This window comes from Bos indicus, chromosome 1, assembly GCF_029378745.1.
Source record: "Bos indicus isolate NIAB-ARS_2022 breed Sahiwal x Tharparkar chromosome 1, NIAB-ARS_B.indTharparkar_mat_pri_1.0, whole genome shotgun sequence".
Classification (NCBI taxonomy): domain Eukaryota; kingdom Metazoa; phylum Chordata; class Mammalia; order Artiodactyla; family Bovidae; genus Bos; species Bos indicus.
In genome coordinates, this window is record NC_091760.1 from 86,898,219 (window position 1) to 87,042,397 (window position 144,179).

The window sequence follows — 144,179 nt, forward strand, 5'->3', positions numbered from 1 at the left end:
ACTAATAGTTAGAAAACTGGTTATATCTTTCGGGATATTATCCAAATGGTATGTTTGGGTTTATTTTTTCTATAGGGCAAAAATCAATTTTATCTCTTTCAGACAAAATCCATTTGCAGCTATTGCCAAGAATAATTTGCAGTACTACCCAGGTTTTTTTTTAACAAGTTAACTTCTACCTCCACATAGTTGTAAAACACTTGGAGGGGCCCAATAGGACATTCAACAATTGTTTTTGCCCATTTCTAAGTAGTAAAATAATGCTCAAAATTCTCCAAGCCATGCTTCAGCAATACGTGAACCGTGAACTTCCAGATGTTCAAGCTGGTTTTAGAAAAGGCAGAGGAACCAGAGATCAAATTGCCAACATCCGCTGGATCATGGAAAAAGCAAGAAAGTTCCAGAAAAACATCTATTTCTGCTTTATTGACTATGCCAAAGCCTTTGACTGTGTGGATCACAATAAACTGTGGAAAATTCTGAAGGAGATGGGAATATCAGACCACTTGACCTGCCTCTTGAGAAACCTATATGCAGGTCAGGAAGCAACAGTTAGAACTGGACATGGAACAACAGACTGGTTCCAAATAGGAAAAGGAGTACGTCAAGGCTGTATATTATCACCCTGCTTATTTAACTTCTATGCAGAGTACATCATGAGAAATGCTGGACTGGAAGAAACACAAGCTGGAATCAAGATTGTCAGGAGAAATATCAATAACCTCAGATATGCAGCTGAAACCACCCTTATGGCAGAAAGTGAAGAGGAACTAAAAAGCCTCTTGATGAAAGTGAAAGTGGAGAGTGTAAAAGTTGGCTTAAAGCTCAACATTCAGAAAACGAAGATCATGGCATCTGGTCCCATCACTTCATAGGAAATAGATGGGGAAACAGTGGAAACAGTGGCAGACTTTATTTTTGGGGGCTCTGCAGATGGTGACTGCAGCCATGAAATTAAAAGACGCTTACTCCTTGGAAGGAAAGTTATGACCAACCTAGATAGCATATTCAAAAGCAGAGACATTACTTTGCCAACAAAGGTCCATCTAGTCAAGGCTATGGTTTTTGCAGTGGTCATGTATGGATGTGAGAGTTGGACTGCGAAGAAGGCTGAGCACCGAAGAATTGATGCTTTTGAACTGTGGTGTTGGAGAAGACCCTTGAGAGTCCCTTGGACTGCAAGGATATCCAACCAGTCCATCCTAAAGGAGATCAGCCCTGGGCGTTCTTTGGAAGGACTGATGCTAAAGCTGAAACTCCAGTACTTTGGCCACCTCATGCGAAGAGTTGACTCATTGGAAAAGACTCTGATGCTGGGAGGGATTGGGGGCAGGAGGAGAAGGGGATGACAGAGGATGAGATGGCTGGATGGCATCACCGACTCGATGGACTTGAGTTTGAGTGAACTCTGGGAGTTGGTGATGGACAGGGAGGCCTGGCGTGCTGCAATTCATGGGGTCGCAAAGAGTTGGACATGACTGAGCGACTGAACTGAACTGAACTGAAGTATCAGATGGGGCTTCTCTGGTGGCTCAGATGGTAAAGAATCTGCCTGCAATGCGGGAGTCCTGGGTTCAGTCCCTGGGTTGGGAAGATCCCCTAGAGGAGGGCATGGCAACTCACTCCTGTATTTTTTCCTGGAGAAACCCCATGGACAGAGGAGCCTGGTAGGCTACAGTCCATGTGGTCGCAAAGAGTCGGACATGACTGAGCTACTAAGAACACACACACGTATCAGATACTTTTTCTGACCCAATCATGTCCTCCCTTTTGGTTAAATACATTAAAAATTTTTTTTCCTACTGTACAAGAATTGTCCTTCTTGTTTCACTTTCAAACTACCTCCAGGTTTCTTTCTTTCCCTTTATTAGTCAACTTATGGCAAAAGTTATCTAGACTTTCTGCCTTTTGATCTCCTTATCCCATTTATGCCTCAGGCACTGTAATCTCCTTTGAGATTCAACATTTCACTAGAATCACTAAGTGATCGAAGTCCTGTCTGTGGAATCTCATGCCATATTTGCAGACCTTGTTCTTTCAGATCCCTCTAGAGCATTTGGTACTGTTCATCGCTCCTATTTCTTGAAATGCTCTTCCTACTTCTTTCCATGTGACTGCTCTCTCCTGATTGTCCTCTTGTTTCTCTGACTCTGTATCTACTCCTGTGTGAATTAAGCACATATTTCCTGAGTGGTCATCAGGTACCATATGCTCTGTCAGAGAACAGAGAAATAAAGATGAATAAGACATGGGAGAAATCTGAAAAGTAGAAATAGATTCATACACAAAGCATGTCTACTCCTAGTCCTGTGTTTTCTGTGTGCTGGCTTCTGTACCAGAGTTTTACAGCTATCTTCTTTATTTTCAAAAAGAGATATTTTCATCCTCTTTTCATGTGAGAGAAAATCATGACTCAAAAAAAGATAGATAATTTGCTAAAGGCCACATAACTTGTGGATCATAGAGTGGAAATTCAATGCAGGTTTGTCTAAATCTGATCTCTGTGCTCTTGTTCTTGATGCTATAGAATAAAAGTATTATAAGAACTGTGATAAGAATATTACTGTGCAAAGTTCCAGGGGCTAGCACAAAGGTTGAAGCATTCAGTTCTATTGGAGGATGAAGAATGGAAGAGGTATCATACTTGTGTAATGTCATTACAAATGTCTAGCTATACACAAGGCAGACAAGGAGAAGAGCACTTTAGAGGGGCAGGAACAAAGGCCTACTCTTTAAATGCTGATGTTTTCAAATCTAGAAGATTCATTTTCTGCCATCTTTTTTTTTTCTCATTTTATGGGCTGTCTGTGGGGCTTCCCTGGTCCTTCAGTGGTAAATAATCTGCCTGCAATGCAAGAGACGCAGGAAACTCAGGTTCTATCCCAGGGTCAGGAAGATCCCCTGGAGGAGGGCATGGCAATCCACTCCAGTATTCTTGTCTGGAGAATCCCATGACACAGGAGCCTGGCGGGCTATAGTCCATAGGGTTGCAAAGAGTTGGACATGACTAAAGTGACTGAGCTCATTTGCACAGGTTGTCTGTGAACAGTCCCATCCACTCCAGAGGCAAAGACTAGTATAGATAAATTAGTCTCAAACCTATGGTTTTTCCTCCTATGAAATAGGGAATCACAATATTTATTTTTGAGGTTATTGTAAAGACTTAATATTATAATGTACATAAAGTAGCCAGTACCATGCCTAATACCTAATAGGTGTTCAATAAATGACAGGTAGTTTTTGAGGTAAATGCAATTAAGAGACAAATGAAAGATGAATGATATTGACACAAGCAACTGGGAATTTCACTCTCACTCAGGGTTGACACAATATCCGTAGAGCTTTTTTTCTCCTTTCACATATTTTTTTTCTTTTATGTTAGATTCTATTTTACACAGACTCTGTGTAATGACAGGATGTGTATGTGTATGCTTAGTCACTCAGCTGTGTCGGACTCTTTGTGACCGCATGGACTATAAGCCCACCAGGCTCCTCTGTCCATGGGGTGGGAGCTCTTAGCCTGTACCTTTAGATTATTTTTCTGAAAGGATTTATGAATTAACTTCAGGAAAGAACTCTGATTGGCTTTGCTTGAGTCACATGTTTGTCATGAACCGATTGTGTGTTCCAGGAAATACAGCATTAAAATTGACCCAACCTTTTAGTTCTGTGTGAGACACTGATTGACAGACAGTCTCACTAAGACCACACATAGGGAGAGGAAGTTCTCATTAGGAAATGAAGGCTTTCAGGCAAAACAACATGCCCACCATACCTTTCTACCCAATCTCCTTGTCTCTAGTATTTCTATCTAGCATATCCTCCATGATATTGGAAAAGCATTTTTCTGAAATACAGAGTGTATTATGTAACTCTCAAACCTTAAAAACCTGTACCCTGCTTAGGAACACCAACTTCTTTATAGGGCTTCAAATATGCACGCTATTGACCTCAACCAAGCTTCCATTCTTTCCCATTAAGGTAAGGTAAGGTAAGGTAAGGTAAGTAAACTTACCTTCAGTCAGTTCAGTAGCTCAGTCGTGTCCGACTCTTTGCTACCCCGTGGACTGCAGCACTCCAGGCCTCCCTGTCCATCACCAACTCCCAGAGTTTACTCAAACTCATGTCCATGGAGTTGGTGATGCCATCCAACCATCTCATCCTCTGCCATTCCCTTCTCCTCCCACCTTCAATCTTTCCCAGCATCAAGGTCTTTTAAAATGAGTCAGTTCTTCCCATCAGGTGGCCAAAGTATTGGAGTTTCAGCGTCAACATCAGTCCTTCCAATGAACACCCAGGACTGATCTCCTTTAGGATGGAGTGATTGGATCTCCTTGCAGTCCAAGGGACTCTCAAGAGTCTTCTCCAACACCACAGTTCAAAAGCATCAATTCTTCTGCCTTCAGCTTTCTTTATAGTCCAACTCTCACATCCATACATGACCACTGGAAAAACCATAGCCTTAACTAGATGGACCTTTGTTGGCAAAGTAATGTCTCTGCTTTTTAATATGCTGTCTAGGTTGGTCATAATTTTCCTTCCAAGGAGTAAGCATCTTTTAATTTCATGGCTGCAGTCACCATCTGCAGTGATTTTGGAGCCCAAAATATAAAGTCTGCCACTGTTCCCACTGTTTCCCCATCTATTTGCCTTGATGGGACCAGATGCCATGATCTTAGTTTCTGAATGTTGAGATTTAAGCCAACTTTTTCACTCTCCTCTTTCACTTTCATCAAGAGGCTATTTAGCCTTACCTTACTTCAGTCTAACCTTACCTTACTACCACCAATACCATCCAGTGTTATCCATCTTCTAGCCTTTGCTCAAACTATCTGCTCAGAATGACTCTTCTTTCCATCTTAGCATGGGAGTAGCCAGTTTATTTTTCTGGACTGCAGTGGATTTCTTTTGATCCACCCAGAATTCCTATTTCTGGGAAAATTTGCTTCTCTCACTTTGCAATGATGTGTTTCCGAAAGCCTTGCCTGCCAACCTAGGCCATATACATCATCATGCTTGTGGTCACAATGATTGACCGAAGTGTGACCAAGTAATCCAAACTGGGCCATTTGGAGTCCTTCCAAGATTGCTGGTACTCAAGAGATACCCTTGCCTTCTGAATCATTACTTTGGAGTGATGTTTAGCCCAAAGCTGCTGGTGACCACGTTTCCTAAGACAAGGAGAAAGCTCACGTGTAGTAGGAGGTTCTGAGGCCAACATGCAAAGAGAATCAGATAAAAGAGTTGGGGAGACTGAGAGAGTCGGGGTGTTCCAGACCTTGATTTAACAGTACCAAATCATAATCTTCTTCTTTTTTTAGAATTGAGTCTGTCACTTAAAATAAATAGTCCTCCAGGTCCATCCACATTAAATATTTCTTCCTCTATGAAGCCTTTCTAGACTGTAACCTTTTGGATCTGCTTTATTATACAATTGCCATCTGCTTTTTCTGAAGGTATAGCTAATTGTTTTCCTATTCCATTAGGTTCAATCATTTAGTAATATTTGCCAAGTGTTACCATGTTTCGCACTGGACTAGACTGGAGCTTGACTCATACCCCACTCAGCACAGAGCTTAGTACACAATAGAATTTAAAAAAATATTTACTACATTGAATTGTTAAGGTTGTTCAAAGAAGGGTTTTCTTCGATTGTGCCTGATGACATGTATTTCTCTCTCTGTTCCAAGCTCTGTGCTGGTAACAGAATCACTAATGATCTACAATATTTCACTGAAAATGTAATTTTTGAAAAATATGTGAACAAGTGAAGAACATAAGCTACATTCAAAGCAGAAAAAGGGTAGTTTTCAAATAATGAACTCAAGCCACTTCTGTGTCTTACCTCTAAATAGCAGGTACAAATTGGTTTATTTGCATTTTCTTGGTTAATTACACATTTTGGAATGATCTTTCCATGTGGAAGTCATTGATAACAGGATCTAATTCCAGAGACTGAAGTGCCATTAGTTTCATTGAATTGAAGCATTTTCAGAGGTTGGAGTCAAAGCCTGGGAATTAGAAATTGTGGGTCTTAATTACATCTTGGTCACAGATTGGTTGTTTTCTTGGAAGCATACAACCTCAAAAAATTCAAGTGCCTGTAAAATGAAAATGAGAATCTTTGCTTCCTTCAACATCAGACTTTTATGTGGTTTAATGAAATATTACCTATACATGCCTTTGAATTCCTAGGATAGTGTGCATTACTTTCCTAAGTCCTTGAATAGAGTAGCTATTTAGCATCACAGACAAATGGGTAAATTAAGGTCTTGGGTTCAGTGGAAAACAAAGTCTAGCTGTTTGAGGGAGGTACAGAAATATAAAAGGAAAGGAACCCAACTTTCCCTTTGGAACTGGATGGTCCTATCTACCAACTGCATGTTGAGTAAGGGTATTTATTTATCTGTAATCCTTAGAAAATTGTATGAAATAGAGAATACATTTTACCCATAATGAGACCAAACTTCAGATACCTTAAATAATTTTCTTCAAGGTCACCAAACAACAATTGGATGACGGTCATGTGCTGATCTTTGTAGAATTAATTATACTGCAAAAAGGCTATGCTTTTGGTTCTGGCATACTAAGCCATTTACTCATAACACTGAATAAAAACTAGGTATGTGTTTTGGATATTTTTTCAAAAGTAGTGCTGTACATTTTATTATTGATTATCAGCAATAAGAGGAACTTTGAGCTGCAGGGCATTTTGCTCTATTAGAATGGCTCATAAATTTTAAAAGTTAGTCCTTGAATTTGACTCTAGCTGAGACTATAGGAATGCTGTGGGCAGTCATTCTCACTCAAAGTTCAGATTAGGCATCAGATTCGCTTGTGAAGCTTGAAAAAACCAACTCTGGAGCCATTAGAAGCAGATTCTGACTCTGAAGGATGTGTATATATGTGTATATGTTTGCATGCTCTTCTCTGAGATAGGAAGACAGTGATCCTAGAGCAAAGGTTTCCCTGGGAGAAAACTAAAGCCAGTCCTGGGGAGGGGGTGAGAAACTCTAAGAAATCTAGGTTATCTCTGAGGTATCTGAGGTATCTCTGAGGAGTCCCTAAACTCTCCCTCCAGTTGTAGACATTTCTAATTTGACTTCAGAATTGATTTGTTCTTCATAAAACCTGTGTAGCAGTGACATCAGCTGGTCCTGACAGGTCATGATCTCTCATCCTGGAGCAAGTTCAAGTCAAAACAGCTCACAGAGGGGAGGAGACGGGAAGCGGTTGAAAGGGAGACTCCTTTGGCAACAAGACCAAAACCTTACCAACAAGGAGGCTGCAACCTCTTTCAACCGCAAGATAAGACAGAATAATACCTTCCTGCTTCACTTGGCCAGTTTATAATGTGACACTTGGAGGGAAGCAAGTCTGTCAAGCTGGAGTGTGCGTTATCTGATTTCCCCCACGCTGCCCCTGCTGTCCCCCTTTGTGTCAGGAGTGCTTTACTTGTTGGAGCAGTGAGCCTCAACCAACCTGGAGAGTGGGGCTAGGAGGATTACAGGGAAGAGCAGTGAGGCTCAACTAATGTGGGGAGTGGAGAAGGGTAGGGAGACATATAACAACACAAGATCTGCTTTGACTCACAGACCAAATCCAGTTGAAAAGACAATTCAGATTTTGGTGTAATGACTCTATTCACAAAAGACAGCAAGGGTTTTCCTCAAGCTGTTTCTTCAGAATTCAGAAGAAACAATGCTAGAAGGATGCAAATACTACTCTCTTAGTTTATGTTATTGAAAGAGGTTTAGGGGTGTATGTGTTTGTGTGTGTACATATGTGCTCTCATTCATTCTTCCCTGCACTGGCAGAGAAACATGGAAGAAGTCTCTCTTAGACAAGGCAATAGATGCTACAGGGTGACTCTATTTCATTGTTATTTTCTATAACACACAGAATTTAATCTGATGTTCCCTTCCCATAGAAACTGGCAATAGTCAAACAATATAGCATGGGTGTCTGATTAGGATTAGTGTGCATGAGGGTCCACAGCTTAATTTGAGACTATACACAAAAGCAAATAGTTTGTGGCATAGCCAAAACAAGTATAAATTGACTATAGACTCTGAAAGTGTGGAAGTGTCAGTTGCTCAGTCATGTCCAATTCTTTGTGCCCACGTGGACTGCAGCCTGCCAGACTCCTCAGTCCAAGGGATTCTCCAGGCAAGCATACTGGAGTGGTTTGCCATTCTGTTCTCGATCCTGACTAGTTCATAAAATAATTACTAATCATTATAGGTGTAGTAATCAAATTCATTATAAAAACCGATCTTAGAAAACCATAAGGATCATTTAAAATATTGAAGTTTAACAAGTGTTTAAGTAGATCAGATTATAGATGATGCTTTGGTTTTTCTCATCTCCTTACTAAAGAAAAACTTAAATCTCTCAGACGAATATACCTGAAGAAAGTGCATGGTAACGTTTACTAGAGAATCTCAAAAGTACTTTAAAAATGAACAGTAAGCAATAATAAGCAGTTATAATAAAACAGCTATCCTATACTGAGTTACTACTTTGTACCTGACATAGTGGTATTTTACACAGATTATGTCAGTTAATACTCTCAAAAGCCTTGGGGTTTAATGCTCAATGCTATTAGTATCCTCATTTTATTGATAAGGGAAATGAATCCCACAGAGTTCAAGTTTACACACCTAAAATATATGGTGGAATTAAGAATGGAACTAGAGCCCTCCGAACTGGCTCTTAACCATCACTCTATCCCAAAACCACAAATAACTTCAACATAACCCAGAGATGTAGAAAGAGGAGTTAAATGGTTTGTTGTATTGATGGATCTAGGATGAGGTTTTCCAAATTCATAAATTAGGGTTGTTCACTAGATCACATAACTTAATTAAAGCAAATAAAATAATCCTCCTTGCTTGCAAGGCTGATATTAATAAAGGATGGACTACCGAGATAGATTTCCAGTCAAAGTTTGTTCCAAGCATGGCTGTTCACATAAATTTGTGCAATATAAGCATCATACACTGCCAAAAAGACTCCAGAGAAACCTTATTACAATCTTTTTAGCTTACTTTTAAACTAAGAATTGCTGTGTATATGGGTTTCCCTGATGGCTCAAACAGTAAAGAATCTGCTTGCAATGCAAGAGATCCAGGTTCAGACCCTGGGTTGGGAAGATATCCTGGAGAAGGGAAGATATCCACTCTAATATTCTTGCCTGGAGAATTTCATGGACAGAGGAGCCTGACAGACTACAGTGCATGGGATTGAATCAGACATGACTAAGTGACTAACACTTTCACTTTCATATATCTGTATGAAATATAGATGTATAAAGAAGAAAAACATAGATATATTCAAGAAAAAAGTCACCGATATATAGCCTCATCACTGTTTAATTTTGTTGTTCTTGTATTCTAGTTTTTTGTGTGTCCATATATGAATATAAATGTCTATTTTCTAAATAAAAATTAGATATACCATAATAGTGTTTCATTTACTGGAGCTAGCCACAACCCAGCTCCACATCTTATAAACTGTGAAACTTTAGGAAAATTGTTTAGTTTCCAAGTGCCTCAATTTGCTTTTTTGTAAAGTAGAGATATTATAAAGTTGGCATAAAAGTTTATTTTTAATATGTGAAAAAGTGCTTAGGGAAGTTAATGGCAGATAGTAAGTATTATATAGATTTTTGTTAAATAAAAAATAAATCCCAGAGAAAAGGATGCACATCTTTTAAAGGATTCTGATATTATCAAGTTACCTTTCAGGAAGATCCTACCAATTGAAGCAGCATGTGAGTGGAGTACCCATTTTCCTGCTCCCATGGCAGAATAGTTAAAAGTATAAGAAGTGAAGTGAAGTGAAAGTTGCTTAGTTGTGTCCAGCTCTTTGCGAGTCCATGGATTATATAGTCCATAGAATTCTCCAGGCCAGAATGCTGGAGTTGGCAGCCTTTCCCTTCTCCAGGGGATCTTCCCAACCCAGGGATCAAACCCAGGTCTCCTGCAGTGCAAGCAGATTCTTTATCAGCTGAGCCACAACGGAAGCCCAAGAATAGTGGAGTTGGTAGCCTTTCCCTTCTCCAGGGGATCTTCCTGACCCAGGAATCAAACCAGGGTCTTCTGCATTGCAGGCAGATTCTTTACCAACTGAGCTGTGAGAGATCAGGTCAAATTCTGGCTCCATTGTCTGATAGCCACGTTATTTTGGAAAAGTGACTTGACCATTCTAAGCTTCACTTTGGTTTTGTATAAAATAGGAATGACAATAAAAATATCTACATTTTAGGATTGCTGTGAAACTGAAATGAGATATTCGCAGTACAGCCTCTCATAGAGAAAGGGATCAATAAATGCTAACTATTAGTCTGTATTGTATTAGTCTCCATTTTCAAGATAAGAAAAATTAGGGCCAGAAAATATGTCATCTATGGCTGAAGAGCTAATCCCATAAGCAAAAATAATACAGGAAATACAGTGAGGAGGATATTTATGGTTTTAGGTGATAAATTTTTTGTGTGACTGAACAATGTGGGTATCTTTTAGAATGTACTTCCATGATGCTTTCCTGTGGCTAGTGCTCAGCATATATTAATTAGTAACCTGGACAGTGGAACAGAAAGTAAGCTTTTAAGCCTGCCAGTGTGAGGGAGGGAGAGCATGAGCTTCTTCTTGAAAGAAAGAAGCAAGAATATACGCTTCTACCAGGAAAAGTGATAGTAATCTATTTGAAGAAGGAAAATCAGTTGCCCAGGTATCTGGTGAGGAATGAATGATTATAATCAAACCACGAAGCAAAAGCTCTATCAACCAGTCTGTGCAAAACAATGTATGATAAATATAAATCTAAATATTACTGTAACCTAAAAGACTTGAATAGACTGAGAACTGGGTGGTGTCCTACTCTTTTGGGCACCATTGATCAGGCTTTCAGATAAGTAACAAGATAGGAGTGGGTTACACTCCTATCAGAATATAGGATGTCATCAGAGGAGACCTATAATACAAATGGCTGAAAAGATGAAAGAACTTAGCGTTATTCACTTTGAGGAATTTGTCAGACATTTTTTTTTTCCAGTACAGGCAAGATTCTCTTAGAAAGGAAAGTGTACAGTTGTTTATTTCCACTGATATTAGAATAATAGGAAGTGGCTTTCACACTGCAGCACGGAAGATTTAAATTAGGATGATTGAAAAAAAAACTTATAAGTAATGTGAACTGTAAAACATTGCAAATGATTACTAATTAATACTATGCAACATTTGTAGAATTATTTAAAATTAGGCTTTTTTTGTATTAGTTTCAAATTATTTTAGTAGGTCTTAACTAAAGGCAGGAGAATAGGCTGGGTATACTCTCAAGTTTCCTTTCTAAGATTTGATGATAAAAAAGACTTGATCCTATAAAGATTGCTCTGGCTTCTTTTCTATTGCAGCTACCCAAGGAACAGCTGTTGCCTTGACAACAAGGGACATTCTTAGGTTCCTCATATGCTAATAGGAAAACGGCCAATTTTCTTGTTCATAAAAGAAAACTGTTGGTTAATGTGTGCATCTTTTCCCCTCTCTCCCCCACCTGTCTCTTTCATTCTCTCTCTCCTCCCGTTACTAGCCACACTTACATGAACCTCAGTGAGAGAGTTAAAAGAAGATGAGAAAAGAGGGTAGAATAGTTTGTATTTTCAGCATCCTCACTGAAACTTAAGAAACTCATTCACAAAAGACTTTGGAGTAAGGTAATACTAGAGGACTAACATGAAATCATCATTCAGTGTGTAGAGAAGAAAAACAATGATGGCACAAATTTCTTATAGTGTGGGTAGACACACTGAACAGATTTCAAGAGGAAGGACTCAATATACCTTCAGTGATGTCCCAACACGAGATGACAAAACTAACACTTCCAACTATCCAGGCACGAGTATACAGACATCCACTTTTGACTAAACTGAGTAGATGGCATATAGACCTAGCTTTACATAGGTTTACGTGAATAATACTACAAAACACAGCGGGAGAACAGCAATTACTTCACATACAATTCACTAAAGTAATTGGTAACACTTATTTCCCCTAGCGCAAAAACCATAGAACAATTCCTCCTTTCTCCTTTGCCACCTGAACTGTAGCCAAATGCAGGCTGGAAAACAGATTGATAGCTCATAAAAAGTGCTTTGAGTAAACTTACCCATATATTATGTGGAGAGCTATAGCTCACTGAATTAAAGCAGGCCACCACTCTGTGGTATTTCTTAAAGCCTCAACTATAAAAAAGCCAAATCTCTTAGCCTAGTGGAATGGTGCTTTGTCCATGTAGCAGCATGGAAGCCACAGCCCTGTTCCACCAGACTTGTTTTTATATTTTGTTCACGTGGATGGCGTGTACGTATCATAACACACATTTCCTTGTATATTTACCCTACCTTTTTCTATACAGTAGTTATATGGTGGGTGTGCATTTTTGTTTGCAGTTTCACCACTCCCTGTTACCTTTCAAGGATTATTTTGGGGTGGTATTGTTGTTAAACATATTTTTCTTTTGGTCATAAAAACAATTCAGGCTTGTTGTACAGAATATGAAAAAGTTCACAACAGAACGAAGAAGGATATAAAAAAATCTCTCTTGTTTTGAAGAGCAGAACTGGAAGCAAAGAAAGCTGATACCAATATATTTTTTTTATTAACTGCTAGGATAGCATAAATGCAGGACATTGTTTCCTGCTTGTTTTCTTTCTCTATTTTTCTGGACCAAGAGAATAACACTCTGATGATGTACACAAACATACAGGTACCAGTAGGTGATGCTATATATTCTGATGATGTAGAGTGGCATTGTCAAGCAAGTGGGAGAATATAGAGGGTTTGAAAGGCTAAGCAAAACCACATTTAGACGCATTTAGACACATATAAGATAATCTTAAGGATATTTTGAAAACACTTCTATTTGTGGCACAATATTGTTGACAGGTTTTGGAACTAGCTTTTCTTATCCCAAGCCCACTCGGCCCCAGTATTTCCCACAGAATGAGAGGACCATCCTCTTGGTTGGTCCCACTTTTAAACAGTCACAAAGTCTTATCTTCTGCCTTTTTTCTCTTTCCCTGTTTTGCATCCTCATTACCGATCTCTTTTCCATTCATCTCCCCCATTTAAAATTACTCAGTGTGTCCTTATTGTCTATATGAAAATTTTTTGTGATGTTGTACCTTTCAGTTCTCCCTGCCTCATCTCATATTTGGAGAAGGAAATGGCAACCCACTCCAGTATTCTTGTCTGGAGAGTTCCATGGACAGAGGAGCCTGGTGCGCTACAGTCCATGGGGTCACAAAGAGTTGGAGACGACTGAGTGACTAACTCTAACTCATCTCATATTACTCTCCCAGGCAAATGCTACCCTCAAAAGTCACTCCCTTCCCCATTCAGTAGTGCTGAACTGCTTGTAATTTCTTGCTGCTCTCCACCTCCCAGGCTCAAAATTTTCCACTTTATTACATTATTATTATTCTGCCTGGAATACACTTTCATCTCAGCTTTTCACCAGGAACCTTTGTACCCATCTTTGAGGTTTCAGATAAGACCTTATTCTTTTTTTATAGAGTGTGTATATTTTGTTTTCTCATTGGTACATTATTTATTTTAATTTTAATTTTATATTGGAGTATAGTTGATTAGTAACGATTTGTTAGTTACAGGTGTACAGCAAAGTGATTCAGTTATACCCATACAAGTTTCTTTTCTTTTTCAAATTCTTTTCCTATTTCGGTTAATACAAAATATTGAGCCAAGTTCCCTGTACTATATAATAGGTCCTTGTTGCTTTTCTGCTTTAAGTATGATAGTGTGTACATGCCAATCCCAAACTCCCAGACTATTCCTCCCGCCTCACTTCCCCCAGTAATGATACATTCATGCTCTAAGTCTGTGAACATTTCTGTTTTGCAAATAAATTCATTTGCATCATTTTTTTTTTAGATTTCTCATATAAGCAAAATCATATGATATTTATCTTTCTCTGGCTTAGTTCATCTGGTATGATAATCTTCAGGTCTATCCATGCTGCTGCAAGTGGACTTATTTAGTTCTTTTTCAAGGCTAAGTAATAATCCATTGTATATATGTATACCACATCTTTCTTATTCATTCATTAGGTTGCTTCCATATCTTGGCTATTGTAAACAGTACAGCAATGAACATTGGGCTGCATGCATCTTTTTGAACCATGGTTTTCTCTGGATATACACCCAGGAGTGGGATTGTTGGGTCATATGGTAGCTCTAGTGTTAGTTTTTTAAGGAACCTCTGTAATGTACTCCATTGTGACTGTACCAATCTACAGTCCCACCAATGGTAAAGGAGGGTTCTCTTTTTTCCATACACTCTCCAGCTTTTATTGCTTTATGGACTTTTTGATGATGGTCATTCTGACTAGTGTGAAGTGATACCTAATTGTATTTTTATCTGCATTTCTCTAATAATTAGTGATGTTGAGCATATTTTCATGTTCTTTTGGTTCATCTTTCTGTCTTCTTTGGAGAAATGTCTATTTAGATCTTCCACACATTTTCTGGTTGGGTTGTTTGTTTTTCTGATATTGAGTCACATTAGCTGTTTGTAAATTTTGGAGATTAATCCCTTGTTGCACTGTTTGCAAATATTTTCTCCCATTCTGTTGGTTGTTTTTTCATTTTATTTATGATTTCCTTTTCTGTGCAAAAGCTTTTGAGTTTAATTAGGTCCCATTTGATTGTTTTTGTTTTTATTTTCATTACTCTGGGAGACAGACTTAAAAAGATTTTTGTTGCAATTTATGTCAAAAACTGTTCTGCCTATGTTTTCCTCTAAGAGTTTTATAGTATCTGGCCTTAAATTTAGGAGATAAGACCTCATTTTAAAAATTATTTATTTTTAATTGAAGGATAATTGCTTTACAATATTACATTGGTTTCTGTCATATATCAACATGAATCATCCCAAACTCTCTTTTAAGACCTTATTTTAATAGTATGACAGTTGTGCCCCTGATCCTCTCCCACCTGCAGACAGACATGCTTCCCTGATGAGTTCTGATAGCTTTGCCAAACTGTGTGCACTTGGTATGCTCTAGCTTAGTTAACAAAAGTTCTGGAAGGCAGCATCCTACTCTAGTTTTGCTCAATAATACATGTCCCTATCACTTACTACAGAGAGCATGTCACATAATAGGTGCTCAGTGACTATACAATGAATGAATGAATAAATGTCCACTTCTGGGGACTTCCCTGGTGGTCCAGTGGTTAGGGTTCCATGCTTGCACTGCAGGGGCCATGGGTTCAATCCCTAGTCAGGGAACTAAGATCACACATGCCACATGATACGACCAAAAAATTAAAAAGAAAAAAAGCCATTTCCCTTGTGGCTCATCTGGTCTTTGGATGAATGTAACTCTCTCCAGGTAATCTAGTTACACAAAGGAGATTTAGTGGGGAATTGATGGGGAAACTGGAAACAGTGACAGACTTTATATTTTTGGGCTCCAAAATCACTGCAGATGGTGACTGCAGCCATGAAATTAAAAGACGCCTACTTCTTGGAAGAAAAGTTATGAGCAATCTAGACAGCATATTCAAAAGCAGAGACATTACTTTGAACAAAGGTCTGTCTAGTCAAGGCTATGGTTTTTCCAGTAGTCATGTATGGATGTGAGAGTTGGACTATACAGAAAGCTGAGAGCTAAAAATTGACGCTTTTGAATTGTGGTGTTGGAGAAGACTCTTGAGAGTCCCTTGGAGAGTAAGGAGATTCAATCAGTCAATCCTATGGAAAATCAGTCTTGAATATTCATTGGAAGGACTGATGTTGAAGCTGAAACTCCAATACTTTGGCCACCTGATGGGAAGAACTGACTCCTTGGAAAAGACCCTGATGCTGGGAAAGATTGAAGGCAGGAAGAGAAGGGGACAACAGAGGATAAGATGGTTGGATGGCATCACCAACTCAGTGGATATGAGTTTGAGTAAACTCTGGGAATTGGTGATGGACAAAGAGGCCTGGCGTGTTGCATCCACAGGGTTGCTAAGAGTCAGACACGACTAAGCGACTGAACTGAACTGAATTGAACTCTCTGCAGGTAATCTAGTTACACAAAGAAGATTTAGTGGCAACTCTGCCCTGATCTGGTGGCTCCTCTTATATCCCTAAGTTGATTTATCTCACCTTACCTTACCTGTATTACAGCTGACCAGTTAAATTGTTTTCTTTTTTTTTTTTGCTTTTTCATCAAGATGTCATTGCTGAATTAAGATCATGGCTTTTCCATGTTGCACAACCTACCCAAGAATAATCTATGCAATTCTGTCTCTTTGGTTTATTCAAAGACTGGTGAGTTAATGAAGATACAAATGAAGGAAAGTATAAATGATGAAATAGACATCTGAAAGGTTTCTACTGACTTCCCTGTATTTGTATTAGAATCTAGTCATTAAAGTGATATAATTTACTGAATAAAATCATTTTATTAAGCCTTTGGTCAGCAGATTATTAATACCTATATTATGTATAGAACTCATCTAAAATTAGTGATTACAGCTCTCATTTTTCTTTTGATACAATGAAAAAGTGTAAAAGAATTTTCAAAGTATGTGAAAAGACTTTATGAAATCACATCACAGTTAACTCAATCAAATTCTATACAATAAACTAATGCAATAATAAAACTGTTCTAATTTTTATATTAGTTACATCTTCTTCTCCCTATTTTATGATATAATGACACTTTCAAATCATTATAGATCTGTGAACTAATAACATATTTCAAATCTACAAAGATAAAAAAGACAAAAAACTTGATGATTTCTGATTCAGATCATATAGTGTTTCATTATTGTGTTTCCAGTAAATGAGTAATATAAATTAACTATTTGCAGGTTGCTGGGTGACATGGATTATTTTTGCTAATACCTAACTAGAGTCCCTACTTTTCTACAGCTTTCAGCCTTTCATGATTCACAATGAAACATTAATTTGCATGGTTCACATAATCAGATTCAACAACAAACTTTGTTTATAAAATTTCACATACCTAAACTTTTTAGTATACATTATCTTCTAAGTGATTCATTTATGTGTCCATTTATCCATGATGATCTTACATTTAAACTTTCATTGTTAATTATTATCATTGTTATGGTTGCTTCACAATAATAGTAACTAACAGTGTTTAGAAGAATAAGATGGACTATGATTTTGCATCTGGATGTTTTTAAATGGAATGACACAGAGTTCTGTGTGACATCAAAGATTTTGTCATTAGAGTGAGAATGAGATGAGGGGGAAAATTGTTAAGAGATTGTTAGGTTGGTATTTGGGCCAAAATTATTTCTGGGGGTTTTCTCCTTAAGTACATCCTTAACGCTGTACCCAGAGATTTGGCTCAGATGTCAGGAATAATGAGCTTCATTATAATAGTAGACCTTGATGAGAGTTCTAGCTAAAAGAAAGAAAAGATTGAAAAAAAGAGACATTTGTGGTACTTTACATAGACAGACATGTAGCACCATCTACTGGATTAGAATAAATGAATAAAATCTGTAAAACAAGTGTTTCCACTAGCAAAAGTATGAAACTATGAATATTAAAGCTTCTTATAGTATTGGTTTAGCCAGTTCTTTTGATTTTGAGGATTGTTTTACTGTTAGATGAGACTACTTTGCTATAAAGGGCCTTCTTTTCCCCTTTGTCCTTGCATTTAGGAAATAGTCACCAAAAAATTGGTAGGTATTATTTTAGGTTACCCATCTACAGCAATTGATTTTTTACACATACACACACACAGAGGCACATCAAAAAATAAAATTGTGTAATTTTTTTTACAAAGCAGTGGTTGCCATTGGCAAACTCAATTTGTAAATGTAATTTCCCAGAAAAGGGTATTAGAAAGTCTATAATCAGGGAGGTCTTTCCTCTACTGTTTCTCTGTAGTAGAAAATGTTTTCTTTAAAAATAACTATGGCTCCGTTATGATGAGAAATAAATCCTTAAAAACAATCCATTTGTTGATTCAGCAAGTATTAATCAAGGGATTACTATATTCAGTAACAATGATAAAAACATTGAAAAAATGGAACAATAATTTTAGTAATATTGTATAATATTTGGCTGAGGTAAGTGCTCCTTTGTAAAAACTTACATCCATTTGTTTCATTAACTGAGCAGCCAGTCATCCAATAGAGCCTTGTAAAATGTATAAGTTTACAAAATGTTACAGATACTGGTTAAGATATTCAATACTAGAAACACATATCATATAGGGAGGGAAATTGTGGAACAGGACAATTAAAAGTCCCCTCTGACCTTCTTCCAATGAGATCGTTATCTCATTATTCAAGTCATTTTCTATTTCATTAAAAAAAGGCATTTCCTCAGGAGGGAGTGAGTACCTAAACCATATAGTAGCAGTGTAAAAGCACTGCATGCTGCTGAGGTGCACGTTGTAGCCAGAGGCAGTCTTAGAATTTTCTTCTAATCCTGAGGTTACATAAATGTTCTGAATCTAGTCATGTGCAGCTATATTCAGAACAAATTGCAAAAATGAAAATCTGACAAAATGAAGATGTTTACCATGTTTCTGGATATGAAGACAATAAAAGTTTAATTTCTTCTTAAATTTTCATCTATATTCAAGGAATTTCAATGAAAATTCCCAGGGTTCTTCAACTTTTTTTGAGCTTGATAACTTAATTGCAAGGAAGTGTTTGAAAACAAGAGTAGTTGTGATGGTCGTGATAGATGATGTGTTTGGCCCTACCATAGGAAGAAGTTTTCTACTCAAAACAGTTTGGTACTTTTGTACATATAGATAAATAAATCAATAAAATACCAGACATCCAGAAATATGTAAATTGTGTATATGAGAATTTAGTATACAAAAAAGGACACATTTCAAACCACAGAACATTTAACAAACGGTGTTGGGAAAATTCCTACTTGTTTTGGAAAAGAACTATGAATCTACTTTGTCTCATACACAAACATAAATTTTATGTGCATTAAAATTTTAATATCGAATATACGATTTTAAAAGTAATTATATAAGTGTGGAGATTCCTTAAAAAATTGGAAATAGAACTGCCTTATAATCCAGCAATCCCACTGCTGGGCATACACACTGAGGAAACCAGAATCGAAAGAGACACGTGTACCCCAATGTTCATCGCAGCACTGTTTATTATAGCCAGGACATGGAAGCAACCTAGATGTCCATCAGCAGATGAATGGATAAGAAAGCTGTGGTACATATACACAATGGAGTATTACTCAGCCATTAAAAAGAATACATTTGAATCAGTTCTAATGAGGTGGATGAAACTGGAGCCTATTATACAGAGTGAAGTAAGCCAGAAAGAAAAACACCAATATAGTATACTAACGCATATATATGGAATTTAGAAAGATGCTAACAATAACCCTGTATACGAGACAGCAAAAGAGACACTTATGTATAGAACAGTCTTTTGGACTCTGTGGGAGAGGGAAAGGGTGGGATGATTTGGGAGAATGGCATTGAAACATGTATAATATCATATATGAAACGAGTCACCAGTCCAGGTTCGATGCACGATACTGGATGCTTGGGGCTGGTACACTGGGATGACCCAGAGGGATGGTATGGGGAGGGAGGAGGGGGGAGGGTTCAGGATGGGGAGCACATACATACCTGTGGCGGATTCATTTTGATATATGGCAAAACCAATACAATATTGTAAAGTTAAAAAATAAAATAAAATAAATTAAAAAAAAGTAATTACATAATTATAAAACTATTTGGGAACTTGGGGTTAGCAGATACAAACTATTTTATATAGAATGGATAAACAACAAGGTCTCATTGTATAGCACACGGAACTATATTCAATATTATATGGTAAACCATAATGGAAAAGAATATATAGAATGTAAAAAGGAAATTTTCCAAGTGACCTGAACTCATCAGATTACATTTTAGTAAATAAATAATGCCACCAAAAAAAAAAAAAAAAGAATATATAGAAAAAAAGAATGTATATGTGTGTATAACTGAGTCACTTTGCTGTACAATAGAAATTAACACAACATTGTAAATTAACTATATTTCAATTAAAAAAAATTCTTAGGAAGCTGAAAAAAAGTACTAGAAAAATATATAAATAATTTATATATAAATAATTTAATGTATAATCAATAATACATTTTAATGACGAAATACTAAATTTTAATATTAATATAATTTAATATTAAGTATATTAAATTTTAACATGAGTTGGACTATAAAGAAGCTGAGTGCTGAAGAATTGATGCTTTTGAACTGTGGTGTTGGAGAAGACTCTTGAGTCTTGAGTTGGACAGCAAGGAGATCCAACCAGTCAATCCTAAAGAAAATAAGTTCTGAATATTCATTGGAAGGACTGATGCTGAAGCTGAAACTCCAATACTTTGGCCACCTGATGGGAAGAACTGACTCCTTGGAAAAGACCCTGACGCTGGGAAAGATTAAAGGCAGGAAGAGAAGGGGATGACAGAGGATAAGATTGTTGGATGGCATCACTGACTCAATGGACAGGAGTTTGAGTAAACTCTGAGAGTTGATGATGGACAAGGAGGCCTGGCATGCTGCAGTCCTTGGGGTTGCAAAGAGCTGGACGCGAATGAGTGACTGAACTGAACTGACTGAAACATTTAATAAATAAAATTACATATTATGTATAATGTATATATATAATATATTAAAATAGATCATCTCTATAGTCCTCTGGGAAAGGATTTCCTTAGTGAGATGCAAAATAAATGTTATCAGGCAAAGGACTGACAGATTTAACTATGTAAAAACTTAAAACTCCTCTTTTCATTTATATATTTATTCTCTCAGAAGATTTTTATTAAGCATGTTCAGGTATTCTTCCAGTTTCTGAATATAGGGTTAACAAAATGCATATGGTTCCTACTGTCTTATATATTATAGTCTAGTGGCAATGATAGAAAACAAATAAGTTAACAAGGAAATAAAAACATAAGTACTCATTGTGGTGAATGTCAGATTTTAATTACTAAATGTGAAGATTTTACTATAAGAGAAAGTAACTGATAAGAGCTATATTCAGTTGAATGGACAAGGAAGACCTCTCTAAGAAGGTTATTTATAACTAAAGACTGTAGAGCTCTGAAGAATACTCTAAAACTAGACATTATGGAAGGAAAATATTCCAGGTGGGAGGATCAGCATCTATGAAGACTCAAAGGCTATGAGACTCCTTGGCGTTTCTGAAGCTCTGAGGAAATAACTTAAAAAAATTAAAGGTGGCTAAAACATGGTGAATAAGGGCACAGAAGCCAAGAGAAGAAGTTGGAAAAAAAAATCAGCTGAGATAAGATTTTGTAGACCAGGTTAAGAAGTTTGGGTTTAATTGCAACTAAACCAGCAACCCACCGAAGAGTTTTAACTTGGGAGAAATCTGAGTTAATTTTTTAGAATGTCCTTAAAATGGTACAACTATTTTGGAAAAGGTATGGCATGTTTTATAAAACTAACCATGCACCTATCCTAAGGTCAGCAGTTGTACTCCTTGGTTTTTATCCAAGGGAAATAAAAACATTTGTCCTTGAAAAGGCTTGTACTAAGATAAGTTCAAAGTGTTAGTCTCTCAGTCGTGTCTGACTCTTGGCAATCTCATGGACTGTAGCCTGCCAGGCTCTTCTGTCCGTGGAATTCTCCAGGCAAGAATACTAGAGTAGGTTGCTATTCCCTTCTCCAGGCGATCTTTCCAACCCAGGAATCAAACCTGGATCTCCTGCATTGCAGGTAGTTTCTTTACTCTCTGAGCCACCAGGGAACACATTAACAATTCTGAAAAAAATTTAAATGTACTTTGGAGTTGAACAAATAAGTAAATGTATGACGCATAGTGGGAGCAAGCTTTCTCGCTATTAGAAGGGAAGTTTCAAATAAATTAGAAGGAAGGCAAGAATGGACTTGTGGTACTGGATTGGAGTCAGAGACATCAGTATGTACCAGTGTTTAGCTTATACAGATACATAGACACAAAGACAATTACAGATATGCATGAATTCCTGGGTTAATAAACATTAATATAATATCTAATTTGGTCTGCTGAGAGGGCCCAGAAGCAATGACAACCCAGCAACAGCAAAGAGGCCCAGAGCCTAGATCTCGATTTCTACATACCATTCTCCAATAAAAAGAATCAGAGCTCTTTGGAGAAATGCTAGTTCTTGGGTTGTGGAAGGGAAAATACAAGATAAACCTAGAGCATTTTGCAGGCCAGAAAGGAGATACTCAAAAAACAAAAAGATGAAAGGATATCAAAGAAATAGGGGCCAATGGTCCCTGGAACAAATTGAGTAACAAAATAGCATAGTTTGAATTATAATCCAAAGTGTAAAATGAGTCCATGGTAATATAAATAATTGAATAAGTAAAGGAAGAGATGATCTCACTTACAGAAGGACTTCAAATAATATATGTAGATACTCTCTCTTTGGGATATAGAGTGTAATCTCTCTTCTTGAAGGCAGACTGAGCTCAGTGAATTATTCAGAGTATGGGAGGTGAAATAGTAGCTTTACAGTGAAGAAACCTGGAAAATGCTATTTAAACCAAAGGATGACAGTTAATCAGTAATGCCATGATAAATAACATCATGAGCCCTCTGATATGATGTAATGAAAAGTGTATTTCATCTGTGTGGTTTTCTGCCCCAAGCTCATAGCTCCAGGCTATTCAGGAGAGAGCCAAGAGATAAACCATTAGGAGACATTTCGAGACATTCTATAAAATATGTAACCAGTACTTCTCAATACTGTCTAGCTTATACAAAGCAGACGAAAACTAAAAACTTGTTACAAACCAGGGGAAACTAAGGAGATATGACAATAAAATTCAGTGTGGCATGCTAGATTATATCTTTGAATCAGAAAAAGAACATTAATGGAAAGACTAGAAAATCTGGAGTTTACATCACTGCAGATGGTGACTGCAGCCATGAAATTAAAAGACGCTTACTCCTTGGAAGGAACGTTATGACCAACCTAGATAGCATATTCAAAAGCAGAGACATTACTTTGCCAACAAAGGCCTGTCTAGTAAAGGCTAAGGTTTTTCCAGTAGCCATGTATGGATGTGAGAGTTGGACTGTGAAGAAAGCTGAGCGCCAAAGAATTGATGCTTTTGAACTGTGGTGTTGGAGAAGACTCTTGAGGGTCCCTTGGACTGCAAGGAGATCCAACCAGTCCATTTTAAAGGAGATCAGTCCTGGGTGTTCTTTGGAAGGAATGATGCTAAAGCTGAAACTCCAGTCCTTTGGCCACCTCATGCGAAGAGTTGACTCATTGGAAAAGAATCTGATGCTGGGAGGGATTGGGGGAAGGAGGAAAAGGGGATAACAGAGGATGAGATAGCTGGATGGCATCACTGACTCGATGGACGTGAGTTTGAGTGAACTCCAGGAGATGGTGAAGGACAGGGAGGCCTGGTGTGCTGCGATCATGGGGTTGCAGAGAGTCGGACAACTGAGCGACTGAACTGAAATGAACTGAACTGAATAGACTTTTCACTTCTTTTTGGCTTCTTACTTTTGTCAGACATACCATGGTAATATGTGATGATAATGTTAGAGGAAACTGAAACTGTATGAAGGATATATGGGTATATTATCTTTGCAACTTTTCTGTTAATCAAAGTTACTGTGAAGTAAAAAGCTTATTAAATGGATAATCAACAAGGACCTACTGTATAACACAGGGAACTCTGTGCAATATTATGGAAAAACCTAAATGGGAAACGAATTTGAAAAATAATGGATATATGTATATGCATAACTGTATCACTTGTACACCTGAAACCATCACAACATTGCTAATCAACTATCAGTTCAGTTCAGTTGCTCAGTCATGTCCGAATCTTTGTGACCCCATGAACCGAAGCACGCCAGGCCTCCCTGTCCATCACCAACTCCCGGAGTTTACCCAAACTCATGTTCATTGAGTCAGTGATGCCATCCAGCTATCTCATCCTCTGTCTTCCCCTTCTTCTGCCCTCAATCCCTCCCAGCATCAGGGTCTTATACAATGAGTCAACTCTTTGCATGAGGTGGCCAAAGTACTGGAGTTTCAGCTTCAGCATCAGTCCTTCCAATGAACACCCAGGACTGATCTCCTTTAGGATGGAGTGATTGGATCTCCTTGCAGTCCAAGGGACTCTCAAGAGTCTTCTCCAACACCACAGTTCAAAAGCATCAATTCTTTAGTGCTCAGCTTTCTTCACAGTCCAACTCTCACATCCATACATGACCACAGGAAAAACCATAGCCTTGACTAGACGGACCTTTGTTGGCAAAGTAATGTCTCTGTTTTTCAATATGCTATCTAGGTTGGTCATAACTTTCCTTCCAAGGAGTAAGCGTCTTTTAATTTCATGGCTGCAATCACCATCTGCAGTGATTTTGGAGCCCCCCAAAATAAAGTCTGACACTGTTTCCATTGTTTCCCCATCTATTTCCCATGAAGTGATGGGACCAGACGCCATGATCTTCGTTTTTTGAATGTTGAGCTTTAAGCCAACTTTTTCATTGTCCTCTTTCAAGAGGCTCTTTAGTTCTTCACTTTCTGCCATAAGGGTGATGTCATCTGCATATCTGAGGTTATTGATATTTCTCCCAGCAATCTTGATTCCAACTTGTGCTTATTCCAGACCAGTGTTTCTCATGATGTACTCTGCATATAAGTTAAATAAGCAGGGTGACAATATACAGCCTTGATGTACTCCTTTTCCTATTTGGAACCAGTCTGTTGTTCCATGTCCAGTTCTAACTGCTGCTTCCTGACCTGCATACAGGTTTCTCAAGAGGCAGGTCAGGTGGTCTGGTATTCCCATGTCTTTCAGAATTTTCCACAGTTTATTGTGATCCACACAGTCAAAGGCTTTGGCATAGTCAATGAAGCAGAAATCGATGTTTTTCTGGAACTCTCTTGCTTTTTATGATCCAGTGGATGTTGGCATTTTGATCTCTGGTTCCTCTGTGTTTTCTAAAACCAGCTTGAACATCTGGAAGTTCACGGTTCACATATTGCTGAAGCCTGGTTTGGAGAATTTTGAGCATGATTTTTACTAGCGTGTGAGATGAGTGCAATTGTGTGGTAGTTTGCCCATTCTTTGGGATTGCCTTTCTTTGCGATTGGAATGAAAATTGACCTTTTCCAGTCCTGTGGCCACTGCTGAGTTTTCCAAATTTGCTGGCATATTGAGTTCAGCACTTTCACAGCATCATATTTCAGGATTTGGAATAGCTCAACTGGAATTCCATCACCTCCACTAGCTTTGTTCGTAGTGATGCTTTCTAAGGCTCACTTGACTTCACATTCCAGGATGTCTGGCTCTAGGTCAGTGATCACACCATCGTGATTATCTTGGTTGTGAAGATCTTTTTTGTACAGTTCTTCTGTGTATTTTTGCCACCTCTTCTTAATATCTTCTGCTTCTGTTAGGTCTATACCATTTCTGTCCTTTATTGTGCCCATCTTTGCATGAAATGTTCCCTTGATATCTCTAATTTTCTTTCTAATCAACTATATCCAGTATAAAATAAAATAGTTAAAAAAATAAAAATTGTATTAAAAAAGAAGAATATTTATAATAGAGCTATTCATAGTTTCCCCAAACTTAAAACAGTCCAGGCGTTCATCATTACGAGAACAGATAAACAGAGTGTGTTATATTTATTATAAGGGAATATTATTCAGCAATAAAAAGAAATGAACCATTGATACTGCAATATGGATGAATATAAAAAACATGAAGCTGAGTGAATAAAAAGGCTAACATCAAAAAGTACAGATTTTTATCCATCTGGGTGCAATCAGGAGAGTGAAAAGTCACACAGTGATTTTATAGAGAAGGCTCAATAAAAGAATTATTAACTGTAACAGGATGGAGTAACAAGAGGCTGGCTGTTAAGAAGTAAGTAAAACTGTAAAGAATGTAGAAACAGCAGATATAAGAACAGTTACTATCATTAAACCTGAGATAGTGAGCCCCGGGAGGAACCTTCTCACCCAGCCCTGCCAGCTAAATGAATGGCAAAGTCATTGTGCTGGTTGAACTTGTTGGAAATCTGTTCTCTTTGGGGCCAGGGAAATCTATTAAAGGGGTGATGCCTCACTGGGGGCACTCTGTTGCCAGTTTCTCAAGTTAGGGTGGGGGTGGATGCTAAGGAGAGCTGCTACTGTGCACAGCAGGAGCTGGGACTTGGAGAAGCTATAAGCACTGCAGGAACCTGATGCTGGAAAAACTGCTTGAGATGCAGGATCTGGCTGCTGAAGAAACTGTGTATGCTTGCAGGAACCTGCCAGGTGAGCACACTGAAACCAGGGAGAAAGAAAAGGCTTTTCCCCTCCTGCAGTGTCTCTCCTGTGCCCTTAATTGATAAAGCTTGATGGTGTGCCAACTGCCAAAAGAGAAAAATTTAAGGGCCAATATCTGTTTTCACAGAGCAGCAAAATGGGTGAATTTGAAGCTGAGAGGCAACAAATTGTCAATATGGTAAATATGGCATGATATAGTCTCAATGTTGTTCTATTTATTTGAAGTTTTAAAAGAGAGGAAACTAATTTATGATAGAGAAAATACTAGAACAGTAAGTTACCTCTGGGAGGTTAGAGGAGGGTAAGAGCAGAGACTGAGTGGATAAGCAAGAAGAAACTTTTTGGAGTAGTGGTGATGTTCCACTTCTTGAGCAGAGTCTAGGTTAACCTGGTATATGCATCTGTAAAACTCAAGATTTGTGTATTTGTATATAAATTTACCTATAGAGGGAAGAATGTCAACAAAAGTCGACATATGCATAGTGAAGCATTTAGTAGAGAAGTGTATTGATTACTGCAATTTACTTTGAAATGCACCAATAAATAACATGGATTGATAAATGGGTAGACAGATATGTGATAACACGAATAGTCAAACATTTATGGTAGGACCTAGGAAACATCTAGATCCAGGGGATAATGGTGCTCACTGTAAAATTATTTCAGATTTTCTGTATGGAAAGTACTTCAGAATTAGATGCTGGAAGTAAAAGATTACCTTAGCTGTTGAGGGAGAATGAATTTCAGGGGAACAAGAGTAGAAGTGGGCAGATTGTTGAGGATGCAATTACAGTGGTGCAGTAAGAGATGATGATAGTCTAAATTGGAATGGTGGCAGTGGAGATGGGGGAGAAGTCATAAAAGCCAAAAGAAGAAGATGTTTTAATAGGGAAGGAATAGCCGAGCTGAATGTAGCCCAGAAAGCAGAAGAAGTTAATGATGAATATAGCCATTGGAATATGAAGGATATTGATGGCAACACGAGCAGTGTCTGAGCAAAATACACTAAAAACAAATTTTTAAAAAACAAAAAAGATTAGGTGAAAAAAATATTCTTCTTAGACATAGACACAAAAATGCACAAAGAAACTACCAATATCATGAAAAACACTGCCATAATTCAATAAGAGAAGACAATCTAATGGGAAAAAATGGGCAAAAGATATGCTATAGAAATTCTTTGCAGAAGAAATGTGATGTTCAGTCACACTCATAATTATTTATTTGTCAATAAACAATGAGATAATACATTTTTCTCCTTAGGTTGTAAAATATTTGATACTTCATAACATCCAGAGTATGCAAGAATACTGTCATACTTACTCTATGGGTATCCAAGACATTTTGAAAGAAATCTAGTGTTATCTATAAAAATAAAATCATTTATACCTGTTTTCCATTAATTTTACTTGTAAGAAAATGTCATGCATACATACATAAGTGTGTAAAGTTATATCTTATTCACCAAATAAAACACTAACTGAAATTGCATTCCAATTTTGGAGATATTAAAATATGAAAATAATTATACTCTATAATTGATGGGCTAGAGTATTTTAAAAACATTAATTATAGCATTGTTTATAGAGTTAAAATTGATTGATAGTACTGAATTTTAAGCTGCCATTAAAAGACCAAAGATGTAATGTACTGATGTGAAAGCATGGCCACTGTTGTTAAATGAAAAAATGAATTTGCAAAAGAATGTTTTTTGTTTTATTTCTACAAGAAAAAATTTATATATATAGCTTCATTTATATATATATATATATCTATAGCTTCATTTTAAAAAATGCCAGTAGGATAAATGCCAAAATGTGGCAACCTTTTGAGAGTGAGATTGGCATCAGATCAGATCAGATCAGTTGCTCAGTCATGTCTGACTCTTTGCGACCCCATGAATCGCAGCACGCCAGGCCTCCCTGTCCATCACCAACTCCCGGAGTTCACTCAGACTCATGTCCATCGAGTCAGTGATGCCATCCAGCCATCTCATCCTCTGTCATCCCCTTCTCCTCCTGCCCCCAATCCCTCCCAGCATCAGAGTCTTTTCCAATGAGTCAACTCTTCGCATGAGGTGGCCAAAGTACTGGAGTTTCAGCTTTAGCATCATTCCTTCCAAAGAAATCCCAGGGCTGATCTCCTTCAGAATGGACTGGTTGGATCTCCTTGCAGTCCAAGGGACTCTCAAGAGTCTTCTCCAACACCACAGTTCAAAAGCATCAATTGTTCGGCGCTCAGCCTTCTTCACAGTCCAACTCTCACATTAATACATGACCACAGGAAAAACCATAGCCTTGACTAGATGAACCTTTGTTGGCAAAGTAATGTCTCTGCTTTTGAATATGCTATCTAGGTTGGTCATAACTTTCCTTCCAAGGAGTAAGCATTTTTTAATTTCATGGCTGCAGTCACCATCTGTAGTGATTTTGGAGCCCAGAAAAATAAAGTCTGACACTGTTTCCACTGTTTCCCCATCTATTTCCCATGAAGTAATGGGACCGGATGCCATACTTCATACTTATATGTATTTTTATTTTTAAAACAAAGATCACATTATTTTTGCAAAACCAAATATCTCTTAATATTTTAGCCTGAACAACCTAATTTGAATGAAGTTATCTACTTGGGAATGAAATAGTAAAAAGGTAACATCTACTTTAGCATTTGGGAATTAAATTGATTATTTCATGGTCAGTGACAAGGCTTGTAAAACTTTGGGTTTTGTTTCTAAATCTAGATCCAAATGAATACAGTTATAATCTGGAAACTGTAGAATTGAATTGGATGATAGAAATACTGTGGCGATGAAGGGGAGAAGCAGGGATATTATTTAAAGGTGGAAAGGTAGAATTTGGAGGATGCATGGATATTTTGTCCAAAATTCAACATGGATACAATCATCATCCTGAAATTCAGAAAACAGAAGCCTTGAGTTATGGGAAATGGGACTATTTGCAGGGATTTGGCTGCCAAAGTTCTTATGTCAATGGGCCTAGAGGAGTACCCAGCAAAGACAGCTGCAATCATGCATTTGGCAGCTACAGCTGACACTGAGAAGGGTGGATCAACAGATTGGCACAGGCCAAGGCAGCTGCCTCAGTATTCACATTTTAAAATAATTGTTAAAAAAGACACTGCTATAACAATTTTCAAGTATAAATAATTATGCCATCTTAATATATGCTAGATACTAACATTTTCGTTAGCATGGATGATTAAGCTACTGTGAAATGAAAGATGATCTCTATAAGCTCTAAGTTATTTAAGCTGTAAAAGTCCATTATTTCATATAGGTCAAAATTCCCTCTATAAGTTGTTTTCTCGCAACCACCTTGGAAACTTAGGCATTGTAGAAATAGAGATTAAAATACCTTACTAACTCTTGTCTTTGAAGTCACTATTTCTAAGCCCGAATGATTAAATACATGGAAAACCATGTGAGCACAAAGAGAGAAAGCTACAAAAGAGGATTTCAAAAATATAGTGACAAACCAAGGGAAAAAACATTTTCAAGACATTTGAGGAAATAGGAATGTGAAAAGCTATTGATCACAAAGATATTTTGATACTGTTAATTTTGTTAGATGCAATAATGATACTGGGTTTATGTCATAAAACATTAATAAGCTAAATGTTGGTGATGTATACTTAAGCAGTTACGGGTGAACTGTTAGATTTGTGTCTTATTTTAAAATGCTTCAGCAAAAGATATAGATGAAGCTAATATGGCAAAAAAAAAAAGTGTTAAGGTGATGAGTCAGTTCAGTTCAGTTCAGTCGCTCAGTCGTGTCCGACTCTTTGTGACTCCATGAACCACAGCACACCAGGCCTTCGGGTCTATCACCAACTCTTGGAGTCCACCCAAACCCATGTCCATTGAGTCGGTGATGCCATCCAACCATCTCATCCTCTGTCGTCCCCTTCTCCTCCTGCCATCAATCTTTCCCAGAATCAGGGTCTTTTCAAAAGAGTCAGCTCTTTGCATCAGGTGGCCAAAGTATTGGAGTTTCAGCTTCAACATCAGACCTACCAATGAACACCCATGACTGATCTTCTTTAGGATGGATTGGTTGGATCTTCTTGCAGTCCAAGGTACTCTCAAGGGTCTTCTCCAACACAACAGTTCAAAAGCATCAATTCTTTGGCACTCAGCTTTGTTTATAGTCCAACTCTCACATCCATACATGACCACTGGAAAAACCATAGCCTTGACTAGATGGACCTTTGTTGACAAAGTAATGTCTCTGCTTTTTAATATGCTGTCTAAGTTGGTCATAACTTTCCTTCCAAGGAGTAAGAGTCTTTTAATTTCATGGCTGCAATCACCATCTGCAGGGATTTTGGAGCCCAGAAAAATAAAATCAGCCACTGTCTCCACTGTTATTTGCCATGAAGTGATGGGACTGGATGCCATCATCTTAGTTTTCTGAATGTTGAGCTTTAAGCCAACTTTTTCATTCTCCTCTTTCACTTTCATCAAGAGGCTCTTTAGTTCCCCTTCACTAGTTCCTTATGGCAGTTCCACTTTCTGCCATAAGGGTGGTATCATCTGCATATCTGAGGTTATTGATATCTCTCCTAGCAATCTTGACTCCGGCTTGTGCTTCTTCCAGCTCAGCGTTTCTCATGATGTACTCTGCATAGAAGTTAAATGAGCAGGGTGACAATATACAGCCTTGATGTACTCCTTTTCCTATTTGGAACCAGTCTGTTGTTCCATGTCCAGTTCTAACTGTTGCTTCCTGACCTGCATATAGGTTTCTCAAGAGGCAGGTCAGGTGGTCTGGTATTCCCATCTCTTTCAGAATTTTCCAGTTTATTGTGATCCAAACAGTCAAAGGCTTTGGCATAGTCAATAAAGCAGAAATAGATGTTTTTCTGGAACTCTCTTGCTTTTTCGATGATCCAGCGGATGTTGGCAATTTGATCTCTGGTTCCTGAGTATATGAGGATATATATTTAAACTTTATAAAAGTTTAACTATGAACAGCTAAAATAAAACTCAGAAAAGGGGAAAAAAGCAACAGATAGTGAACTATTGGATTAGCAAAATTAATTGATCCTCAGGATGCCATGGTAGGGGTTTCCCTGGTGGCTTTCGGTAAAGAATCTGCCTGCAATGCAGGAGACCTGGCTTCAGTCCCTGGGTTGGGAAGATCCCCTGGAGAAGGGACCGGCTACCCATTCCAGTATTCTGGCCTAGAGAATGCCATGGACAGAGGAGCCTGACAGGCTATAGTCCATTGGGTAGCAAAGAGTTGGACACAACTGAGCGACTTTCACTTTCACATGCAGTGGTAGAGAGTATTCCAGCCAAAGAACACCCCTCATTGCAGAAAGCATAGTTTGAGACCTGTATCTTAGTTTAGGTTCTTTCTGGTTCCGTCCAGTTACCCCTTCACTTCAGGGAGCTTCAGTTTATTATCTAGGAACTGAAGGGATTAAATTAGTTTACTGTTTTGTCCTTTCCAGTTCTGAGAAGCTCTACAACACAGGGCATAAACTCAAACACCTATCGGTGCCAAGTAGGTAATCCAAATGAGTTAATTGACGTGTTGGCCATTCTAGATCTCCTTTTTTGAGATTAGGAAACAATACAAGTTTTTGTGCGGAATTAAAGATTTTACACATGTTAACAAATGAAAATGTAAAGAAAATAAAGGTGTAGGAACTCTGCGCTGCAAGTCAGCCACCTCTGCGCAGCTCACGTCTGCGGTTAGCTAAGATTGTAAGCTGGAAGACCAGAAGTTAAAACAGACGAGGATCAAAACATCCAGCAATGTTTCCAGGGAGTTAATTCTGCTTCAAAATCCCTGTCTACTTCAGTCTACCGAGATTTCACCTACGAATGAAACTTAAACGCCACTTGAACATTCTTTTCGTCAGCTTTCATCTGCCGCCTGGCGCAGTGCGGATCCGTGCCTTGCGGGCCCCGGGAGACCGCAGGCGCCGGAGTTTACAGCCCCCGGGACTCGAGCCGCACGTTGAAGGACTGTTATGCCGGCACCTGGCAACCCCACGGAAACTCTGCGGCTACTGCTGCTGCTAAGTCGCTTCAGTCGTGTCCGACTCTGTGCGACCCCATAGACGGCAGCCCAACAGGCTCCCCCTGTCCATGGGATTCCCCAGGCAAAAACACTGGAGTGGGTTGCCATTTCCTTCTCCAACGCATGAAAGTGAAAAGTGAAAGTGAAGTCGCTCAGTCGTGTCCAACTCTTAGCGACCCCATGGACTGCGGCCCACCGGGCTCCTCCGTCCATGGGATTTTCCAGGCAAGAGTGCTGGAGTGGGGTGCCATTGCCTTCTCCGAAGGAACCTCTGGAAGAGTAAATTGATTCTCTTCCCTGGGTGCTCAAGAAGAAAAAGTTGCCCTGGATTCAGGGACAGTGTTCTCGACCGGAAGTTTTGCCTCAGGACGTGAGCGCTTCCGGTTTGGTAACTAAGGGCGCGAAACGGTTGCTAGAGCTCGAGTAGCAACTTCTCCGGAGCTTTGCGATTTCCTGGGGTTGCCTCAGGTGCCGCTCACGGGTGAAATGAGAAGGTGGCTCTTTCTTCTGCACTTTTTCTGAGGTCCCCTATCTATTTGTCATCATGAGTAGTGAATTCCTGGCGGAGCTGCGCTGGGAGGATGGGTTCGCTATCCCGGTGGCGAACGAGGAGAACAAGACACTGGAAGAGCAGGTAAGGATCAGGTGAAGAAGGCGAGGTGGGCGGGCGAGGGGAGAGGGGGCCTTTGGGGGAACTTTTCTGGTTGGCAGAAATACCCAAACTCTTTTATTTCTCTCGTTCCTTCCCTAATGCCATCTTTTCTCGGTTTACCTCTTCGGTACCATCTCTTTCTTTGCTCATCTGCTAGCCCTTTTCGGTTCTTGCTAAGCGTTGATATCAATCAATCCATTGAAATGATAATTGGTATACACGACTATAAAGTTTGAATCTTTGCTCCCTTCTCTTCCACTTCTTGCATTCATTTGCAACCTCCTGAGTAGTAGAGGAAAAAAGCACCGGCTTTTTCCTGCCTCAGAATTAAGCGCGGTTTGCAAAGTGACTTCTGAGATTTGCGTAGCAACAGTTATTTGCGGATGTTTGCAAACAAAACACGTATGGTTAACTTTTCTTTTTGAGTTTCTTCCTATGATATTTGAAGTGATTCGAGGAGATGTTTTCAAGAGGGATGTTCTAGTAAGTATGTACATTGTGCAGTTTACAGCTTTTCAAAGTGAGGATTAAGTTGTCACAGAACGGTATAAAAATATTTTACGTTACAAGGGCGTATTTGGGGGATTCCCTGGTTGCTCAGCGGTAAAGAATTCGCCTGCCAATGGAGGAGAGGCTGTTCCATCCCTGGGTCCAGAAGATCCCATGGAGAAGCAATAGCAACCCACTCCAGTATTCTTGCCTGAGAAATCCTTCCGTGGACAGAGAAGCCTGGTGGGTGTAGTTCATGGGGGTCGCAAAGAGTTGGACAGGACTTGGTGACTAAACAACAACAAAGGAGTATTTTAACCAGCTTGCAACCAAAGCGTGGTAGTTGTTAAAAATAAAAACTGTAACCAGATCAGGAAACTTTTAAAGACCTTGAGCAGTCAGTCTAAAGTTCTATCACATGGCAATGTGTTGTGTGAAAGAGTCCAAGAAGAACCTATGATGCTTACACTGCTTTAGAGAATGGAAGACGAGGTCTTATCTCCTCTGAGAAATGAAAATGAAAATCCTCCGTTCTGCTTCTTGAAAATATATTTTTAAAAATATTATTACTTATTTACTTATATCTATCTAGATGGTTTCAGATTTTGCTTTTTAAGTGAAGAACTACATTAGGAAATATAAGAGATCTAGCACTGAATACTGAGGAATAATAATGTTAATAAGTATCCAGTCCTGGGTTCAGATCCTGTATATCAGCATTGAGTCAGTTTCTTCTTATGTAAACTGGAGATAAGTAAAATAATCATTTCACAAGGTTGTTATACTGCTCTAAGGACATTAATATAGGTTAAGTTCCATTAAAATGTTCTTTTTGGGTATTATTGCCATAATATGTCTTACAGGATTTTAAATATTTATTACTTGAATTAGCTATTTTTAAAAATATTAAAGAACAATTAAAGAATAATGAGGACCACAATCACGTCACCTAATAAACTCTGATATTAAAAAAGCAACTCTTGAAAGTTTAAAATATTCAAACAGAAGAAAAGGGTATAAAATAAAAAATACAAGATATTCTCTCCCCAGAATACTCACTGTTGACCATAGATGTGACTATCATGGCTTAAACAAATATCCTAGACATCATGATCTACAGGTATATAGACAAAAAAGACAGGAGTATTATAAAAATAAGATCCTATGTGCTATTTTTAGCATAGAAATTTAATTTTACTTGTGTTTAAGAGGAGAAAATGAAAGAAATTGTTGACTATCAGTGAGTGTTACTTGGTTATAAGAGATAGTGGTTGCAAAAAAATTTCTGTAACATTAAGAAAAACTAAATTAAAAAAATGAAATGGTTAAATTAAGTGTTTCTAAAAATTTCTTTGCTTCATTTGTAGACAGTATGAGTTGACTCCCTGATCTTTCATTTTGCATCTTTGAAATGAAGAGATTAGCCCTCCTACCCTTTCTGCTACCTTCTTTTCTCCATTAAAAATAGTGGTTTTATTATTTTTATATATCAAGGTTTATTTTATTTGCATTGTATTCAATGCTCTTAATTTACTACAAGTGTTTAGTCTTAATTTTATATTTAATATGATTTAATGGTCTTTGATACAGCTACTTTACTAAGTTTATCTTATTTTGAAGTTTTCACTTTTGATTCATCTTTTGACTGGTTGGATACTGTTCATGTGTGATTGTTTCAAAAAGGGCCCACAGTCTGTGCTTTGCCTGTCTGGTTCCTTGCACTGCCTGCTTTAACTTTATATTCCTTAAATCATAGTATCGGATCATCAGGATACTCTCTCTCTGCCTTACTACTTCCTCCTGGAATCCTGTGTTTCCCAAAGTGGACTGTTTTTCCAAAAGCCTATTTCCCAGCTGTTAACTTGTGAATTCACTTTATTCCTTTACTTGGTTGATGGTCTATTTCCTACATCATATATCTTCATTTGTTCTTGAGTCATTCCCTTATTTTGATGAACTACTTTCTTGTGTCTCCCTAAGAAGTGTCTATGTGAGGTAAACACTCTGAATCTGAAAATATTTTTATTTATCTTCACATTTGATGGTAATTTGGCTGGATAGAAAATCCTAGATTAAAAATAAAATTTCCACAGAATTTATCAAGAATTTTGCCCTATTGTCTTTCAAGCAGTGTTGATGGTGAATAATCGTACATTAAAATGATTTTCAGGTATTATTTTTTTAAATTCATTTCCATTTCTTTGTAGTTTACTTTTTCATTTTCTGGAAGCTTTTAGAGTTTTGTTTCATCTTTACATAGCAGTTTTAATTTTGGCAACTATATCATCATATTTTTAATTTTCAGGTTATGTGCTTGTTGCTTTTTTGTGTCACATGGTCTTGTTTTAGGAGTATATTATCAATTACAATCTAAGTGTGTATGTATGTGTGTGTCTTTAGTTCTTGTCTTTTTTGTCCTGAATTATCTGTTTTCTTTGGAATCTTTTTATCCTGATGTCCCATACATTATGTAAGTTTTCAATAAGTAGTTGGTGATCCTTGCATATCCTTTTATATTTAAGAAAGTGGCAGTAAAATGTTGTTTGGGAGCTCTATGGGGAAGGAATTATCAAGTTGTGGAGAATTAATCATTATGCTTTAATTTGAAAAGCAGATTCTTTTGTTTTGGGTTAATTATGCAATGATAAAAGTCATAATTGACAAAGAAAAGTGATAAAGTACCAAACAACACAACAGCCAAATACATAATAGTAAAAGCTATTATAAATGCTAGTAGACCTTGACAAAAATATGCAGTGAGGTACTTCAATATCTGGACTTCCAGGTGGCGCAGCGGTAAAGAATCTGCCTGCCAGTGCAGGAGACACAAGAAACCCAGATTTGATCCCTGGGTTGGGAAGATCTCCGGAGTAGAAAATAAAAACATGTTCCAGTATTCTTGCTGGAAAAATTCCGTGGACAAAGGAACCTGGTGTGCTACAGTCTGTGTGGTCACAAAGAGTGGGACATGACTGAGTGACTGAGCGTGCGCGCGCACACACACACACACACACACACACACACACACACAATAGACAAAAATAAAGATATACAATATATGAATAACACAACAAAAGTAAAAACAAAGAGAACATACATCCTTTAAGTATAATATGTTCATAAAACATTTACAAAGGTACATTATGTTACTAGACCAGAGCAAAAACCTAAAAATGAACGATTAACCTTAAATACAGTATGCTAAGTGAAATAAGCTGGACACATAAGGACAAATACGTGATATGGTTTGGTAAGATATGATTACCAAAGGTATGATTCCACCTATATGAGGTAACCTAGATAGTCAAATTCATAGACATAAATTAGAATGGTGATTTCCAGGGGCTGGAGGTAAAAAAGATGTGGGATTAGTATTTAATGGATACAGAATTTCAGTTTGGAAGGATGAAAAGTTTTTGGAAATGGATGGTAGTGATGGTTGTACAATGTGTGGATATACGTAATGCCATTGTACTTAATATACACTGAAAAATGTTTAAAATGGTAAATTTTATGCTATAAGTATTTACAACAATTAAAAATTAATGATAAAAATTTTATAAGTCACATTTTCTGATCATAAGCCAACAGAATTAATAATAAACAGTTTAAAAGATTACTCTCCATTATTACGGACTGAATGTTTGTGTTCCTCTCTCAGTAATTCATATGCTGAAGCCCTAACTCCCAATGTGATAGTCTTTAGAGGTGGGGTCTTTGGGAGGCAATTAGGTTTGGATGTGGTCTAGATGGGGTGGGGACTGGGATTAGTGTTCTTATAAAAAGAGGAAGGAGATCTGGAAAAGGTTGATCCTCATGCCAATCACCAGAAGGGTAGTATCAAAGAATCTGCTAACCATCGGACGATTGCACTCATCTCCCATGCTAGTAAGGTCATGCTTAAAATCTTACAGGCTGGGCTTCAGCATTATGCAAACCAAGAACTTCCAGATGTCCAAGTTGGGTTTAGAAAAGGAAGAGGAACTAGAAATCAAATTGCCAACATTTGCTGGATTATAGAGAAAGCAAGGGAATTTCAGAAAAACATCTAACTCTATTTCATCGACCATGCTAAAGCCTTTGACTGTATGGATCATGACAAACTGTGGAAAGCTCTTAGAGAGATGGGAATACCAGACCATCTTACCTACCTCTTTAGGAACCTGTATGTGGGTCAAGAAGCAACAGTTAGCACCCTGTATGGAACAACTGATTGGTTCAAGATTGAGAAAGAAGTACGACAGGGCTGTCTGCTGTCACCTGTTTATTTAACCTATACGCTGAGCGTATCATGAGAAATGCTGGGCTGGGTGAATTATAAACTGAAATCAAGATAAGCAGGACCTCAACAACCTCAGATATGTGCTGATGGCAGAAAGCAAAGAGGAACTAAAGAGCCTCTTGATGAGGGTGAAGGAGGAGAGTGATAAGCTGGCTTAAGACTAAATATTAAAAAAACTAAGATCATGGCATCTGGCCCCATTACTGCGTGGCAAATAGAGGGGGAAAATGTGGAAGTAGTGATAGATTTCCTCTTTTTGGGCTCCAAAATCACTGCAGACAGTGACTGCAGCCATGAAATCAGAAGACGTTTGCTTTTTGGCAGGAAAGCAGTGACAAACCTAGACGGTGTGTTGAAAAACAGACATTACTCTGCCGACAAAGGTCTGTATAGTCTAGGCTATGGTCTTTCCAGTGGTCACATACGGTTGTGAAAACTGAACTATAAAGAAGGCAGAATGCCAAAGAATTGATACCTTCAAACTGTGGTACTGGAGAAAACTCTTATACGTCCCTTGGACTGCAAGGAGATCAAACCAGTCAATCTTAAGGGAGATCAACCCTGAATATTCACTGGAAGGACTGTTGCTGAAGCTGAAGCTCCAGTATTTTGGTCATCTCATGTGAATGGACAATTCATAGGAAAAGTCCCTGTTGCTGGGAAGGATTGAGGGCAGAAGGAGAAGAGGGTATCAGAGCGTGAAATGCCAGGATGGCATCACTGATACAATGAATATGAGTTTGGGCAAACTCCGAGAGATGATGAGGGACAGGGAAGCCTGGTGTGCTGCAGTTCATGGGGTTGCAAATAGATGGACATGACTGGATGACTGAACAATCAGAAGAGTAAGAGAGACCGTGGTCTTTAGAGGTAGGGCCTTTGGGAGTTCTAGATGGGCGGGGAGGGCTCCAATACTTTGGTCACCGGATGCAAAGAGCCAATTCATTGGAAAAGACCCCGATGCCCTGATACTGGGAAAGATTGAGGGCAGGAGGAGAAGGGGACAACAGAGGTTGAGATGGTTGGATGGCATCATCAACTCAATGGATTTGAGTTTGAGCAAACTCTGGGAGATCGTGAAGGACAGGGAAGCCTGACATGCTGCAGTCCATGGGGTTGCAAAGAGTTGGACATAACTGAGCCACTGAACAATGACAACAAGATATAGGGGAGAGGGGATTGCACTGGGATTAGTGCTCTTGTAAGAAGAGAAAGAGAGACCAGGGCTCTTTCTGTCATGTGAGGGCACAGTGAGAAGGCAGTCATTTGCAAGTCAGGAAGAAAAATTTCAGTGAAACCAAATTGACTGGTGCTTTGATCTTGGACCTCCTAGCCTCCATAATCGTGAGAAATAAACTTCCATTGTTTTAGCCACCCAGTCTATGATTTTTTGTTATGGCAGTCTGAGCTGACTAAGATAGACATCTTAAATGCTTAGGCAAGTTTCTCAGAAATGTATTCTGAATTGTTGTTGTTGTTCAGTCACCCAGTCATGTCCAACTCTTTGTCCCCCCTTGGATTGTAGCACGCAAGGCTTCCCTGCCCCTCAGCATCTGGATAGCTTTATATTAAAGAGAAATTGAAAGTGAAAAAAATCACCTTTTAGAAAACAGTAAAAGGAAACTATTTTGTACCCACATCCATGTGTTCTCATTCATGTCCAGCTCTTTGGACCTCATGGACTGTAGCCCACCAGGTTCCTCTGTCCATGGAATGAAAAACAGCAAAAATCTTAGAGAAAACTTGTAGTTTTAAATTCCTTTATATTTAAATCAGTGTCTTAGCTTGGGTTGCTATACTGAAACAACATAGACTCAATAAAAAACAGACATTTATTTCTCAAAATTTTGAGGGCTAGAAGTCAATATCAGGGTGCCATATTAGGTGAATATATTGGGCGAGAGCCCTCTTTCTGGCCTGTAGATGGCTGCCTTCTGGCTGTGTTCTCACATGGCTAAGATAGAGTGAGTTCTGGTCTTTCTTCCTCTTCTTCAGTTCAGTTCTGTATCTCAGTCATGTCCGACTCTTTGTGACCCCATGAATCACAGCAGCCAGGCCTCCCTGTCCATCACCAACTCCCAGAGTTTACTCAAATTCATGTCCATCGAGTCGGTGATGCCATCCAGCCATCTCATCCTCTGTCGTCCCCTTCTCCTCCTGCCCCCAATCCCTCCCAGCATCAGAGTCTTTTCCAATGAGTCAACTCTTCACATGAGGTGGCCAAAGTACTGGAGTTTCAGCTTTAGCATCATTCCTTCCAATGAACACCCAGGGCTGATCTCCTTCAGAGTGGACTGGTTGGATCTCCTTGCAGTCCAAGGGACTCTCAAGAGTCTTCTCCAATACCACAGTTCAAAAGCATCAATTCTTCGGCGCTCAGCTTTCTTCACAACTCTAACATCCATACATGACCACAGGAAAAACCATAGCCTTGACTAGACGGACCTTTGTTGGCAAAGTAATGTCTCTGCTTTTGAATATGCTATCTAGGTTGGTCATAACTTTCCTTCCAAGGAGTAAGTGTCTTTTAATTTCATGGCTGCAATCACCATCTTCAGTGATTTTGGAGCCCAGAAAAGTGAAGTCTGACACTTTCCACTGTTTCCCCATATATTTCCCATGAAGTGATGGGACCAGATGCCATGATCTTAGTTTTCTGAATGTTGAGCTTTAAGCCAACTTTTTCACTCTCCTCTTCACTTTCTGCCATAAGGGTCATGTCATCTGCATATCTGAGGTTATTGATATTTCTCCTGGCAATCTTGATTCCAGCTTGTACCTCTTCCAGCCCAGCGTTTCTCATGATGTACTCTGCATAGAAGTTAAATAAGCAAGGTGACAATATAGCCTTGACATATTCCTTTTCCTATTTGGAACCAGTCTGTTGTTCCATGTCCAGTTCTAACTGTTGCTTCCTGACCTGCATATAGGTTTCTCAAGAGGCAGGTCAGGTGGTCTGGTATTCCCATCTCTTGAAGAATTGTCCACAGTTTATTGTGATCCACACAGTCAAAGGCTTTGGCATAGTCAATAAAGCAGAAATAGATGTTTTTCTGGAACTCTCTTGCTTTTTCAATGATCCAGTGGATGTTGGCAATTTGATCTGTTTCCTCTGCCTTTTTATAAAACCAGCTGGAACATCTGGAAGTTCACGGTTCACATATTATGGTGCTAATTTTCCCACAGCTATCTCTAAATCACAACAGTATTTTATAACATTTAAAAGATCAGTAGATTTTAGAAATTCAAATGGATATTGAAAGAAGCAAAGTAAATGAAAATTTTATTTTCTTTTGATTTTATATTTTTAATATGGTAAAAACTTAGTAGGACTTTGGTTGATCATAGCATTTATTATTTACAGTTATCAAAGCTGCAAGATGAAAGGTCAAGCATGCAAGATCAGCTCCGTGACTATGAAGATCGAATTAATGCTATGACTTCTCACTTCAAAAATGTTAAGCAAGAGTTCTTGTTTACCCAGGTACAATACTGATTGAAATTCACATTGAGTGTATCATGTGTAGTCATGGAACATTTCACATTGCATTTACATCTGTGATTTGATTTTAGAGATATAATAAGAAAGTTTCACATAACTAAATGATTATGAACATAAGCTTAAACCTGAAAGTAGGTAGAAAAAAAGATTTTTAGGAACTCTACTGCCACCAAATTCAAGGAACAATTAATTCATCAGGAGATATCATCATTCAGACACTCTGATATAATATTAGGCAGCTGATTATATGAGAAGGGTGCAGTGACAGCAGTGCAGAGAAGTGATGGCCTAAGTAGAAACAGATTAATAAAACATTATAATAGAGTTTCTGTCTACTTTAAAATTCTTCAGCACAACTTCCTGGAGTGATTTTGAGAGGAGGCAAACTGTCAACACACTTCAGTAGTCCTAAGGACACCACAATATTTTAGCATAGTTTAAGGACTGAATTTTACAATAACAATCCTGAGATAATAGAAAAGTTAATTTATGTTCAGGAAGCTCAGGTGACTAGGGACAGTACAATGCATTTTAGAAATATTAGGACAAACAATAAAAATTAAAACTTAGAGTAATTAATTAAGTAAGCATCTGTTTTATGGACAGTCTATTCATGTGAAGACTCTCTTTCCCTGATGATGCCCAGAAAATCCAAAAGTTCTGTAAATCAGCATTGGAGACTTTACTAGCTTCTCATTCAAACTTTTTTTTTTTTAAGTACATCTATGTTTCTATGAAGAAATATGTAATTCTTAAAACTGAACAAGTCATGTTTCTAATACCAATTTATAATTAATATAGATAAGTAACTATTTCATGAGTTTTTACAAGTCTCATTAGAAAGCTATAAATTTATTGAACTTTTAAAAACAATCCCAAGATTTTGGAATCCTGATGTGATTTAGTAATTTATAAACAGTTTAGGATAACATCTTTTCCTCAAGTTACTAAACCACTGAGTTGGGGATTTGAGAAGCAGAGATCGTCTTAAGGTGTATTTCATTATAGTCAAACTTCAAGTAGGCTAATAGAGATGAAAGACAATAAACTTCCTTCAACACTAACAGCCTTAATAATGTAAAAACAATACCACTGGTGATAATTTTGAAGTCCTAAAAGATCAGTAGGCAACAAATACAATTTTATTAAGTAAAACAACACAAAGGCATCATTGTATGTTAACATACTCTAAGGCATATTTACAACCATCACTGTTTACATAATTATTTTAAAAGTATTTCTCTTAATTGGATATGTGGTCAATTCTTATAAGCATACCATTTCCTAAGTATTTTAATATTAATTTCTTATTTTTAAATAAATGAATTATATCTTTTAAAGTCTCAGTATATAAACTTTGGTTTTCAACAGTTTCCCTAGACCAAAATAAAACTGCTGACAATATTTTTTCCTAGCACATTCCATGAACTATCTTTCTCACAACTAGTAAGCAGCACTGCCTACACTGAATCACAAAATCTAATGTGCAAGTTTCAGAGAGTGGAATTAATAATAGGTCATCTAAGCATTTCAAAAGGGAACTTTGTTATTTTTTGTCTAGTTTTAGAGTTATTTTATAATTTTAAAATGTAAAAAGTCTTTCTCTTTTGTATGTTATTCTGTAGTCTCTTTGCAAAGCCAGGGATCATGAGATTGAAAGTGAAGAACATTTTAAGATGATTGCTGAAAGAGAACTGGGACGAGTGAAGGATGAAATTCAACGACTGGAAAATGAGATAACTTCAATACGGGAAAAAAAGAATGATAAGGAAGTATGTGTTGAACTGTTACCTAAAATTTTGTGCAATTGCTCCTTCTTCCTTCAGCAAATAAACGTTGATTTTTTTTTTTTTTTCTGTATGGGAAAGACATTTAGTTTCCTGACATTTACTTATGTTGTTTTTTGGACAATGAAAGTCACATGGAGCTGTGATTTAAATCAACAGTGATAGAATATTACATTTATTTTCTCAGTGTTCACTTACCAAATAGTCATTGAGCCTTACAATATGTGAGGTACCCTGCTGTCTGCCTATTACACCATACTAGGCATAATTTATTTATAAATGTTACATTTTAAAAATCTACATTTAAAAAGTCACTTATAATTTTGAATTTCATTTTTCAGTCAGAATTTTTACCTTTCATATTATCAACCTGTGACTCTAATATTAAAGTACTATAATCTGATCTGTTTTTCTCTTTTCCTTAGCTTTTAGTTACTTGGTTGGGAGTGCTTTCCAAATTCAATTCTTCTCTTTACTTATGCATATACTTATGGAAATGTATTTGTATATATGGAAATATATATATATTCTTATCCGGTCCCATCACTTCATGGGAAATAGATGAGGAAACAGTGGAAACAGTGTCAGACTTTATTTTTCTGGGTTCCAAAATCACTGCAGATGGTGACTGCAGCCATGAAATTAAAAGACGCTTACTCCTTGGAAGGAAAGTTATGACCAACCTAGATAGCATATTCAAAAGCAGAGACATTACTTTGCCAACAAAGGTTCGTCTAGTCAAGGCTATGGTTTTTCCTGTGGTCATGTATGGATGTGAGAGTTGGACTGTGAAGAAGGCTGAACGTGGAAGAATTGATACTTTTGAACTGTGGTGTTGGAGAAGACTCTTCAGAGTCCCTTGGACTGCAAGGAGATCCAACCAATCCATTCTGAAGGAGATCAGCCCTGGGATTTCTTTGGAAAGCATGATGCTAAAGCTGAAACTCCAGTACTTTGGCCACCTTATGCCAAGAGTTGACTCATTGGAAAAGACTCTGATGCTGGGAGGGATTGGGGGCAGGAGGAGATGGGGACGACAGAGGATGAGATGGCTGGATGGCATCACTGACTTGATGGACGTGAGTCTGAGTGAACTCTGGGAGTTGGTGATGGACAGGGAGGCCTGGCGTGCTGCGATTCAAGGGGTTGCAAAGAGTCAGACACGACTGAGCGACTGATCTGATCTGATACATATATAATAAATATAATATTATACATAAATATATACACATACAATAAGTATATACACATATATATACATATATACATACATATATATATATACATATATATATATATATACACATCTGGGTCTCCTGCATTGCAGGCATATTCTTTACCATCTGAGCCACCAGGGAATCCTATATATACACATACATACTTATTTTATCATGGTAATTTGTATTTGTTTGTATATTGATCTGTTTTCTTTTATGAATCTAAATTTGTTAAATACATTGAAAAATATTTTATCTCCTTAATTACTATATTCATTTTAATTAAATGTGCTTCCAAAATTTCTATATACTAGATCTTTTAGAGACAGCAATCTGATTGGAAATGGGGCTGAAGAGAACTTGTCTTGGGCTTGAGTTAGCATATGAGGCACATTATTTTTATTATAATTTCATATCTGCTTGGGTAGTTTTGGTAGAGTGACTAATGGGATTGCTCTAGGGGAGATACCCTAATGTCTTTTTAAATAAACTTTGATTCAACTATTGTTCTCAATTTGATAATCACTTCCCTCTATTTTGGAACTAAAGAATTGAAATACCAGTATGATAGTTATATAATTAAATATGATATATTGTATACATCTGGAGACTGGAGACAGAGACAAGATTTCTTTCTTCCTTTTAAATATGTAATATTATGTTTTATTTTAGTTTGTATAGTAAATAATGTTTTGTTATTTCTCCCTGTTCCCTCTCTTTGAAAATTAGAATTCCATATTTAAAACTACTCAAAAATTGGATGGTTTGAAATGTCAAATGAACTGGGACCAGCAAGCATTGGAGGCCTGGCTGGAAGAATCAGCTCATAAAGATAGTGATGCTCTCACTCTTCAGAAGTATGCTCAGCAAGATGATAATAAAATTAGGGTGAGATGTTATACATTGTAGTGTTAGATTTTCTCTAAATCTATAGTAAAGCAACCTGTAATTTAAATTGGACTTATAATTTTAAAGCAGTGCTTAAACATTTTGGGTCTAATAAAGCCAATTATCCTCTCTCTAGAAAAATGAATGTACTCCAATACTTACACAATCCTGATGCAAGTTTTATAGCTCCTCTAAAGTCCTTTGACCATTTAAGGATCTTTGGACTCCAGGTTAAGAATCCTGATTGAGAAGGTTTCTCAAATGCATTTCAGAAAATTAAGTCTTGTACTAGAACTATGTGTTAATATTTTAACTTATTTTGTGTAATAGTTTGAATATTACAGATAATTTTTGCTGATTTGAGACTATAGTGCTATTGATTATTTAATATATTATAATATATTAAATAATATAATTATTATTATAACCACTACTTAAAAATCTACTTGTAATTAAATCTGGTGATATATTAGTATCATGAAACATTCTGTTTTCTAACAGGTTAAAACTGCATGCATTAGTTTAAATAACCTTAAATGAAAATTTATTGTTTAATCTTTTTTTCTAACTCATTTTAAAAAGTATTAAAAGTCTTTTTAGAAACAATTGGATTTCCATTGAAGTTAGAAGATAAAGAATATATATATATTATTTTGAGTTATTTTAGATGTCAAATGAATATGTGTCATATAATATGTAAATGTATCAGTTCAGTTCAGTTCAGTCACTCAGTTGTGTCCGACTCTTTGCATATATATAATATAATATTAATGTGAGATATGCTGTCTAACAGCTTTTATGTTAGTAAAATGATAATTATGAATATTTTTGTATGTAACTACATTGTAGGCCCTGACCCTGCAATTAGAAAGACTGACTGTGGAATGTAATCAGAGAAGAAAGGTACTTGACAATGAATTTGCAGAGACTCTAAGTGTACAGGTTGGTTTAGTAAAGATTTTTGTTTTTTAATTGTCAAAATGATGTTCACAAAAGCACTTAAATTCACAGAAATATTATTTGGTCTTCATTTTACAGTTAGAATTGGATAAAGCTGCCCAAGATTTTCGAAAGATTCATAATGAAAGGCAAAAACTCATTCTACAGTGGGAAAGCACAATAGAACAGATGCAGAAGAGAGATAAAGACATCGATAACTGTGCCGTGGTAAAGTGGTTGTTTGGTTCTTGCAACTTTCAGCTGTATTTATCTCTTTTTGTATTTAACTCATTCATTTCAAATTAAATCACACTATTATTTTAAAGTCACTTTTGTAGCATGATCTAATAGTTTTGGTAAATGTTTTCTAAAGCTGGTTCTATATCTATTTGGAAATGTGATTTTATGAAGGTTATTTACTTATGGTATATAATGCCAAAGGCTGGATTCTAATATCTCTGAAATGTGAAACAAGAGAAAATCGACAGACAACTTTATTGCAGCAAAGCCAATGCCTTGACTCATATATACATGGTTGTCCACGATGCCTTGGATTTAACATGTGTGCTGTTTCTGTGTGAATCAAAAGGTGTAGGGAAATGAGCCTCATGGGTAGCCAAGAAAGAAGGATGGAGAGTCAGGAAAGAAACCCTGACTGCAATAAATTGTCCCTTTTGAAACTGAGTTACCATCCAGAATGGGGTAAAAGCTCTGAAGGGGAGGAACACCATGCTGATTAAACACCCGTCTAGTGTTACCTTTGCTCCTTTCAGAGGTAATTTAGGAGAACTTTTTGGGGAAGTCATTAAAGAGTGAAATAGTGGTGAGTGAAAATGGGAAGATTAGGGAAGTTGGGGAGGGAGAAGGAATTGAGGAGGAAAGAAGGCACATGAGAAATGTGCGAACTTCCATTCTGAGTATACTCCATGGAAAGGCATTTGGCAAGCAATTCAGGTCACTGGAAGTTTGGAATTCTGATATCTGGATGTGGTTTACTTGTTACGTGTAACTTATATGAAAATGTGATTTCTGTATTTTAAATTTCTGTGAGTAATCATTTTATCAACAAAATGGCTTATGCCTCCTTAGAGGGGAGTTGGAAGAACCAATCTTAACTCTGAGTTCCTCTTATTTCTTGCTACTAATGTTGGTTTCTCTTTCTTGCTTTATACTGGTTTCAAACATCAAGTCCTGACTGCTTCCTCTGTGTAGATCACATCTAAGACTAAGATCTAAGACTGCAAATCCATAATCTGAATGCTCATACAACCCTGTAGCTAAAGTTACTCAGCCTGCTGGTTTGGTGGAATCCACAGCCTATAGCTCTCTGGTTACATCCTCAGTGATTCCTTAATCACAGGGTGACATCTTCTGGCTATATGTATTGAAAAAGACTAGGGAGGGTGCTCAGAAGTGGTTCCATAGGTAGTGGGATGCCTCTAAATGTTTAACAACTAGCTCTTGATTTGTGGTGTTTTTGATCTGTGGTATCACCTACATGAAAACTTAACTGTGAATAGATTGCTCTGTTAATGCCTATAATGTAGGAATTAAAGCTTCTGAGTAAGTGGTAGAAAAATTAATATAAAGCAGGGAATTCTAGAATAATTATTTGACACATACAAATTTAGGAAGTTTTAACCTATCCTTTGGTTGAATGGACACTGTAGAGATATAGAATGTTACAATTATAGAATATTAATTGTTATATAGATGGGAATACTAGAGTAAACAAATCTATAATGTGTTTTAAAATGCAGTGAATTTTGGATGTATATTGATTTAATATGCTAATAGGTACAATATTACATGTACCATTTCTAAAACTTACCAACTTCAGAAACATAGCCTCCCCTGACCCAGTCTCCTGAGATTAGTCGTTTGGTGAGACTCTGTTTCAGAAAACTTGAAAGAAATATATCTTAGGGTAAATTTTCCTTCTCTCTCCAACTCATCTGACATACTGTCATCAGAATCACCTGAAAAACCACATATGATCTTTTTATTCCCCAACTCTAAGATCTTTATTCCATATTGCTTAAAACTTGACTCTCCTTAACGTGGCAATGGAAAAGTTGAATTCTTCACCATTTGGCCCTAACCTCTGCCTTCCACCCTTCATCTCTGTCATCTGTATCCACTCTTTCTTAACATCCCCCCATTCCATCCTTGCCCTCCCACCCTATACTTTAACCATGTGAGAGTATTTATGCATCCCCACTTATCTTTTTAGGCCTGACTCAAATGAAGCCTCTTAGGTAATGCTTTTAATTATTTCTCTTGGGTAGATTTCATCATCTTTTTGCTCCCATGGTACATTGTCCACACCACAGTTATTACGTTGCATATTCTAGTTATTTTGTATCTCCATGACCAGCAGGAAGCCTGAGTGATGAAGATATTCCTATTGAAACAAATAACAAAAATAATATTCTCAAAAAATGAAAAAAAAAACTGGTCTTGTTACACTGGTCTTGGAAAACTACATTGAAATGTGAAAACTATTCAATACTGTTTTATTTTTTAGATGTCACCTTTTCTTGATGAAAGACTGACATTTTTCTTATCCCTTTAGCAAAGTACAAGATGGATGAAATAAAATATAGGGTTCTTTAAAAATATGAGCTTATAGATACTAGTGGCGTACTAATATTTTATTTCATTCATTTAAATTAGTCTCTCCTTAAATTTTGGTAAAATAAGTACTATAAAAGCGGAATTCCTTTTAGTTTTAATTACACATGTATTTAACATGTATTTCAAATTCTAGGCATTAGCAAGGATAAAGCAGGAAATAAGAGAAAAAGAAAATCTGGTTAAGGAAAAAATCAAGTTTTTGGAAAATGAGATTGGGAATAACACAGAGTATGAAAAAAAAATTTCTGTTGCTGATCGTAAAGTTTTAAAATGTAGAACGGAATATCAACGTCATGAAGCTAATAGAATTCAGCTGAAGGATGAGGTATGTCAATTAAAAGGACTGGTTTGTGTGTTTATAACAACTAACTATACAGATAAGCATAAAGGCTTTCCTTTGTTAAGGACCTGCCTTCTAGTTCTTTTTGTTACATCCCTTCTTGTTGTGAAACTTGAACTTAGGATACACTCCAGTACTCTTGCCTGGAAAATCCCATGGATGGAGGAGCCTGGTGGGTTGCAGTCCATGGGGTCTCTAGGAGTCTAGGTCTCAGACACGACTGAGAGACTTCACTTTCACTTTTCACTTTCATACATTGGAGAAGGAAATGGCAACCCACTCCAGCGTTCTTGCCTGGAGAATCCCAGGGACAGGGGAGCCTGGTGGGCTGCTGTCTCTGGGGTCTCACAGAGTCAGACACGACTGAAGCGACTTAGCAGCAGCAGCAGCAGGGCTTCCCTGGTGGCTCAGATGGTAAAGCGTCTGCCTACAATGAGGGAGACACGGGTTCGATCCCTGGGTCAGAAAGATCCCCTGGAGAAGGAAATGGCAACAACCCACTCCAGTATTCTTGCCTGGAAAATCCCATGGACCAAGGAGCCTGGTAGGCTACAGTCCATGGGGTTGTAAAGAATCGGACACAACTAAGTGACTTCACTTTCACTTTCTATTGAAACCTTGATTGGATACAGGCAACAGGGGGCTGTCTTCACATCATGGGTGGTATAAAGGGTTCCCCTGGTGTTGTGCAGTGCTCAACTTGCCTATCACACGTGGTGTTTTGTTATTGACTCAAGGCAAAAGACTTCTGAAAGGTCTAGGCTGGAAATCATAAGATAAAGGAAAATGGATAAATGTGAAGATGAATTATTGACATTGGTGAAATTTTGAAGTGTCTTTCCAGAGACACATGTATATGGTGGTTTTACCACTCAAATTCTAGCAGAAACTACTGTTGAAGTTCAGTGTTTTACCTTGTTAAGGGAAAACATTTCAGTGTAGTAGTGGGACAATGTAGTGGTATAATGTCTTTAAACAGAGAGAGAATAAAATCTTCTGCTTTGGTCTTTTCTTCTTTTGAGCATACATGTCAACTAGATTATTCCATGGGTAGAGTTAGCAATTCCCATAGTTAGCAATAAAGGGATCTTTATGAAATTTGTGCCTTGAGGCCATATTATCTGAAGTTACTGATATTTGGGTGGGAAATTTTTGAAACATTGCAGAGCATTTCATTTTATAAGTTGTTATACTTTATATTTCTGATAAAGAAGGAAAGTTTTTTCTATCTGAAGAGAATAAGTAAGATCTTGCAAAAGCAAAAAAGTGAATTTCTTACATAAATTAAATGTCACTGCTAATACTCATTCTCCAAAATTTTAAAGCTTAAACCAGTTGGAGAAAAAAATGCAGGTATTCATTTATTTATAATTTATTTATTGAGATAGAATTCACATATCAAATACACCCTCTTAAAGCATACAATTCAATAATTTTTAGTATTTTATAGAATTGTGAAACCATTATCACTATCTAATTTTAGAGTATTTTGGTCTTTGAAAGAGAAATCTCATACCCGTTAGCAATGGCTTTCCTTCTGTCCCTGTCCTCCTCCCACCCAGGCCCTGGCAACTCCTGATCTACTTTGTCTCTGTGGATTTACCTATTTTGGACATCATACAACATGATGCATTTTGTGTCAGGGTTTTTTTTACTTACATAATGTTTTCAAGGTTCTTATAAGCTGTAACATGTAAACGTACTTCATTTTTTCTCAAAATTTTTTTATTGTGGTGAAATACATACACAATTTACCATCTTAACTGTCTTCAGATGGACAGTTTAGTGTTAAATACATTGCTAATGTTGTACAACCATCACTATCAACCATCTTCATAACTCTTTCCTTGTAAAGCAGAAACTCTGTACCCATTGAATAATAATTTCCCATTTCCCTGTCCTCCCAGCCCCTGGAAACCACCATTCTACATTCTGTCTCTATAATTTTAGCTACTCTAAGTATCTCATATAAATGGAGTCATAAAATACTTGTCTTTTCCTGGCTGGCCTATGTCACTTATTTTTCTTAGCATAATGTCCTCAAGGGTCATCCATGTTACAGCATATGTCAAAATTTTGTTTTTTTAAGGCTGAATAGTATTCCATTGTGTGTATATACTATATTTTGCTTATCAATTCCCCTGTCAATGACCTTGGATTGCATTCCTGTTTTGGCTATAATGAATAATGCTGCTGTGAGCATGGGTGTAGAATTATCTCAGAATTGCTGGATCAAACAATAATTACATTTTTAATTTTTGGAAGAATTACCACACAGTGGTAGTACTATTTGATATTTTCACTAACAGTGCACAAGGGTTCCAATTTCTCCACATCCTCATCCACACTTTTCATTTTGAGATTTTTTTGATGGTAGCTGTATTAATGGTTGTGAAATGGTATTTCAATGTAGTTTTGATTTTTGTTTACCTAATGATTGATGATGTTGAGCATTTTTTCATGTGCTTATTTACCTTTTGTATCTCTTCTCTGCAGAAATATCTATTCAGGGTCTTTGACCATTTTTGAGTCAGGCTTGTTTGTTGTTGTTGTTGAATTTTAGAAGTTCCCTATATATCCTGGATATTAGTCCCTTATCAGATATATAATTTGTAGTTACTTCCCCCTCATTCTTTGTGTTGCTTTTTTGTTCTGTTGATATTACTTTTGCTGTACAAAAATTTTTAGTTTAATGAAGTCAAACTTGTCTATTTTTCTTTGATTGTCTGTGCCTTTGGTGTCATATCCAAGAAATCATTGCCAAATGCAATGTTGTGAAGCTTTTGTTCTATGTGCTTTTAACTCATATATGTAGATCTCTATAATTTGTCAGTATCTTATAAGTCATTTGAAATTTTTTTTTTCATTTGAAATTTATTATCAGATCAAAAAGAAAAATTGTTAAATATGTTACAGAAACATGGTTATTATGTTTGTCACTGTTATGTAGGTTAGAAACGAATGTGTTCAGAATAAAAATTCTCAGAAATGGAATTATAAGATATAGAGTAAATATATAATTTCTGTCTGTTAACTAATAAATAGCTGGATTCTTTAAAAGCCACTGTGAATAGAAGTTCCAGTGATTTAGAAGCTCTGAGGAAAAATATTTCCAAAGTAAAGATGGACATTAATGAAGAAACAGCAAGGTAAGAAAAAAGATATCTAAGAATGTTTGTAGTTTTTTAATATTTCTAGAAAAATTATTGAATATTGGTTTTTTGGTTCAATAACTATAAAATTATAGCTACTAAGTTATTAAACCTAAACAATTTTTCCTGAGTTTTTCAATACAAAGCCTTAGGAGCAATATTTGTATGACCTACTAAATATATGCTGGTATTAAAAGGTTTATGGCAAAAGAAGCTTCACATTATATGAAGAAATCTTAGGATAAACTGTTTTTTGTTTGTTTGCATTAAATATCTTTTAGACATGTTTTCTGCTTTTTCCTCATAATTCTCTATAGGTTAGGCAAAATTAAAAATCATAATCAGATTGTAAGAAAAAAATTAAAGGAGATAACTGAGAAAACTATGTCTGTAGAGGAGAAAGCTACCAACTTGGAAGACATGCTAAGGGAGGAAGAAAGAGGTGTGAAGGTAAAATTTAGTTTCAGTTTTAAAAAAATTACAGCAAATTTAGTAATAGTGAATAAATTAGACTCTTGAGATCAGATGAGCAGGAGCTCGTCCTGCTTTTAATAAAGCTGTGATTTCTGAGGTAATCACATTTGTAATTAGATTGTTGAGTTGTTGAACCTCTTTTTATTTTAAGCTCTTAATTCTCCATTTGCTTCACTTCCAGCATTTAACTTTGATGTCATCTCTGAAAGGTAGATCCTCTGAGATTCCATGTCCTCCCAATGCCTACTGTGTCCTTGTCCCTGTTTGCTATCCACATGTATTTTCTTAAATTGCAAATGTATCTTGAAAAATGCCCTTGTTTTACAACTGATTTCTACCTGCCTATCATTTTTTGCTTGTGATCCAATTCCCTCCCAGTGGTCTGCATTCATTACACATATTTCATCAGCATCTGCTGTCTCTTTAACCTCTCCCAGCTTGGTACCATTATTGGTAAATGGGCTTCTAAATGCTAACACCTTACTAACTTCACTGGCACCCCCTTTCTACCGAAATCTGTTCGGCACTCTGGTAGCATTAAAGCCAATTTTTGAGGAACTGGAATAGGCTAGTTTGCTATTTCCTCTTTGAAAACTCCAAATGATTTGTGTGACCTATCACCATAGGCACTGTGTAGGCACTACTTCTTGCTTTTATTCTTTTTTGTCTAATGGGGGAAAAGGAAGGGCAGCTCAAGGTGCTTGTAGAATCTCCCATTTGCAGAGGCCTGTTTCAAGTATGGTTTCATTTATATTCGGATAGAATCCAGCTTCCTTAGTGTGCTGTTGTATGTTTAAAATCCTGAGTAACAACGTCATGCAACAATCTTGATTTGAGTGGTATTTGAGTCCAAATCATACAACATTATTTAAAAAAATGTTATGACTGTTTCCCCTCAGAAAGCATGATTTTCTGTTAGTACATGAAATGGGACAGTATTGGAGCTTATTAGAAATCTTAAAGACTGTGAATTTTATATGAAATAAACCTTCTGAAGAAAGAATTAAAAACTAGTGATATTTAAAAAGAAATTAGCTGAATTAATAAATAGTAAGGTTGGCCGCATGTGTGAGCAGGGCTGTATTCTTGGGGTTTTGTTTTTTTGTTTGGGAAAAATCTCAGCCCTATATGTTTTGCTGACTTATTTACCACCAAGCACTGACTTTAAAACTCAGCCAGGCAGTCATTGAGAAGGTCCTGAACCCAGTGAAAATTTTCTATTATATGAAAAGCAATGTATTTTATAAGCTTGTATATCAGATTATTAGGTTTCTTCATTTGTGAAAATTCACATGTGCCAATCACAGACTTCTTTTGTTACATATTGAGGTTCATTGGAGACCAAAGAGAAATATGCTTACCTGTGTATAAGAGGACAGAGGGAAATTATTTCAACATTCTAAAATGAGAGCTTTCAATAGATCTTGGCAGGTGAGATCTATTTGAAGCCTAGAATACATTAATGTGACACTTTGAGGTCAAGACAGACCTGCCTCTTGAGACGGGAGAAGTGAAACTGGGGTACTGGTTTCTGTTTCCTAGTGGGCTGCATAGGTAGGGAAGTCAGCTGCAGGCAAAATGTGAGTAAGGAATAGTGCCAGTAGTGTGTTGGTGCCAGTGCTTACCAGCTCACAAAAGCTGATAGTTAAATTTTCTGGAATTTTATAAGTCAGCTGCTAAATGTAGCTACTATTAAAAATCAAATTATATAGACTCACAATTAAATAAATTATATTAAAAACAAAGTAAAAAGTACTCAGCACATGTCACTTCTAAATTAGTTTTCTACACTTTACTGTTGTCTATGCTTTTAAGGTTGGAGAAGGCAGTGGCACCCCACTCCAGTAGTCTTGCCTGGAAAATCCCATGGACAGAGGAGCCTGGTAGGCTTCAGTCCATGGGGTTGCTAAGAGTCGGACAGGACTGAGTGACTTCACTTTCAATTTTCACTTTCACGCATTGGAGAAGGAAATGGCAACCTACTCCAGTGTTCTTGCCTGGAGAATCCCAGGGACGGGGGAGCCTGTTGGTCTGCCATCTATGGGGTTGCACAGAGTCGGACACGACTGAAGCGACTCAGCAGCAGCAGCATGCTTTTAAGGTTACTTAAAATTACTAACATCTATCATATCTGTATAGTGGTGTTGTTTAATCACCAAGTTGTGTCCGACTCTTATATCTGTATAGTAGATATACTGCATAATGATCTGCAACTGCCTATCTCTTCCCAGCTTTGAATTTAGAGGAATCATGTGAGTAGCTTGAAATTGGCCTTAGTGGGAATATAAATAATTATGGAAATCAGCCTCTTCCTCCTAACCTCCCATCTATTACAAACCTGGTGGTTAAGCATTTATCTGCTCACCACTGAATAGTGCTGAAAAGAAGGTGGGAGAGTTCTTCCCTTAACATTTTCAAGACTTTAGTAAACTTTGGGAACTTATAAGCTGTATGTCTTCAATGTATTTTATATTCTAAAGAAACCAGTGAAAAATGGTCAAGTTCTAAGGCTAAGGTGACACAGGGTAAATGACATATCAAGGTATATGATACAGGAATAGTGGATGAGAGTAGACTACAAGCAATGTTGGGAATGTGTTGAAATTGTAAGAAGGGCTTTATACTCTCTAGGGCTAAAATAAGGGTTCATTGATGAGCCCCTAAATTATAATATTCATTCAGTAAAACATTTAAAGGTATTATATTACATTAATCATTGTTATTCTTATTATCAGGAAGTAGAAGTTCAGTTGAACATAGTGAAAGATGTGTTATTTAAGAAAGTTCAGGAATTACAGACTGAAACAATGAAAGAAAAAGCTCTCGTATCTGAAATTGAAGGAACCCGTTCTTCTCTAAAGCACCTCAACCATCAGTTACATAAACTGGACTTTGAAACCTTGCAGCAGCAAGAAATTATGTACGCTCAGGTAGATGTTACTCTTATGAATGTCTTCATACTGATTTGTCATAATTGTGATGGTCAAGATACCGCAGTGTCCTAAGAAAAAGATTTCTATGAACTCTTGAGGTTGGCATAGACAGATGCTACAGACTGCAGGGGGTGTGGGTTCCATCTCTGGCCAGGGAACTAAGATCCTACATGCTGCATGGTGCAGCCAAAAAAAACAACAAAAAGAATTCCTAAAACCCCTGCAAAACTGTATGTTATGCATACATCAGCCTCTCCACCCCTGTCCCTGGACCAATAGGTTAAAAGTATTTTTAAAGTTTTCCTTTTTGGTTCTCTTTATCGTATTCTGTCCCATGTTAATTGTTTAATGTCCTCCATCTCTACATCTTAATTTTTGCCTCTTATATATTCTTAATTTCTCAGAATTACAGATGCTGAAGTATAATTTTCAAAATATTTTTTAAAATTTCATCGTGTTTGAGCCTTTCATGGCTAACAATCTGTGCCTCTTTTTTGTACTCTGTAGAAAAATACCCTCCAAAATCCATGTCCATGTAAACCTAGTAGATTTACTGATGTTCTATCATGATAGTACAATAAATACCCACCTAACTGCTCTATTATATTCTAAGATTAGTGTGTGTTATTATCATATACTCTGGTTGTTGAAGAATAGTTTACTGTTTCTCCCGTTGGAGTAAGAAGGACTTCATCACTAGAGAGTTAAAGTGACTTTAGTAAATGATGACATCAGACCAAACTCATGAAAATATTTACAGTGTGTTTGCATCTAAAAAATGGTTTTAACTGTTTCTCCCTATTAACGTTCTTTAAAACCTGTAACAGGATTTTTACATTCAGCAAGTAGAACGCCGAATGTCGCGCTTAAAGGGAGACATTAATTCAGAAGAAAAACAAGCCCTTGAAGCAAAAACTGTTGAACTTCAGAAGACATTGGAAGAGAAAAAATCTGCACTTTGCCTTTTGGAAACACAGATCAAGAAGCTTCATGTAACTTAGCTAAAATACTTTTTATGCTTCAAATATCCTAATTATTAGTCATTTTATGTTAACATGTTCCTAAGACTGACTTTGGATAGGATGATTGCCAAGCTACCCACATATGTAATAAATGTATGAACTAATGCCCGTATTTCTGTGCTTACATTCTCATATGAATATGAGAAATTCATGAAATATGAAATATGAAAATAACGTTACCATTGATTATGCATTTGCTGTATGCTATGTCTATGTCTTTAGTGTTTTATTTCATTTAATCCTTATAAATGTCTTGTGAGGAAGATATTATTACCTGTTTTACAGATTAAGTAACTTGTTCATGATTTCACAGCGAGGATTTGATCCTTGGTCCATGTGACTTAAAAATAGTCTTAAATGGTACATGATTTAAAAAATTGATAAGTTCTAGTTTCTATTATGTGTCTCCCATAATAACTTGATTGCTTTTTATCACTGAAGTGGCATCTAAAAGAAGCTGCTCTTTTATGGGTCTTCTTTTGTTATTCAAATATTTACTTAGTTATATATTTCATATGACTCTATTTTGTTAATAAGGTTAAAAATGTTCTTCATCCTTAGGTACTTTAATATGTTTATGGTAATATAAAACCTGTGTTACGGGAACCTATGTAATATAGAACCTATGCTAATGTTTAACTGGCAAGAGTGAAGGCCTGAAAGCATGGATCTGAATGGGGGGAGAACTCCAATTTTAAATGTTGAACAGCTGGAAAGGCTAGTGATGAATGTCCTCTAGTGGTTAAATGAAAAATTGCCCTGAATTCCTTAAGGGCTACAAAGGTGAAAGGGAGCTATTACTTTTTTAAATTAGGAAAGAAAAAAAAAATTCAACATGACAAAATATTGGTTTCGAGTGGTTTATAGCCTGATTAAATTTTTAAAAGACTATTTCCTTGGTTTAATAATAGGAGCACATGTTTTGGAATCAGAACTGGTTTTGAATGTCAAGGTTATACCTAACTACCTGGGTTGGGAAGATCCCCTGGAGGAAGCCATGGCAGCCCACTCCAGTATTCTTACCTGGAGAATCCCATGGACAGAGGAGCCTGGAAGGCTGCAGTCCTTAGGGTTACATAGAGTTGGACAGAACTGAAGTGACTTAGCACAGCACAGTACTGCTTTTTTAACTTTTCTGAGTCTTAGTTTACTCATTTTTAAATGGAAAAAAAATTTGATATTATTTTAGGACATTTGGGAGAATTAGAAGCAATGTGTATCTTAACAGTGCATTTAGTCTGTTCTCAATAAATGGTATTGTTTTAATTACATAGAATATGAGAATATTGGTGCTATAGAATGATAGGAGGATGACTTTCATATTTGGATGTGTTTTTTGATGCTAACTCAATTGTGTCTGTTTTGCTGTGTGAGAGTGGTTCTAATGCTCCCCATTTTAACTACCGTGGGGCTTTGTCCATGATGCAGTAGGTTAGTACTTATGCCTATCCCAACTCTGGTTTTGACAGAGAAGTAAATAAATTAATAGACATACAAGTGAATTTTTAAAGATATTAAAGCTAGTTAACTTTCTAATGAAGGTTTTATCTTCTCGATAGTAGTGTTAGATTGTAAAGTCATTCTATATTCTCTTTCCCATGCCACTCCATCTCTTATTTTGAATAACAAACAAATTTCCTCTAGTTGAAAATTACCTTAAATTAATATTTTAATTCTAAAAGTTAATTTTTTGAAGTCATATATTTATGTGAAAAAAAAATCTTACTGTCTTGTTTCAATCTTAGGTTCTGATTGTTCAGAGAAATACAGGCAGTGAGAAAGGTAGGGGAGGGAGGAAGCAAGGGAGAGAGGAAGCGAGAGGGGAAAGGGAGAGAGATCTTGGCACTAGAAACTTTTTGCTTTAGGTCCCCTAAGAGGGACTAAGGAGGACAAAGAGAGCAAACCTCATTCTAGTTCTGGGTGGGAAGTGAAGTGAAGTCGCTCAGTCGTGTCCGACTCTTTGCGACCCCATGGACTGTAGCCTACCAGGCTCCTCTGTCCATGGGATTTTCCAGGCAATAGTACTGGAGTGGATTGCCATTTCCTTCTCCAGGGGGTCTTCCCAACCCAGGGATTGAACCCAGGTCTCCCGCATTGTAGACAGACGCTTTACCATCTGACCAGGGAGGGAGGATGCAAACTTGTATAAAGCTGGAAGACTGATGAGTATGTATGACCCATTCATTCAGTCGATGGAATTAGATCTTATCTAGCATTTTTCTCTTCAGCAATATGTGATTATATACATAATAATCATAACTACATTTCTCTGTGTCAAACATTGTTGCACATATTACAGTAACTTCTTTAACCCTCCACAACAGCCGTGGTAGGTAGGTGTTGTTATCATCTCCATTTTAGAAATGAGAAAACTAAGGAAGAATAGATTGCCCACTGGCGTTGGATGGCTGATAAGTAATTGCTGCTGCTGCTAAGTCGCTTCAGTCGTGTCTGACTCTGTGTGACCCCATAGACGGCAGCCCACCAGGCTCCCCCATCCCTGGGGTTCTCCAGGCAAGAACACTGGAGTGGGTTGCCATTTCCTTCTCCAATGCATGAAAGTGAAAAGTGAAAGTGAAGTAGCTCAGTTGTGCCCGACTCTTAGTGACCTCATGGACTGCAGCCCACCAGGCTCCTCCATCCATGGGGTTTTCCAGGCAAGAGTACTGGAGTGGGGTGCCATTGCCTTCTCCAATGCATGAAAGTGAAAAGTGAAAGTGAAGTCACTCAGTCATGTCCGACTCTTAGTGACCCCATGGACTGCAGCCTACCAGACTCCTTCATCCATGGGATTTTCCAGGGAAGAGTACTGGAGTGGGGTGCCATTGCCTTCTCCGGATAAGTAATTAAGACCGTCTAATTCCAGAGCTTGTAGTTAACCAAAACCCTTTGCTTTCTCAGACTGTTAACATTTTTACCTTCTGGGGCTTGGGTTGAATCAAATGATGAAATCCAGAAGGTGAACCCTATATTTAAACAAAACTTGAACTCTGCCCTCCCATGTCTTCCCATAAATGGCAATCACTTAATAATTCAGTTTGAATGGTAATCATACATGATATTTCCTAGAATTACTAAAATCAAACTGAACCCAAACATCAACAAATAATAAAAATGAAAGTGTTTATATGTGAATATCCATGTACATCTTATTAGAGATGTCAGAGTATGAAGGGGTGAGATTTAAAAATCTGATTATTATAAATATTTAATGGAGCATATAATTCAATGTGTCATGCATGTAATATTGTTATTTAAAATATGTATTTATGTACCTTTTTTCCTCTTTACAGAATGATCTTTACTTTACCAAGAAGTCAAATAGTAAATATCGTGATGAAAAACAGTCCCTCATGACCAAAATAAATGAACTAACCCTCTTCAATGACAGATCAGAGAAAGAACTTACTAAAGCCAAAGCTTTAAAACAGGTGCAATAAAGTCATGTTTATATATAATATTAAAATCCAATACTTTCATGCTAATTGTAGAAAAAATTTTAAATATACCAAATTATAAAGGAAAAAAAGTTACTATAATCACTGTACAGATAATAAGCAGTGTTATAGTATATTATCGTCTTTCAGTCTTTTAAAGAAAATGGATTTATATATTGTATTCAAAAAATTTAAAATATATGATACATGTTTTCTAAACATTAAGTATCTTTAAAGACTTCCTACACCCCATTGCATGAAGTTCCTATAATTTATTTTACCATCTATTTTTGGATATATATATTTTCAGTGTTTGGCTATTATAGATAGTACTCTCATGTACTGTGCACGTATTTCATTGTACAGTTGTTCATATAGTTCCTTAGGATAAATTTCTAGCTGTATAATTATGGTTCAAAAGAATGTATATTTCTAGTATCTTGAAACTATTTTCAAACCATTTGCCTTCTAGAAGGTTCAATTAATACTTCCACCAGCAATGTATAAGCATTCTATTTTATTCACCACCACCAGGGCTGGATAATATACTGTATAAAATTCCTGTTAGTTTGATGGGCAAACATAGTGTTTCATTGTTTTTAGTCTGCATTTTAAAGTTGTGAGTGAAGTGAAGTTGCTCAGTCGTGTCCAACTCTCTGCAACCCCACGGACTATAGCCTATCAGGCTCCTCCATCCATGAAATTTTCCAGGCAAGAGTACTGGAGTGGGTTGCCATTTCCTTCTCCAGGGGATCTTTCCGACCCAGGGATTGAACCCGGGTCTCCCACATTGCAGGCAGACACTTTACCATCTGAGCCACCAGAGAATCCTGCATTTTAAAGTTAGTGAACATTTTAAAACATTTTAAGCATAAAATTTAAAATATTTATGTTTCATTGGAAATGTTTAAGCATTTTTTCTGCTATGTTATTTTCTATAATTTTTCTTTTGGATTTCTAGTTCATTTTCTTGCATATATTTCCATTAGGTGGTTTATGTTTTTAAAATACTTGGGAAAAGATCTTCGTATATTAACTCATAAGTATTTGTCCCATTGTCTTTAAACTTCTCTTCAGTTTTTTTCCATAAAACTTTTTTTAAACATCATATGTTTAAGTGTTTTTCCCTATATAATTTTTATGCTTAGAAACTTTTTAGTCACACTAAAAATATTTACTATTTCTAGTGGCTGCATTTGGTTTCATCTCTTACATTAAGTTCTTTCATTCATCTGATATTTATTTCTGGTACATATGAGATATGGGGGTTTAATCTTTGCTCTAAATAACAAGCTTTGTCTTGCAATAGTAAAATCTTATATTCTGGAGTATTTTTTCTGGGCTTTCTCTTCTGAAAATTGATCTATTAAGTGTGATCTTGTGTCAGTACTCTGTTGTTGTTCAGTCACTAAGCCATGTCTGACTCTTTGCAACCCCATGGACTACGTACGGCAAGCCAGGCTTCCTCGTATATCATCAACTTCTGGAGCTTGCTCAAACTCATGTCCATTGGTTGGTGATGCTATCTGACTGTCTCATCCTCTGTCATCCTCTTCTTCTCCTGCCTTCAATCTTTCCCAGCATCAAAGTCTTTTCCAATAAGTTGGCTCTTTGCATCAAGTGGCAAAAGTGTTAGAGCTTCAGCTTCAGCATGAGTCCTACCAATGAATATTCAGGGTTGATTTCCTTTAGAATTGACTGGTTTGATCTCCTTGCAGTCCAAGGGACTCTCAAGAGTCTTCTCCAACACCACAGTTTGAAAGCATCAACTCTTCAGCTCTCAACCTTCTTTAATGGTCCAACTCTCATATCCATAATGACTACTGGAAAAACCACTTTTAACCATACGGACCTTTGTTGGCAAAGTGGTGTTTCTGCTTTTATAACACACTGTCTAGGTTTGTCATTGTTGTTGTTTAGTTACTAAGTCATGTCTGACTCTGTGACTCCATGGACTATAGCCCACTAGGCTCCTCTGTCTGTGGGATTTCCCAGGCATGAACTGGAGCAGGTTGCCATTTTCTTCTCCAGGGGATCTTCTCAACCCAGAGATTGAATTTACATCTTTTGTACTGGCAGGCGGATTCTTTACCACTGAGTCACCAGGTAAGGTTTGTAACAGCTTTCCTTTTAATTTCATGGCTGCAGTCACTGTCTGCAGTGATTTTGGAGCCTAAGAAAATCTGATCCGTCACTGCTTCCGTTTTTTCCACCTCTATTTGCCATGAGGTGATGGGACTGGATGCCATAATCTTACTTTTTTGAATGTTGATTTTCAAGCCAGCTTTTTCACTCTGCTCTTTCACATCATCAAGAGGCTCTTCAGTTCCTCTTCACTTTCTGCCATTAGAGTGGTATCAGCTGTATATATCAGGTTGTTGATATTTCTCCCAGCAATCTTGATTCCAGCTTGTGATTCATCCAGCCCAGCATTTCACATGATGTACTCTGCATATAAGTTAAATAAGCAGGGTGACAATATACAGCCTTGTCATTCTCCTTTTCCAATTTTGAATCAGTCAGTTCCATGTCTGGTTCTAACTGTTGCTTCTTGACCTGCATACCAGGTTTCTCAGAGGCAGGTAAGGTGGTCTGGTACTCTGATCTCTTTAAGAATTTTCCACAGTTTGTTTTGAACCACGCAGTAAGCTTTAGCGTAGTTAATGTATCAGATTTTTCTTTTTTTTGGGAACTCCTTTTCTTTCTCCATGGTTCAAGACATATTGGCAATTTGATCTCTGGTTCCTCTGCCTCTTTGAAACCCAGCTTGCACACCTAGATGTTCTTGGTTTACATACTATTAATGCCTAGCTTGAGGGATTTTGAGCATAACTTTGATAGCATGTGAAATGAGTACAACTGTATGGTAGTTTAAACATTCTTTGGCGTTGTCCTTCTTTGGGATTCCAATGAAAACTGACTTTTCCAGTCCTGTGGTCACTTCTAAGTTTTCCAAATTTGCTGGTGTATTGAGTGCAGTACTTTAAAAGTCTTAATCTTTTAGGATTTGAAATAGCTCAGCTGGAATTCAATCACCTCCACTAGCTTTGTTTGTAGTACTGCTTCCTAAGGCCCACTTCACACTTCAGGATGTCCAAGTCTAGGTGAGTGACCACAACCTTGTGGTTATTCAGGTCATTATGATCTTTTTTTGTACAGTTCTTTGTATTCCTGCCACCTCTTCTTAATCTCTTCTGCTTCTGTACTCTATTCTACTCATGACTCTCCTTCAGTATTCTACTTATGATTGAACTATTTTAAAATAAAAATGTATTTATACTTTATCTTGTAGAATTAGTTTAAAATATAAAAATTCTTATCCATAGGGCATCATATATTTTCTGGATATTGTAACTTTCAATTTTAGGAATAACTTCATTTTGTTTTTTTTATTAATAGTAAAACTTGAATTTACAATTACATTATAATAAAAGTTGGAATAGTTATAAACCCTTCTCTTAAAAGGAAAAAGCAGAGTTATGACTCAGAGCAATCTAAACTTAACCCTAATTAATATCTTGGAAAATAGTCAAATTAGAAAAAATTCTATTTTCAAGTTTGGCTTTAGTAGCAATAACAAAGAAACGTATTTTGGATTGGTTATACAAATAATTGTTTCAATATTTGATGATTTTGTTATGTTGATAGGATTTGATGATAGAAGACAATCTTTTAAAACTTGAGGTTAAGCGTACTCGAGAACTGCTTCACAGTAAGGCAGAAGAAGTTCTTTCTCTGGAAAAAAGAAAACAACAGTTACACACAGCTATGGAAGAACGGACCGAAGAAATTAAGGTTCACAAAACAATGCTTGCATCACAAATAAGATATGTTGATCAAGAACGGCAAAATATAAGGTAATAATTAGAATTTTAAAATACTGCTAATGAATTTTGAAAACATGAGTAGTGTTAGAAGAACTGACTGCTCCCTCCACCACCTTGGATATCCATCTTTTTATTTGTTTGAAAAGGCTATTAATATAATGTGTGTGTGTATGCTCAGTCATGTCTGACTCTTTGCGACCCCATAGACTGTAGCCTGCCAAGCTCCTCTGTCCATGGAATTCTCCAGGCAAGAATACTGGAGTGGGTAGCCATTTCCTTCTCCAAGGGATCTTCTCGACCAAGGGATTGAACCTGGGTCTCCAGCATTGCAGGCATAATCTTTACTGTTTGAACCACCAGGGAAGATTAATATAATACATAGGCCACATTTTAGTAGCAAATCTATGCTTCTCTCTCTCTCTCTCTCTATTTCCTTAGGCTAACTCCTTGTTCTGCAGATTTATCATTTTACATTAAGATCACCAATTCCCTTGGAATTGATTTTTATGTATAGTTCGTGGTAAGGGTTCAATAACATGTTTTCCCTTATGGATCTGCCTGCTATGCAGGAGATGCAGGAGATGTGGGTTCAGGATCCTGCAGGGGGACCCAAGATACCCCCTGGGTTGGGAGGATCCCCTAGAAAAGAGCATGGCAACCCACTCCAGTATTCTTTCCAGGAAAATCCCATGGACAGAGAAGCCTATTGGGCTATGGCTATGGGGTCGCACAGAGTCGATCATGACTGAAGCAACTGAGTCTGCACGCATGCTCAAGGGTCCAGTAACATGCTTTCCCTTATGGATACCCAATAGCTGCATTTATTGAAGCAATTTTCCCCTAGAGATTTCACCTATCTTGTATAAGATTTATTTCTGGATTACATGCTACTTTTTAAGTGTTACTGTCAATGTTATCTCTTTTTAAAGCATTTCATATTTGATTTGTTGCTGGTATGTAGAAATGCAGTTGGTTTCATTAAGTATTCATCAACCTTGCTTAAACTTTTATTAATTCTAACAGTTGATCTGTAGATTCTACCTTCCAGGTATTTAATTGATATCATTTGCAAACAACAGTTTTGTGTCTTCCTTTTCAACCTCTATAACTTTTCTTGTTCTTGCTTTATCGTCCTTGCTATTTAACCTCCAGTTCAATGACAAATAGTAGTGGTGATTGCAGGTACCCTTGTCTTGCAGGTGCTTGATCTCAAAGGGAAAGTGTTCATTGTTTTATCATTAAGTATCAAGTTTACTATAGTGTTTTTTGAGGTTCTTTTTACAATATTAAGAGAGATCCCATCTATTTTCATTCTTTGCTAAGAGGTTGTTTTAGTTTTTTTAATCAGAAATGAATGTTGACTTTTATTATGTGATTTTTTTTCAGTCATTGATATGATATAGCTTATTCAATGTTAGTATAATTGAAAACTGTATATTGATCGCTTTTTCAAAGTTAAACTAACTTACCTTCTTGTAGTAAATGTAACTGTCACATATTATATTTTGTATGTATCTAGATTTTGTTTGCTAATATTTTTATATAATTTTTACATTCTATGCTTATAGTTCGTTTCTCTCCTGTCCTTGTCAAATTATCAGGTTATTAAGGTTACATCTACTTTTATAAAATGATTTTTGTGTTTCTTTTTTTCCTATACTCTAGGTAAGTTTGTAAAAGAGCAGAATTACATCTTGAATTTTCGAACACGTCACTGGTAAAGCCTTTGGACATCTGGAGTTTTTTGAGGAAGATTTAGTTCAGTTGAACTGTTGGTTCAGTTTATTTATTGGTTATGGAACAGTGTGGATCTTGTATTTTTTCTTGCATCTGTTCTAGTAAATTTCTTTTCTCTAGAAAAAATTTTCTACAGACTTCTTTCATGAAAGTGGCTCTTATTTCTGCGTAATCTTCTGTATCTCCTTTTTTTCCTCCTCTCAATCATATCACATTTGTTTTCTATTTTTTCATTCATAAAGAAACTTATCTTTCTTGTTTCCAGAGCTGTGGTCGGTAGGTTTTTTTTCCTTTTAATATTTTCTGTTTTAGGAAGGAGACATGTTTGTGCTTGGTCCACCATCTTAAGCTGAAAGGCCAACAAGGCTTGTCTTTTACAATCACATAAAGGATGAGTAAATATTTTCTGATGAAATAATATTAATACTTAAAAATAAGCAAAGCTATAACTTCTGATACTTACTATATTTTACCATCAACTTTCTTTAGGAGTAGGAACCTAGTATGTTGAAGATTTCTTTTCACTATGGTTAGAAGGCTTATTTTCATGAAGCTGTAAGCAGGCAAATGAGTCTCCATGTTGCTGTACATATATTAGCATTATTAGTATTATTACAAAATAAGTTAAAAATGATTTAAAAATATAAATTTACTGGAATAAAAGGAAGAAAGTAACCAGCAATTTTAAGGCTGTAAATCTCAGGAGATAATTCTCCAAAAGTTTCTCATATTTCTGCATACCTTAGGAGGAGAGGCAATAGCTATCCTGTTCTGGACCATATTTTAAAAAATTTTTGGTGAAAAACACCTAAAATTTATCTTAACCATTTAAAAATGTATAGTTAGTAGTAGTAATATTTTCACATTTTTGAGCAACAGATCTCTAGAACTTTTTCATCTTGTAAAACTGAAATTCTATACCCATTAAATATTAGCTTTGCATTTTCCCCTTCCCCTCGCCCTTGATAGCCACTATTTTTTCTGCCTGTATGAATTTGACTACACTAGATGCCTCACATAAGTGGATCATGTAGTATTGATATTTGTGTTTTTTGACTGGTTTATTGTATTTAGCATAATGTCTGCAAGACTCACCCAGGTAGCATGTGATAGATTTTCTCTCTAAGGCTGAATAATACTTCATTGTATGTATGTATCACATTTTATCCATTCATTGGCCTATGGACATTTGGCTTGCTTCCACTTCTTGGCTATTGTGAACTATTGTGAATAATATATGAACATCGATGTGCGGACATGTCTTTGAAAACCATTTTCAGTTCTTTAGGATATATACCAGGAGTAGGATGACTGGATCATATGGCTATTTTATTTTTAACTTTTTGAGGAACTGCCATATTTTTCATAGTGGTTGCATCATTTTACTGTCCCACCAAGAGTTCTTAAAGGTTCAGTTTCTCTACACCCTCACCAATACTTTATTATTTTTTGTCTTTGATAGTAGCCATTCTCGCTGGTGTGAAATGACATCTTATTGTGGTTTTGATTTGCATAGGACTATCTTTTAAAGGATATTTGGATAGTGAATAGCCTTGGGGCTAGAGATAGTATCTCCCTCCGGAGCAAAGGTTAGGTATGTTTGCTTATTTCCCATTATGAAATATTTGGATTAGCTAAGCTTGAGTTCTTCAGTTGTGACATAAACCTACTGTATGTGCAGCATCCACTTGATCCCCTCCTCACTTGCATGTGACTTCAAGAGCAAGGGGAACCAATGCAAATAGGCAGCTCATGCTACTTGGTATGCCAATGAGTGGTAAAGTCCTTTTTCTGTGACCCAGATATCTTGTGTTTTCTGCCAGCATCCATGAAAGTGGCAGACTAACTTGCTAGCTTTTAAGTAGGGTGAAATCTGAGACCTTTCACAGTTCAGTTCAGTTCAGTTGCTCAATCACGTCCAATTCTTTGCCACTCCATTGACTGCAGCACGACAGGCTTCCCTGTCCATCACCAACTCCCGGGGCCTACTCAAACTCATATACAAGGAGTCAGTGATGCCAGCCAGCCATCTCATCCTCTGTCGTCCCCTTCTCTCACCTTCAATCTTTCCCAGCATCAGGGTCTTCTCCAATGAGTTGGTTCTTCACATCAGGTGGCCAAAGTATTGGAGTTTCAGCTTTAGCATCAGTCCTTCCAATGAATATTCAGGACTGATTTCCTGTTTTCAAACTGAAATGTAAAACTTCAAAGTGAGAACCTATTTAAACTGTTTCAGTAGTAACACAAATACAGATGTCTTCTCTAAGAACAGTATAGTCCTTTAAAAAAGTATATTGTTTGTTTTTCAGTGTTTAATTTTTCTTTTCATGTTAGTGCTGAGTTTCATGAGCGGCTAAGTAAAATTGATAAGCTGAAGAATAGATATGAAATTCTTACTGTTGTTATGCTGCCTCCTGAAGGAGAAGAGGAGAAAACGCAGGCCTACTATGTAATAAAGGTAAGCTTAATGGATTTATGGGCTTCCCTGGTGGCTCTGATGGTGAATTATCCATCTGCAATGCAGGAGACCAGGCTTTGATCCCTGGGTTGGGAAGATCCTCTGGAGAAGAGAATGGCTATCCACTCCAGTATTCTTGCCTAGAGAATTCCACAGATAGAGAAGCCTGGTGGGCTATAGTCCATGGAGTCTCAAAGAGTTGGATATGACTGAGTGACTTACCCTTCCACTTCTAATGGATTTACAGTTGTGGTAAAATGAAGTATCCATTCAGTTCAGTTTAGTTCAGTCACTCAGTCGTGTCTGATGCTGCGACCTCATGAACCACAGCACACCAGGCCTCCCTGTCCATCACCAACTCCTGGAGTTCACCCAAACTCATGTCCATTGAGTCGGTGATGCCATCCAACCATCTCATCCTCTGTCATCCCCTTCTCCTCCCACCTTCAATCTTTCCCAGATCAGGGTCTTTTCAAATGAGTCAGCTCATCGCATCAGGTGGCCAAAGTACTGGAGTTTCAGCTTCAACATCAGTTCTTCCAATGAACACCCAAGACCGATCTCCTTTAGGATGGACTGGTTGGATCTCCTTGCAGTCCAAGAGACTCTTAAGAGTCTTCTCAAACACCACAGTTTAAAAACATCAAATCTTCGGCGCTTAGCTTTCTTTACAGTCCAAGTCTCACATCCATACATGACTACTGGGAAAACCATAGCCTTGACTAGACAGACCTTTGTTGACAAAGTAATGTCTCTGCTTTTTAATATGGTGTCTATGTTGGTCATAACTTTCCTTCCGAGGAGTAAGTGTCTTTTAATTTCATGGCTGCAGTCACCATCTGCAGTGATTTCGGAGCCCAGAAAAATAAAGTTGGCCACTGTCTCCACTGTTTCCCCATCTATTTGCCATGAAGTAATGGGACCAGATGCCATGATCTTTGTTTTCTAAATGTTGAGCTTTAAACCAGCTTTTTCAGTCTCTTCTTTCACTTTCATCAAGAGGCTCTTTAGTTCTTCACTTTCTGCCATAAGGGTGGTGTCATCTGCATATCTGAGGTTATTGATATTTCTCCCAGCAATCTTGACTCCAGCCTGTGCTTCTTCCAGCCCAGCGTTTCTCATGATGTACTCTGCATATAAGTTAAATAGGCAGGGTAACAGTATACAGCCTTGACGTGTTCCTTTTCCTATTTGGAACCAGTCTGTTGTTCCTTGTCCAGTTCTAACTGTTGCTTCCTGACCTGCATACAGGTTTCTCAAGAGGCAGGTCAGGTGGTCTGGTATTCCCATCTCTTTCAGAATTTTCCACAGTTTATTGTGATCCAAAGAGTCAAAGGCTTTGGCATAGTCAATAAAGCAGAAATAGATGTTTTTCTGGAACTCTCTTGCTTTTTCCATGATCCATTGGATGTTGGCAATTTGATCTCTGGTTTCTCTGCCTTTTCTAAACCAGCTTGAACATCTGGAAGTTCATGGTTCACATATTGCTGAAGCCTGGCTTGGAGAATTTTGAGCATTACTTTACTAGCATGTGAGATGACTGCAATTATGTGGTAGTTTGAGCATTCTTTGGCATTGCCTTTCTTTGGGATTGGAATGAATCCCAAGCTCTTGTTAACAACCAAATGGTATTTTTTTTTTTTTTTTTTGCTATGGAATTTCAAATATCATAGCTGTCCAGTAGCTATTGCACATAATTAGGGTCATAGAACATGAGTTGCTAGATGGAGGTACTGAAGGACTATTAGTTTTATACACATGAGGTCAAAGAAAAGCCTACACCATTCAGACACAGGTTTTTTTTTTTTTTTTTTTTGGCTATCATTTGTGTCACATTCAGTTCAGTTCACTTCAGTTTAGTCGCTCAGTCGTGTCCGTCTCTTTGCAACCCCATGGACTGCAGCCTGCCAGGCTTCCCTGTCCATCAATTCCCGGAGTTTACTCAAACTCATGTCCATTGAGTCGGTGATATATGCAACCATCTTATCCTCTGTTGTCCTCTTCTCTTGCCTTCAATCTTTCCCAGCATCAGGGTCTTTTCTAGTGAGTCGGTTCTTCACACCTGTGTCATGTTGTGTTCCCTCATTTATTCAAAGTTCATAAACTCTTACTCTAAAACCTACTGTCACTCTCAGTATCACGTGCTTATGACAACCCATTCACTTTGGGCTCAAAGCTTTACTTCACTGTATCCACTCATATGACCACAACCTAGACTTTGTCTCCTGGAGCTCCACCACCTCTGAATCTTACACTCCTGTTTACCATTGCTGTCCTGGTATGGCAGATATCCAGAGAGGAAGGAGGCTGTTCCTTTGCCTTCATATTAGGAGACAAACACATCAGATAAATTTACTATTTTTTTTTCCTGATGTTTTGAGAGTTGACTACCATCTTGTGGTTGACTTCTACTTACTCTTCTAAGTTTCCCTCTGTACCCCTTCTTTTAGGCTGCCCTGAACACATATGTCTGCCACTTTGCCTCAGGAAATTCCATCCAACCTATATGAGAAATGAGTCCCAGCTCTCAAATGCTTCTTATCTCATCAGTCTTTAGTACCTCAGGCTTCTGTCCACTATTAACAGTAGTTTCCTCCTCTCAGGTTTTGAAGGTTCCCAAGGGGTGAATTGGAGGCTCTATTCTGTTAATTCTTGGGAAGTAGATAGATGCTGCAATTGCAGTGAAGTTTCTCTCCCAACAAGGGCTCTGATGAAGCATTGGTGTTAGAGTGCTTTTGTCCGAGTCTTAATTCTATCACTGATTAGGTAGGTGACCTTGAATAAGTTACTTAACCATTTGGGGCCTCAGTGTCCTCACTTGCAAAATTAGGATACTGTTACATTTGTTGTAAGAAGTAAATGAGAAAATATATGTAAAGCCCTTAAAGCAGTGCATGGAACAAAATGTGCTCTCAATGAATGTTAGCTGAAATTATTGTTATTGCTGTTATGATGATGATGTTGATGGGAAGTATCCACTTTTTAGGAAAAAACAGGCAGGTCATATGAGGAGGAGTATTCCTTTGTGCCAATGTAACTAATATATGACATTAATCAAGGCTGTCAGTTGTTCTCAATTTCCTGATGCCACATTCCACTTTCCATCTTCTCCAGGGTTCATAGCTTGCTACACAGTTATTTACATGTTTTGTTTATAGAACATTTAAATGTTTTACTCACTATTCCTCATGTGTGCCAGATGTATAAAACTGAAACTTTCTTTAATAACTAAAGTCAGTCTGGCTTAATATTAAGAAAAATCATCCATGGTCTGAAAATGAGGAAAAGCAATCAGTGGGTGTACAATGATGCCACTTCATGGTGACAGAGAAGGCTTGCCATTTTCTAGCAGGCCCTCCAGGGATTGTCTGATTCTACATGAATGCACACCTCTGACTGATTTTCTGTTGACTAATCTATTTTACCATTCTCTAGAGGGATAGACTTTATCTTATGGAAAAATGATGGTAATGCATATGATTTTCACTCATAACAATGCAAATGAATTTTTCCCAGTGTAATACAACTCACTTAATGCTTGTAGGAAAGATAGCCCAAGCATTATATTGCATTACCAAAGCCTTTGACTGTGGATCACAATAAACTGTGGAAAATGGGAATACCAGACCACCTGACCTGCCTCTTGAGAAACATGTATGCAGGTCAGGAAGCAACAATTAGAACTGGACATGGAACAACAGACTGGTTCCAAATAGGAAAAGGAGTACGTTAAGGCTGTATAATTGTCACCCTGCTCATTTAACTTATATGCAGAGTACATCATGAGAAATGCTGGGCTGGAAGAAGCACAAGCTGGAATCAAGATTTCTGGGAGAACTATCAATAACCTCAGATATGCAGATGACACCACCCTTATGGCAGAAAGTGAAGAGGAACTCAAAAGCCTCTTGATGAAAGTGAAAGAGGAGAGTGAAAAAGTTGGCTTAAAGCTCAACATTCAGAAAACTAAGATCATGGCATCTGGTCCCATCACTTCATGGGAAATAGATGGGAAACAGTGGAAACAGTGTCAGATTTTATTTTTTTGGGCTCCAAAATCACTGCAGATGGTGATTGCAGCCATGAAATTAAGACGCTTACTCCTTGGAAGGAAATTTATGACCAACCTAGATAGCATATAAGCAGAGACATTACTTTGTCCACAAAGATCCGTCTAGTCAAGGTATGGCTTTTCCAGTGGTCATGTACGGATGTGAGAGTTGGACTGTGAAGAAAGCTGAGTGCTGAAGAATTGATGTTTTTGAACTGCGGTGTTGGAGAAGACTCTTGAGAGTCCCTTGGACTGCAAGGAGATCCAACCAGTCCATTCTAAAGGAGATCAGTCTTGGGTGTTCATTGGAAGGACTGATGCTGAAGCTGAAACTCCAATACTTTGGCCACCTCATGCAAAGAGTTAACTCATTGGAAAAGACTCTGATGCTGGGAGGGATTGGGGACAGGAGGAGAACGGGACGACAGAGGATGATATGGCTGGATGGCATCACTGATAGATGGACATGAGTTTGGGTGAACTCTGGGAGTTGGTGATGGACAGGGAGGCCTGGTGTGCTATGATTCATGGGGTCGCAAAGAGGTGGACATGACTGAGAGACTAAACTGATCTGAATTGAACTGAGAAGATATTAGCCAGTTTTATAAGAAAATTAATTTCAGCATTTCTGACTCTGTATATATGTAAAATCTGTTCTAATTCTCTTTTTGAACTTGTCTAAATGTCTTACTGGTTCTTTCACTAATGAATTGGATAAAATCTTTGACATGTTTATGTTCATATGAGCATAATATTTAACTTTTTGAAAATATGATTTCAGTAGTTTCACTGCTAGAAAAAACTTAGAAGCTAAACATCATTTCTAGTTTTGAATGTGGTAGACTTAGGATGTAAATTCACTCAATTCAGGCTCCTTTCCCTTCCTTATATCCTTTACATTCCTCCAGAAGGTGGTCTTTCCTGATAGGCGTATATATGTACGTTTATAGCACTGGGGGAGAGGAGTTTGGTTATAGAGCAAACCACTCTTTTATTTTCTGCATACTCTATTTCAGGGGTAAGCAAACCAAGGACTCTGGGCTAAGTGCTTCCCACTACCATTTTATAAATAAGTGCTGAACCACACAATACATAAACTCATTCATTTATGTATTGTCTCTGGCTGGTTTCATGCTACAATAGAAGTGGTATTAAGTACTAGTGGTTTAGAGACTGACTGCCCCATAAAGCCTAAAATACTTACTCTTCCCCATACTGTTTGCTGACCCCTTGTATTAATTTGTTAGAGCTGCTATAACAAAGTGTCACAATTAGGTAGCTTATACTATAGACATCTTACAGTTGTAGTGGCTGGAAGTCCAAGATGGTGTCAGCAGGACTGGTTCTTTCTAAGGGTTGGGAGGGACAATATGTTATATGCCTCTCTCTTAGTTTTTGGTGGTTTGCTGGCAGTTTTTGGAATTCCTTAGCTTATGGAAGCATCATCATTAGCTCTGCCTTCATCTTCACATGGCATTCTTCTTGTGTCTTTTCAGCCTTTCCTCTTTGTCTGTGTTAAAATTCCCCATTTTTGTAAGGACACTAGTGATAGTGGACTAGGGCCTACCCTAATGAGTTCATCATAACTTGATTACATCCACAAAGACCCTATTTCCATATATGGTCACATTCTGAGGTACTGAGGGTTGGGACTTCTTGTGTTTTTTTTTAGGTTAACAGTTTAACCCACAGTCCTCATTTTTGGTCCTGCAAGTATCCTCTTGTCTATGTTACACACATGGTCATATTCCCTTTTACCCACCTTGTATTGTTCAGTCACTCAGTCATGTCTGACTCTTTGCGACCCCATGGACTATAGCACACCAGACTTCCCTGTCCTTCACCATCTCCTGGAGTCTGCTCAAACTCATGTCCATTGAGTTGGTGATGCTATCCAACCATCTTGTCCCGCCATCCCCTTCTCCTCCTGCTTTCAATCTTTGCTACCTTAGCAGCTTCTATATCTGACTCTTAAAAGAGTCAGAAAAAATATAATCAGCAATCAGTGAAGGTCTGGCATCTTTCAAATCACATTTCCAAGTTCCTTTTTATCTTTATAAGGAAACAGTTCAATTCTGATCAGAATTTAATCAAACAGCCCAATAAAATTACTTTAAAATGCTGACAGAAAGGTATGAACATTTCTACCAAATACTGCTGCTACTGCTGCTAAGTCGCTTCAGTCGTGTCTGACTCTGTGCGACCCCATAGACGGCAGCCCACCAGGCTCCCCCATCCCTGGGATTCTCCAGGCAAGAACACTGGAGTGGGTTGCCATTTCCTTCTCCAAATAACTGCTCTTCTAATCCAGGATAAAAGGTAAAACATTATATAATTGGTGATTTACAGGTAAATGGGACCATAAAGGTTTAGAAGTTTAAGGTATATATGGAATTAGATCTGGAATTTGTATAAATGAACAAATCCAATGCCTTTGACAAATTGCACTTGGAGTAGTGAAGTAAATTATTTAATGCTATTCAGCTTACTACGGAGAAGGCAATGGCACCCCACTCCAGTACTCTTGCCTGGAAAATCTCATGGATGTAGGAGCCTTGTAGGCTGCAGCCCATGGGGTCGTGAAGAGTCGGACATGACTGTGCGACTTCACTTTCACTTTTCACTTTCATGCATTGGAGAAGGAAATGGCAACCTACTCCAGTGTTCTTGCCTGGAGAATCCCAGGGACGGGGGAGCCTGGTGGGCTGCCGTCTCTGGGGTCGCACAGAGTCAGACAGGACTGAAGCGACTTAGCAGCAGCAGCAGCAGGAGGAAATCTACAACTAAAATCTAGCTGTTTTGACTCATTCTAGCTTTTCCCCACTACACTATATTTTAAATGAAATGTTTGCTAATTCTAGACTGAACTTGAAAGAATTAGATGTAGTTTATCTCAGAATTTTTTTTTTTTTGCTAAGCTTTTTATTACATACTATTTGATATAAAGTATGTATCTTGAGGCATAATAAAACAATAAACAGTGAAAATGTTAAGAATTGAAATGTTACCAAAACTTTTCCAGTGATCACATTCTGATTTAAAGATAGATACTTGGGATTGAATAACTTTACCAAAGAAATTATTAGTTGATTTTGACTAAAAATAGGTTTCGGTACTTTTTTTTTTAAACTTTATTAAAGTATTGTTGATTTGTTTAGTGTTAAATTTCTGCTGTACAGCAAGGTGATTCAGTTATACATATATTCTTTTTCCAATATTCTTTCCCATTATGGTTTATTCAATAGGATCTTGTTGTTTATCCAGCCTGTATATATTAATTTGCTTCTGCTAATGTCAAACTCCCATCCCTTCCCCACCCCCTCTCCCTTGGTGACCACACGTCTGTTTGCTATGTCAATCAGCTTATTTTTAGAAATACATTTTACCACAAATTTGCTTCAGTAATTGAGCCAATTGTAATATCTTAACACTTTAGGAAAGATAACTAAAATATAGTTAATTTCACAATAGTGAACGTGAGAAGGACTTAAAAAAAACTGTAGATCTTAAGTTATGTAAAATTTGATCAGGTTTGAAGGAGGCAGCAATGTTGACTGTGAGAACTTTTTGCTTGCTTAGAATAAATGAGAACTAGAGGTGTGATTCCTGAACCCCGCTTTTACCATATTAGTCATTAAAAACCAACAGTCTTCTGGACTCCCCTGGTGGGCCAGTGGCTAAACTTGCATCTGCTAATCGCAAACTCCCACTCTTTCCCTCCTCTCCCCCACCCTTTGCAACTTCAAGTCTGTTTAATGTGTCTGTGGAACTGTTTGTTTCATAGATAGGCTTGTTTTAGAGTCTGCATGTAAGTGATATCATATGATATTTGTCTTTCTCTTTCTTCATTTAGTATGATAACCTCTAGGTCCACCATGTTGCTGCACATTGCATTATTTTATTCTTTTCTACAGCTGAGTTAATATTCCATTGTATATATGTACCACATCAATCCATTCATCTGTCCATGGACATATAAGTTGTTTCCATGTCTTGTGAATAATGTTGTGAACAGAGGGGTCCATGTATCTTTTCTGAGTTATCATTTTATATGCGTATATGCCCAGGAGTAGGATTGTTGGATCATATGGCAACTCTCTTTGTAGTTTTTTCAGGAACCTTCATACAGGTCTTCCACAGTGGCAGCACCAATTTACATCCTCACCAACAGTGGAAGAAGATTCCCTTTTCTTCACACCTCCTCTAGCATGTGCTATTTTTAGGCTTTATAATGATGGCTGTTCTGACTAGTGTAAGGTGGGATCTCACTGCAGTTTTGATTTGAATTTCTGTAATGATTAGTGATGAGGAGCATCTTTTCATGGGGGCATTTTTAAATATATATGCATACTCTCTCTCAGTCTTTAATTGGAGAAGTGCTTTGGAACTGTTTTGGCACAACTCTAGAAGGCCTAACCCAGAAGTCCGCTGACTACTTACTGAGGAATTTTTGGTTTTCAGCAGTTTATAGACTTCACTTGTTCCTGGCCACATTTATCATAATTATCTTTAATTAAAGCTGTTTTAAAATATGATAATACATACATGAAGTGAAGTGTTAGTTGCTCACTTCTGTCTGACTCTTTGCAACCCCATGGACTGTAGCCAACCATGCTCCTTTGTCCATGGGATTTTCCAGGCAAGGATACTGCAGTGGGTTAACACTTTCTTCTCCAGGAATATATACATGAAATTGGGCTTAAAATTTGCTGTTTTAATAGTTTTTAAGTGTACAGTTCAGTAGTATTAACTACATTCATATTGTTGTGCAGTCAACACAACAGCCGTCTCCAGAACTTTATCTTTCAGAACTGAAACTGTACCTGTTAAACAGTTAACTCCCCATTTCTCCCTCCCTGAAATCCCTGGCAACCACCAATCTACTTTGCCTTTGTGAATATGACTGCTCTAGGTACCTCATGTAAGTAGAATCATGCAGTATTTTTTCTTCTTAAAAATATTCAATTCCTGGGGTGGGAAGATCCCCTAGAGAATGAAATGGCAAGCCACTCCAATATTCTTCCTGGAGAATTACATGGACAGAGGAGCCTGGCGGGTTAACAGTCCATGGGGTTGCAGAGTTGGACACAACTGAGCAACTAACACTTTCACTTTCATGGGTTTAGCTTGCTAACCTCTTTTACTCCTAAGATTTAAAATGTCAAAGTGTGCCAAACCTCTTCCAGGCAAGAAACATACATTCCTTTTATTTAATATCTAATTTGAAACCTCTTCTACTTAACCTTTTCTTTTCTCAGTAAAGTTTATATTTTTTGGTCATTTTTGTTCGAGTCTTCATGTTAAGTTTTAGTTAACTCCCATCATGGTTTTGTATCCTAAGTGCTATATTTGGAAGGCCTTCAGGATTTGGTAAATCAAGTGCAAGAAATAAATGCTTGGTGCTGCATGAGCGTCCCAAGGCAAATTGGTATTGTGAGTTAAGTACTTCCTGCCCTGATCACAGACATTCTTCTGCACCCCCCCCCCCACCCGCCCGCCATGATAAATACTTTTAACCAATCTATTCTATTCTGTTTTAAACAGGCTGCTCAAGAAAAAGAAGAACTTCAAAGGGAAGGTGACAGTTTGGATGCTAAGATCAACAAAGCTGAAAAAGAAATCTATGCTCTAGGAAACACCCTGCAAGTGCTGAACAGCTGCAACAACAATTACAAACAATCTTTTCAGAAAGTGACTCCATCTAGTATGTAGAAATTATTGAAACTTTTAAATGAATGTACATGCAATGAAAGCTGCATAGTTATTTTAAAAAGAGGATCACTATGCGATAAGGAAAACAAGTGCCTCATGTTTGATTCAGCTGAAAACCTAATCACCACAACCCCCCTTCCCTCCCCCACTTAAAATAAATGCTAAGGTGTTAATTCCATCTGTTACTAGTTGTAGTGATGTGGCATAGTACTCCTCTACAGAGTTCATTTCAAATCTGAAAAACACAGCAGCATACTGGGTGCTCTATGTTGACAAAATAAGAATAGTTATTTCACATCCTATTTTTCAAAAATTAGACATACGGAAGTTGATCTTTCATAATGAAAAATATTAGAAGTTTAAATTATGTATTATTTTAAATTTGCTTTCTACACAGCACGTTAAAAATTTAAAGCAAAATTCTTTTAAATTCTAGGTGCTGAGTATGAGGTAAAAATTCAACTAGAAGAACAAAAAAGAGCTGTTGATGAAAAATATAGATACAAACAAAGACAAATCAGAGAACTACAGGAAGATATCCAGGTAAATTCTATAGGCTTTAATAATAAGCCCTTAGTAAAAGTTAACTAGCACTATTATAATTATTCTACTCTTGTTAATATACAATTTTTTATAGAGAAGCAGTTAGAGATATCTCACTTAAATGAGAAAAAAGTGCTCAAAGTATTAACTAGTTAAAATCCCAGTGCTAAGCCCTGACAATTACTTGGTAATCAGTGGATAAATTACAGCTAACTACCTATGATATCCCCTAATCTTTATTTCAGTTAAATCCTTTAAAATCACCTTAAAAGACTATTCCTTAAAACAAAAATTTGAAAGATGAGAAAACAATGTGCATGGTAATAAGCAGGCTCTATATAAACATTTTGGAGAAGGCAATGGCACCCCACTCCAGTACTCTTGCCTGGAAAATCCTATGGACGGAGGAGCCTGGTAGGCTGCAGTCCATGGGGTCGCTAAGAGTCGGACACGACTGAACGACTTCACTTTCACTTTTCACTTTCATGCATTGGAGAAGGAAATGGCAACCCACTCGTGTTCTTGCCTAGAGAATCCCAGGGACGGGCGAGCCTGGTGGGCTGCCATCTCTGGGGTCACACAGAGTCGGACACGACTGAAGTGACTTAGCAGGAGCAGCAGCATATAAACATTTAAGGGCTTCCCTGATGGCTCAGTGGTAAAGAATCCACCTGCCAATGCAGCAGACACAAGAGAGAGGGGTGCAATCCCTGGTTTGGGAAGATCCACTGGAGGAGGAAATGGCAACCCACTCCAGTATTCTTCCCTGAAAAATCCCATGAACAGAAGAGCCTGGCAGGCTACAGTTGAAAGGGTCACAGAGCTGGACATGACTGAGTGCACTTACAGAGATTTTTTTTTATTAAAGGAATAGATTATATGAGTTGGGAATCTTTGAAAACTGTGTGCTTTCAATAGTCATTGTTTGAATTGTTTTTCTCCCAAATACCATAATAACCTTCCAGTGGAATTATATATAAAACTTAATCCATAAAACCATTATACTTATTATCTACCAATAGAATGTACATTATATATGCAGAGTTGGCTACAACTGAGCAACCAAGCACATATATACAAAAACAAAGGAATCAGAATTAAATACTTGACAAGTGGCAATTATAAGTTATTTCTGATCCTAACCAATAAATTTGTTAATATTTATTTTCTACAGAGCATGGAAAATACTTTAACAGTTATAGAACACTTAACAAATAATGTCAAAGAAAAAGTAACAGAGAAGCAAGCTTATGTACTTCAATTAAACAGAGAAACTGAGGAACAGAAGCCAAAATTAGAAAGAGTAACTAAACAGGTATTGGAAACTTTAAAAAACTGACCTGTCATATTTGTTTTGGAGTTCCAAATGGTAACCTCACATCTTCCTTCATCCATTAAAAAATACTTAGTTCTAGAAAATAGGTTTAAATAACTGACTGCTGTTGACCAACAGTGTGCAAAACTCACCAAGGAAGTCCGTCTTTTGAAAGATACAAAAGATGAAACACTAGAAGAACAAGATATCAAACTTCGTGAAGTGAAACAGCTTCACAAGATCATTGATGAAATGATAGTTGATATCACACAAGAAAATGCTGAGATCGGTGTTATCCTTCAAACATACTTTCAACAGGTAATAAGGTTATCTTCTAGTCAAATATTTCTTAAACATTTCATGAAGAAAAATTTAATTAAAAAACATAAAATGAAATCTATTGAAAAATACTCTGAAATGCAGTGGTACTAATGATTGCTCTTGAATATTTTTCCAGAGTGGTTTAGAACTACCTACAACTAGTACTAAAGGTAGTCGTCACAGTTCTAGATCTCCTTCCCAGACTTCACTGTTATCAGCAAGGTAAGTGGAAGGAGAAAACACCATCTCCTGATTCACTAAGTTACAGCTTCCATCCCAAGCAAATTCGGCCACTTCCATATGCCATCGCTGTTGGACCTGCCAGTGCACTGCTAGTACTCTCCCCCACTTTCCCTACCTTCTGATGTTTGTGTCAGAGGCAGAAACCAGCCAGCAGCACAAGACTCTTCTGGCTTCTCTCTGGTGTTAGCATTTCCAGTTTGACATATAGTGCTTTGTGACTATTAGCTATTTCAGCAGGATAAAGCAGGGTGACATTTTGGATGATACACATAGCATGGTCATCCCTGAGTGTGGGGAGAATTGAGTAAACCATAAAAGGACCACTTAGCTGTACATACATATTGAGTAAGATTTATAAGATTAAAATCCACTGTAAAATCTAAGAAGTTAGAATTTTATTTATGCTGCTTTGGTTTGCTAAAAAGGAAATTATTTTTTCTTCTGCAGTTTAGTTTTATCCAGAATTGTATCAGGTAGACATTTAGTCAATGTTCCTGTGCCTTGCTGACAAAATAATAAATAATAATAAAGATGATCCTCATCTTAAAATTCCCAATCTGCCACATTCAGAACCGTATTACTTTTCATTACTCCACAGCAAGATGTCATGAAAGGATTTCCTAAAAGATATTTTTTAAGTAAAACAAAATCATAAACATTTTCTATGTAAACATGGTGACCACCCACTTAAACACCCTCAGTTCAGTTCAGTCGCTGTCGTGTCCGACTCTGCGACCGCATGTGCGGGGGGGAGACCCGCACACCAGGTCTCCCTGTCCATCACCAACTCCTGGAGTTCACCCAAACTCAGGTCCATTGAGTCAGTGATGCCATCCAGCCATCTCATCCTCTGTCGTCCCCTTCTCCTCCTGCCCTCAATCTTTCCAGCATCAGGGTCTTTTCAAATCAGTCAGCTCTTGCATCAGGTGCCAAAGTATTGGAGTTTCAGCTTCAACATCAGTCCTTCCAATCAACACCCAGGACTGATTTCCTTTAGGATGGACTGGTTGGATCTCGTTGCAGTCCAAGGGACTCTCAAGAGTCTTCTCCAACACCATAGTTTAAAAACATCAATTCTTCAGCACTCAGCTTTCTTTATAGTCCAACTCTCACATCCATACGTGACTACTGGAAAACCCATAGCCTGGACTAGACAGACCTTTGTTGACAAAGCAACGTCTCTGCTTTTGAATATGCTATCTAGGTTGGTCATAACTTTCCTTCCAAGAAGTAAGTGTCTTTTAATTTCATGGCTGCAGTTACCATCTGTAGTGATTTTGGAGCCCCCCAAAATAAAGTTAGCCACTGTTTCCCATCTATTTGCTGGGAAATGATGGGACCAGATGCCATGATCTTTGTTTTCTGAATGTTGAGCTTTAAGCCAACTTTTTCACTGTCCTCTTTCATTTTCATCAAGAGGCTCTTTAGTTCTTCACTTTCTGCCATAAGGGTGGTGTCATCTGCATATCTGAGGTTATTATTTCTCCCAGCAATCTTGACTCCAGCTTGTGCTTCTTCCAGCTCAGCGTTTCTCATGATGTACTCTGCATATAAGTTAAATAAGCAGGGTGACAATATACAGCCTTGATGTATTCCTTTTCCTATTTGGAACCAGTCTGTTGTTCCATGTCCAGATCTAACTGTTGCTTCCTGACCTGCATATAGGTTTCTCAAGAGGCAGGTCAGGTGGTCTGGTATTCCCATCTCTTTCAGAATTTTCCACAGTTTATTGTGATCCAAACAGTCAAAGGCTTTGACATAGTCAATAAAGCAGAAATAGATGTTTTTCTGTAACTCTCTTGCTTTTTCCATGATCCAGCGGATGTTGGCAATTTGATCTCTGGTTCCTCTGCCTTTTCGAAAACCAGCTTGAACACCTGAAAGTTCATGGTTCATGTATTGCTGAAACCTGGCTTGGAGAATTTTGAGCATTACTTTGCTAGCGTGTGATATGAGTGCAATTGTGCAGTAGTTTGAGCATTCTTTGGCATTGCCTTTCTTTGGGATTGGAATGAAAACTCACCTTTTCCAGTCTATGGCCACTGCTGAGTTTTTCAAATTTGTTGACATATTGACTGCAGCACTTTCACAGCATCTTTTTGGATTTGAAATAGCTCAATTGGAATTCCATCGCCTCCACTATCTTTGTTTGTAGTGATGCTTCCTAAGGCCCACTTGACTTCACATTCCAGGATGTCTGGTTCTAGGTGAGTGGTCACACCATCGTGATTATCTGGGTCGTGAAGGTCTTTTTTTGTACAGTTCTTCTGTGTATTCTTGCTACCTCTTCTTAATATCTTCTGCTTCTGTCAGGTCCATATCATTTCTGTCCTTCATTGAGCCCATCTTTGCATGAAATATTCCCTTGGTATCTCTAATTTCCTTGAAGAGACCTCGTCTTTCCCATTCTGTTGTTTTCCTCTATTTCTTTGCATTCATCGCTGAGGAAGGCTTTCTTATCTCTCCTTGCTATTCTTTGGAACTCTGCATTCAGATGCTTATATCTTTCCTTTCCTTTGCTTTTTGCTTCTCTTCTTTTTACAGCTATTTGTAAGCCCTCCTCAGATAGCCATTTTGCTTTTTTGCATTTCTTTTCCTGGGGATGGTCTTGTCTCCTGTACAATGTCATGAACGTCCATCTATAGTTCATCTGGCACTGTATCAGATCTAGTCCCTTAAATCTCTTTCTCACTTCCACTGTATAATCATATGGGATTTGATTTAGGTCATACCTGAATGGTTGTGATTTCCCCCCCTTTCTTCAGTCTGAATTTGGCAGTAAGGAGTTCATGATCTGAGCTGGAGTTCATGATCTGAGCTGCTCCCCGTCTTGTTTTTGCTGCCTGTATAGAGCTTCTCCATCTTTGGCTGCAAAGAATATAATCAATCTGATTTCGGTGTTGGCCATCTGGTGATGTCCATGTGTAGGGTCTTCTCTTGTGTTGTTAGAAAAGGGTGTTTGCTATGACCAGTGCGTTCTCTTGGCAGAACTCTATTAGTCTTTGCCCCCTTCATTCTGTACTCCAAGGCCAAATTTGCCTGTTACCCCCAGTGTTTCTTGACTTCCTACTTTTGCATTCCACTCCCCTATAATGAAAAGGACATCTTTTTTGGCTCTTAGTTCTAAAAGATCTTGTAGGTCTTCATAGAACTGTTCAACTTCAGCTTCTTCAGCGTTACTGGTCAGGGCATAGACTTGGGTTACCGTGATATTGAATGGTTTGCCTTGGAAACGAACAGAAGTCATTCTATCGTTTTTGAGATTGCATCCATGCACTGCATTTCGGACTCTTGTTGACTATAATCGGTACTCTATTTCTTCTAAGCGATTCCTGCCCACAGTAGTAGATATAATGGTCATCTGAGTTAAATTCACCCATCCCACCCTAGTATTTTTGTAAAAGCATACTTTCAAAACTTAGCATTCAGAATTGTATGGATAGTTATGTTTTTCAAATGACCCCACCACTTTATCCTGTCAATAGGTCCCTCATTTTCTTCTTTTTGGCTCAAATTATATAATCTATCATTTTAATCACTATTGCCAGCACTCAAATTTTCTTGCCTCTTTTCTTACCTTTTGTTGAATGATTTGGCAAACTTTTAATACCTAATGATTCTAAATTATAGTTGAAACATTTTTTTAAATAGAAATATATTTGCAGAACTATTTTTCTACTGATTTGAAACTTTATGTTTATCATCTCTTTCTTCTTAATTTCCTGATACTATTAATGGTCTTTTAGAATTCATTATTACCACTCTTAACAATGTATCTTTTTTGATCTCTTTAAGTACTTGTGGGATTATGGCATCTTTGCGATTAATGAGAGGGTCTCTACTAAAATACAAATTCTGAATTACACTATTGTAACTCTGGTTTTATTCTAGGTCATCTAAGAGCACAAGCACTTCTGCTTCTCAGACTTCGATCAAAGTATTAGAGCTGAACTTCCCAGCCTCTCCACTAACTGGCAGCACTTCCAGACCAACTAGTGCTAGCAGTGCCTCCAGTACTGGTAAAAGCAGAAAGACCAACAAATAAAATTTTAAATCTCTCTTGAACAAGTTGTAAACACAAAACCCAAAGTCTCCTAAGTTTAAAATAGTATATCACACTGTATACTTCTGGATGCCTTATACTGATATAAAGGCCTACTAAGTGTTAGAAATACAAAATGACCAGAGAAAAGTTTTATTGAGTGAAAAATGTAAAAACTTCATGCTAGCCATGAAACTTCTCACTTCTAATGTAACAGAATCTTTTAGGAAGAAATCGCTAAAGATTTACTGTACTATATAGTTTACAACACTATTAAAATTATTTTGGCCTAGATGATCCTGAAATTAGGTTTTATTTATTAAAAGAAACATTTCTCAGACTTTGGGAGAAGAAATCTGTTAGTTTCTTCTTTTAGCATTACCTCTCCCCCTCCCTCCACCAAGAAAACAGCTGATAGGAAAGAGAACCACTATATAGCAACAGTGGAGCTTAAATTTCTAGAAGTAGGCCACTCTGATCTTGAAAGAAGTCAAACATAGTGAAGATTCTGCTCTCAAGATACAACCAAGAATATGTTTTCAATATTTCCTTGATTTAATAAGCAGTTGAAAGAAAGCCAGGCGTAATTAGATTTGCAATAGGAATTCTGTAAATTTCTGGTAGACTACCAGATTTAGTTATTTGTCAGTTCTTTATCATAACATGTGCCCAACACTCTGAACTTTGGAACAGAGGGTGAAGTATGACTATGTTATAAAACTGGTCTTCAAATAAATGTATCAGAATATATATACTTAAATGAGTACTGTCTCCTTCAAATCTTGGGGAAAAGTATTTCTTAACAAAAACTGTCATTGTTTACAACTGTCACTTGCAATTCCTTCTGAAAGGCAGTAATTCTCTGGATCACTGGTGTATTTATTGTCATTTCTTTTAACAGGAAGCAAAAGGCACAGCCAAGTCCAATGAATAAGATGGGTAAAAAGCTGGTTTGTTTTTTTGTAAAACATTATTCCAGTGAGATTTGTGAAATATAAAAACTGATTAATCTTACTATCACTTTGAATGTTCACCAAAATTCTCATTCTTTGCCCTATTTTACTTTGGAAATTACCTGGAAGTTGAAGTGTATTCCAAACAGGCAAGGACTGGTACTGTGACCTTGGGAAAGTTATTTCTCTATGCTTATTTTCTCATTTATAATATAGAGACAGTAAAAGTTATCTATGTTGTTTATTGAAATCAGGTAATTTATATAAATGCACAGGGCCCAACACACTGGAATTGCATAGTGAAAATGTAAAGTCGCTCAGTCATGTCTCTTTGTGACCCCATGGACTATACAGTCCATGGAATTCTCCAGGCCAAGAATAGCATAGTGGGTAGCCTATCCCTTCTCCAGCAGATCTTTCCTACCCAAGAATTGAACTAGAGTCTCCTGCATTGCAGGTGGATTCTTCACTAACTGAGCTATCAGGGAAGCCCTGGAATTGCACAGTAGCTTCTATTATTGAGCCACCAACCAAAGCCTAGCACAGTATTTATGGAATGGTTAAGTTAGAGTACATCATGAGAAACGCTGGGCCAGAAGCACAAGCTGGAATCAAGATGGCCGCGAGAAATATCAATAACCTCAGATATGCAGATGACACCACCCTTACGGCAGAAAGTGAAGAGGAACTAAAGTCTCTCGATGAAAAGGAAAGAGGAGAGTGAAAAAGTTGCCTTAAAGCTCAACATTCAGAAAACAAAGATCATGGCATCTGGTCCCATCACTTCATGAGAAATAGATGGGGAAAGAGTGGAAACAGTGTCAGACTTTACTTTGGCCACCTGATGTGAAGAGTTGACTCGTTGGAAAAGACTCTGATGCTGGGAGGGATTGGGGGCAGGAGAAGGGGACGACAGAGGATGAGATGGCTGGATGGCATCACCGACTCAATGGACATGAGTTTGAGTGAACTCCGGGAGTTGGTGATGGACCAGGAGGCCTGGCGTGCTGCAATTCATGGGGTCGCCAAGAGTAGGACACGACTGAGCGACTGGACTGAACTAAGTTATATTAAGTTTTGGTATTTTATTGCTGGCAAGAACCGAAACAGAACAAGGACTAAGTGTTGTCTTCTGCTGGCATTCTCTGTCACTTAGACGTTTGTAGATGGGGATACTCGCTACCCTTCAACCCAGCCATCCAGTATCATCATGAATTGGAGATTCTAAAGCCTATGAGATTCTAAACAACTATGACTCCTATGTATACCTATCTCTATTCTCATCTATACGGTTTTTAATAATTTGTGAACAATCATTATAATCCAAGTTCATTCCTTCTTCAGCTGTAGTTGCTGAAATTAATTCTGAGTAAGTCCAGGTTCTGTCAGCTGAATCATTTATTCAGACTCTAGGAAGAAAAGCAGAAATGCAAGCCAGCTCTAGGCTATCAAAAAACACACTCAGCTGGACATTTGCAATACTAGGACAGTTTCCTAACTTCCTTTCCCTTAGTGGAAGACCAGATTTATAGTGTGCTTCACTTGCCACTGCTGCTTTTGCCAGAAGGACTATTTCCTACTCTGATCTATTCATGCCTGGAATGCATGGTCTTGTCAATATTTAAAGAAATTTCTTAGGGCTACACTGTTAGCAAGGAAGAAAAAAAAAAGAGAGATGAGCAAAATGGGCCCCTATTCAACTTTCATGGCTTTATTCCTAATGTACTTTTAAACATCTGGTACATAAATCATTTTAATTAAATCAGGCTTTAGAGGTCAATTAGACAAGACACGTATCTGTCTACCATTTAAAAATGTTATGGAAGAAAATTCACCTTTAAACAAATGATTATAAAATGGTATTTAACATTCAAATAATCTCTTTAGAAAGTCAAGAGCTTTTAACAGAATGAAATAATTTTTCATAAAAATGACCCAAGTGTTCAATGCACAAATTTAATATTTTCTCAAACAGCAGGATAAGGTGAACCTGAGGAATTCTAACATACCATAGTACAATGAAGAAACAATACTTTGAAAGTTATCTTTAGGTGAAGAAGTTTAAATCATCAGAATAAGAAATAACTGTACATAACATACACACATTAAAAAAAAAAAGCTATGAAACGGGGACCTATAACTGAAACAAATATACTTTGAGAACCGCTATAAAAAGCAATTGATTTCCATAATGTCTACAAACCACGGGAGCAGAGATTTCTGGACTGTATTACTAAAAGATCCAAATATTTTATTAAAAGTCTTTAGTGTAATGTTGAGGATACCCTTGGCATATTAGTTTTTTGGCTTATTTCCTTTTTCTTTCTCAAATGCAGCTATCTGATTAAATATATTGAGTAAATTTTGAGGTAAATTTTTTTTAACTCCACCTTCTGAATGCTCTTTGCTATTGAGCCCCTCTCCCGGAATCTCTGTTTTAATATCCTCCTCGTAATTACCCTCTCTTTCATATTCTCCTTGATTTTTATTTAATTGATATCTTTGCTCATGTCTACTTAGATCACGTGATCCAGAATAAGTGGATTTCTTATATTTTTCTCCTGACTTCCAAGAGTAGTCTGAGCTTGCTGGTGAAGTAGCATGTCTCGTGGAACCTGGCTCCCACTTTCTATAGTGCTCTTTTCTTCCTTCTGTATCTTTTTCAAATCTTCTATAACCATACATTTTTACCTTATCCTCTGAACTCCTATAAAAAGAATCTGAGGAATCTCTTCTACTGGAAAAATGTCTTTCTGATTTATATGGCTTTTCTGTTCTGCTACTACCTGCCTGAGTTTTATAGCTATCATAAAAATCTCTTGGATCTTCAGACCTACCTCCAAAATCATCCGGCATTTCAACAGAAGATGATGAGAAAGAACATTTATCTTTTTCTTTTACCTGTTTCTTTTGATATGGTAACCTATCCTGCTTTTCCAATAGTTTTTCCACTTCTTGTTTTTGGTTAAGAAAAGATGCTGACGTATTAGCTGGAACTGGGAAGCACTCATCTTTCTTATTCTGATCTATCTGATTTGAGGATGCCTTAGCTGAATGCCTTTTAGAACTTCGAGAAGACTCTGAGCGGTTCCTCTTATGTTTCTTATGCCTTTTGTGACCAGAAGATGAAGAGGATGATGAAGAAGAAACTGATTCATCAGCAGAAGAGACACTCGAAGAAGAAGTTGATTTTCTTCTTTTTTTCTTTAGCCTAAAAAAATGTAGTTAACTCATCAGATATGTTGAGTATAAAAACGTTTAACTACCCATAAAGATTTTAGTTCTATTTTATTCTCGTTAAAGATTTCATAAAAGTTTGCAGCTTATATAAGAATTATAGTATTAAGTTTAGTTTTTACTACAATATCCAATTTTACCATTAGTCGTGACTTTTGGGAAAAAATACTTGTGTAGACAATTGTCACTGTAAGCAAATCCATCATTTTTGAAATACACGGTGACATTTCTAAAATTACCTTAAAAATTTAAGAGCATCTGAATACATAAAGGAGAGAACTGGAAGTTTTACATTTGGCTATGTCTAGTTCATGGTTTTACCACCTCAGGACTATTAACATTTTTGGCCAAATAACTCTTTGCTGGGAGGGTAGGGTGGCAGTGGGGAAATTCTATATCATTGTTAAAGTTTAGCAGCATCTCTGACCTCTATCCACTAGATGCCAGTAGCACCTACCAGTTATGAAAACCAAAAATGTCCCATGGGAAACCACACCCAGTTGAGAACTACTGCTCTAATTTTGAAATATTTCTCCCTAAAATACAGATAATTAAAATAACATTTTATTTGTATTCTTTTTTCTTTTTTTTTTTTTCAGAACTCTAGCCATCCTTTGCTCCTTTTTACAGAAAAATTTATGGTACACATACTTGCTAAGAATCATTGATTATGACTTGAAACACTTTAATTTTTTACTTACTTTATCTCCCAAATGGCACTTTGGTTCAACTGAGTACTTGCTTTAAGTTTAAAAATACTGAATATTATAGTTTACCTTTTTTCCTCTTTTAAGAGCTTACGCAACTTTTCTGCACTTGTTTCTATTTTCTTTGTTTTCTGCTTTTCTTCCTTTTCAGCTTGTTTTTCTCTTAATTCCAAAGATTTCTTTTAGAACCCAGATATCGGAAAAAACCACACGTTAAAAATAGCAGAATATATAAAATCCAGTTTTCAAAAGACCAACCCACCCCCCAACCAAAACCAGATGTGGTATACCCAAATCACCATATATCCAGCATTAAAAAAGTATTTTTAACATATAAAAATTAATCACAGGTGTTTGGCATTAATCATTGAACAGCCAGAACAGTATTGAGGACCATATTGCAGTTGGTATTCCATGGAAAAAAAGGGAAGCCATTGCATTGATACCCATGACCCAGAGTGCAAGAAACAGAAAAAATAAAATACATGAAAAAAAAATATATATTAAAAAAACCATTAAAAATTGAAACAGGACACAAATTTTATAAATAAAATTCAAAGGAAGAAATCCCGATATGGTGAGTTGAGAGGGGAATCACCATGTTCAAATACAAACCATTTAAAAAATAGCACAGCCCAGTTGGATGCATGGTTACATAAGAAATCATTTTCCAGTTTGAGGATGGGGATGAGCAGCACCAGATGTCAGACACAGCAGCAATGGTCCAATTCAGAAGAAAATGCATGAGAAAACATCATCATCAGTATTACAGGAAAAGACAGTATAAAATATTTTTCAGAATGGTTTTTATAATTAGCTCAATTACAGTAATAATACTGAATCAGGAAAGCTCACTATAAGGACAATTCTACAAGGACAACTGCATACCAAACAGGCAATGGGAATTTTCTCAACAAAACTATGAAGTAATGTCAAACCCAATTAAGAAAAGCTATATCTAAAAAACTTTTTGTAATGCCATAATTAAGTGATCTAGAATAGATTCCCTAGAAGAAAGTTAAGTTTTGGCATTAATCTTAAAAATGACTACATTTCTAAGAGGAAATAAAGAATCACCTGCATATATACATGAAGCTTCTGCAAAGCATCCTCTGCATCTTTGAAAGTTTCATCCAAAGCCAAAGCTTTCTTATAATAACTTTCAGCATTTAAAAACTTTTCTTCTTCTTCTAACCTAAATTCAAAAGGAAAATTTAGCTTTTTTGGTAAAAATTAGAAGTTCTCAAATACGCATATAGGCAAGAGCTTATGTGAGTTCATGAGGGAAAAACTATGTTTAGCAAATTATTTTCCAAATTGAACAATACTTAAATACTGTGCTTCTGCTATTTTTTTGTTAGTTTTGTTGTAAAAGACAATATAAAACCACATAAAACACATCAGAGAAACTGAACTCAAAGATACAGAGAATAGACTGGTGGTTGCTGGAGGTGGGGTAGGGGGTGGGTAAAATGGGTGAAAATGATTCATTTTATAAACTTCCAGGTATAAAATAAAGTCCTGAGAATGTAATATACAGCATGGTGATTATAGTTAGTACCATACTTGAAAGTTGCAAAAAGAATACATCTTAAAAGTTCTCATCACAAGAAAAAAAAAACATAACTGTGTGATGATCAATGTTAATCAGACACAATGGTCAACTCTTCACAATATATACATAAATTGAATCCTGTGTTGAACATAACCTGAAACTAACATAAAGTTATGTATCAACTGTATCTCAATTAAACAAAAAATAGGAATTCATTACTGATAATTAAAGCCATATTGTAGGTCAAGCAGTGGCATTTTAGTATAATTTGTGAAAACACACTATCAACTGATACCCTCTGAAATTTAGTATGATCTTGAACTTTAGCACAGAACTATGTAGGCTGGCTTCTCCTAGTAGTTTATGAAGAGTTTTCCTTTCTACAGAAAAATTTTCCCAGAAAATTTACTGCTAACATCACAAATACCAAGGCACACATATCACAACCAGCCTGCAGAAAGGATAATAATCATTATTAGATGATGCTCACAAGTCTATGTTGTGAAATATCAGAATTTAAAACAAATGAATAAACCCAGTGGTTTCAATGCAATCACTTCTGTGTCAGATAGGATGAGGGGAGGAAGGAATAAGCCAAAGACGATCAAGATTTCTGGACTGGATGACCGAATAGATGGTGTTGCCATTCACAGAGTTAAAAATCACGAGTATGTGAATAGTAAGACAACCACATCTAAGGAGGCACTAGCTATGTACCTAGGGGCTTCCCTGGTGGCTCAGATGGTAAAGAATCTGCCAGCAATGTGGGAGACCTGGGTCTGATCCCTGGATTGGGAAGATCTCCTGGAGCAGGGCATGGCAACCCACACCAGTGTTCTTGCCTGGAGAATCCCCATGGACAGAGGAGCGTGGCAGGCTACAATCCATGGGGTCGCAAGGAGTCAGACACAACTGAACAACTAAGCACAGTTATGTAAGCTATGTAACAAAGAAAAAAGCTGCTCCAATCACTTGGGTCCAAGTAGAAGTTCTTATCAGTTAAAAACAAATATTGCAAAATTTCATTTATATGGAGTTCTGAAATGATCATACAAACTGTAATGATCTGGCAAATTCATGAAGCAGAAAAGGGATGATTCTATTTAAGAAAAAATGATAGCAAAAAAGATGCTGGCCCTTAATTATTAAAGCAGGATGTTACCAAATTATTTATATTTAAAGTATACTATATTTCTTCAAAATATTTCATAAGTTAGACTAGTCTGTTAGTCATTATGCCACGTACTATGCCAGTATCTCAGGACAGTATAATATAGGTTACAGGGTTTGTTTAATCCAAAAATCCAGGAACTTAATCTAAGTTCATGGATTTTATTAGACAAAGTAGAGCAATAAGTTGACTAAAACAGTGAAATCTTATGTACAATGAACTACAGAGTTCTCAATTTGTATTTCTGGCATTATAATTACTAGAATGATGAAATGAGTTAGAAATTTCTATTAAACAAAAACTTTTGGTGTGTGTCCAGCACAAGATTTACCTATTAACTTTCTATGTATTAAAATACATACTCACAACAGTGAACTCAAGACACTAAAATATCTCCAATCATGAAGAAAGTAAGTAATAAGGAAGGATAAAAGGATCAGAGAATGTAAAAAGGACTATATTTAAAAAACATTTTCAATCAAAACTGAAATTAAGAGTATCTGAACTAAGTCAAAGATGCTATTTCTTTAAGTTCAAGATTTTATAGTAGTTGGCTATTAAATATTAGATCTCTACTATTAAACCAATCTGACACTTACTGCCCTCCTCTTTCTACAAGTGTCTGGCAGAGGTATTTTCTTGCATTTCTGTGAGTTGGACAGTTTTCCAGTGCAAGTTCAAAATCTTCTATTGCTTTGTTTAGACTTCCTTTTGTTGCATATCTATAGATATGAGACAAAATTAGAGGAATTTATCTTGTGAGCTATTCATAAATCTTATATACATTTATCTTGTAAGTATTCCTCAAAACCCATGATCCACTTACAATGCTCCACGAGCTACCAAAGCTTCCACATTTTGTTTGTCTATTTCCAGAGCCTTATTGTATTCATTCATAGCATCCACATGGCGTCCAACCTTAAAATAATCAACTCCAATCTTCACACTAAAAATATATTTTAAAGCATACAAAACAAATTATTTCACAGAATATCCAAACAAAATGTTAGCATAAATAAAATTTTAAAGCAAACCAAATATATTAGTTATTAGTCTTCAATATTCTCAGTATAACTAAGAAAGAGTCTTTAGATAATTTTGTAACAAATATTTATGAAATCCAGATATAATATACTAATTCCTTTTTAACAAAATTTAAAAAATATTGGCTAAAATGTAAATCTTTAAAGTTTACAACATAGTAGCATTTTTATCTATAAAAAAGCTAATCTCAAAAAGGTATCATTAAAATTCATTTATAAACAAATTTTGTCTTAAAGATGACATAAGCATGCTTGCCTTAACTTAACCTATTAGGTTAAATAATGCAATTGTTGAATGACAAAATCTTCATACCATTTTAAAGCCCATGATGCAGACTGCTTCTTTCTTAACGCAGAAGCAAAATCCTCCTCAGAGAAATTTTTGCTATTAAAGAAAATAAAAGTCAAACTGTAACTATATCTCACTTTACATGACAGATAAAAACTCAATCTCAAGCAAGAAATTTGTATTCCCATTTATACTGCAAAATTTTTGAACTCTCAGGAATGACTACTATTATTAAAAAGTATTTTCCTTTAGCATATACACGAAATTCTTATAAATTTTCTGCATCTTATACATTTTTTCTGCATCTACCTGGTCACACGGCACACATCAATCACTGATAAGACTCCACTCCAGAAGAAGAAGGGATAACCTAGTTCATTCAAACTTTGGCATATTGCTGCCACCAAGCGTAGGATAATCAACTATGTTCTTCAGTTATGCAGCTTCTCACATCAGCACCACAGACCTCACCACTTAACAGAACAAATACTGATTTACTATACCTTTGAAGGCCTCTCATTAAAGATGGCGGATTAGATTCATCTATTCCTAGTTTTCCTAAAAGGAATTCAACTACTCCTGGATTAACAAATCCCAAAGAACTCTGCATGATATTCTCATAGGATTCCAAAGAATTGCTATTTAGTTCAACGCTTTTCCTTAAAGAAAAAAAACACACACACAAAATATAAAGATGATTAAGATGATTAACACAATTAAATAGCGTGTCCCATTTTCATTATGGAAATAACATTATTACATGGGATTTAAATACTCAGACCATTTTTGTACATGAAAGTGTGGCAATTATGATTTGGTTCCTTTTACCAAGTTTGAACCGATTTATGGGTTATAAAAATAAAATTAGCATATTTTGAAATAAGAGAAATTAGAATTCTACTTTCTTGTTAGAAGTTGGGCAAAATCTGCAATTTTTTAGCCAAGAAACTGTTTTGCAATTAACTTGAGACAATGTGGATAAAATTACCTGTAGTACAAAGGAAGTTCTTCAGAACTAATCACACCTAATTTAATACCAGATAGGTGTGGTGGAAGAGATGAGCTATATAGAGACACTGCAAGCTTTTCATGGTATCTGTCAATATCCTTGATTCCAGCTTAAAAAATAAGAAAATTAAGTTGATTAGCAAAGCAATGCAAACTAACATAAACATGACCAGTTACTTTTTTTTACTAATATGAGGAAACTGATCACCTCGAATGATGTCACCAGTTTGGTAATATGATAAAGGATCCCCATGGTTACTGATTGAAGGCACGTCTCTTAGCGGACATAGAGCCTGCAATGAGAAGCACTGTAAAACACTAGACATTCTATTCCTCAGAGAGAAGTGTCTTCTTTTATTCTAGCGGTTCAGTATAAACAGCTAAGACTTGACAGGAATATTAAGAAAACAACTAGCACCCTAGATTCTAAATTTAAATTTCTGTGCCCAAACATAAATAAAAAAAGTTTTCTGGTTCAGGTCAAAGCTAAACTCTCATGAAACTTGCAATTAGTTTTAGAAACTGAATATATTGCAAGTATGCATGATGAAACAAAAAAATATTTTGTGCTTATTAAATATAAAACTAAAATGTGTCCAGAAAGTAGGAGACTTCCAAGAAAACGAAATGTGAATTCTTCTAGGTTTGGGTGTGTTAATCAAGTTTGCGGTATCTTCTGGTTTTCTTCCCTCTCTATCTGTTTTAATAGACAATACCGAACCTTTCAAATTAAAGAGACATAGTGTATTTCAAATTTAGATCTATTCACCTTGGGCAAAGTATCATGATGTACAAATCACTTAATTATTGGAAATATACAGAAAAGACAGGAATTTGTTTCTAAATTATCCATATGCAAGTATCTAATGCTGAATACTAAATAATTAAAGACTTCTCAGCTAGAAGATAACCCAGGCTACTAACTAATCTCACCAGGTCCACTAATATCTGAGCATTTAAAACAGGACCCACTTCTGCCAGCCAAAGGACCAAACCCCCCAAACTAGAAACAGTGGCAGAAACTAATTTTATTACTAATAATTTTTTTAAAAAGTAAAAAAGTACTTAAATTTTCTATTAATACTTATTTAATTCTCAAAACTAGGTCTGCAGAGTACACTTAATTACAGCTGGATGAAAAGATATAATTTTTGCACTGAGATGACATTTTTATCAAAAACAATCAAATAACTAAAAGGTGAGTAACTTACTGTGATTTCTAAGTGGGATATATCTCTCATAATGCCACTGCCTAAACAAATCAACACCATGAAAAACCCAAATTCCCGAATGGAACTAATTCTTCCAATCACTATATCACCACGCTCAATATCTCGAAAAAACAGCTCTCTCCGGTCCATAGTAGGTATATCCATGAATTGCTCTAACGGTGGCATGACTGCATAATAATCTGAAAAAATAAGTAACAAAATTACTAACAACAGCTCTGTGTTCTGCTTCATCAAAGTGCTGTTAAACCAAAACGCAACAATTTTAAGACTAAACACACCATCATTGTCTTCACTAACTTCAGCAGTTGTAGGTGCATCTGATTTCCAGGAAAGTGCAAAAAGCAGATCCGCTTTTTTGGAAATGAATTTTTGTATTTCAATGTTGTCAACTCTCCTCTCTTTTCTTAAAAAGAAAACAAAATTTATGAAAACTGGTTTTTCTGCAAAACCTTTTAGTACGTACAACCTTCTGCCCTCTGCTTTCATCGCCCAATCATGACCATCCTAAGCTCTTGGCCATACATCCTCCGAAAAAAAGTTTTAACCAGGGATCCCCTCATACGCCAGTCTGTAGATGGAGGGCGCGGAAACTTAAAAACACAGCCGCGCTGTTTCATATATACAGAAGCCCAAAGGATTTTGCTAAAGAATCCGCGCCTCTGGTGGCAGTACTAGATTTAAAAGTTCAACCCACATCCCGCATTGCCCACATCAGGGAGAAGGTACCCTCCTCCCTCCCGCCCTCGAAACCGGCGCCGTAGTCCTCATGTGCACACAGCCTCGGCTCAGCAGCCGGACTGCGGTCATGAAGCCCGGAGCTGAGTCCTCTCTCCCGTCTCGCAGCGGCGCCGCCGTCCCATTACCTGCCCGGTAACTGCTGCTGGCCCGGCGGGCCCCGGGCAGGGTCGGCCACCGACCCCAGGAGGCTCCGGAAGTGCGGGTTGTCCTGCTGTTCGCTCCGGAGCAGCGACAGCAAAGACGGGCCGTGGAAATTTAGTGACTGCCGCAAGAGGTCTCGGTCCATGGCTAGAGACTGTCGTGACCAAAGGCCAGCAGCCCCCCGGTTCAGCGCCCACTACTTCAGGCCGTAGTCGTGGAGGCTGAGGAAGCGGCCTGGAAGCCGCCGGAAGCACACATCCCAGACACCTCCAGAGTGGCCTCCCGGAAGAGTTCTGGAACCGCCCCCAGCGGCGGTGCTGCGGAGCGCAGTTTTGGTATCGCGAAATTGAGCGAGATTACGGAAGCCGGGAGGATTGGGGCAACATTTTCCGGAGTTTAGGGCCGGTTGTGGCGCTGAGGTAGTGAAGTGTGTAACAAGTTTTCGTTTTAAAATTTCTGTGGTGTTATTACATTGAAATGGCCCAAGCTCTGATCTGTGGTAAATAATAATTCATCCTTGTGTTTAGCGAGGCGCTTCTAAGTGCCAGTGTCAGGAAGAGAACCCTGAACGGTCACAAAGTTTCTTACTTTGGTGTTATCGCTGGATAAGTATCTATGCCTCAGGCATAACCGCATTAAAACGACTGTTCTGGGAGATTTCCTGTTAGGCTTTAGGGCAGAAGAAAGGAAGAATATTAACATTTATTAAACCCTGGAGTTGTGTTTTCTAGCCGTACCCTGTTCACTGTTAGTGATTTTAGAGTTAAAACCAGAATGACTTTAATGCCTAGACATATGCGTATTTTGTTCTGTTCTTTAGTCGCTAAGTCGTGTGGGACTTTTTTTGCGACCCAAGGGACTGTAGCCCTCGGGGCTCCTCTGGCCATGGAATTTTCCAGGCAAGAATACTGGAGTGGGTTGCGATTTCCTTCCTCAGGGATCTTCCCCACACAGGGATCGAACCCTCTCTACTGTGTTGGCAGGCGGATTTTTTTACCCATTAGCTACCTGGGAAGCCCCAAATGTATGTATATATACATTCCTTTTTATTTGTTTTAGTTTAAGTGTTTTCTCAAAAGTTAGTGCCCATAAGGTTTACTGTGTAATTCAGGTGATTTTTCGAAGATAATTATGACAGGCTCTCACCCCTTCCCCCACACTTACTGACTTTGGATCCTAACCGCTGTACTGAGGAAACAAACCCAGAGACTCTCAGTATATTGCTCAATATCACCAGCTGGCAAAATGCTAGTTAGAATTTCAGCCTACCACTGAATAGATCTTCACTGGCAGAGTTGCTGGAGAAAGTATTTTTTATCATATAGAAGGCCTGTCTTTAATATTAAAATAATGTGACTTTGTTTTATTAAAATATATCAACGTCTATACTACTTAAATCGTGTAGTTTAGTATCGTCCTCTTGAACAAAAATAAATAGCAGTAGTTATTCTGTCACATGTTCCGCTTTGTATATTTGGGAATTTAGTTTGCCCTCTCACCACCTGGATAGAAGATCCAGTCAGAATATAGTGAATGCCTGCACACTATTTTCGGGAAAACCCAGGCAAATAGGTAAACAGTTTATTGAGACTCCAGAAGATGAAACAATGAATGTAACTTTAAAAGATAATAACTTTCAAGCCAGGAGAAGCACATCAGGAAAGTTTAATCAGTGGTACAGACTGACTTGTGTTAAGCTATAACTTCAGACAATGGCTATTTTTAGGAAAGAGGGTGCTGTCACTGAAAAGAAAAACTGATTTCTAAAAAGAAACTATATGGACATTCTGATAAATAAGGTATGTGATTTTAGTTAGAGTTGATCTATTATTGAGGATCTAATTATCTCTGGAGGGACTGAGAAGCTAGTGGCTGAGAAGCAGATGTGGCACCTACTCTGAGAATGTCCGCTTATAAAGCCATTCTTGAGTAACATTTCTTTTGGATCTGGCTACTCTTCTTGGGCTTCCCTGGTGGCTCAGTGATAAAAAATCTGCCTGCCAATGCAGGACACGTGGGTTCGATCCCTGGTTGGGGAAGATCTCCTGGAGAAGGATGAAACAACTCACTCCAGTATTCTTGCCTGGGAAATTCCATGGACAGAGGAGCCTGGGGTGCTACAGTCCATGGGGTTGCAGAAGAGTTGGATAGACTTAGCAACTAAACAGCAACACTCCTTTTCCTAATTTCAATATCAGAGTTACTACCCCATATTTTGAACATCTAAAACTGCTGTGATATGGCCATGAAAATAGGAAAAAGTAGCTGCTTTTAGAGGATAAGCATTGTTGTCAAGAGTGACATTTATCAAATGCTAATAAATTTCAAGCAGGGGTAATCAAAGCTCAGGCTGGGGTTTTCCATCTTTGGTTAGTGCCTTGAATGGAGTAGTGATAGTAATAGCTAAGTGCAGAGGCAACATTGTTCTTCACTTTCCAAATAACACTCCCACAGCAGGGGTTTGATCCTTTTACAGTTACAAGTGTATTTCAATTCATTTTCTGCTGGGATGGATGCTTTTGGTTTGAAGGGGACCAAGTACTGAATCTTTGAAGTAGGACTGGAGGAAGTGAGGAGAGAAAATGGGGAAAGTAGTTTTGCTTCTAGGAGAAACTAGTCCTACATATGGGGCTTTTCAAGTTGGGCATAGAAAGTTGACCCTTTTTTTCATTTCTTGATTTAATTTGTTTGGTTGTTCGTTTGACCATTGAAAATATTTTCAAAGTAATTTTTCCACACTAAGCAGTATGAGTGATTGCATGAATATATGGGAAGTAAGAGAGGGCAGAGCATTAAAGACAACTAGATCTTTGGTGTCTTCATTCTGGGCGTATTTTTATGTCAAATTCCATTTCTAAATAAATACGTATTTACAGCTTTTAATAAATGCTCTCTAGGCATATCAGCCATATAGTGTTTTAATCTTGTTTGCCACAAATCGTGATAGTTCATCAGTGAAGCTCTATTAAATACACTGCTGTGTATTTGCAACATTGTGCAATACCAAATATCTGACTTGTTAATGAAGGCAGCATTAATGGAGTACTGTAGTTTACAGGAGTACAAAGATAGACAAAAGTATTGCTCCTTTTTCATAAGCAACACTTACCTAGGGTAATATTTCTCTGACAGGCACAAAGTAGCATTACATAAGGGAATCAGCATCATCTTTTCTCCTCACCAGGTCTGAGAAATTCAAAGCACCCACCAACAAGGGGAGAGTGGCTTCTGGTATGTATGCACAAAACATGTGGTTCCGGTTAAGATTTCCCTGAAACACACAGACAAAAGCAAAAAAAGAAAGAAAGAAAGGAGAAGAAAAAACTGTAAAATCAGTTCCATCAAACAACAGTCTGAATTCATTGTCTGAACTTTGTCATTAATATCATTTCTGTCTTCTAAGTAAAGAGCTAAGGGTCTCAAGGCATTTAGGCAAAGAGGCACAGAATATGCAGCATATATTATAATTTTAAAAAAATTGAATAATGTTCTAAAAATTCAAAAATAATGTCTAAAAAAATGTTCAAATGAATACTTCTAACGCATCCACTGAAGTTCATCAGATAAAAACAATACAATGACGAGCATTCTCATGCTATCCTCAGTGAAATGATACTTGAAATTATTTTATTATTGCATTGTAGCTATGACTTACTAACTGGATGATAAGATATAAAGAAGAAAAAATGAGGAAAAGAAGAATCAGAACAGCAAATGTGGAACACCTCAGTGGAATCAGGGAGGGAATTAAAAAGTTAAAATAGGTGGAAAACTTAGAAAGGACCAAATAGGAAGTTGGGGGAAAAAATATATCCGTAAGAGAAAAAACATATAAGAATAATCCATAGCAAAGGAAACAGAAGCAACAGAAGTATAAGGAGAGAAATAAAACCTGAAATTCAAGTAAGAAAGACCCAAGTGAAGAAAGATAAGAATTGAGAAGCAAATACTAAAAAGAAAATAGGCATATTAACAGACTTGTAGGAGAACAAAGAGACAAGGAAGAGTCCATAGTGGCATGAGCCTGGAGGATGCCTTGAGAAAAAAAGAAACAAGTATAATAATAAGGAGAAAATACGGAAGGAGTCATAAAGAAAAGACAGATGAAGAACGGAAGACAGAAATATGGTTAAGAATAAATAAGAGGCAGAAACAATTGGTTTAGGGGAAAAAAATCCTCCAACTGTCTTATTATGAAAGAACTCATTTGAATGTTCATGCTTTTTTTGTGCTTGTGCCATAGAAGCAAAAGTCTGATTTCTGTAAAAAACTATTTGGAAGTCTGTACTGAGTTCAGATTTGGAATATAAAAGTATAAGCCTTCTAAGGTTTTACTACTTTGGCTTTATACAGCTCAATTGAAAAGGTTCATTCTTTTTGAAACAAAAGGCTTTGTATTACCATTTAAAATTGCCAAATGTCATTAAACAATTTTTGAGACATAATTTGGAGGTGAATGTAGGGGACACTTTGGTTATACTTTTATTTGATACTCTTGTCTATAAGGAATTGGTTTTTTCTTTTGCTAAGATTAATTCAGAACTATGAATTTTAATGAAATATCAATAAGTGAGCAAGTCTCGTATTTTGGTTTTGACAAGACTCTCCAAAGATTAAACAAACCAAAGTACACTGCAGGACATAGTATTCTTAACATTTAAGTAAAAGTTTAATCATTTCAATATGTATGGAAGATATATAATGCATATGTATATATAATGTATTTGTATGTGTACATATACACACAAACAATTTTTCACTTAAAAACATTTAAAAGTTACTTATTTGTATAATCATTCAAACCTCCATTTTCTGATGGAAATTAAAGTTTCCTTTCATGAAATTACAAAGAAATAAATACTTGAACCAGGAACAATTGTACAATTCTATTGCCTCTTTATCGGAGAAAGCAATGGCACCCCACTCCAGTACTCTTGCCTGGAAAATCCATGGATGGAGGAGCCTGGTAGGCTGCAGTCCATGGGATCACTAAGAGTCGGACACAACTGAGCAACTTCACTTTCACTTTTTACTTTCATGCATTGGAGAAGGAAATGGCAACCCATTCCAGTATTCTTGCCTGGAGAATCCCAGGGACAGAGGAACCTAATGGGCTGCTGTCTATGGGGTCGCACAGAGTCGACACGACTGAAGCGACTTAGCAGCAGCAGCAGCAGTAGGCTCTGGATATTTAAATATGAAAAAAACCCATCTGGCTCTTCTCTAGCACACCATTCAACAGAGGAATAAACACAAAAAGAAACAAATATGGCACAATGGTAAGTACTATTGTTGTGAACACCTGCTACGCATCTGCTTAGTTTCCCCTTTTGTTTCTGGGGGATTAGGTAGTGGGAATTGATAAAGGTAAGAGAGAAGAGGAAGAGGCAAGTATGTGTATTTTAGGATGAGGAACAATATAATTAAAGGAGTAGAGATGTATGAAAGCAAAATACTTTCTGGCAATTGCAAGATTGAAATTGAATTAGGGATATTTTGTTTTTATTTTAATAATGGACATTTTGATTATTTAAGTGTCTTTTCAGGCAAATTATAGATTGGTGGTAAGAGAACCTCTATCTCTGTGAATGTGCACACACACACACACTCACAGATTAAATGCCTGATTTATTTAGCAAAGAACCCAAAACCTTAGCTGAAAAAAGGTAGTCACATGAAGTAGGGGAAGAAACAGCATATTACAAAGTAGCTTTTCTTAGATCCCCTAATTTTCCCAAAATAACATGTGTGGTTACTGGTAACACTGTATGCCGTGGATAAGGTCTGTCTGGATCTCAGAAAGTTGTATATTACCATGTGGAAAAGATTTACACAGATTAATCTATGACTTTTATAAGAAATATTTGTAGACAGGTTCTTTCTGGTTCTTGAACTGATATAAACAATTTCTGCAAAGCCCATTCCTCATCTGGGGTCAAGGTTGGGATGTGTATATCAGAAAAGAGTGAGTAGACTGAAAAGATCCTAGTGATGTGTTACTCCCTTTAGTTTTTCAGCATCTCTCTCTTTTTTTGTTGTTGTTAAAAAACTTCTTTTTTATTGCATAAGCCAGCTTGAATAAGTTTAGGGTTTGGAACCAGAAGACCTTTGACTAATACACAAAAAAGCCACCAACTACTCTCTGCTCTGGTTTCTACTCTAATTTTGTGTGTGTGTGAAGAAACAGATACAGAGAGGTGAATAATTTGTTCAAAAAATAATTTTAGAATGCACATTATTTTACTGTATATCTGGTACTCTTTCTACCATGCCATATAGTTTGTAGGGTCGACTGAAATTATGCTCCTTATGGACCTAACAAGCAGAAGATATTAAGAGGTGGCGAGAATACACAGAACTGTACAAAAAAGATCTTCACAACCCAGATAATCACGATGGTATGATCACTGACCTAGAGCCAGACATCCTGGAATGTGAAGTCAAGTGGGCCTTAGAAAGCATCACTGCAAACAAAGCTAGTGGAGGTGATGGAATTCCAGTTGAGCTATTTCAAATCCTGAAAGATGATGCTGTGAAAGTGCTGCACTCAATATGCCAGCAAATTTGGAAAACTCAGCAGTGGCCATGGGACTGGAAAAGGTCAGTTTTCATTCCAATCCCAAAGAAAGGCAATGCCAAAGAATGCTCAAACTACCACACAATTGCACTCATCTCACATGCTAGTAAAGTAATGCTCAAAATTCTCCAAGCCAGGCTTCAGCAATACGTGAACCGTGAACTTCCAGATGTTCAAGCTGGTTTTAGAAAAGGCAGAGGAACCAGAGATCAAATTGCCAACATCCGCTGGATCATGGAAAAAGCAAGAGAGTTCCAGAAAAACATCTATTTCTGCTTTATTGACTATGCCAAAGCCTTTGACTGTGTGGATCACAATAAACTGTGGAAAGTTCTGAAAGAGATGGGAATACCAGACCACCTGATGTGACCTCTTACGTGGTCTCTCAGACCACCTCTTGAGAAACCTGTATGCAGGTCAGGAAGCAACAGTTAGAACTGGACATGGAACAACAGACTGGTTCCAAATAGGAAAAGGAGTACATCAAGGCTGTATATTGTCACCCTGCTTATTTAACTTCTATGCAGAGTACATCATGAGAAATGCTGGGCTGGAAGAAACACAAGCTGGAGTCAAGATTGCCAGGAGAAATATCAATAACCTCAGATATGCAGATGACACCACCCTTATGGCAGAAAGTGAAGAGGAACTCAAAAGCCTCTTGATGAAAGTGAAAGAGGAGAGTGAAAAAGTTGGCTTAAAGCTCAACATTTAGAAAACGAAGATCATGGCATCTGGACCCATCACTTCATGGGAAATAGATGGGGAAACAGTGGAAACAGTGTCAGACTTTATTTTTCTGGGCTCCAAAATCACTGCAGATGGTGACTGCAGCCATGAAATTAAAAGACGCTTACTCCTTGGAAGGAAAGTTATGACCAACCTAGATAGCATATTCAAAAGCAGAGACATTACTTTGCCAACAAAGGCCCGTCTAGTCAAGTCTATGGTTTTTCCTGTGTCATTTATGGATGTGAGAGTTGGACTGTGAAGAAAGCTGAGTGCCGAAGAATTGATGCTTTTGAACTGTGGTGTTGGAGAAGACTCTTGAGAGTCCCTTGGACTGCAAGGGGATCCAACCAGTCCATTCTGAAGGAGATCAGCCCTGGGATTTCTTTGGAGGGAATGATGCTAAAGCTGAAACTCCAGTACTTTGGCCACCTCATGTGAAGAGTTGACTCATTGGAAAAGACTCTGATGCTGGGAGGGATTGGGGACACGAGGAGAAGGGGATGACAGAGGATGAGATGGCTGGATGGCATCACTGACTCGATGGACCTGAGTCTGAGTGAACTCCGGGAGTTGGTGATGGACAGGGAGGCCTGGCGTGCTGCGATTCATGGGGTCACAAACAGTTGGACATGACTGAGCGACTGAACTGAACTGAACTAAACTGAAGGATGTAATTTATAAGTATATATGTATTGAGTTTATTTTATTTAAAGCAGGTCTAGTATCTTAACATCTAAAGATAATCTTGAACATTTTTTCCTGTAACGAGAACACTTGGTTTCAGTCAAAAGCACGTGGTACAAGAGGTTTAGATTATGACTTGTTACCATATGGGCTTCCCTGGTGGCTCAGACAGTAAAGAATACGCCTGCAATGCAGGAGACCTGGATTCTATCCCTGGGTCAGGAAGATCCCCAGGAGAAGGGAATGGCAACCCACTCCAGTATTTTTGCCTGGAAGATTCCATGGACAGAGGAGTCTGGTGGGCTACAGTCTATGGGATCACAAAGAGTCAGACATGACTGACTGACTAACGCTTTACCATATAGGGTAGCTTTTGTTCTATTCAGAGTTCTATTCAAAGTCCTTCTAAATACTCAAGAAAAAGTGAAGAATATTAAATGGAAAGTATGGATAGACCAGCCAAAATCCATCCTCATTATTAAAGAAATAATTCAAACTACAAGCTGTTTATTTATTTATTTTTAGTTGGAGGATAATTGCTTTACAATATTGTGTTTGTTTCTGCTATACATCAACATAAATAAGCCATAGATATACATATGTCCACTCCCTCCTGAACCTCCCTCCCACCTTCCACCCCATCTCCCCCTGTAGGTTGTCACAGAGCCTGGTTTGAGTTCCCTGAATTATACAGCAAATCCCCATTGGCTCTCTGTTTTACATATGGTAGTGTATATATTTCCATGCTACTCTCTTCATTTGTGCTACCCTCTCCTTCCTCCCCCCTCCCATGTCCATAAGTCTTTTCTCTATGCATCTCCATTGCATGCTAAGTCACTGCAGTTGTGTCCAACTGCCCTAGCAATAGTTTCATCAGTATCATCTTTCTAGATTTCATATATATATGAATTAATATACAATATTTGTTTTTCTGACTTACTTCACCCTGTATAATAATTGGCTCTAGGTTCGTCCACCTCATAGAACTGACTCAAATTCATTCCTTTTTATGGCTGAGTAATATTCCATTGTATATATGTATCATAACTTCCTTATCCATTCATCTGTCAATGGATAAGTAGGTTGCTTCCATGTCCTAGTTACTGTAAATAGTGCTACAGTGAACTTTGGGGTACATGTGTCTTTTTCAATTTTGGTTTGCTCAGGGTATATACCTAGTAGTTGGATTCCTGGGTCGTTTGGTAGTTTTATTCCTAGTTTTTAAAGGAATCTCCATACTGTCTTACATAGTGGCTGTATCAATTTAGATTCCATTAGGTAGTTAGAATAGGAAAAAGGAGTCTAGAATGGCGGTGGCTAAAAGACAAGGAAGGGAAAAGCCCATGAAAATAGAACAAAGGAAGGTCTGAGGACTGGAATGAGTACCTCAGGTAAAACAAACAGCATTCCTGGCTAACCCAGTTTACATAGGGCAGGTCCAGGGGGAGGAGAAAAAACATTTAAAAAGAGGAGCTAAAATTGGGCCGGGGGTGGGGTGCCTCTCTTCTCTTGATGTCTTTTGGGTTGGCATGCCCTCATGCCTCGAGGATGTGTTTTCCTTTACTTTCTAAATAAAACTAAGAAGGCTATGGTACATATACATAATGGAATATTACTCAACTATTAAAAAGAATGCATTTAATCAGTTCTAATAAGGTGGATGAAACTGGCACCTATTATACAGAGTGAAGTAAGTCAGAAAGAAAAACACCAATACAGTATATTAACGCATATATATGGTAATGATGACCCTATATGAGAGGCAGCAAAAGAGACACAGATGTATAAAACTGTCTTTTGGACTCTGTGGGAGAAGGCGAGGGTGGGATGATTTGAGAGAATAGCATTGAAACATGTATATTACCATATGTGAAATAGATTGCCAGTCCAGGTTCAATGCATGAGACAGAGTGCTCAGGGCTGGTGCACTGGGATGACCCCAAGGGATGGGATGGGGAGGGAGGTGGGAGGGGGGTTCAGGATGCGGGACACATGTACACCCATGGCTGATTCATGTCAATGTATGGCAAAAACCACTACAATATTTTAAAGTAATTAGCCTCCGATTAAAATAAATTAATTAAAAAACAAAAACAAAAAACTGAGCTATAACATGGAGCTGTAACACTGGTCCATTCGAGGGTTGTAACACCAGTCTGTCTGAGGGCTGTAACACTGGTCTGTCCATTGCTTCAAATTTTTGTTGTGACGAGACAGAACTGCAGAAACTGCAAACTCCCCTGACGCTACCAACGGTGCAGGAGGACTCCCTTTTCTCCACACCCTCTCCAGTATTTGTTTTTTGTGGATTTTTTGATGATTGCCATTCTAACCAGTGTGAGGTAATACGTCATCATATTTTGATTTGCATTTCTCTAATAATGAGTAATCAGTTCAGTTCAGTCACTCAGTAATGTCTGACTCTTTGTGACCCCATGAACTGCAGCACTCCAGGCCTCCCTGTCCATCACCAACTCCCAGAGTCCACCCAAACCCATGTCCATTGTGTTGGTGATGCTATCCAACCATCTCATCCTCTGTTGTCCCCTTCTCCTCCTGCCCTCAATCTTTCCCAGCATCGGGGTCTTTTCAAATGAGTCAGCTCTCCACATCAGGTGGCCAAAGTATTAGAGTTTCAGCTTCAACATCAGTCCTTCCAATGAACACCTAGGACTAATCTCCTTTAGGATGGACTGGTGATGTTGAGCATCTTTTCATGTATTTATTAGCCATCTGTATGTCTTCTTTGGAGAAGTGCCTATTTCAGTCTTATGGCCACTTTTTGATTGGGTTGTTTGTTTTTCTGGTATTGAGCTCCATAAGCTACTGATGGCTATAATCCCTTGTGATAAGGGTTCATACGTCTTCATTCATTCAGAATTCTTTGTTTCTACCACTTTCTTTTTTCTTTTTCTTTTTTTTCCTATCAAAGGTAATACATCTAAGAAAAACATTGCCACTTGAGGGTGCTATAAGATCATCATGAGTATCAAATTCTCTATCCTTTACCAGAAAACCAACTGCCAATTAAATGAAAATTCAGGAATGGAAAACTGTGAATTGTCATATAAAGTCATTTTAAGATAGTTGTGTCTCTAACACCTTCTCTGTTTTACTTACTGTTCAACCAGCTTGAACATCTGGAAGTTCATGGTTCATGTATTGCTGAAGCCTGGCTTGGAGAATTTTGAGCATTACTTTACTAGCGTGTGAGATAAGTGCAATGTGCAGTAGTTTGAACATTCTCTTGTTCAGGACTTTGTACTCAATAGCTAGCTCAGTGCCTGGTGCATATAAGGTGCTAAAGAAATATGTTTGAGTGAGTGAATAACAATGAACAAATATTCACATGCAGATATCACACCTACTCAGAGTAAGGGATAGGATGTAGCATGTAATATATGTCACATATATGGTTCAGCTAGGCTTACTTAACCATGAAGAGGACCTGGAAATAATTTCACATTCTGGGCCGTGATACCACCTCTTGCCTTGCAAGGTAGTCATGGGAAACAAAACATGTCATCTGAGAGTTATAGCAACAAAGAAAAGGTGGTATTTCAAAAAAGTGATTCACACTATTGATTCAATGTGGAATAAAATTGCTTTCTGGACAGGTGAGAGGAGCATGGTAACCAGATACTCCAGAAGCAGATGGGTTGATTTATTTTTTAAAAACTTACAAGGAGTTTTTTTTTTCCCCTTTAGCTCAATTATGAGTTAAATTATGTGATAACTAAAAAAGCAAATGTAATTTTTTCTCTTCCTCCTGGTTTACATTTGGTTGTTGTTCTTTATCTTGTATTAATCTTTGTTGATTTCATTTTATCTGTGATTAAGAGTTGTCCTCTCTACCCAGAGGGATGGTATGGGGAGGGAGGAGGGAGGAGGGTTCAGGATGGGGAACACATGTATATCTGTGGTGGATTCATTTCAATATTTGGCAAAACCAATATAATATTGTAAAGTTTAAAAATAAAATTAAAAAAAGAAAAGAGTTGTCCTCTCTGAGGTGTGACTAGGAATAATCTCTTTGCAGTATTCTGTGTGTAATCTCTCTCTCTCTATATATATATATATAAATTTATAAATAAATAAATATATATTTATAAAGAGATTTATTTTAAGGAATTGCTTCATGTGATTATAGAGTCTGGCAAGTCCAAAATCTGCAGGGTGGGGAGGCAGAAAGAGCTAATGCTACAGTTCAAGTCTGAAGGCCATCAGGCTGGAGATCCAGGAAGTGCTGATGTTGCAGTTCAAGTATAAATGCAGAATTCTCTCTTGCTTGAGGGAAGTCAGTCTATTGTGCTATACTGCCTTTCAACTGATTGGATGAGACCTACCCACATAATGGAGTGCATTTTGCTTCACTTAGAATCTACCAACTTAAATATTAATTTTATCTCAAAGCACCCTCACAGAAACATCCAGAATGTTTGGCTACATATCCAGGCACCATGTCCCAACCAAAGTGACACATAAAATTAACTATCACATTTGTGTTGTATTTCAATGCCACATTTTAAGACAATGATGCTTATTTGGGGCTGTGCAACCAACCCCATGACGGCAAAGCAGCTAAAGACAATGTCATGTGAAGAACAACTGAAGGGACAGGGCTGTTTAGAAATTCTGCATCATTTGACCTATTGGATTCCACAATTGTTTATACCCAATATCTTTCTGAGTTGAATCATCATGTCTTATATCAGAGTTATAGTATGAGTTGTAGACATTTCACTGTTCTTTGGCTTGAAATTGCTTTAATTTCAGTTAAGTGCCTTTATCAACAAAATTTCTATGCTTGTAGTTTTTTATTTTGCTATTTCCAAGATCTAGAACTTAAGATTTCTTATTCAGTCTTTTGATTTCTGCAAAATAACTTCCATGTTGAGCCTTGAGTAAAACATTTTCTTCCTTTTGCATAAAAATGTTTCTGCCTTTTGATTCCCTGCCTGGGAATCATTGACCCCAGGTGATTCCCTTTGCAGCAATAAAACATCTCTTCTTATTGTAACAGCCTTAACTGTAAACTGTCTCATGCTCATTTCTGTGGGCACATTTCAACCCCATCCCCAGAAATAGCAAACAAAACCAAGAACCATCATGTTAGGAAAGGTCTTTGATTTTTGTTTTTTTTTTGTTGTTTTTCTGTGACACTTAGACCTTTCATTAGCTGTTGGTCCAGAATTTATTGTATTCGTTTTTTGTATTGAATGAATTTGTTATATTCATTATTGGCATCATGGTGAGTAGTATGGGTGTAAGAGTTGTAATTTATTCATTCATTCACCTAGTGTTTACTGACTATCCACTTGTGCCAAGCAACTCAAGGTGCTGGGAATTCAATGATGAACAAGTCATAGAAACATCATATTTGAAAAAGATAGCATGAATGGTTATTGCCAATATTTTGGTTTCATCCTGATGAATCTTCCTTAATTCTAAACCTATGGATCTGGATACAAAAATGAATTATTTCCATAGGTTTTATCAGTTATACAGAATAAAAGGACTAGCACTCTTGTTAAAATTTAAAGATTTAGAGATGAACAAAACTCACAATAGTATAGTATCATTTCACAGTAACATGTCATTACATTGATTATCTCTGTATAATTAAAATATTTCCAAGTCTTTGTCATTGGCTCTTATTAAATTAAGGATAATTCATTTCCTGTACTATATAGCAAAAGAGTATCTGTAGAATCCTTGGAATTAGTGGAATAAGAACTGAATTATTGGAATTGAAATTTTTATACCACTTACTAGGAAATTTGTTTTATGGAATATTCTGAATTGACATAATCCCCTTTCCCAGCATTCATGGAAATAGAGAATGTTGAATTGTGAGCAAGTGTTCTTATGACAGATTCTATTTAAAATGATTAAACACAAATGCATTTTGTATAAGAAATACTAAGTGAATTAATAGCATATAAATGCTGAAATTTTGTGGGCAATTTCATTATTTACAAGCCAACTTTTTTTCCCCCAAACATTGATGCCTTATCTCTTCTTTTTTTTATTTTTTAATTAGTTAATTAATTAATTTAACTTTACAATGTTATATTGGTTTTGCCATACATTGCCTTGAATCTGCCATGAGTGTACATGTGTTCCCCATTCTGAACCCCCCTCCCACCTTCCTCCCCATCCCATCCCTCTGGGTCATTCCAGTGCACCAGTCCCGAGCACCCTGTATCATGCATCAAACCTGGACTGGCGATTTGTTTCACGTATGATATTTTACATGTTTTAATGCCATTCTCCCATATCATCCTGCCCTTGCCCTCTCCCACAGAGTCCAAAATACTGTTCAACACATCTGTGTCTCTTTTGCTGTCTCGCATACAGGGTTATCATTACTTTCTAAATTCCATATATATGCATTAGTATACCATATTGGTGTTTTTCTTTCTGGCTTACTTCACTCTGTATAATAGGCTCCAGTTTCATCCACCTCATTAGAACTGATTCAAATGCATTCTTTTTAATGGCTGAGTAATATTCCATTGTGTATATGTACCACAGCTTTCTTATCCATTCATTTGCTGATGGACATCTAGGTTGCTTCCATGTCCTGGCTATTATAAACAGTGTTGCAAAGAACATTGGGATACATGTCTTTTTGGCATGCTTGTCCTATTTAGGTCATACACTCTCCCAATTTTCCAAAAACGTCTTCTCTAAGGATAGTCTGAACTTATCACATTTTCAGTTTTTGAGGGAACCATGAAAATCCTCTTAGATAGTCCTTATTTAAATCCCTATCTGCACTCTTCTAATGGGTTATGTTTTATTATCCCAAGGCCATGCAGTGAACAAACACCAGTTCCCTATCCTGTCATTTACTGCAAACTCATATTATTAAATTCTGAAACTTTTCAATTTTATTAGAAAAGAGGAGAACTTAATCCCTCCTTTGTTCTCTAGGAAATTGCTTTTCCTTTGTTGTCCAGGAAGTCATTTTTAATTCCCATATTCTTCTCTTCCAAAAGCTTCTCTTTTGTTCTGTTTTATGAATAAATCTACTAGCTGATCTCTCTACATGGTGTATCTGAATTATAGTTATTACAGTAGTAATAAAATAAAATTTTACTATACAATCTATTTTATATACCTACTGAAATTTAGGGTGGGTTTTGATGGTATCATTTATGAATTATTAATTTTTTTTCCTAGCATAAATGATTAAATGGTGATCCTTTTCTCGGTTGGCACATACATAGAAGGATATCCATTATTTTAGGGGTTGTCAGTAATATTTGTATAAATGAGACAATCAAAAGCCTTGGCTCACCCTTCCACAATAAATAAATAAAACTGGGCAATGTATACGAAACAGCTGTTTTCAGAGATTGTACAACAGGCAGTGCAAAACTACAGTGTCTGAGAGAAGGAAATCAAGCTAGATTAGTCCTACAATTCCCAGTGTTCTGGCTGGAGGCACTTCACAGACAGTTGTGAAGAGAGGTGGGACCCAGACAAAACATGGCAGCCTTTCTAAACTGAGGAGACAACAGAGTCAGAGAAGCTTAGGAAACTAATTTATGGGGCAGAGGGCCAAAAACAAGGGAGGTAGGTAGGGAAAGATCTCCAGAAATTTGTATGGATGTCCCTTTGAGCATTTTGACTGAACACTAAGCTGTACATATATGAGGTGAGACTCCAAAAGAACTCCACAAGTTGTACATATATGAGGTGAGACTCCACAAGACAAATGACTACCAGCAAAGGAGCAACTATAAGAAAGCTATAAACTGAAAAACCGTCAGAGTTTCACAAGGTTGGTAGATGTTTGAGTTCTGACCAGTTGGGAGGAAAGGCCTGTTCATGCTCAGGGAATTCAATGGAGATCCCCAAATGGATATGCCATTCATTTTACTTCTAAGAAGAAGGGCTAAAACTATCTCTAGAGTAAAATCTGTTCTAGATTAACCTTAATAAAGTTAAAATAGAAGCTTCAAAATGATCATGTTATACTTCAGGTGTAGGCATACCTCAGTGATATTGTGGGTTCCATTCTAGACCCCTGCACTAAAATGAATATCACAATAAATTGAGTCACATGCATTTTGGGGTTTTCCAGTGCATGTGAAAGTTATGTTTATACTATACTGAAGTCGGAGACAGCAATGGCACCCCACTCCAGTACTCTTGCCTGGAAAATCCCATGGACGGAGGAGCCTTGAAGGCTGCAGTCCATGGGTGGTTAGGAGTTGGACATGACTGAGTGACTTCACTTTCACTTTTCACTTTCATGCATTGGAGAAGGAAATGGCAACCCACTCCAGTGTTCTTGCCTGGAGAATCCCAGGGACGGGGGAGCCTGGTGGGCTGCCGTCTATGGGGTCGAACAGAGTCAGATACGACCGAAGTGATTTAGCAGCAGAAGTCTGTTATAAAGAATGCAATCTAAAAAACCCTTAAAAATTACATACATTAATTAAAAATATTCCTGAAAAAATGTTTACCATCATCTGACAATGTAAATGGTAACAAACCACAGTATCTATGAAGCACAATAAAGTGAGATGCTGTAAAACAAGGTATGCCTGTAAATTAATTACTTACCAGAACAAAACTCAGCTCCCTTTAATGAAACACAAAAGTCATTCAAAAATAAAATTCTTCATACTAAACATTCATTAAAAAATTGCTAAACACGTGGAGAATCATGAAACTGTGACCCATAGCCAGGTGAAAAAAAAAAAATCCATCAATAGAAATAGATGAAGAAATGAAGAGATGATGAAATTAATAGACAAGGACTTTAAAACAAGTTATTATAAATATATATAAAGATTTAGAATGGTAATGGAGATAGAGAAAAGATAACTTTGTTATTTTCTATGTAAATGAAACGAATTCCCTTGGAATAAATTCTGGGGCACGTATAGGGAGAGGAGAGAATGGTCATGAATCCTCCCCCTCTTACTCTGATGGGTTTGCTTTCTATGAATCACTGTTTCTCTCTGGGACTTTGGTAGACTTACTGAGGTTTACCACACTATGACAACAAGAGAACATTATGGAACAGAGTGTTCTCTAGAGATGGTATGTCACAGCAAGTGCCTGCTGCAAACATGGAACCTTTGTGGTCCAAGAGATGTATGAACAAACAGTGAACATTTCTCTGTGTTCACAAGAAAGGGCCCAGAATGTAAGTGAGAAAGAAAGACTCAAGCAGACTTGGCAGGAGGTTTACCAATCTCTCAACCTGGGTAAGAAGAACCCTAGGGAGATACATCTCAATGGATTATCAACAACACAGTGGTGAAACATGATCTCCAAGGATACCATTTTCCAAAAATGAGACCGATTAAAATGCAAAATGGATAGCCCTTGTACCCAGATATCATTGTGGCATATTTAAGTCCCCCAGCTCAACAGGGAGGAGGAAGAGGAGAAAGGGAAAGCAATCTTAAATAGGAATGAGTCTTCATTTTGATACATCTTAGTTTGTTTATTGTTAAACAGGCTAAAAGAAAATGATTTCCTGCTCTCCAGTTGCTTTTCTAATCATATAGCTTTAGATTTGTTACTGGATAATTTTAGAGATGTGATCTTTCTGTAGAGGAATAAACATGAAGCCAGCCTATAAACAGCAGCAGCCTATAAACCTATGAGAAGCTATGTGCTTTGTGTAGGCAAGCAATTTCAAAACAATATGTAGGTACATTATTAAGAGGAAAGGTTAAAAAAAGCACAGTATACAGCTAAAAATAGATGATTTTCTGTATCATTTTCGAGATGTGATGATTAAGTACTTGCATTCTTTACTTTGTCTTATCAGCAAATACACAGCTGCAGTAAAAAAAAAAACAAAAAAAACTCCATTTACCCTATAAATGTGATCTGAGAGAACTAAATTCTGTGTCTACCTGGTTTGAGCTTTTCTTCGTTTAACAGGTTGATTTAAGGGGAGTATACATCCAGGTTCAGCCTTAATAGTTACTTGCCACTCACATGGTTTAATTTACTGTGTACTGCAAGTTCATATAGTGTCCCTGGCTAATTTATATGGGACACAGAATTTCCTTTCTTCAAGATTTGATTTTAAAATGTTACCTAGTTTTTAGGTCACTTGAACTTGTTTGGTTCTCAGTTTCTAAAATAATTCAGGCCTTTCTGGCTTTAAGTTTCTGTGACAGTGTGCTTTATGTTTGAAAGTAAAGATGTTTCCTTTTCAGAGAAAAATATCCCAATGTGTAATTTTATTATTATTAGCCCCAAATTGACTCATTAATTCATCTTTCTATGCCAATAGTTTGGAAAGAAGTGACACTAACTAAAAAAGAAATGGCTCCTTTTTTTTTTATCAAGAATTGGTGTCCTAAAGAGAATGCTTATGTGTGCACACTGCTTGTAGATATAGAAAGCTAATATAAATGTTTAATACCACAACAAATCAAATTATTGCCAAGATGGAAAGTTTTATATACATACTTATATATAGCAATATCTACATATATGTATATATAAATATATACATATTAATAAGTGTGCCATGGGTTTATTGGCATCAAATGTAGAAATAAAAGAAAAGTGAAAGTTTTTACCGTATTTTTCTAATGCTCCATGGTCAGCCTAAACTGGTGGATTCATATATTCCTGAATGTCATGATAATTAGAGCTGAGACGTGATTTAGATTACCAAATAGGCCTCTGTGGTCATTCGTTGTCTTTCAGATGCCTATCTTTTTACTAGTTTTGGTAACACTACTCACCTTTTCCCCACCCTCTGTCCTTGGGCTTTGTGTGGCTTACACTATTGAGTCTAAGAACAGGCATGTGATTCAGTATAGGCCATCATGTTTCATTCCTGTTTAAATTGATTGGTTTAGGAATGGGCAGGTGACTTGACTTAGGCAGCTGAGAGTTAAGCCCAGGAACTCTCTTTAAACTTGTTGAAAGGTCCTTGTGTGTGTGTGTGTGTGTTTACTTTATTATTCTTTTACTTTCTTCAAAAAGAATTTTTGAAATTCAAAATTTCAACCTGAAACTGCTATCAAATATCTTGCCACTTTGAATATAGTCTACACAGAAGGGAGCACAGCTAAGAGATGGAAAGATACTGAATCCCATGACATCCTTTGAAATGCTGAGTGAAGATGGGCCTGACGATAGTTTTATAGTTTCCAGATACTTAGGTGAATGTATACCCTTGTTTGCTTAGATAAGCTTGAGTTAGATTTTATGTTATCTGCAAAAGAGTACTATAGTAGATATTTTCCATTTGCCCTCCAACCTTACTCCCTACTCTTCTCCCTTCTGTCTATGCCCCAGAGGGCTAACCTATCTGGACTGCATCAGAGAGTTCTATTACCCTCTGGCTTCTGGTTATGTTCAGCCAATGGAAATCTCTGGAAGCTTAAGTCAGGGCAGTTATTCCCTATTATTCTTAGGGGTTCTCACTCAATAATATGTTGATTGGTCTTTCTTGCAGAGGATGTAGATCCTGTCGTGTCCTTCTCTCTCCAGGTTTGAGTAGCCATTTTCTCCCTTCATACCATCAGATGTAGAGGAATAGTACCACCCTACAACTGCTGCTGCTGCTAAGTCGCTTCAGTCGTGTCCAACTCTGTGCGACCCCATAGACGGCAGCTCACCACGCTCCACCATCCGACCCTGGATTAAAGCACTGTGCTTAATTGATTTCCTGTAACCCTTCCCATACTTTTGTAGTCTATTAAATTATCCTCAGTTATCCAATTTCAGGCTAATTCAGAGTTATCTCTTTGTGTCAGAACCTGAGTGGTTCTTACTCTGTTTATTTGGGCTTCCCAGGTGGCTCGGATGGTAAAGAATCTGCCTGCAATGTGGGAGACCTGGCTTCGATGTCTGGGTCAGGAAGGTCCCCTGGAGAAGGAAATTGTAACCCAATCCAGTATTCTTGCCTGGAGAATTCCATGGACAGAGGATCACAAAGAGTCAGACACGACTGAGTAATACTTTCACTTTCAATATAAAGGGAAAAAAAACATAAACCACATGAATATGTGGTAGTTTAAAGACAATCAGTCTTTCCATTTGAATAATTTATTGCTTGGTATTGAATGCTCAATTGAGTATCAAGACAAGGCTTCAGACTTTTTGCAATGCATAGAATTTTAGAAAGTCTTTGGTGAAGGGAACTGAGGCCTGTTGGCATCTATATGAGCTGGGGCCTATTTAAGATTTTTTGGATTCTTTTCTAGTCTGTCACTTCTAGAAACTACCTTTTAGTGCAGCCATGATGGGAGTCTTCTTTGTTATCCATAGTAGCTCTAAATAAGAGTCACAATGCTCTCACAAACTTACATTTTCACTTCTTCAGGTGGTAAAAAGAAGGCTACTTGAATTTCTTTGAATAAAAATAAAGAAATAATCTAGAAATGCACACCAAATTAAATGGCAGCAATCTATATGCACATAAATATTCATTTACATTTAGTGAATTTACACTCTGATAATTTGCTTAAAATTTTTTTGTACCATCTATGTAAAAAGGGTTTCCTAAGAAAATTAACAATGTTAATAAAATTTGCATGTTTATGTTAAAAACTGCTTAAGAAAGCAAACTTTTCATGGGTCTTTATATACTTCAGAAAAACACAGTTGTAAATACGCTAATTTCCAATTATTCACTGAAGCAGTTTGTTAACTAGGTATCATGTATTTATTGTGTTTATTTTTAGTAGTAAGTTTACTTTAATACATCTTTCAAACTTTTTACCACATTAGCCTTTACTTCAGTTAGTCTGAATGGTGAGCACTGATGAGCATTTTTCCTGATATAATATTAAAAAATTAACCTTACTGAATGTATATAATGGATTAACAGCTGGTGGCTCAGCCTGCAATGTGGGGAGACTTAATTCAATCCCTTGGTTGGGAAGATCCCCTGGAAAGGAAATGGCAACCCCTCCAGTATTCTTGCCTGGAAAATCTCAGGCAGAGGGGAGCCTTGTGGGCTATAGTCTGTGGGATTGCAAAGAGTTGGACACGACTGAGTGACTAATACTTGCACACTTCTTTCAGATATTCAATATTAGCCTGAGGGTGTGAAGTATATTCAGTAGTCAAGATTAAGCAAAATATTATTTACACGTTAAGTTGAAAATACTTTATTAAATCAATCAAGGTATTTTTCCACGTCATTAGATTTTCCTGACTTCATTTATAGCACAATTTTTACATGCAACAGCAGTTCAAATTAATAATAAATATATGGCTGCTATAATTTTGGGAACTTTTTATTGTGATAACGAACCAAAATATTTGAAATTGTCCCTGGTTTAAGGAAAAAAAAATCTAAGCCATAAGATTGCTATGTGTACAGTGTTTTATGCGTGACACATTTCCTCTTAATCTCTTTTGAGAAAGGAAAATCAAAATAGAGTCAGTATTGCTAAGAGAGCTTTCTAAAATGGAGACTGAGAAGCTACTGAGGAAATGTGACTTATGTACCTCTCAGTCCAGATGGAATCTGACCTTTTGAACACTTCTCGTCCTTCTCAAGATACTTATCTGTCATGTATCCTAATATAAACTTGTGACAGCCTATCTACTTACTGAATCCTTAGCCTAAAACAACTCGTGATTCCTTAAGGACAAATATCCCCTGACTTGCATCAGTTCAGTTCAGTTCAGTCGCTTAGTCGTGTCCACTCTTTGCGACCCCCATGGACTGCAGCACGCCAGGCTTCCCTGTCCATCATCAACTCCCAGAGCTTACTCAAACTCATGTGCAAGGAGTCAGTGATGCCATCCAACCATCTCATCCTCTGTTGTCCCCTTTTCTTCCCGCCTTCAATCTTTCCCAGCATCAAGGTATTTTTCAATGAGTCAGTTCTTCGCATCAGGTGTATTGGAGTTTCTGCTTCAGCATCCATCCTTCCAATGAATAATCAGGACTGATTTCCTTTAGGATAGACTGGTTGGATCTCCTTGAAGTTGGATCTCCTTGCAGAAGATGTCTTCTCCAACACCACAGTTCAAAAGCATCAATTCTTCAGCGCCCAGCTTTCTTTATAGTCCAACTCTCACATCCATACATGACTACTGGAAAAACCAAAGCTTTGACTAGATGGACCTTTGTTGGCAAAGTAATGTCTCTGCTTTTTAATATGCTGTCTAGTTTGGTCATAGCTTTTCTTTCAAGGAGCAAGTGTCTTTTAATTTCATGGCTGCAGTCACCATCTGCAGTGATTTTGGAGCCCAAGAAAATAAAGTCTCTCACTGTTTCCATTGTTTCCCCATCTATTTGCATCAGAGTCTATCACAATTCTCTCACAATTTAACATGCTTGTGGTTTTTGTTTTTTTAAACTTCTCTTTCTCTTCTTCAGAACAGTCTTTTGGTTTCACCTGAATCTGTGTGTCTCAAATTACAATTCTTAAAAAAAAATTTTTTTTATTAATTTATTTTTGGCTGTGCTGGGTCTTTGTTGCTGTTGCTTTGCATGGGCTTTCTCTACTTGTGACAAGCAGAGGCTGTTTTTCATAGCAGTGCACAGGTTTATTGTGGTGGCTTCTCATTGCAGAGCACAGACTCTATGGTGGTCAGGCTTTAGTAGTTGTGGCACACAGGTTCAGTAGTTGCAGCTCATGGGCTCTAGAGCTCAGACTCAGTAGTTAGGGCACATGGGCTTTAGTTGCTCCATAGCATGTAGAATCTTCCTAGACCAGGGATTGAGCCATGTCCCCTGCATTGGCAGAATTCTTTTCCACTGCACAACAAGGGAAGTCTCCAAATTGCAATTCCTAAGACCCCCAAATAAAGCTCTTTGTTTTTTGCAGCATCAATACTGATTATTGTTTGACATTTTCAAAACTGTATTAAAAGTATGTACCAGTCTTCTCAGAAATCTAATAGATTTAATAAAATATGTTTTATAATAATAGTTAATAATATACAAGAGTTAAGCAGCACGAATTAGTGCTTCACTATGCTAGGCACCCTTGTTGATTAAAGGGTACCATAAAATATGTTTCTTGCTTTTAAGGAGAATAAAATTTAAGAGAAGTGAGTTATCAAAAGTATAAAAATTATACTTTTTATATAGGTAGTATAAAAAGTCTTGACATTTCAAAGAATAGATATGTGGAGGACTATTAGATGAAGAAAGACAGTATTTACAGAATGCTGGCTATGGCTGCAATCTGGGCTTTAGTCCTGGCTATAGCATATGCTAGTTATATGACCCTGACTAATTATCCTGAGACAAGGTTCTTAAGATTGAAATGGTTACTTACCTGACTATGCCATAAAATCACTGGAAAGATGTGTCTTATGCCCTCATCTTTTCCCTACTAACCTCTTTTTTTTTCCTTTAGTTTCCTTTGATATATTATCTAGAACTCCATCTTTACCTGCGTTTTCAATTCTGTGAGTGTGCTTGGTCACTCAGTTGTGTACGACTTTTTGCAACCCCATGGACTGTAGCCGCCAGGCTCCTCTGTCCATGGGATTCTCCACACAAGAATACTGGAGTGGGTTGCCTTTTCTTCCTCCAGGGGATCTTCTCAGGCCAGGGGTTGAACCCACATCTCCTGCATCTTCTGCATTGCAGGTGGATTCTTTACTATTAATGTCTTCCAAAGAAACAGTCTGAATGTACCAAAGGTACCTTAAGCCCATATACTCAGAAAGTATATTGATAATAAGATCTATTACAGTGTGTTTAAGGACTTCCCCGGTGGCTCAGATGGCCACAATGAGGGAGACCTGGGTTCGATCCCTGGGTCGGGAAGATCCCCTGGAGAAGGAAATGGCAATCCACTCCAGTACTATTGCCTGGAAAATCCCATGGACAGAGGAGCTTGGTGGGCTACAATCCATGGGGTTGCAAAGAGTTGGACACAACTGAGCGACTTCACTTTCCTTTCTTTTCCTAGATTGTGTTTAAGATGATGGCAGAATTTGCCCCATTGTAATTTTCACACCTATGACTTCAGTTATCAGTACATTAAAGTTGAAAAAGTAAATAAAATTGTGATCATATTTTCATTTTCAAAATAGCACTCCAGCATCAGATTATAGGGAAAAAATAGAGGAAAAAGAATGGACTATCCAGGCAAAAGATTATGAAGCTCTGAGCTCAGGCAATGAATGGTACTGGGCATGGATCATAATTAAAGAGGTATTTAGGAGGAGGATAGGCAGGTTTTTGGATGTTTGCTAGAATTTCCTTGTGAAACCATTTTGGCCTTGAGCTTTCTGTGGGCTACTGTTGTGAAAAAGTATGTTTATTTCTTTTATGAAAATTAGTTTGTTGGACATTTTATATACACTAGGGTTAATATTCTGAAGGTATATATTTCATCTAGGTTTTACAATTTATTAGCAGAGTTGTACCATGCAATGTCTTATGATTTTTTTTTTAAGTTCCTGTTTAATGGTTACTTTTGTAGATTTGTGTTCCTTTTTTGCTTGATTAATTAGCTAGCTGATTCTTATTTTGCTAATATTTTCCAAAACTGAACATTTTAATTTATTCTTTTTTATATTTATAACTCATTTGCCATTATTTTTAATATTGCCCTTTTTCATTTTCTGTTTATTTTTAATTACTCCCAAGTGAAATTTTATATACTGGTGAAGAATTGACATCTCTGTATTAAATAAGTCCTATTTAAGAACAAGAAATGTCTGTCAATTCAAGTGGATATTTATTTATTGCCATCCTTTCATTTTTTTCTGTATAACCATTGATTATACAGATTTTTTTATTATACTATGATTTTTTTCTCTGATCTTCACTTTGATTGTATCTCACTGGTACTGATAAATACTACTTCAATTCCATTATTTTTATATATAAATAATTCTGAAATTTCAGTTCCCCTTTGCCTTGAGTTGTTTAATCATTACTTAACTTTATATGGAAAGGTCTATTTATGTTTTAATTTTGTTATTGATTTCTGTGTTTTTAATTTGAGAGAATTATTTTTGTATCATTTCTACTTTGTTATGCTCATTGAGATTTTCTTTGAACCATAAGATATTGACTGTCTTCATGAATGTTTATGGGATCTTGAAGATATATTTGGCATGCAAAGTTTGATATATATTCATATAATTTACTTTATTGCCTATGTTGTCTAGGATTTCTATATCTTTATTTTTTGTCAAGTGTCTTGGATTGAGAGTAGAATATTAAAATTGTACATTACTGTGTGTTTCTGGCTATTTTTCCTTACATTCTTGTGTTGCTCAGTTGTGTCTGACTCTGCGACCCCATGGACTGTAGCCTGCCAGGCTCCTCTGTCCATGGACTTCTCCAGGCAAGAATACTGGAGTGGGTAGCCATTCCCTTCTCCAGGGGATCTTCCAGATCCAAGGATTGAATCCTGGTCTCCTGCATTGCAGGCAGATTCTTTACTGTCTGAGCCACCAGGGAAGCCCCTATATTTCTTGTAGTTTTTGCTTTATGTGGTAATAGCACATAAGTATTCAAAACTAGTATATATTCATATTCTTATGCTAATGCATGTCATTTATTTTAATGCTTAAGGTACTGAATTCTAGTTTGTCAGGGATTAAGATCACTACTTCCTTCTTTTTGTTTGCTTTTATTTTGGTATACCTTTGTCCATCTCTTTATATTTAAACTTTCTGAATAATTTTGTTTTAGGGATTTCTCTTATATATGGTAGAGAGGGGGGTTGTACTTGTAATACATGAGTTTGAACTAGTTAATATTATTGATAATTTTTGGTGTTTGTCATTCACATTTATTATGTTTCCTTTGTCCTTTTTTATATTGCTTTAGAAAGGTTTGTAATTTTATTCCAGTGTATTTTATTTTATACTAATTCTAATAATTTTCTTTATATAATGCCCTTCAGTGCCAGTTTTTCTCACTTAGGCCTTTGTTTAGATTATGACATTGTTTGATTCTCACCTATTGCCTGTGTTGGTACGTAGACATTTTGTAATTTAGTCTTAATTGTTGACATACATTTTTTTCTAATTTCTCCCATTGTTTGGTTAACTATGACTTCATATTTCTCTGTTCCTTGTTCACTTCTAGATTGAGTTTTAACATTTTTGTGTCTATAATTTATTGTCTAATTACATTTTATTTATATGGAAGCATTGTTAGTTTTCTCTGTTCTGTGGTTGCCATCTTCCTTCATTTTTTTCTTTCTGTCTTCTCTTTGTATTTGTTGCAGCTGAAAACTTGATTTCTCTTCAGTTGTGGATGAGAAAATTTGAAGTACAGAAAAGTTTAATGATGAGTTTACGGTTACACTACTAATTGTGAAAGAATGGAGATAATGACTCAGGTCTTTTGACATCTAACATGTGACATTCCTGAGCTACACTAAATTCAAAAGTACAGTTTTACAATGAATAACAGAAGCAAGGCTAGTGAGAGACAAAATATACAAATGGATAATGGCCAGACCATATATATGAATAGAACTCTGGACCAGAATTTGCAGCAACTTGCCCAGGAAACTGACTCATTGCTTATAGTAAGCAGCTGAGGAATCCAGCTTGCTATAAATCTGACTGGTAGGAAGTCAAGGGTCTACCTCTAGAAACAATTAAAAAAAAAAAAAAACAACCAAATAATAACTCTATTACAATTTGCTCCAAATGCCTCAGTTCAGTTCAGTTCAGTCGCTCAGTCGTGTCCGACTCTTTGCGATCCCATGAATCACAGCACGCCAGGCCTCCCTGTCCATCACAAACTCCCGGAGTTCACTCAGACTCATGTCCATTGAGTCAGTGATGCCATCCAGCCATCTCATCCTCTGTTGTCCCCTTTTCCTCCTGTCCCCAATCCCTCAAAGCATCAGATTCTTTTCCAATGAGTCAACTCTTCACATGAGGTGGCCAAAGTACTGGAGTTTCAGCTTCAGTATCATTCCCTCCAAAGAAATCCCAGGGCTGATCTCCTTCAGAATGGACTGGTTGGATCCCCTTGCAGTCCAAGGGACTCTCAAGAGTCGTCTCCAACACCACAGTTCAAGAGCATCAATTCTTGGGCACTCAGTCTTCTTCACAGTCCAACTCTTACATCCATACATGACCACAGGAAAAACCATAGCCTTGACTAGACAGACCTTTGTTGGCAAAGTAATGTCTCTGCTTTTGAATATGCTATCTAGGTTGGTCATAACTTTCCTTCCAAGGAGTAAGCATCTTTTAATTTCATGGCTGCAATCACCATCTGCAGTGATTTTGGAGCCCAGAAAAATAAAGTCTGACACTGTTTCCACTGCTTCCCAATCTATTTCCCATGAAGTGATGGGACAAGATGCCATGATCTTCGTTTTCTGAATGTTGATTTAAGCCAACTTTTTCACTCTCCACTTTCACTTTCATCAAGAGGCTTTTGAGTTCCTCTTCACTTTCTGCCATAAGGGTGGTGTCATCTGCATATCTGAGGTTATTGATATTTCTCCTGGCAATCTTGATTCCAGTTTGTGCTTCTTCCAGTCCAGCATTTCTCATGATGTACTCTGCATATAAGTTAAATAAGCAGAGTGACAATATACAGCCTTGACGTACTCCTTTTCCTATTTGGAACCAGTCTGTTGTTCCATATCCAGTTCTAACTGTTGCTTCCTGATCTGCATACAGATTTCTCAAGAGGCAGGTCAGGTGGTCTGGTATTCCTCTTTCAGAATTTCCAAATGCCTAGAACTTAATTAATAATTAACAGCTTCCCTAATTTTTGTCCCAGATTCCTATTTAGGACCAACCAGAAAAAGCCAAATATGTACCTTGGAGAAGGCAATGGCAACCCACTCCAGTACTCTTGCCTGGAAAATCCCATGGATGGAGGGGCCTGGTGGGCTGCAGTCCATGGGGTTGCTAGGAGTCGAACACGACTGAGTGACTTTACTTTGACTTTTCACTTTCATGCACTGGCGAAGGAAATGGCAACCCACTCCAGTGTTCTTGCCTGGAGAATCCCAGGGATGGGGGAGCCTGGTGGGCTGCCGTCTTTGGGGTCACACAGAGTCGGACACGACTGAAGCGACTTAGCAGTAGCAGCAGCAACTAATTGCATAGGATGTCCCATTTCTAGTTAGCCAGTCTGCAACTTCTCCACACTAACAGCCTCCATTCAAGGAATACCTGAAACCTTTCCTTTTTTCCACTACAAAGTTTTCCCCACTCCTTTGCCTGCTTTGAGTTTCTGCCAAAATGCAAGTGATAGTGGCTAACTCCTCTTTATAGCAAGTTCTGCATAAATAGCCTTTGCTAGTTTTAATTTGGTTGATCTTTATTTCCATACTACTGTTCCTCATTGGAGAAGGAAATGGCAACCCACTCCAGTATTCTTGCCTGGAGAGTCCCAGGGACGGAGGAACCTGCTGGGCTGCCATCTATGGGGTCGCACAGAGTCGGACAAGACTGAGTGACTTAGCAGCAACACTGCTCCTCATAATCAAATATTTCCTTCAACATGACTCAAATATAACTCTTCCAATAGGACTACCTTCCCCTGATGCTTTCACAGTGGCCTCATCCTCATTTCTTATTTTCCTCCTAGTGTATTAGACATGACAGAGATATGCTCCTTACTCCCCAATGTCATTTCGAGGACCTTTAACTGCCACTCTCATCCCACGTTTTATCTGAGGTTCAGATAATCCATTTAGGTTATCTTATTTCCACTTGCACTTTGGTTACTGGCTTCCATAACCTATTCCTGTCTTTACTGTGTAGCCTGGGGCATATTTACATTCTCTGACCCTGAGTTGTCCAGTAAGGAAGCCAGTATTCATGTATGGCTATTAAGCACTTGAAATATAGCAACCAAATTGAGATGTGTTGCAAGTGTAAAATACACAATAAATTTAAAAGATGGCAAAAGATAAGAAGAATGTTAAATTCTCAATAATTTTTATACCATGTATTGACATTTTTTAATTTACTTTTGAAATTGGGATAAATAATATATTCTTAAAATAATTTCATTTATTTCTTTTTACTTTTTAAAAATGTGGCTACTAGAAAATTTTAAATTATGTATGTGCATATTATCTTTCTATGGTCATTGGTCCTTTTTCTTGTGTATCACAAAACTGAGATCCCCACTTTCTTGCTTTTCTTCCTTCTTTGATCTCTATAACTCTGAGTCACTAAAATTCTTTTCCAGTCCTTGTTTACTATTCTTTTGTCCCTTTCACTGGCTTCTCTTCTTCTTCATACTTTAAAGTTCCATCCATGTGCTTTGCTTGTGTTTCTTTATTCCTTCTCTTGAGATGTTTCATCCATTTAATGTCATAATCACTGCATAAATGAAAATGATAAATCACCCTCTCTGGGTCTGCCCCTCTCTTTAGCTGTATTATTGTATCAGCAGTTTTCTGCTTACATTTCTATTTGAATACCCAGTCATCAGTTTTAAGATTCTGTCTCAAGTGAAATGCAATACTTTTCTCTCAAAACCAATTCTTATTTTTTCTATTTCTGCTGGTGGTGTCATGATTTTCTTTATCACCCAGCTTGAAACCTCTGATTCAAGTTGTACTCTTCCACCTCTCCCTAGCCTCTCCTAGCCATTCAGCCAGGAAGACCAGAAAGCTCTTTTTCCCTCATGGATTTTCTTGTATCCATTCATTCCATCTGGTGCTACAGATGAACGTACTCCCATACTTCTCAGGCAGCTGCTTCTTTCTGAACCCAGAGTATGGCATGGGTGTGAAACATCCAGGGCTGGGGTGGGGAGTGATAATGACCATTTCCTAGATAATTGCTCCAAAGAGATTTATTCACAGTACTTAAAAAAGTGCTGCTGCTGCTGCTAAGTCACTTCAGTCGTGTCCGACTCTGTGTGACCCCATAGACGGCAGCCACCAGGCTCCCCCATCCCTGGGATTCTCCAGGCAAGAACACTGGAGTGGGTTGCCATTTCCTTCTCCAATGCAGGAAAGTGAAAAGTGAAAGTGAAGTCGCTCAGTTGTGTCCGACTCTTCTCGACCCCATGGACTGCAGCCTACCAGGCTCCTCCATCCATGGGATTTTCCAGGCAAGAGTACTGGAGTAGGGTGCCATTGCCTTCTCTGAAAGTGCTAACAGATATCATTTTATAGTTTATCTATGAAACTAGATTTTTTTTGAAAAAGGAACTGTTCTTGTTAGTTCCAATCAGAATTAGCGTTCTTTATTTGGACGTAAAGAGTTAAATATAGACATACAGGCAGAAAAGACAGGATGAAAGCATAGTATATACATTAGAGAAGTGGAAGAGGAGAGAACCGTATCACTCAAGCCACATTGACTGTGAAACATATTAGAATCATAGTGTTATGAAATCCTTTTTATAGGATATATATTGGGACTGTGGAAAAGACTTTGTAAATACCAAGCCTTTTGCATTACTAACAATATTTTAAACTAATTTTTTGTTGCTTTCAATTTTTAGCCTTTCCTCTTCTCCTTTTTATTTTTTGACAGAAGTATAGTTCCTAGAGAGACAAAAATCATTTTATGTATTCTTTTAATTCTTTTGACACTTTCTACATATATAGCATTTTTTTTTTTTTTTTGGTCCATAGGAAGACACTCTACATTCTCAAAGACATAAGACAAAAGTCTTCAGGGAAGAAAAGCATAAATATCTTGGGTGGCCCTGGTTAGAAGTTACTTAGAAATTCAAATTAAATATATGCACTGTATAATAATGCAAAGTTATATCTGAGTTTGGACTGACTGATCAAAGATGGAAATGCCAAGGGACTGTGCCCAAATAGACTGCCAGATATTTTTTCAGCAAAATGGGTTTATTTGGGATCAACAAAGAATTGCAATTTTGGATCTACAACCATGGGGAACCACAGTGCAAATCCCTGCACAACAAAGAGATAACCTTCTCAAAGAGGGGATCATTGAAGTTGGGAGGGCTGTAGAAAACAGTGAGTCCATCAGAGGAATTGAAAGTTCAAAGTATAGTGGCTTTTAATTGAGCTGTGACAGAACTCATTTGCTGACCTCTTGCCAGGCAAGATGAGAGTCATCTTTCTCTTGGGCTCTATTGTCATGGCATGTGAGAGCTCCCCTTTCTGGCATCCTGACTCTTAGTTGTGGTTTCTGTTTTATTTATTTTTACACACATGACACACTAGGCTTTTCTTTTAAGTTCTATAAAACACTTCACAAAAACAAACTGTTCCCTTCCTTGTAACTCCCTATGAAAGTGTTTGCTTCGCGGCTGCGACCGGCGCACGAAGCATGGCAGTGGCTGCGAAGGGCGCACGAAGTGCAGCAGAGAGGAGCTACCCCATGTCCGAGGTCAGGGGCAGAAGCCGGGAGGACCCCATGCCCGAAGGGCGGCAGCCAAGAGGAGTTACCCCACGTCCGAGGTCAGGGGCAGCGGCCGAGAGTGCCAGGCTACGGCGGTGCAGGAACGGCCGAGAAGAGCTACTCAAGTCTGGGGTCAGGAGCAGCGGCCGGGAGGACTACCCCGAGTCCGAGGTCAGGGGCGGCGGCGCGGTGGCCTGGAGGAGCTACCCCATGCCCCTATGCAAGAGACCAGGGGCGGTGGCCAGGAGGACCAACCCCACATCCAAGGAGCGGTGGCTACGCGGGCACAAGAGGGCCTAGAGAAGCTATCCTACGTTGAAGGTCAGGAAGGGAGGCGGTGAGGAGATACCCCTCGTCCAAGGTAAGGAGCAGAGGCTGCGCTTTGCTGGAGCAACTGTGAAGAGATACCCCAAGCCCAAGGTAAGAGAAACCCAAGTAAAATGGTAGGTGTTGCAAGAGGGCATCAGAGGGCAGACACACTGAAACCATACTCACAGAAAACTAGTTAATCTGATCACACTAGGACCACAGCCTTGTCTAACTCAGTGAAACTAAGCCATGCCCATGGGGCAACCCAAGACGGGTGGGTCATGGTGGAGAGATCTGACAGAATGTGGTCCACTGGAGAAGGGAATGGCAAACCACTTCAGTCTTCTTGCCTTGAGAACCCCATGAACAGTATGAAAAGGCAAAATGATAGGATACTGAAAGAGGAACTCCCCAGGTCAGTAGGTGCCCAATATGCTTCTGGAGATCAGTAGAGAAATAACGCCAGAAAGAATGAAGGGATGGAGCCAAAGCAAAAACAATACCCAGCTGTGGATGTGACTGGTGATAGAAGCAAGGTCCGATGCTGTAAAGAGCAATATTGCATAGGAACCTGGAATGTCAGGTCCATGAATCAAGGCAAATTGGAAGTGGTCAGACAAGAGATGGCAAGAATGAATGTCGACATTCTAGGAATTAGTGAACTAAAATGGACTGGAATGAGTGAATTTAACTCCGATGACCATTATATCTACTACTGCAGGCAGGAATCCCTCAGAAGAAATGGAGTAGCTATCACGGTCAACAAAAGAGTCCAAAATGCAGTACTTGGATGCAATCTCAAAAATGACAGAATGATCTCTGTTCATTTCCAAGGCAAAGCATTCAATATCGCAGTAATCCAAGTCTATGTCCCAACCAGTAACACTGAAGAAGCTGAAGTTGAACGGTTCTATGAAGACCTACAAGACCTTTTAGAACTAACACCCAAAAAAGATGTCCTATTCATTTTAGGGGACTGGAATGCAAAAGTAGGAAGTCAAGAAACACCTGGAGTAACAGGCAAATTTGGCCTTGGAATACAGAATGAAGCACAGCAAATACTAATAGAGTTTTGCCAAGAAAATGCACTGGTCATAGAAAACACCCTCTTGCAACAACACAAGAGAAGACTCTATACATGGAGATCACCAGATGGTCAACACCGAAATCGGATTGATTATATTCTTTGCAGCCAAAGATGGAGAAGCTCTATACAGTCAGCAAAAACAAGACCAGGAGCTGACTGTGGCTCAGATCATGAACTCCTTATTGCCAAATTCAGACTGAAATAGAAGAAAGTAGGGAAAACCACTAGACCATTCAGGTATGACCTAAATCAAATCCCTTATGATTATACAGTGGAAGTGAGAAATAGATTTAAGGGCCTAGATCTGATAGATAGAGTGCCTGATGAACTATGGACTGAGGTTCGTGACATTGTACAGGAGACAGGTATCAAGACCATCCCCATGGAAAAGAAATGCAAAAAAGCAAAATGGCTGTCTGGGGAGGCCTTACAAACAGCTGTGAAAAGAAGAGAAGTGAAAAGCAAAGGAGAAAAGGAAAGATATAAACATCTGAATGCAGAGTTCCAAAGAATAGCAAGAAGAGATAAGAAAGCCTTCTTCAGTGATCAATGCAAAGAAATAGAGGAAAACAACAGAATGGGAAAGACTAGAGATCTCTTCAAGAAAATTAGAGATACCAAGGGAACATTTCATGCAAAGATGGGCTCAATAAAGGACAGAAATGGTATGGACCTAAGAGAAGCAGAAGATATTAAGAAGAGGTGGCAAGAATACACAGAAGAATTGTACAAAAAAGATCTTCACGACCCAGATAATCACGATAGTGTGATCACTGACCTAGAGCCAGACATCCTGGAATGTGAAGTCAAGTGGGCCTTAGAAAGCATCACTACGAACAAAGCTAGTGGAGGTGATGGAATTCCAGTTGAGCTATTTCAAATCCTGAAAGATGATGCTGTGAAAGCGATGCACTCAATATGCCAGCAAATTTGGAAAACTCAGCAGTGGCCACAGGACTGGAAAAGGTCAGTTTTCATTCCAATCCCAAAGAAAGGCAATTCTAAAGAATGCTCAAACTACCGCACAATTGCGCTCATCTCACATGCTAGTAAAGTAATGCTCAAAATTCTCCAAGTCAGGCTTCAGCAATACGTGAACCGTGAACTTCCTGATGTTCAAGCTGGTTTTATAAAAGACAGAGGAACCAGAGATCAAATTGCCAACATTCAATGGATCATGGAAAAAGCAAGAGAGTTCCAGAAAAACATCTATTTCTGCTTTATTGACTATGCCAAAGCCTTTGACTGTGTGGATCACAATATACTGTGGAAAATTCTGAAAGAGATGGGAATACCAGACCACCTGACCTGCCTCTTGAGAAATCTGTATGCAGGTCAGGAAGCAACAGTTAGAACTGAACAAGGAACAACAGACTGGTTCCAAATAGGAAAAGGAGTACATCAAGGCTGTATATTGTCACTCTGCTTATTTAACTTATATGCAGAGTACATCATGAGAAACGCTGGGCTGGAAGAAACACAAGCTGGAGTCAAGATTGCCGGGAGAAATATCAATAACCTCAGATATGCAGATGAAACCACCCTTATGGCAGAAAGTGAAGAGGAACTCAAAAGCCTCTTGATGAAAGTGAAAGTGGAGAGTGAAAAAGTTGGCTTAAAGCTCAACAGTCAGAAAACAAAGATCATGGCATCTGGTCCCATCACTTCATGGAAAATAGATGGGGAAACAGTGGAAACAGTGTCAGACTTTATTTTTCTTGGCTCCAAAATCACTGCAGATGGTGACTGCGGCCATGAAATTAAAAGACCCTTAGTCCTTGGAAGGAAAGTTATGACCAACCTAGACAGCATATTCAAAAGCAGAGACATTACTTTGCCAACAAAGGTATGTCTAGTCAAGGCTATGGTTTTTCCTGTGGTCATGTATGGATGTGAGAGTTGGACTGTGAAGAAGGCTGAGCACTGAAGAATTGATGTTTTTGAACTGTGGTGTTGGAGAAGACTCTTGAGAGTCCCTTGGACTGCAAGGAGATCCAACCAGTCCATTCTGAAGGAGATCAGCTCTGGGATTTCTTTGGAGGGAATGATGCTGAAGCTGATACTCCAGTACTTTCGCCACCTCATGGGAAGAGCTGACTGATTAGAAAAGACTGATGCTGGGAGAGATTGCGGGCAGGAGGAGAAGGGGATGACAGAGGATGAGATGGCTGAATGGCATCACTGACTCAATGGACATGAGTCTGAGTGAACTCCGGGAGTTTGTGATGGACAGGGAAGCCTGGCGTGCTGTGATTCATGGGGTTGCAAAGAGTCGGACATGACTGAGCGACTGAACGGAACTGAACTGAACTGTGACATCATTCTAATGTTGTCTATCATAGTTGAAGAATCAGTGAGTATAGATAAAGATATCATAATTTTGATTTCAGTATACAGAGCCTCATATTTCTACCCTCTGACCAGATTCACACCTGCTTGTCTAAGGAGATATACTCCTTATATTGGTATTATTTACTTTTGTTTTAGTTTAATGGTTTTCAGACTTCAGTGTACATTAATTTAACTTAGAGGAGCTAATTGAAAATGCAGGTTAGAAGTCACCAGTCCCAAAGATGCTGATTCAGTACATCTACAATAAGAATTTTAATAGGTTCTCTAGTTGTAATGCAAGGATCATACTGTCAGCAATACTGGCTTAATTGATTTAAGAAAATGTGTTCCCTTTCCTAAGTTACCTGTGCATATTAATTCCTATTTTCTATTGTAGAATACAATTTTTATGTCCCTATACATTGAATTTTAGGTATGGGAAATATCTAGGGGCAGAATAAATAAAATCTACCTGGTATGTGAAGGATAAGTGATTTAAAGAAAAGTTTTTAAATGGTTTTAAAATATGTATTTCCCTTAGATATCTTTTTTTTTTTTTTTTTTTAAACACCTTAACAAGAAAACAGTCAGGTTAGTCTTATTTGTATAACTCATTATTGAAACCACTAGACTGGGGTTAACCCAGTGAAGAAATGGGCAGAATCCCATTTTTAGTTCCTTTCATTGTTTTGTTACTTTCAAGGAAGAGAGAAATAGTATTCCAAAAGGCTTCCCTGGTGGCTCAGATGGCAAAGAATCTTCCTGCAATGCAGGAGACTTGGGCTGGGAAGATCACCTGGAGGAGGGCGGGGCAACCCACTTCAGTATTCTTGCCTGGAGAATCCCCATGGACAGAGGAGCCTGGTGGGCTACAGTCCATGGGGTCACAAAGGGTCAGACACAAGTGAGCGATTAAGCACAAGCACAATATATGCATAATATAAAATTTACCATTTTAACCGTTTTTAAGTGTACAGTTCTGTGGCATTAGGTACATTCATACTATTGTGCAGTTACCTTCACCTTCCATATTGGAAACTTTTTCATATTTCCCAACCAAAACTATGTACCCATTAATATTAATACTAACACCCCATTCGTGCTCCCCCTACCCCTTGGCAACCACCATTCTACTTTCTTTCTCTATGAATTTGACTACTCTAGGTACCACATATAAGTGGAATAATACAATATTTGTCCTTTTGTGAATGGCTTATTTTTGCTTGGTATAGAATCTTGAAGATTCATCTATGTTGTAGTTCCAGGAGCCAGCACAGGAGATCCCATCCATGACAAGGTCATGTGGAGGAGACCTGACAAGCATGGTGAATCAGGACTCGAGGGACTCCCCTGGACCTGCTCGAGCATCTACCCCGAAACCAAAATCTGTCTGTCTCCTGTTTACTATATTATGCCTTTCACCAACTCTTCTGACATTAACAGGGGCTATCCCCGACCACCTTTCTCTGAAGAAAATCAACTTAGGGCTCTAGTTAATAAGTCTCCCGGTCATGAAAGGAGTATTTCAATTCAAACTCCTGTTGGCATTCTAGCTTGCTTGGCAGGTTTATCCATACTCTTGCAACTAACACACATGATTGTTCACAACTTCCCAGCCGTGAAAGGCACGGGAAGCCTAAGCATCCTAAAAGTCCTAATGGGCATAGAGCCCTTTGAGGGGTGAAAAATTATTAGAATAGTACTGGTGAAGGGTTTCATTGTTGAGCCAATGCTTGCTGCCAAGTTTCCTTATCCCTTACCCATTGTGTGCCTGGGAGTGCATTAGTTGATATAGTTGGAATGTAGAAAAAACAAGTAATAGCCTTGGCATTAGCAACATAAGACCTTTGAGTTAATAAGTTCTTTCTTTGTTGTAACCCACTACACTTTTGCTCCATAAGAATGTAACTTTATTTAGTACTTTCTGCATGACTCTGCATCTTTCACTTCTGGGAATGTGTAACTCAGGGTATAAAAGCTCCTTTTGAAAATAAAGCTGCAGACCCTGCTTCACCTAAGCTTGTTCTTCCCGTGTCATCTTTCACTGATGCCGTTCATCCTGAGGGTATCCCTGGACTCTGCTGAGCCTGGACCCTGGCATTGTAGCATGTACCAGAATTTCTTTTCTTTTTAAGGCTGAATAATATTTCACTGGGTTTTCGTTATGGCTCAGCTGGTAAAGAATCTACCTACAATGCGGGAGACCTGAGTTCGATTCCTGGGTTGGGAAGATCCCCTGGAGAAGGGAAAGGCTAACTACTCCAGTGTCCTGGCCTGGAGAATTCCATGGACTGTAGTCCATGGGATTGCAAAGAGTCGGAAATGACTTAGTGACTTTCATTTCTTCCAATATTTCACTATATGTATATGCCACATTTTGTTTAACCATTCATTTGTTGATGGATATTTGGATTGCATCCACATTTTGGCTCTTTTAAATAATGCTGCTATGAACATTGTTATACAAATATGTTTTTGAAGGAAAAAGCGCCTTTATAACCTAGAAAAAGAACTTCTGAGTTTATTCCTATGCTTTTTAAATACATAAACTTTCTCTGTCCTCAGACACCTACTCATAGAGTGGATATAATACTACCACTTACTTGCAGAACACAAAAATTCAGGAGTGGAAAATCTGCTGCAATGTTCTTTATCTTCTGTTCTGACACAAATAACATGCTTGCTCAACAGACAGTGAAGTCTTCAAGTGAATTACCACTTTGGAACTGGAGTACAGGTTTGCCAACTAGTGACCTGGAACCTATCCACATGTGGTAGCACCACAGCATACATAATACAGAGGTATGAGAGAAAAATAAAAATAAATCAGAGTACCTAATTAAACCTGAAGCAAGCTTGTTTCTAACTCAGCCTTTTCAGCCTCTATGAAAAAGAAATGAATAAAGACTTAAAGCTGAAGCAGAACCAAAAAGGTTGAGTATAAAGTGGATGTGCTTTCAAAAAGAGAGGTAAATATAGTCAGAAGGAAGATAAAACCAGAGCTCCGGCTGGATCATTAGGTTAAGCAGAGGCCTAGGAAATGAGGGAATGTTGCATTGGGGTATCTCCTCTGGACAGTCTTTCCAAAGCCCCCAGTCTGTGTTAGTGCTGTCACAGCACCCTACCAGTAGTTCCTCATAACATCCTCTCCTAGTTTGAAAGGAGATAAAGCACTCTTCGAGCTCTCCTGGAGTTTATACTCTGATAATGGAGAAGAGGAACAGTTCAATAGCAGTAAAGCAACCAAGAAACAGGAAATATAATGAGCAGCAGAGACAATGATGCTTTAGTGAAAAAGGAAATCGATACAGGCTGAAGCTTTTGGAAGCTTACTCAGGCAGAATTTGGAAGGGGAATGACTTCCGCTGCAATTGGAAGAACAGGAGAATCTGAAGAGATGGAAAGGGGGCCTCTTGTTAACTTGTGTGAGTTAGGCCAAAACATTTTTTTTTTTTTCCAGTACTAGAGTGTTTTTTCTCCAGTACTAGAGTGTTTTTTCTCAAAAAAAGAAGAAAGAAAGTAAAAAAGGACAGTTTAAATCTAAGCAGCAGCTCTCTCTTTAGGAGCACTTCCACATTTATTTTAAAAAGTTTTCTTTCCTTACTTTTTTTTTTTTTTTTTTTCCTGACATAACTAACATCACAGCTTGCCAAGATTACCTCTTTTCAAGGACTTGTAGTGTCAGAAACTATTTAGCCACCATTTTCAACTTTGCAAGCTGGGTCAATCTGTGTAAAACTTGCAAGTTAAGTTCTGAGTACATATCAGAGTTTCAGGTTGGGATTGGCAGAACTGGGTCTTTAGATTCCTGATAACTTTGTGCTGCCATAAGAGTTAAGGACTTAAAGGATTTCAGGATACAGTGAACTCATTGGTAGTTTTGCAGTTTTCCTCTTATCTTTGAATCAGCAATTCTAATGAGCAGCTTGCCAGAGTGCACAATAAATACTCACTAAAGAGCAATTAGAACAAATAACCGTTGAGCATTCAATGAATAGGAAATTTACACATTTCCCTAAAGTAATTAGCATTCTTTTTCCTTGCTTTGTTTAAATTACCTAAATTACCTTTAATGCTGCCCTTAGTAAAACTGTTTAAAATAAGAGTCGTAAGAATTGGATCTTTCTTAAATAGACCAAAACTGTATCTGAAGCTATTGAGTACAGATACAGTGGTCCTATTTATTTTCCAAGGAAGTCTTATCTCTCACATTAGGCCTGGATTTTAAGACCTTGATGTTGGCACTATCATGGAAATCCCTGGAGTTCTGTTTTTACCTGTGTATTTATAAAAACAAAGTACACAGAGGGCTAATGACTTGGAAGCATCATTGTGAGTTGGGAGAACTCCTTCCTTTTCGCATCTTGTCTTGGAAACAAGCTAGTAAAAGTTGTATTACCCCAAGTGGAACTGAGGTGAGGCTTAGCAGAACTGTTCTGAAAGTCTAGCCTTGAGCTAAAGAAGCAAGAATATCAAGAAATTAAATATTCCTGAACCAAAGAGTGTCAACTAAAAGAGATATGGCCCTATTATCCACAGAGTACATTTCTTGCAAATACAAAGGTTTTCAAAACTTTTGACCCTTTTCCTTTGGAATAAAACTTGTAACATAATAATAGTTCTTGTTAACCTTCCCTCCTCTATCCTTCATCCTGTGCCCTCAGGAGTGAATTTCGCAACCCACTCCAGTACTCTTGCCTGGAAAATCCCATGAACTGAGGAGCCTGATAGGCTACAGTCCATGGGGTCACAAAGAGTTGGACATGGCTGAGTGACTTCACTTTTACTTTCACATTTTAACAATAGAAGTGTGAATGATTCATGTTAGAGCTGTCAACTACAAATTGGCACTTACCAAGAGCATTGCCAATGACTGAACAACAAAGGCATTTGCCATCTGCCTCTATTAGATTGAACCCCATGCTGCTATAGCTATTGACCTTCAACAATCCCTGAGGGAGTTCACGATGGAGTGAGGCACTCTGTGCTCCAGGGAATCTGGTGGGACACGTCTTTAGATAGTTGGATGTTTTTAGGAACAGATTTTATGATCTCAATCCTTGCATCGCTTCATATCTAAAGTGAAAGTGAAAGTTAAGTCACTCAGTCCTGTCGACTCTTTGAGTCCCCTTGGACTGTAGCCCACCAAGCTCCTCCGTCCATGGGATTCTCCAGGCAAGAATACAGGAGTGGGTTGCCATTTCCTTCTCCAGGGGATCTTCCCAACCCAGGGATCGAACCTGGGTCTCCCGCATTGCAGGCAGATGCTTTAACCTCTGAGCCACCACGGAAGCCCCTCATATCTAGAGAAGCACTAAATCCCTTCACAGTGACATCAGATCCTCATGACTAACAGAAACCTTTTGTAAAATGAGTGCTTCATGGCAATGAACTCCCTGTTCACCAAAACCTTATATATTGACTTTCTCCCAGTGCACATTTGGAGCAGTCTCTCAGAGCTATCTGAGATGCTGCCCCTGCCGCCAGGCTGCAGTCCTTATTTTGCCCCAAATAAAACTTAACTCACAACTCTCAAGTTGTACATCTTTTTTTTTAGTTGACAGAGCCACATTTCATTCTTAAGACCTGTCAGTTTAAAATTATAGACCCCAAATATTGTTAGCATGAACATAACATTATTACAAGCAGTAAACAGCCATTAACAAAGTGAATTGATTATGTTGAAACTAAGTGAAAAGTTCTTTATAATTAAAAAACAAGAGTTAAAACAATTAATGACCGTAAACAATTCATTTTGTTCATTCAGTCCACAAATATATACAAATATATACCAAATACTTACAATTTCCTAGATACAGTTTCGGCTTCTTATATTGTGGTGAAGAAAACAGACATGACCATGGATCTTATAGAGCTAATCAGTTCAGTTCATTTCGCTCAATCGTGTCCGACTCTTTGCAACCCCATGAATCGCAACACGCCAGGCCTCCCTGTCCATCACCAACTCCCACAGTTCACTCAGACTCACGTCCATCAAGTCAGTGATGCCATTCAGCCATCTCATCCTCTGTCATCCCCTTTTCCTCCTGCCCCCAATCCCTCCCAGCATCAGAGTCTTTTCCAAAGAGTCAACTCTTCGCATGAGGTGGCCAAAGTACTGGAGTTTCAGCTTTAGCATCATTGCTTCCAAAGAAATCCCAGGGCTGATCTCCTTCAGAATGGACTGGTTGGATCTCCTTGCAGTCCAAGGGACTCTCAAGAGTCTTCTCCAACACCACAGTTCAAAAGCATCAGTTCTTCGGTGCTCAGCCTTCTTCACAGTCCAACTCTCACATCCATACGGTGCTCAGCCTTCTTCACAGTCCAACTCTCACATCCATACATGACCACAGGCAAAACCATAGCCTTGACTAGACGAACCTTTGTTGGCAAAGTAATGTCTCTACTTTTGAATATGCTATCCAGGTTGGTCATAACTTTCCTTCCAAGGAGTAAGTGTCTTTTAATTTTATGGCTGCAGTCACCATCTGCAGTGATTTTGGAGCCCAGAAAAATAAAGTCTGACACTTTCCACTGTTTCCCCATCTATTTCCCATGAAGTGATAGGACCGGATGCCATGATTTTCGTTTTCTAACTGTTGAGCTTTAAGCCAACTTTTTCACTCTCCACTTTCACTTTCATCAAGAGGCTTTTGAGTTCCTCTTCACTTTCTGCCATAAGGGTGGTGTCATCTGCATATCTGAGGTTATTGATATTTCTCCTGGCAATCTTGATTCCAGCTTGTGTTTCTTCCAGTCCAGCGTTTCTCATGATGTACTCTGCATATAAATTAAATAAGCAGGGTGACAATATACAACCTTGACATACTCCTTTTCCTATTTGGAACCAGTCTGTTGTTCCATGTCCAGTTGCTTCCTGACCTGCATACAAATTTCTCAAGAGGCAAATCAGGTGGTCTGGGATTCCCATCTCTTTCAGAATTTTCCACAGTTTATTGTGATCCACACAGTCAAAGGCTTTGGCATAGTCAATAAAGCAGAAATAGATGTTTTTCTGGAACTCTGTTGCTTTTTCCATTTCTCGGGGAAGTTCTCTCTTTTTTTTTCTCTCTCTCTCTGGCTATCCCACAGTTTGGGTTGCTATCTCACATTAGCTCCCTCAGATTGTCCTCAGGGCATTCAGGCCTGGTCCTTACGCTAAACAATACAGCCCATGCCTCCCTTTTCAGCTCCCACTTGCTGGTGGCCCTTGTCTGGGCTACTTCTCTGCTGGGAGTTGTGGTTAGGCACGTAATCTGTGGGTTTTATTTATTTATTTATTTTCCTCCGGGTTATGTTGCCCTCTGAGAGTCCAAAACTCCCCACAGACCCACTAGTGAGAGGGTTTCCTGGTGTTTGGAAACTTCTCCTCTTTCACAACTCCCTCCGAGGGATGGGTCTCCATCCCTAACTCTTTGGTCTCTCTTTTTATATTTTATATTTTGTCCTACCTCCTTTCGAAGACAATGGCTACCTTTCTGGGTGCCTAGTGTCCTCCATCATCGTTCAGAAGTTGTTTTTTGGAATTTTTTCAGAGTTCAAATGATCTTTTGATGAATTTGTGGGGGAGGAAGTGGTCTCCCTGTCCTATTCCTCTGGCATCTTAGGACTGCCCTCTCCAGAATTGATGCTTTTGACTTGTGGTGTTGGAGAAGACTCTTGAGAGTCTCTTGGACTACAAGAAGATCCAACCGATTAATCCTAAAGGAAATTAGTCCTGATTATTCATTGGAAGAACTGATGCTGAAGCTGAAACTCCAATACTTGACCACCTGATGTGAAGAACTGACTCATTGGAAAAGACCCTGATGCTGGGAAAGATTGAGGATGGGAGAAGGGGATGGCAGAGGATGAAATAGTTGGATGGCATCACTGATATGATGGACATGAGTTTGAGTAAGCTCTGGGAGTTGGTGATGGACAGGGAAGCCTGGCGTGCTGCAGTCCATGGAGTCACAGAGAGTTGGACATGACTGAGCAACTGAACTGAACTGAAAGAGGAACTAAGATCCTGCATGGCACATGGCCAAAAGAAAAAGTTAATCTCACTATAAAACACCCTCCAAGTTCCTACATTAAGTTGATTAAAGACCTAAATGTCTTTAAAACTATAAAGACTATAAAACTCCTAGAGGAAAACAAAGGCAGACACTCTGACATAAATCACAGCAACATCTTTTTCAATCCATTTCCCACAATAATGGAAATAAAAAAATAAACAAATGAGACCTACTTAAACTCAAAAGCTTTTGCACAGCAAAGGAAACAGTGAACAACATAAAAAGGCAACCCACAGATTGTGAGAAAATATCTGCAAATGCTATGACAGGTAAGGTATTAGTTTCCAAAATTCACGAACAACTTATGATGCTTAACAGCATCAAAACAGCCCACTCAAAAAAGGGGTAGAAGACCTGAATAGACATTTCTCCAAAGAGGACATACAGATGAACAATGAAAAGATGTTCAACATTGCTAGTTATTAGAGAAATGCAAATCAAAACTACAATGAGATATCACTTCACACTGGTCAGAATGACTATCATCAAAAAATCCACAAACAGCAAGTGCTAGAGAGGGTATAGAGAGAAGGAAACTTTCCTGCACTGTTGGTGGGAATGTAGATTGGTTATAGCTACTATAGAGAAGAGTATGGAGGTTCCTTAAAAAACTAAAAATAGAGCTACCATATGACCCTGAATCCCATGCCTGCACATATATCCAGAGGAAAACATGATCCAAAAGGGCACATGCACCCCAGTGTTTATTGCAGCAGTTTACAATAGCCAAGACATGGAAACAACCTGAATGTCCATGGATAGAGGAAAGGATTAAGACGATGTGGTACATATATACACAATGGAATATTACTCAGCCATTAAAAAGAACAAAATAATGCCATTTGCAGCAACATGGATGGACCAACAGAGTGTCAATAGTGAGTGAAGTAAGTCATACAGAGAAGGAGAAATATCAAATGACATCCCTTATATGTGGAATTTAAAAAGAACTTATTTTCAAAATAGAAAGACACTCATAGACTTAGAAAACAAACTTATATGGGAAGGGATAGTTAAGGAGTTTGGGAAGGTCATGTATACACTGCTATATTCAAAATTCAAAATTGATAAGCAACAAAGACATATTGTATAGCACATGGAAGTCCACTCAATGTTATGTGCCAGCCTGGATGGAGGGAGGTTTGGGAAAGAATGGATACATGAATATGTATGGATGAGTCCCTTCACTATTCCCTGAAAATGCCACAACATTGTTAATGGACTATATCCCAATACAAAATAAAAAGTTTAAAGTTTCAAAAAAGAATTAACCTTCATACTAGCTATGCCAAACTTTGATTTGATTTGGATAATTAGCTAGCATTTGTTAAGTGCCTACTGTTTGTCAGACACTTTATTCCTATTTGAATCATACAGAACCAACAAGTTATGAATACTGTATTACTTTAGTGATAAAAAACTTGAGCTCTGTACAGTTAAAAACAGTGTTGAAGATTATACAGCCCAGGATTATGAGCTAAGGCTTGTTTGATTCCAAAGTCTATGTTCTTTCTATTGTGCCATAGTACCTGAGAGATCAATTTCAGCTTCTGAGTTCTTGGTTAAATGATGCCTTACAGGATCAGTAAGTATAATTTACTGATATGCAAAGCCACAATCTATTCAACTTTGTCAGCTATATGTATTTTTCTGTACTTAGGGTGGAATATGGCATATTTCAGGAAGCAATAGGCATCTGCTATAGCCAGAAAATTGCACCCATATAAACATCAGTTGCCTAAATGTTTTCTTTCATATATCCTGATATTTCTCAGAAGTACACCATCTGCTCATCAACTAGATATCAGAACATGTCTGCAGCAGTTTTTCCTGTTATCACTCTTACAGTGCATTACTTTGGTTCTTATGCATACTTAATCCAATCCAGTAGAGAACCACGCAATATTTGTTGACTCATTCACCCCAAAGGAAGGGGCTATATGTAAAATGAATTAAACACAGGGAAACTGAATGTATGGAGATTAGAGTTCAGTCTTCGGTAATTTACAAACCTGACTTAAAACTCTGGTCTACTGCTTACTAGCTCTTGATTTTTGGAATTTATTACTCTAAGCCTTTGTTCCCTCATCTACAAAATGAAGACAGTGAAAATTATGCTTATCTCATGGGGTTTTCAGAAAATTAAATAAGGACATATGTATTTGTAATATAGTGATTATCACATAGTAGGAACTCAATAAATGTTACATATTTTTATCATTATAGTAAGTCCCCTATATATAAAAGACTCCATTCCAAGAGGGCATTCATAAGTCCAATTTGTTTGTAAGTCTAACAATTTAGCCTAGGTGCCCAACTAACACAATCAGGTATATAGTACTGTACTGTAACAGGTTTATAATATCAATACTTTTCACCCAGATAATTCATAAAAAACAAACCAAAAAATAAAGTATACAAAAGCATAACCACTTGCAGAAGCTGCACACCTGACAATGTATGTCAGACACATGAACTAACTTACATGATTGGTCATGAGAATGCATGTTTAAGTCTTTGAAAGGTTGCAATTAAGTTTTGTATGTAGGGGTTTACTGTATCTTTTCCTTTTTTTACTTGCACAACTTCATACTTTATTGTGAGTAAACAATAATTGGCCTTGTATGGTATGTAACATTTTAAAATCAAACTAACCTTTCCATTTGTTCACTAAAAGTATTTAATATGCATCAAGTATTTTTCTAATTCCTAGGAAGAAAATGGTGAGCCAAAAGGCAAGGTTTAAATCTAAGTCTTAGATTCCTCAGGGCTTTGGGTCTAAAGTGAGAAAGAGATTTTGATACCTATACTGTTGTGTTGTTGTTGTTGTTGTTCAGTCGCTAAGTTGTGTCTGACTCTTTGTGACTCCATGGACTGCAGCACACCAGGCTTCCCTATCCTTCTCCATCTCCCAGAGTTTGCTCAAATTCATGTCCTTTCAGTTGGTGATGTCATCCAAACATCTCATTCTCTGTGCCCCCTTCTCCTCCTGCCTTCAATCTTTCCCAGCATCAGGGTTTTTTCCAATGAGTTGGCTCTTCACATCAGGTGGCCAAAGTATTGGAGCTTCAGCATCAGTCCTTCCAATGAATATTCAGGGTTGATTTCCTTTAGGACTGACTGATTTGATCTTGCTGTCCAAGGGACTCTCAAGAGTCTTCTCCAGTATCACAGTTCAAAAGCATCAATTCTTTGGTGCTCTGCCTTCTTTATGGTCCAACTCTCACATCCGTACATGACCACTGGAAAGACCACAGCCTTGACTAGTGACTTTGTCAGCAAAGTGATGTCTTTGTTATTTAATATGCTATCTAGGTTTGTCATAGCTTTCCTTCCCAGAAGCAATTGTCTTCTAATTTCTAGGCTGCAGTCAACGTCCACAGTGATTTAGAACCCAAGAAGAGGAAATCTGTCACTGCTTCTACCTTTTCCCCATCTAGTTCCCATGAAGTGATGGGACTGAATGCCAGGATCTTAGTTTTTATAATATTGAGTTTTAAGCCAGCTTTTTCACTCTCCTCTTTCACCTTCATCTAGAGGCTCTTTAGTTCCTCTTCACTTTCTGCCATTAGAGTAATATCATCTTGCATATCTGAGGTTGTTGATATTTCTCCCAGCAGTCTTTATTCCAGCTTGTAACTCATCCAGTCCAGCATTTCGCATGATGTGCTCTGCATAGAAGTTAAATAAGCAAGTTGACAATATGCAGCCTGATTGCACTGTACTTCTTTCTCAGTTTTGAGCAAGTCAGTTATTCCATATAAGGTTCTAACCATTACTTCTTGACTACATACAAATTTCTCAGAAGATAGGTAAGATGATCTGGTATTCACATCTCTTTAAGAGTTTTTCAGTTTGTTATGATCCACACAGTCAAAGGCTTTGGCATAGTCAATGAAACAGAAGTAGATGTTTTTCTGAAATACCCTTACCTTCTCTATGATCCTGTGAATTTGTTGGCAGTTTGATCTCTGGTTCTTCTGCCTTTTCTATACCCAGCATGTACATATGAAAGTCCTTGATTCAAGTACTGCTGAAGCCTAGCTTGACGGATTTTGAGCATAACCATACTAGCATGGGAAGTGGGTGTAATTGTCTGGTAGTCTGAATATTCTTTAGCAATGCTCTTTTTGGGAACTGGGATTAATATTGACCTTTTCCAGTCCTGTGGCCACTGCTGGGTTTTCCAAATTTGCTGACATTTTGAGTGTAGCACTTTAATAGCATCAGCTTTTAGGATTTTAAATAGCTCTGCTGCAATCCCATCACCTCCACTAGCTTTATTGGCAGAAGTGCTTCCTACGGCCCACTTGACTTCACACTCCAGGATGTCTGGCTCTAGGTGAGTGACCACACCATTGTGGTTATCCAGGTCATTAAGATCTTTCTTGTATAGTTCTTCTATGTATTCTTGCCATCTCTTCTTGATCTCTTCTGCTTCTATTAGGTCTTTACCATTTCTCTCCTTTATTATGCCCATCTTTGCATGGTATGTTCCTTTGATTTCCCTAGTTTTCTTGAAGAGATTTCTAGTCTTTCCCCTTCTGTTATTTACTGTATTTATTTGGATTGTTCATTGAAGAAGGTTTTCCTGTCATTTCTATCTCAAAGTATGGACAGAGGAGTATTTTAAATGAGTAGCTTGGA

The 144,179-nt window shown here is 37.7% G+C and overlaps 2 protein-coding genes and 1 long non-coding RNA gene across 6 annotated transcripts; 2 read left to right on the forward strand and 1 right to left on the reverse strand.

The window, feature by feature from the left end:
* Positions 1-32,802: 32,802 nt before the first annotated feature.
* Positions 32,803-85,166, forward strand: CCDC39 (coiled-coil domain 39 molecular ruler complex subunit). Its single transcript, XM_019959271.2, has 20 exons — positions 32,803-33,050; positions 41,204-41,323; positions 42,967-43,113; positions 45,075-45,233; positions 46,083-46,175; positions 46,272-46,400; positions 48,943-49,134; positions 52,195-52,298; positions 52,619-52,751; positions 55,511-55,705; positions 56,536-56,700; positions 60,024-60,161; positions 63,816-64,024; positions 68,066-68,189; positions 77,785-77,944; positions 78,389-78,495; positions 79,670-79,810; positions 79,949-80,128; positions 80,268-80,353; positions 84,266-85,166. The coding sequence occupies exons 1-20, from the start codon at positions 32,961-32,963 to the stop codon at positions 84,417-84,419; spliced, it is 2,826 nt and encodes a 941-aa protein (XP_019814830.2). The 5' UTR covers positions 32,803-32,960; the 3' UTR covers positions 84,420-85,166.
* Positions 85,167-87,059: 1,893 nt separating this feature from the next.
* Positions 87,060-96,796, reverse strand: TTC14 (tetratricopeptide repeat domain 14). Of its 3 annotated transcripts, XM_070791451.1 has the most exons (12): positions 96,475-96,796; positions 95,890-96,014; positions 95,591-95,790; positions 94,588-94,672; positions 94,360-94,489; positions 93,875-94,030; positions 93,396-93,467; positions 92,866-92,985; positions 92,639-92,761; positions 90,391-90,508; positions 89,383-89,492; positions 87,060-88,580 (listed from the first exon to the last, which is right to left on the reverse strand). In XM_070791451.1, exons 1-12 carry the CDS (start codon positions 96,633-96,635, stop codon positions 87,665-87,667), a joined length of 2,316 nt encoding a protein of 771 aa, XP_070647552.1. In that variant the 5' UTR covers positions 96,636-96,796; the 3' UTR covers positions 87,060-87,664. The 3 variants fall into 3 exon arrangements, 2 of the variants coding, with proteins under 2 accessions (XP_070647552.1, XP_070647555.1); XM_070791454.1 differs by lacking the exon at positions 95,890-96,014 and having other exon boundaries at positions 96,475-96,614; XR_011567199.1 differs by lacking the exon at positions 87,060-88,580 and having other exon boundaries at positions 89,382-89,492; positions 89,929-90,508.
* A 68-nt stretch (positions 96,797-96,864) lies between these two features.
* LOC139183639 (uncharacterized) lies at positions 96,865-104,985 on the forward strand. Of its 2 annotated transcripts, XR_011567202.1 has the most exons (3): positions 96,865-99,721; positions 101,718-101,769; positions 102,770-104,985. It is a non-coding gene; the product is annotated as an uncharacterized lncRNA (long non-coding RNA). The 2 variants fall into 2 exon arrangements; XR_011567201.1 differs by lacking the exon at positions 101,718-101,769.
* The last annotated feature ends 39,194 nt before the right edge of the window (positions 104,986-144,179 follow it).

Bases quoted from the DNA above. Each gene is read 5' to 3' on its own strand.
- TTC14 (XM_070791451.1), bottom strand. From the start codon at position 96,635: ATGGACCGAGACCTCTTGCGGCAGTCACTAAATTTCCACGGCCCGTCT. The intron at 94,490-94,587 runs GTGATCAGTTTC...TTATTTTTTAAG, and splicing joins AACTGGTGACATCATTCGAG to CTGGAATCAAGGATATTGAC. The intron at 90,509-92,638 runs GTAAGTGTCAGA...TTTTGAATTTAG, and splicing joins CTTGTAGAAAGAGGAGGGCA to GTTAGAAGAAGAAGAAAAGT.
- CCDC39 (XM_019959271.2), top strand. From the start codon at position 32,961: ATGAGTAGTGAATTCCTGGCGGAGCTGCGCTGGGAGGATGGGTTCGCT. The intron at 45,234-46,082 runs GTGAGATGTTAT...ACTACATTGTAG, and splicing joins AAGATGATAATAAAATTAGG to GCCCTGACCCTGCAATTAGA. The intron at 80,129-80,267 runs GTAATAAGGTTA...ATATTTTTCCAG, and splicing joins TTCAAACATACTTTCAACAG to AGTGGTTTAGAACTACCTAC.